General features: G+C 37.2%; 2 protein-coding genes, 1 long non-coding RNA gene and 1 other non-coding gene across 4 annotated transcripts; 1 reads left to right on the top strand and 3 right to left on the bottom strand.

Moving 5' to 3' along the window:
- Positions 1 to 14,925: 14,925 nt before the first annotated feature.
- Positions 14,926 to 15,803, top strand: LOC126937609 (interferon alpha-1/13-like). The gene has a single exon (XM_050761160.1). The coding sequence runs from the start codon at positions 14,992 to 14,994 to the stop codon at positions 15,562 to 15,564; it is 573 nt and encodes a 190-aa protein (XP_050617117.1). The 5' UTR covers positions 14,926 to 14,991; the 3' UTR covers positions 15,565 to 15,803.
- Positions 15,804 to 29,504: 13,701 nt separating this feature from the next.
- On the bottom strand, positions 29,505 to 64,725 carry IFNE (interferon epsilon). Its single transcript, XM_050761148.1, has 2 exons — positions 55,415 to 64,725; positions 29,505 to 30,736 (listed from the first exon to the last, which is right to left on the bottom strand). Exon 1 carries the CDS (start codon positions 59,903 to 59,905, stop codon positions 59,324 to 59,326), a length of 582 nt encoding a protein of 193 aa, XP_050617105.1. The 5' UTR covers positions 59,906 to 64,725; the 3' UTR covers positions 29,505 to 30,736; positions 55,415 to 59,323.
- A 21,010-nt stretch (positions 64,726 to 85,735) lies between these two features.
- LOC126937626 (uncharacterized) lies at positions 85,736 to 130,830 on the bottom strand. Its single transcript, XR_007719799.1, has 2 exons — positions 130,754 to 130,830; positions 85,736 to 87,269 (listed from the first exon to the last, which is right to left on the bottom strand). It is a non-coding gene; the product is annotated as an uncharacterized LOC126937626 (long non-coding RNA).
- Positions 99,850 to 99,925, bottom strand: LOC126938166 (small nucleolar RNA SNORD55/SNORD39). Its single transcript, XR_007719992.1, has one exon. It is a non-coding gene; the product is annotated as a small nucleolar RNA SNORD55/SNORD39 (small nucleolar RNA).
- Positions 130,831 to 144,179: the final 13,349 nt, after the last annotated feature.

The following is a 144,179-nucleotide window of genomic DNA, read 5'->3' as shown; positions in this document are numbered from 1 at the left end:
ATGATTGCACTCTCTTCTTGTCTGTTATTGGTGTAAAGAAATGCTTGTGATTTCTGCACATTGATTTTGTATCCTGAGACTTGCATCCTGAAGTTGCTTATCAGTTTAAGAAGCTTTTGGGCTGAGACGATGTGGTTTTCTAAATATGGGATCATGTCGTCTGCAAAGACAATTTGAGTTCCTCTCTTCCTATTTGAATACCCTTCATTTTTTTTTCTTGCCTGCTTGCCCTGGCTAGAACATCCAATACTATGCTGAATAAGAGTGGTTAGAGAGGGCATCCTTGTGTTGGTTTTCAAGGGGGAATGCTATCAGCTTTTTCTGTATGATAGTGGCTGTGGGTTTATCATATCTGGCTCTTACTATTTTGAGATATGTTCCTTCAATACCTAGTTTATTGAGAGTTTTTAACATGAAGCAATGTTGAATTTTATCAAAGTCCTCTTATGCATCTATTGAGATAATAATGTAGTTTTTGTCTTTAGTTCTGTTTATGTGATGAATTACATTTATTGATTTGAGTATGTTGAACCAGCCTTGCATCCCAGGGATGAAGCTGACTTGATCATGGAGGATAAGCTTTTTGATGTGCTTCTGGATTCAGTTTGCCATTATTTTATTCCTCAGTATTTTTGCATCAATGTTCATCAGGGATATTGGCCTTTTTTGCTGTATCTCTGCCAGGTTTTGGTATCAGGATGATGCTGGCCTCATAAAACGACTTAGGAAGGAGCCTCTCCTTTTCAATTGTTTGGAAGAGTTTCAGAAGAAATGGTACCAGCTCCTCTTTGTACCTCTGGTAGAATTGATCTGTAAATCCATCTGGACCTGGACTTTTTTGGTTGGTAGGCTATATATTACTGCCTCAATTTTGGAACTTTTTATTGGTCTATTCAGGGATTCAACTTCTTGCTGGTTCAGTCTTAGGAGGGTGTATGTGCCCAGGAATTTATCCATTTCTTCTAGATTTTCAAGTTTATTTGCATAGAGGTGTATGTAGTATTCTCTGATGGTTTTCATTATTTACCCAGAAGTCATTCAGAAGCAGGTTGTTTAATTTCCATGTAGTTGTGTTGTTTTAAGTGGGTTTCTTAATCTTGAGTTCTAATTTGATTGTGCTGTGGTCTGAGATACTCCCTGTTATGATTTCCATTCTTTTGCATTTGCTGAGGAATGTTTTACTTCCAGTTATGTGATCAATTTTAGAGTAAGTACAATGTGGTGTTGATAAAAATGTATATTCTGTTGTTGTTGGGTGGAGAGTTCTGTAGATATCTATCAGGTCCACTTGATCCAAAGCTGAGTTCAAGTCCTGAATATCTTTGTTAATTTTCTGTCTCGATGATCTGTCTAATATTGACAGTGGGGTATTAAAATTTCCCACTATCATTGTGTGGGGATCTAAGTCTCTTTGTAGGTCCTTAAGAACTTGTTTTATGAATCTGGGTGCTTCTGTATTGGGTGCATTTATTTTTAGGATAGTTAGCTCTTCAAGTTGAATTGTACCTTTTATTATTACATAATTCCCTTCTTTGTCTTTTTTGACCTTTGTTGGTTTAAGATCTATTTTGTCGGAAACTAGAATTGCAAGCTCTGCTTTTTCCTGCTTTCCATTTGCTTGGTAAATTTTCCTCCATGCCTTTATTTTGAGCTATTCGTGTCTTTGTATGTGAGATGTGTCTTTTGAATACAGCACACTGATGGGTCTTGTCTTTTTATCCAGCTTGCCATTCTGTGTCTTTTAATTGGGGTATTTAACCCATTTACATTTAAGGTTAATATTGTTATATATGAATTTGATCCTGTCATCATAATGCTGGCTGGTTAATTTTGCAGACTTGTTAATGTAGGTTGCTTCATAGTGTCATTGGTCTGTGTACTTCAATGTGTTTTTGTAGTGGCTGGTTTTTCCTTTCCATGTTTATTTCTTCCTTCAGGAACTCTTGCAAGTCAGGCCTGGTGGTGATGAAATTCCTCAGCATTTGCTTGTCTAAAAAGGAATTTATTTATTCTTTGCTTATAAAGCTTGTTTTGTTTGATATGAAATTCTGGGTTGAAAATTATTTTCTTTAAGAATGTGGAATATTGCCCCCTAATCTCTTCTGGCTTGTAGTGTTTCCCTTCAGAAGTCTGCTGTTAGTCTGATGGGCTTCCCTTCGTAGGTGACCTGGCCTTTCTCTCTGTCTGTCCTTAACACTTTTTCCATCATTTTGACCTTGATAAATTGATAATTATGTTTCTTGGAGTTGTTATTCTTGTGGAGTATTTTATTGGGGTTCTCTGGATTTCCTGAATTTGAATATTGGCCTTTTTTGCTAGGTTGGGGAAGTTCTCCTGGATGATATCCTGATGTGTGTTTTCCAACTTGGTTTTATTCTCCTCACCTCTTTCAGGTACTCCAATCAGTTGTAGGTTTGGACTTTTTACATAGTCCCATTCTTCTCAGATATTTTGCCCATTTCTTTTCATTGTTTTTTCTCTAATCTTATCTGCCTGCCTTATTTCAGCAAGACAGGCTTCAAGCTCTAGTATGACTTCTTCCACTTCTTGGATTTGGCTATTGATACTTGTGTTTACATCATGATGATACAGCTGCTTCCTGTTCCATTGTGGTTCCTGGCTGTTAATTTTCAATTGAAAGCAAATGTTGAGTGAAAATTTTTGGTTTTTCAGAAACTTCTATATGAGAGACTTTTCTTTTTCTTCTCCTGGTGAATATTTTTTGGAAATGAGAGAATGCCCCCATTACAATCTAACCTTTGCTGTAGCAGAAAGGACAAAGAATGCAAGATCAATTTTACTCTGGGGGTTGTTAAAATATTTACAGAGGATGAGAGATACCTACTGGCCAAGATGACAAAGACATACTCGAAGTCTACGGAGAGCAAGCTTTTCTGTTCTATGCAGTATGCTGCCTCCTTGCAGGTGATTTTTCTCCAGAGGTAAAAAGGGCTCTTTCTCGGAAAGAACTGACCCTATTGTTGGAAAAAGACTATTTCCATGGCTTTTGTATTGTAGAAGGGGAAAACACTTCCAGCTTTAGGCAGGACGTGTCCTTTGGGCAAAGAACAGCTATGTGGGGAAAGGGTGAGAATATGTCCCTAGCCTCCAGCCTGTAGAGCCTCCCAGGACCTCCTGAATCATCCCTCCCTCTCTGTATTGTGCTAAACTAGGAATCAGTACAGCCTGCCAATTTGGGTGTAGAATTGCAAGGGAAATGAAGAAAAAAATCTTCTGTTTGAAGGTATATTAGTTCTTTCTTAATAGTGAGTTGCTAATTTTACAAATGTATTCCTTAGATCACGTCACTTAACTTTATAATTAGGTGAATATTCTCTGTTACTTTGAATAACGACTCAACTTGCATTCTTTCTACTTTTAGTAGTAAGACAGAGCAGAGACATTTGCAAAGGGATCAGAGGATACAATTCTTGCCAAATGACAGCCAGCAGAGGTATCTATTTGGGTAGAATTTGGGAAATTTAAAGTAATCTGCAAAATAATGTAATTCAAGAAGTTAATCAGGAAGCGTGTGTGTGTGTGCGCGCGCGCATGTGTGTATGTGTGTCTGTGTGGTGGTGTGTGTGTGTGAATTGCTGTAGTAGGAAAGGGCCTCAGTTTAGAAGGAATTTCACAAATCTTTGCTAAGTTATACACTCAACCTTTAGATTGCTCTTTGTAAGTGGGAGAGGAGAGGGATTGGAGAACTCAGTTATATTTTGCCACATATTTTTCACTTTCTTTTTTTCTCCCCAGTTTAAAAGCACAGAAAAACATTAAAAATTTTGAATTTACCTGGTCCTCTCTCTCTCTTCCTGTCTTAGTGATTGCTTAACACTTTTCAGATATTACTATCTCTTCTATTCTTTTATTAATTTTTATGCTGCTAATTTCTTTAGTGTGATTTTACTTTTTTGTTGTTCCTCATTTTATGTTCAGTCAGCAAAAATTATATGATATGGCTCTGCATTTTCATCTTACCCTGAAAAATCTCTGTAATCATATCCTGATTATATCCAGAGTTAATTTTTTGTGTATCCTAAAGTAATGGAGAACTGAAGCGAGGGGGTGGCAAAGTTGGCAATGAGGGCTCTATCACAGGCTGCCCTGCACAAGTGCCTGGGAAGCACCCCTCAAGAGGGACACATGGAGCCTTGATTCTTTCCCTGGATCCCTTGGAGGAGTAACAAAGATCGTGGTGCAGCACTGGAGACACTGAGGCTTCGTCAGGTCAGGGTGTGAGAATGTGAATGTGGCCATGCCTGGACTCCCCTTCTCTGCCAAGCTCAGGACTGCAGAAGTCAAGGATGTCCCACTGGGCACAGAAACACTGAATAGAGGGGGTCCTGCCCACAGACTATACCCAATGAGCTGCTAAAGAATCCAGGAGCAAATCTGCCCCTGTTTAGGCACTCCCATGTTTTAATTCTCCTAGGAGGAAATGCACAAGGCTCAGGACTCTCATTTGTTCAAAAAAGCAGAGCCCACATGTAATGTGAAGAAGTTGAAAGAACCAGCCACAGCTTGAGAACATGGAAGGAGAACAGAGACTGGAACAGCAACAGGCCCTCAGAAGATGGAACACTTCCAATGAGAGCACTAAGTCAACTGTTCAGGTTATTCTAATTAGAGGGAGAGAAGATTGAAGTGGATGCTGAGAGCACAGAGCTCTCCTATGGAGATGTGGCCAACATCAGCATCCCAGGATGGATGACATTGATGCCACAGCAGCCTGTAGTGTACTGGAAAGGATGAGGTATTTGACTACCTGCTGCCTCTTGTGGTTTCTTCCTTGGAGCCAACAAGTCATTCCACTGCAGGGAAAATTTTTCATGGGGCCAAAGCAATCAAAGGAAACTCTTAAATTCAGGTCTTGATATGGCTTCCTTTGAAAACAAATAAATCATATTTGAGCAGAAGAGATACAGGTAGGTATTTGAATACATTTAGCAACAATTGGAGCAGAGCTTTCCCAGCAAGACAGATACTAGTAATGTGGGTATTTGGTGGTCACAACTGCTAATGGCAGCAAAGACCTTTATTAAAATTTATTTAACTCAATTGAAAATAGAACATTGGTGGCTCAATTCCTCCCCCCGCACCCCCCCCCGCCCCAGTAGATGCATTCTACACTTGGTTGGCACATTTAAAGTGCCTACTTTCCACTTCCTGAGGATTAGGTTCCAAAGAACAAGCAAGGGATATCTTTTATGTTTGGTAAAATAATAATGTTTTTATCATTTTATCAATTAATGCTGATTTTAATGATATGTTTATTTCAAGACTACAGTTTTATTTTATGATTTTTAATAAGATGAGGTTAGAAATTAAATAAAAACCACCATGTTAGGCAGGTGGGCTGAGTTTGGCATTAAAGCCAGACTCATTGGTAAGCTGCCCTTTAAAAGCATTCACTGCTTCTGTGCAGGAAATGGAAAATATTTTTCCATCTTGATCATACAAAACATCTGATGGCACGATGCCTCCAGCTGTTCTTTTTGCTCAGGATCGTTTTTTCTATTCAAAGTCTTTTGTGGTTCCATGCAAATTTCAGTATTTTGTTTACGATTTCTATGAAGAATCATTGGTATTTTCACAGGGATTGCATTGAATCTGTAGATTGCTTTGGGTAATATAGACATTTAATGATACTAATTCTTTCAATCCATGAGCATGGGATATCTTTCCATTCGTTTGTATTTTTCTCAATTTCTTTCATTAGTGTTTTATAGGTTTCCTTGTAGAGCTCTTTAATCTTGTTGGTTAAATTTACTCCTAGGTGTTTTATTTTATGTGCAGCTGATGTCAATGGGTTTGCCTTCTGGATTTCTATTTTAGCTAGTTTGTTGCTTGTATATAGAAATGTGATGGCTTTTTACATATTAATTTTGTATCTTGCAATTTTTCTGCATTAGTTTTTCAGTTCTAAGAGTTTTTTGGTAAAGCCTTTAGGTTTTTCTACATATGAGAACGTATTGTCTGCAAACAGAGGCAATCTGACTTCCTCCTTTCCAGGAAGGAAAGGATGCCCTGTGCTTGAGTCCCTGGCCTGAGAAACAACCCCATGGGCCACCCCTGGCAGACACATCCCCAGGATGGCTAAGCGGCTGTGTGACCATGTCTCAGGCCCGAATTAATATTTGTAAAAATCTTAGAGTAGTGTATCATTCATTGTAAGCATGCAATCTTGTTTTTTTAAAAATTTTTAAATCTACTATTTTGTTTTTTTTTTAAATATCACAATTATTATTACTAGCCAGATTAAGAGCAGAATCTTCTGGGATAATCTAATTCCTCTCTTTTAACTGTAGATTCATGGAAGAAATTTTTTTATTGCCTTTCCTTGCCTGGGTAGATTTATTAACTTGGTAGAGTGCTGAGGCAAGGCTAATATCTACTACCCTCCAGAGAGGATTGGTGCCATAACAATGGGGGTCTGATTGCTTGTCTCTTGGGAGGTAGTTGGTATGACTCCTTCCTTTTCTCCTCAGAGCTGACCACATGTAGGCATACAGTTAGATAGAAAAAATAAGTTTTAATGTTAGATACCATGGTAGGGTGACTATAGTTAACAACAATGTATTATATATTTAAAAAATAGCTAGAAGAGAGGAGTTGAAATGTTCCCAACATGAGGAAAGAATATAAATACTAAAAGTGATAGGTATCCTAAATACTCTGGCTTGATCATTATACATCCTATGCATGTATTAAAATAGCACACATACCCCATAAATATGTATAAATATTATGTATTGGAAAAATTTAAAAAATACATACTATAATAAAATGCAAAGGGATAAGTAATGTGGACTTAATGAAAGAAATCTCATGTAGCTGGTCTTGCAAATCTGAGGACAGTTCATTGACCCAGGAGTTGCTCTTCTTGGAGCCTCTGGCAGAAGCTGCCGTTTCCCTGCCTTTGTGTACCTCAACATTGGCCTTCATTTTTCTTCTCTGCCAGAGCACCTATTCCTCAATTTTATTGTGTTGAATTTTGCTAGCTTACACTTTGCAATTTTGTCACTAGAAAGTCACTTCCCTCTTTCACTTTCATGACATTTGTACTTACATTTGTTTTCTTTTTGCTCACAAATAATGTCATGTTTTGCTTTTTAGGAAAGTTCAAATGAGAAACTAAAAATATGAAATCTTGACAATTACAGAGAAAAACTATGTGGCTTGTTTTCCTTTTACTTCTTTTTATTTGTGTTACTTCATCTTGAATTAGAATGTAATATAGAAAGAGTAAGACAAACCTTGCCCAGTAAGTAAGTCATGTGAACAGAAATTATGCAAAAATTTAAAATGAAAAACCACAAATGAGTAAAGGAAATAAGGTTGTTTCTCCCTGACATAATAGCCTGGGCCTAACTGCCTTGCATTACCAGGGTGAGACAGAGTAACAAAGAACCCTAAGAGAATCATACTGAGTGGATGAACAACTGAAAGTCACTAGTTTCTGTCGTATTAGTTTCTATGAGAGACAAAAATCATCATTGAATCCCCTGTGCCTAGCTCTGAAAGGTCAAATATAACAAGCATTCAATAGTTTTAAATATTGAATAATAAAAATAAGACTGGAGCAATAAAAGCTATACTTGGCAAAATACAAATTGTTTGCTTACTTGAGTAAAAATTATTGAAATTGAATAATTCTTCCACCTACTTAGACAAAACAAATTTTGCTATCAGCATCTGAGCACTGTAGACACATTTGATACCCAGGGACATGGGATCAGGACAGGAGGAGGTAACCACTGAGAAGCAGAGTCCTTCACACAAACACTCTAGGGGAAAGGGCAGGGGTCTTTGAGGACTAATTATTTTGGCTCAAGGAAACAGGCCCCTCCTTAGTAAAAGAGTTCAAAAGTTGTCAGCCTGCCTAAGGGAACGAGTTGGGAAGAGTTTGAGTTGAGGACATTGTCACTCTAGAGGAAAGGGTGTTACTGGATATGATAAACACTTTGTGAGTGAAGTGATGGTAGGAAAATAAAATTATCTTAGAATTTGAATCTCCATATCCCCATGTACCCGGAAAAGACCAGGATTCTTGCTAGGGATATTATTGGGAACAAGCCCCCCAAAATCTGGCCTTAAACTGGCCCCAAAATTGGCCATAAATAAAATCTCTGCAGCACTGTGACATGTTCATGATGGCCTTAACACCCATGCTGGAAGGTTGTGGGTTTACCGGAATAAGGGCAAGGAACACCTGGCCCGCCCAGGGCAGAAAACCACTTAAAGGCATTCTTAAGCCACAAACAATAGCATGAGCGATCTGTGCCTTAAGGACATGCTCCTGCTGCAGTTAACTAGCCCAACCTATTCCTTTAATTTGGCCCATCCCTTTGTTTCCCTTAAGGGATGCTTTTAGTTAACTTAATATCTATAGAAACAATACTAATGACTGGCTTGCTGTTAATAAATACGTGGGTAAATCTCTGTTCTAGGCTCTCAGCTCTGAAGGCTGTGAGACCCCTGATTTCCTACTTCACACCTCTATATTTCCATGTGTGTGTCTTTAATTCCTCTAGCGCAGCTGGGTTAGGGTCTCCCTGACCGAGCTGTTCTTGGCAGGATATTATCACAACCTGAGGAGCACTGTAGACCTCCAGTAAGAACATTATGGGAAGAAAGGGCTATGTCTATAGTAATCCTGACCTAGTGGCCCCAGTGAGGTGTAATCATATGGACCCACATGAATGTATTTTAGAAGAAAGAGAAACATAATCACAGCTTCTATTGTGAATAAAAGAGTGAACAAAACCCAATGATTGGTTCTAAAGAGCTTATTGTCACAGATGGTCTGGTAAATTGCCAACCAAATACAGAAACCTATCAGGTAGGGGGCACCTGATTTCCTATGTAAAGCATGGAGGGTAAAATGTAGCTTAGGATTAGGGCAAAAATCTTGCTCCTGACATAGAACAAAATAATAATTATATATGAAAAAATGTATGTGAGCATTTTCATGTGTGAGTATTCACATTTCTACATGCACTTCAGTTTTTTAGGAGAAAAGATATTTCTAATTTAATTAATAAAAATCTGATATCTGATCAAATTCCCCATCCCACGTACTCAATATATAATTACCCTGACTTGCCTTTAGAAAGAATTATGTTCAGTTCAGCAAGGATCTCCCTACCTTTGATGTCTCCTTTTAGTGATTTTCTATCCACTGACCCCCTCATTCTGCTTGCTGGGTATAAACCACAGGCTGTCTTTGCTGATTTTTGAGTTGAGCACCAACTGACCTCTCTCCCCTATTGATATGGTTTGGGTCAGCATCCCCATCCAAATCTCACATGGAATTGTAATCCCCGGTGTTTGAGGTGGGACCTGGTGGGAGGTGATTGGATCATGGGGTAGTTTCTCGTGGTTTAACACCATCCCCCTGGTGGTGTCATGGTAAGAGTGAGTTATTGCAAGATCTGGTTGTTTAAAATTATGCAGCACCTCCCCTACTTTTCTCCTCCTGCTCTGGTCATGCAGGACATGCCTGCTTCCCCTTAGCCTTCTGCCATGTTTATTAGTGTCCTGAGGCCTCCCCAGCCATGCTCCCTATATTGTCTGCAGAATCGTGAGCCAATTAAACCTCTTTTCTTTCTAAATTACCCAGTCTCAGGTTTTTCTGTATAGTAATGCAAGAACTAATACACCTATCGTGATAGTTTCAACACCTGTTGCAATACTTCTAAATAAAGCCTTCCTTACTGTTATACCAAGTGTCAGCATAATTTTTTCTTTAACAGATCCTTAAATTAAGGCAGTACAATCAATGCTGTGGTGACCTACAACATAAAAGGCATCAACTAGCTGGCAAGTCAGGTGACTCAGGGTCTTTTGTCATCTCAGTCCTCATCCTCTAATGCCATGGACTCTCCTCATTTCTCCAGAAGTGTTTCGATTTCCACACCTTTAATAACCCCTTTAGTTAACCTGTCCAGGTGTGCTCTCCCTGAGCTCTGAGCCTTAGTTCATTGATTTAGTTCTGATTTAGTTCATGTCTCTAGCCTGACAATGACTTGTTCTTTCTTAAATTTGTGCTACACAAGTGGAAATCTAAAGTATTGTGGATATTTGATTAGAAGAATAGTACTATGTAGAATTTTAAATGGATAGAAATATACAGGGTTTATGAACACATTTACTGGGGTGAACAACGTGTCTTACAAATGCATTCATGTTTATGATAGTGTATCCTCAAGAAGACAAAACTAGAATATAACGTATACACTCCTTTACCAGGAGTGTAAGTAAAGCGGGGCCCAATTTCATTGTAATGTTGGCATGAGAAAATGGGGCATTACAGTGAAGGAGACAAATGGAAACTGAAGAGAAAGACCCTATCATTACATAGGCAGGACTCTACTGGGAAAGGATTCACTGGTCTAAAAATCAGCTCTGGTTCTTATGTCCAGAAATATTCCCAGAGAGCATGTAAGAGCTCAGACTTCAGAGTTGAATTTTCTGCATCCAAACTGTAGCTCCACAACTTAATAGCTTTCTGTGCTTTCATTTTTTCTTTTGTAAATGGGGACAATAGTAAAATCTATCACTGTGTGCTTTGGTCAGTGATATCTCCATTGAATAAATGGGGTTAGGGACATGGTAGGTGTTCAGTAAATATGAAAAACAAAAATATTCTTTATTGGTTAAGTGAGCATTGATTATGCAAGTGCTAAAAACAGTGTCTGACTGAAAATAAAGACTTTCTAGAGTATAGATATCTCATTCCTCTTATTAACATTATCTTTATTATATAACTCTATTAAGTTGGGGAAGTGTCCTTTGAAATTATCAAGTGTCTTGCTTCTTATGAGAAATATAACAAGAAAAAAAATGACCTTTGGAATATACTTAGCCACTAGTGGAGAGCTTGGTGCAATGAACACTTAACCATTTTCCAGAGAGAATATTGTACTCTCTAAAGTTTGCCTTTCTTGTGTATAAACTCTTACAGTTGGTGTGTTTGCAAGAAGGGCTTCAGTAAATCTGAAAACACCCTGTGTACCAGGAGTAATTACTTTTCTTCCAGCCCATACTTATTTGCTACCTTTGACCTACATCCCTTCTACCATTTTACTTCTATTCGTTTCCACCACTTAATCTCCATCGTGGCTGGGCTGAATGCAGTTAAGGTACATTTTGTCATTGTTTTTTCTTAGTGGGATATTACTTCCATTTACATTTTAATTTAGATATACTTTTGTTTTCTTTTTGTCCCCATTCGTTAGGATGCAAAAAGTGATAACTTTTGCTTTTTATGAAAATGAAATGAGAAAGAAAGATATGTCTGGCATGCTATGGAAAATAACTGTACAAGTCATTTATGTTATTACATTTGCATCTCATTATGAACATTTAGGACAAAGATGGTTTCCTTTAGTTTGATCAGAATCAACAAAGAACCTCTGAAGGTTCTTTGGAAATTTGAATTTTCCTGCAAAAAATATTTTTAATCAAATTGAGGATATTTTTTCAATTGTGTATTCTCATTCCGTATGATGCTACTCCCAAGGGTGTAGAAGTTAGTTCTTGAGAGTGGGAACAAATCTTACATATTTAAATGGGGTTTGTGGCCCTTCAAAGCTCAACGCTCTCTAACAAAATCTTATTCCTTAGTTTTTTTGTTTTCTCCCCATTGGGTTTTCTTGTGTATCACATAAGAAGCATTGACGTTAAGTTCATGGAAGATACACAAAATATATATAAGTTCAGTGTTACAAACCTACAGCAAATGGGTGGCTGTGACTGCAATACTTTCCAAGGCTTACTAGATCTCAAAGTCATATCAAGAGACGTGTGCTCTGCATACATATGGTTTGTCACTGGCCATCTTATAGATGTTGCTTATTTTTGATCCTTAGCATTTCTAACTGTGTTGTGGGCTTTGAGAATAATTTATATTTTATTCTACTAAAGTTGTTCAATACATTAATAATTAGGTCAAGCATTGAAGAAAAAAGCCTTGACAATATTTAGGTGACCAGCAGCTAGTGAAGTTAAAAAATTTCTCACATGCAACAAAATTAAAAGTTAAGTACAACCCTGCCACAGAGGCTGGGAGAGGCGACTGGGGCCTTTGTTGGTCTGTGAGAAATCAAACTTCCAACATGACGAGCAGGAAGCCCGCAGCTAAGGGAGTCAGTGTGTCACAATTATAAGCACCTGGGGTCTTTCCAGAGCCTCATACCTTCTCCAGCCCCTGGAGCCACCTGCTTTCCTAAGTGGCTGTGGGAAAAGGCCTGAGGTCCCAGATGCTATCCACTGTGCTGCTTCCCTCCACTCTCTCCAAGCAGAGCGCAAGTTCAGCCACCTTTGAAAGACACTCACCCCCTGGCCTGGGGATGCACAAATTCAGAGCTTTGCAGGGAGTAACCATGGGCTACGGCTTCATAAAAATGTCCCACTCACCAGTACCTTTTTCGCAGATATGGATGTGGAGGCATGAGGGAGGGCAATTACTGGATTACCAAGGTGCTGCTAAAAGCAGAGGAGAAAACACCCATTCCCAGTCATGTGTCTGGTGTGACATTTCACCAACCCATTTAAGTGCACAGGCCTCCAAATATCTACCTAATTAGTATGATGGTTTAGGCATTTTACACTTAAAATCACTGGCCTCATGTTAACTGAAGCCTGACTGGCCAGTGTCTCAAAGACACAGATGATGACCTGATCCCTCAGGAACAGTTGGTGTTTTAGCTTTGTGGGAGTGACTTTCAAGGTATGGAGCACTTGGGGGGGTCTTTGAAACCTGTCAGTTTTCACATCTCTGCTTTGGGTGAAAAGCTCATCACCCACAGTAGTCAAGTAGTCAGGGATGTGCCTTTACTTGCTGGGGTTGATCTGTTGAAACTTTATGTCTAGACAATGGAAACATCCAGGAGCATTTCTGCTTTCATGTAGCCTCTTAATAATTGATGTCCCTGAAGTCCTGTGTCCTCAGGGACAGTTCCTCTGATTGCTGGATGGTACCAGCTTTCATGATGTTAAATCTAACCTGTAAAAACCTGAGCATTAATCTCCATGAAAATAAGACCTTGTTCTTTCTCATTTAAATGCCCCCTTATTTTCTTCTCTAATATTCTGAGTAGGATTTCCAGTATTGTGTTGAAAGAAGTAGTGAGAGTGGGCATCTTTATCTTATAATAAATCTCAAAAAAAAAGATTCCAACATTTCACCATTGATTATAGTGTTAGCCAATGGCTTATCTTATAGCTAATAAGGATTGTATCTCTTTATTGTGAAGTATATTCTTTCTATACCTAATTTGTTATAAATTGTATTAGAAATGGATTTTAAACTTCGTCAAAATAATTTTAGGCAGGCATAAAAATAGTTGTGATTTTTAATCTTTTTATTCTGTAAATAAGGTGTATGGTATTTTTTGATTCCAACATATTAAAATATTCTTGCATCCTAGGAATAAATCAAGTTTGATCATAATAAATGATCCTTTTATAGTGCTTTTGAATTTCATTTACAACTACTTAGTGGATGATTTTGCATCTGTGTTCATCAGGAATATTGGCTTGTAATTTTTTTTTCTTATAATGTCCATCTCTGGCTTTGGTATCAAGGTAATTCTGGCTTCATAAAAGGAGTTTGGAAGTATTCCTCCTTAATTTTTTCAAAGATTTGGTTCTATTTAAATGTTTGGTGAAATTCAGCAGTAATCAAATCTAAAAAAAACTTAAGTACACTAAAAATAAATGATAAAAATATTTTAAATTCTTAAGTGTTTATCACTTTCAAATAATTTTTAAGTATTCTTTACTTAGATATATAATGTTTATCTATAAACATTAGAAAATGTTTATAATTTGTTAATTTGCTTATGTAATTTAATACACTACAATTTATTTGTTGGTTTTTGGAAACAGAGTCTCACTGTGTCACCCAGGCTGGAGTGCAGTGGCGCAATCTCAGCTCACTGCAACCTCCACCTCATGGGTTCAAGGAATTCTCTGCCTCAGCCTCCTGAGTAGCTGGGATTACAGGTGCCCACAACCATGCCCAGCTAGTTTTTTTTTTGTTGTTGTTGTTTTTTTCAGTTGAGATGGGGTTTCACCATCTTGGCCAGGCTGGTCTTGAACTCCTGACCTCATGATCCACCCGCCTTGGCCTTTCAAAGTGCTGGGATTACAGGCGTGAGCCATCTCACCAGGTCCACAGTATAATTTATATCAGTAAATAAATTACATTGAAGTCCATAAGCAAATTTAGTTATAAAGTTAAGATAAATTTGAATTGATTTTAAAAACTTTTAGCTTAAATTTTTCATTTGGTTATTTTTTTTTTTTTTTTTTTTTTACGGAGCCTAGCTCTGTTTGGAAGTGGCGCGATCTCGGCTCACTGCAAGCTTCACGCCATTCTCCTGCCTCAGCCTTAGCTGGGACTACAGGCGCCCGCCACCACGCCCGGCTAATTTCTTTTTGTATTTTTTAGAGACGGGGTTTGAACCGTGTTAGCCAGGATGGTCTCTGGTGGTCTCGATCTCCTGACCTCGTGATCCGCCCGTCTCGGCCTCCCAAAGTGCTGGGATTACAGGCTTGAGCCACCGCGCCCGGCCTCATTTGGTTATTTTTAAACCCGCATTGAAGACAAAGATTAAACTTTGTACTTTTTGAGTATAGAGATATACATATAGTATATAAATAGATACATATTATATCTGTGTTGTTAAATTTTCACGGTGGGTTCAATTAAGAAAAAGATATCTAAAAAGTCTCTGGAAACAAGATGAGGGAGACAATAATGAAAAACAAAACGTTTGAGAAACACAGCTCTGAACTCATGTAAAGACTGCATGAAGGAAAGCAAAAACAGAAATGGAAAGTGGCCCAGGAGCATTAAGAAAGTGGAAATCAGTATGTTCCCTATTTAAGGCATCAGCTCAAAGCAAGGCCTTCAGAGAACCTAGAGCCCAAGGTTCAGAGTTACCCATCTCAGCAAGCCCAGAAGCATCTGCAATATCTATGATGGCCTTGCCCTTTGCTTTACTGATGGCCCTGGTGGTGCTCAGCAGCAAGTCAAGTTGCTCTCTGGGCTGTGATCTGCCTGAGACCCACAGCCTGGATAACAGGAAGACCATGATGCTCCTGGCACAGATGAGCAGAATCTCTCCTTCCTCCTGTCTGATGGACAGACATGACTTTGGATTTCCCCAGCAGGAGTCTGATGGCAACCAGTTCCAGAAGGCTCCAGCCATCTCTGTCCTCCATGAGCTGATCCAGCAGACCTTCAACCTCTTTACCACAAAAGACTCATCTGCTGCTTGGGATGAGGACCTCCTAGACAAATTCTGCACTGAACTCTACCAGCAGCTGAATGACTTGGAAGCCTGTGTCATGCAGCAGGAGAGGGTGGGAGAAACTCCCCTGATGAATGCGGACTCCACCTTGGCTGTGAAGAAATACTTCCGAAGAATCACTCTCTATCTGACAGAGAAGAAATACAGCCCTTGTGCCTGGGAGGTTGTCAGAGCAGAAATCATGAGATCCTTCTCTTTATCAACAAACTTGCAAGAAAGATTAAGGAGGAAGGAATAACACCTGGTCCAACATGAAAACAATTCTTATTGACTCATACACCAGCTCACACTTTCATGAATTCTGCCATTTCAAAGACTCTCACTCCTGCTATAACTATGATCATGCTGATAAATTGATTTATCTATTTAAATATTTATTTAACTATTTATAAGATTTAAATTATTTTTGTTCATCTAATGTCATGTGTATCTTTACGCTGTGGTTAGTGTAATAAAACATGTTCCTTATATTTACTCAATCCATTATTTTGTGTCGTTCATTAAACTTTTACTATAGGAACTTCCTGTATGTGTTCATCCTTTAATATGAAATTCCTAGCCTGACTGTGCAACCTGATTAGAGAATAAAGGGTATACTTTATTTACTTATTATTATTATATGCAAGATATAAGTAAAAATGACCTTTCTCTAAATCAGGTTGTATGTTGTACTCAAGATATAAAAGTGACCATAACAAATCTACTTCCTACTCTCCTGCATATTTTATTTTTGCATGGAATAAAACTAAAAATGGTAATCATACTTAATAGCAGTTATCCCAAATACTATAATGATAAGAAAGAACAACCAATAATTTCTCTCAGAAGCAGGTAAACTGAGATATGTGAGGAAATAAAAATAAACAGAGATATCCTCTATTGCCAGTTGGATATATGAGTTTGCAACTTACAAGGAATGCAATTGCTAGGGGTTCATATATGGCAAGCAAAATCCCAGAAATGGAAGTGCTCATGTGTGGAGAGAGGGTAGAGCGAGAAAAGGACTTAAGCATGATTCTGAGGACCTTCTACCTTTAAAGTGAGGGAAGAAAAGAGACACAAAGGAAACAGAGGTGGAGTCCCTTATATTAGACTGACAACAAGAGAGATTGGTGATTAATATGGTTTGGATCTGTGTCCCTGCCCAAATCTCATGTGGAATTGCAATCCCCAATGTTGGGGTAGAGCCTGGTGTGGGGTGATTGGGTCATAGCTGTTTCTCATGGTTTAACACCATCCCCCTTGGTGCTGCCATGGTGATAGTGAGCTCTCCCGAGATCTAGTTGTTTAAAAGTGTGTGGCACCTCCCCCTACCCTTCCTCTTGCTCTCTCTTTACCTTCTTCCCTGAAGCCTCCCCAGAAGCAGATGCTGCCATGCTTCCTGTATAGCCTGCAGAATTGTGAGGCAATTAAACCTCTTTTCTTAAAATTTGCCCAGTCTCAGTTATTTCTTTGAGGCAGTGCAACAATGGACTGATACTGTGATAAAGTCTATTTAAGAAGATAAATGTGCTGGGAAGATGAATCAGTAGATTTGCCCAAGATAGGGATTAAAACTGCCCAATAATTGGGAAATAGATGGCATTGGCAATCTTAGTGAGAGAGCTGGTTTGGTGGAATTAATAAGTAGAAGTCATACTGGAGTAGGATCCAAGTGAGAGAAGTTAGTGACTCTGAAGCGAAGATGGAAATAGAATGGAATTGAAAAGAATGTGGATTATTGTTTTTGTACACAGTTTTTTTTTCTTTTTTTGCAGTGTAGTTTTTCTGGATAGATTTCATGTAACTGATGTACCGGCAACCATATTGATATGTTTAGTATATTTATGTTAAATTAAAACATTTAATTACAATAATAATTTTTCATTTTTTAAATAAATACTACTTTGAATATCAGTAAAGCTGCCTTAATTCTCTAGATGAGAATAGATAACTAATTCAATCCGTCATCACAATGTTTAATTAATACTGATAATAATGATTCCTGGACCTACTGGCTTTACTAATTAAGTCACTTAACTTGCGTAATTGTGACACTGGTTTACTATAATTTTACTGCAGGTTTTAACACATTTTATTTTCTGGTAGAGCTCATATATAACTTCTTGGTAACTTTTCCTGATGTTATGAATATTACAATCTTATGCCAATCCAAAAATAACTAAATTGCCATCAGCATAAAGACTGAAAATTTCCTTCACAAATTAATAATGAAAAGAGGATCAAAGAATCTCTGTCTCAATACTTAAGATAAAGAAAAAATTGGTTATAACCAGCTGAAAATACAGCATGAACCATGGAAACTCAGACAGCAAGAACTCTGTGTAGAACTCCCAAGGAAAAAAAAGATTTAACAATTATAACTGGGCCAGGCGCGGTGGCTCACGCCTGTAATCCCAGCACTTTGGGAGGCCAAGGCAGAAAGATTGTGAGGTCAGGAGATCGAAACCATCCTGGCTAACACAGTGAAACCCCATCTCTACTAAAAAATACAAAAAATTAGCCGGGCATGGTGGCAGGCACTGCTACTCAGGAGGCTGAGGCAGGAGAATGGCATGAACCCAGGAGGCGGACCTTGCCGTGAGCTAAGATTGCATCACTGTACTCCAGCCTAGGCGACAGAGCAAGACTCCATCTCCAAAAAAAAAAAAAAAACACATTATAACTGAAACTCAATACAAAACTGACAAAATCACCCATAATTTGCATTACATCACAAAGAATTTGACATTGAAATTTCATTCTGCTTGCATGTATGTGTGGTGTTAAGAAACTTAATCTGTTTGAGCCTCAGTTTTCTCATAAATAAAATGGATTCGGAAAATCTTTATAGTTGTGCTCATAAAGGAACACATGCAGTTTAAAGTACCTACCACAATATCTTCCACCATGTTGCCTGGTCAACATGGTGAAACTCCGTCTCTACTAAAAATACAAAAATTAGCTGGGCGTGGTGGTGGGCATCTGTAATCCCAGCTACTCGGGAGGCTGAGGCCGGAAAATTGCTTGAACCCAGGAGGTGGAGGTTACAGTAAGCTGAGATCATGCCTTACTCAAGGAGTTAAATGATGATAAGTATTTTCCTCCTTTTCTTCATACAGCTGTAGGTGGGAATAGTATTTGTCTTTCTATAAAATTTTTAGAATCTGTGGCGTTGTACCTTTCAGGAACTGACTTTCAAAGGAAGCAGCCTAAAAACAAACAAACAAACAACAACAACAACAAAAAAACCCCACAGATTCTGTCATGAACTGTAGAGGCTGAAAAATGGTCATTCCTCACTTCAATGTGTCCTATTTATATTCAGTCAGGAAATGGTGGCTTGTATAAATACCTGAGACAGGAGAACAATCATACAGATTGGTGTGCAGAAGACACGTGATGTTTCTTGACTGATGATGGCACCTGGCACATTCTCTCTCTGGCTTTACTCCCTTCACCTTCCTGCCCATTCACACAGAGCTGTTTTCTGTTCTGTTGTGGTTTCAGCTTGATGGTTTCCCTAAAGATCAGAATGCCACAAGTGCTAAGCAGAAGTGAAATCGAATTTCTAGGTTTTGCAGAACCATCTGCAAGAGAGGATTTCCTGAATTTCTGTTGAATATGACGTAATAGTAACTTAATGAAAAGGAAAGAGAAAGCAGAATCTAGTTTATGCGCAGTCTCCTGAAAACCTCTCAGGGTAACACAGCCCCTGGTAGCCAAAGGTGACAAGGGCAGCCACCAAGACTGGAGGGCCAATTTCTGATCTATGCAGAAACCCATCACTTCTGGGCATTTCTCTTTATGCTGCAAAAAGTATACTTCTTGGCAAGTAAAGATGCTAATGCTGTCACAAGCCTGTTCCTTACCCTTGGTCTATTACAAAGAGAATCAGTTTCTGGCTTCTGTCAGGGCATGGATTTTGGGGAATTGACGGTTATAGGGATATATAGAGAGATGTATTCCTTGCCTATAGACCACTGTGCAGACCAGCCTCTAGAATCACCCTCTCCATACACAACGTGTGGGACTCCAGGGGACAGGCAGACTGACCAATCTTGACTGGAATTTAATAGTATTCAGAACAAGTTCGTATTTAATAGTGCATTAAACAACTATTAATGGTACAATCTTAGTTTCACAGATCATTCCTATTATTAGACTTCAAACATTAACAAATAATATTCTCATTGTCACTTTGAATTATGATCTTGACAGTTCTTCCACTTAATAGTAAAAATTCTGCCTTGGTATCAAAAAAGAGGTCTCATAAGAGCTAATGAGTGTGAAAGAACAGTGTTGTTACCAGAGAACTAGTGAGGTTTATTCATTCAAAGTGTATCAATTTTGTTATGATTTGAGATGTATTTTTGTAATCAGCAACATATTTTCATTGAGATGTTCCAACAGGAAGTCTGTGTGAATTCTTGAGGTAGCAGCAAGGAAGAGCCTGAAATTGCAGAGGATTCTCTAAATGTATCCCTCAGGTCACACATTGTGATATATATATATCTGTACATATATACACACATGCATATCACACATTGTGATATATATGTACATATATATACACATGTATATATACAGATATTTTCTTATTTTATAAATATATAGTTATTATTTCCTTAATTAATATATATACATTAAAAAAGGGACTGGGTGCGGTGGCTCACGCCTGTAATCCCAGCACTTTGGAAGCCGATGTGAGTGGATCACTTGAGTTCAGGAGTTCAACACCAGCCTTGTCAACATTGTAAACCCCATCCCTACTAAAAATACAAGAATTAGCCAGGCGTGGTGATAGGTGCCTATAATCCCAGCTATTTGGGAGACTGAGGCAGGAGAATCTCTTGAACCCTGGAGGCAGAGGTTGCAGTGAACTGAGATGGTGCCACTGCACTCCAGCCTGGGTGACAGAGCGAGATGCCATCAAAGAAAAAAAGAAAGAACAGAAAAGGGAATACTTTCCCAAATCTCCATAACACATATAATATAAAAAGCAGAATTCTTGGAGTATTCTGGGGAAAACTGAAAAATAGTCACCTTCATACTGAAGATAAGTCTCATGTATATATTCAGTCAGGATACGGTATCTTACAGAAAAATCTGGAAGAGTTTATTTTCTTAAACCTAAGTGAAATATACATACTATTCATTTGCTGATTCCAATACCCAGCATAGTTCCCTCCTTCTTCCCCAGCTTTTCTGGATCTCATTCTTCACTCCTATTGAAGCTCAGAAAATAATACGACAAAGTGAAGGTCTCAGAAGCAGCCTCAGAAGCAAAGTTTCTCTCTGGCCTTCTCCTGCCCTCCTGTTTGTCACTCCTCATCTCCCGAGGCCAGCCATAAAAACTAGAAACTCTCTTTCCCAAGGCTGGTAATAGAAACCAGAGCCCTTTTTCCCCAAAGCCAGCCATAAAAATCTGAAAATATTGCTCTAACTTTCCATCACTTTTGAGTGTAAGAACTGAACTGGTCATAAAGAAATTCTCTAACCTACCTTGTTTGATTATAGGTACTAAGACCCTTATTCCAAAAAGGTCTCGGCCACATACCCAGGAGGAAGGAATGGTGCATGGAGAGGCCAAGAAGTAGCTGACCAGAAATGCCTTGCTGGGTTTCCCTACTCAGAATATTAGCATTAGATGATGCCCTTTTTATCTAATCACATTTCTACACAGCTGTCCATTCTTCATGGAACGTAAGCATAAAAAGGGATAGTTTTTTTCTATACTTTGGGTCTTCGTTTTGAAGGCTTCCATAGTTATATAAAATGATGATTAAATAAATGTGTTATGCTTCTCTCTTATTAACCTGTCTTATTAGCCTCTCTTATTAACCGGGCTGTGACCCTTTTGATAGGAAGGAAAGAAACACTATTTCTGCCCCTATAGTTCTGATGATGAAGATGGGATACCTCAAGCATCTGACTCACCTACTGACGAGGTCCTGGGACAACTGATAAAGAGCTGGCAAATAAAGGTAAAAAAAAAAATTTTTTTTGTTTTTTTTGAGACGGAGTCTCGCTCTGTCACCCAGGCTGGAGTGCGGTGGCGTGATCTCAGCTCACTGCAAGCTCCGCCTCCCGGGTTCCCGCCATTCTCCTTCCTCAGCCTCCCGAGTAGCTGGGACTACAGGCGCCCGCCACCTCACCCGGCTAATTTTTTGTATTTTTTAGTAGAGACGGGGTTTCACCATGTTAGCCAGGATGGTCTCGATCTCCTGACCTCGTGATCCGCCCGTCTCGGCCTCCCAAAGTGCTGGGATTACAGGCTTGAGCCACCGCACCCGGCCAAAGGTAAAAATTTTTACCAAGGTGAGTTCTGAATCTCTGCCTGTAGTTTCTGGTCAAGAACTAAAGGTAAAAATTTACCTTTATTTCTTACTTTCCAAATGCTGATCAGCAGGGGATCATTTGTTTGAATTGTTCTCTTACGTAAATTTGGATTTAAGGGACCCATTTGTTATTGATCCTATCCCTTCAACGGACAGCTGTGATTTTCCTGTTTTGTGTCCTGAGAACCTGACTTGGCTTGCTGCCTGTCAGGAAAAACTTTGGTGTGTGAAGGGGGCCAAACAAAAAGTTGGAGGCTCCCATTAAAAGCTTACATATTTCCTATTGCCAGCTCGCAAGGTATCTAAATCTCTCTTTCTTTTGGCTATTTGTGGCGGTAGCTTTGAATGTTGAGAGGGCTGCATCTTTGCATTTCTTTGAAGATGTCTCATGTATCCTTGGTTAAGTCATAAAAGACTTGGTTTTGGTTCTGAGTCACTTGGTAGGTATCTTTCTTTTAAAAGAAGAGGAAGAAAAAGCAGAAAGTTTCAAACATTAGAAATGTTGGTTGTTTTTTCTTGCTGAAATCTGATAAGGGATTTAAAAGTATTTTTTTAAAGAGCTTTGTGGTCAAATAATAGCTTAATTTAAAGCTGATATCCAGGCTACCATTTTTTGAGTCTTTCTGATTTTCTACCTGTACTCCTGTTTATCCCATGGGAACTTTTTTCAGTAAACTTAAACCTTTTTAAATTATATATTTGATTCCTCTGTTTGCTTCCTTTCTTGTAGGCATGACTTTTGCCAGTAAAAAAAAATAAAAACACATAAAACATGTAAAACTTTATTGGCCTTTTTGGGAAGCTTAAGACCTCCCCAGTCTGACTCCTTTAAGACTTGTTCTTCCATTTACTTCTGCCCCTCCTTCCTTCTGCCACTTTCAATCCTCCATCTGGGTCTCTCTTATCATCAACAAGCCCCTGCGTCTGCATTTGGTGGTCAGTGGATGGGATGGAAAATTACTAAGCAGAGACATCAGAGTTCTGGTTACCACATAAAGGGATGTAGAGAAGACTTCTAGAAAGCCTGGGACTCCTTGAAGAATGCAAAAAAAAAAAAAAAAAAAAAAAAAAAAAAGATGCCACAGACCCCCGCACTACATGGAGTCTTCTGTCTTCCTCATGAACCCCAAGAGTCATGGGTGCGTCCTTCTTGCATCTGGAGCTCTGCTCTCTTTTGCCTTAAGTTCCCTGATCTCTTTGGCTTTTGTGGGTATCAAGGGTAACTTCACACTGTGAGAGAGCCACCCACGTGTCAAAACTAGAGACAGTGGCCAGGTTTGTTCTCTGTATAAGTCTGTCTCCTTCAACCAGCTTTTTCTTCAGAGCTAAAAGGAGGAAATTTCCTGGAAAGAACGGACCCCAATACTGGAATGAGCCCATTTCTTTAACTTTCATATCTTAGAGAGGGGAAATACTCCCAGCTTCAGGCAGGACATGTCCTCTTGGGTCAATGGGCAGCTCTGGGGAGAGAAAGGGGCAGGATGTGTCCCTTGCCTCCAGCCTGTGCAACCTCCCAGGACCTCCTGACTCGTCCCTCACTCTACTTACTGCAGGTCACATGGAAGTGAGTCACCCTATCTGACTGTAGCACTTTAAGGGAAATCTGGAAAAACTTTCCTGTTTGAAGGTACATTAACTCCTTAGAGTAAGTTGTCAGTTTTACTAATTTATTCCTCCTATCAGATCATGCCCCTCAACTTTATAATTGAGAAAATTCTTACTCTCCCTTTGAATAAGGAATGAGCTTGCATCATTCCAGCTTGATTCAACAGTTAGGGAGAGCACTAACAGAAATAAAGGAACTTCAGAGAGCATAGTGACTGCCACAGGTGTCAACAGGGTAGAATTGAAAGGCATCTTGGCAATATTGCAATTAAAGAAGTAATCATGGTGAGGGTCAGTTGCTCAGACAATCGGGCAGGCGTTCGATTTTGTAGGGATCTCTCAACTCTCTGACTCAGGTTAGAAACCCAACCATTAGATTGTTTCTCTTCTATTCATGGGCTAGAGGGCCTTAATTTACATGTTAAACCAGTTTTCCTTTCCTCCACCACTTGTAGGGAACCAGTTTAGAAGCAGGACAACAGGAATATATTTTAATTCACTTGGTTCTGTCTTTTGTGATTGCCTAATTAGCCTTTCAAATATTAGAACCCCTTCCATTCTTGGGTAACTGCTTACATTTTTAATGTAATTTTTTCATTATATTTATATTATACTTTATACTATATTTATATTATACGTAAAAGTTCTGATTTGGCTTCATATTGTCACCCTGCCCTGAAAAATCTCTACAGCCATATCTCATTTCATATCTCACAGTTTTCAACTTATTATATATAATCTACAGTACTGGGGAACCCAGCAGCAGGTCTGGAGACACCTAGACAGGGGGTGTGGTGGGGACACTGAGTGCTGGCCCTGCCCACATCCCACTGAGGAGCCAGATTTTACTGCTCCCAGGCCCACCTTCACCCAGAACATCTAGTCTACCTGAAAAGGGATGGGGGGAGGCAGGGATCAGTGTAGGATACCCAGGGAGACATGACAAGGCATCATCACACAACACCCTCTGTAGACAGCCATGTTTTTCAAACCTCAGAAGCAAGGGTCTAAATGTAGCCTTATTTTCACACTTCCTGCCAGATGAGTCATGAGCTGTAGGGGTGTAGACCCACTGATGTCTAGTCTGGCATCAAAATGCAGTAAATGAAGGGAGTCCTGCCTATACCTCTATGTCCAATGAGCTGGTAAAGAGTGCAGGAGCTCATCTGTGACTCTGTTTAAGAGCCTACACGTGCTCAGTCCTTCAGGAGGAGACTGCACCAGGCACAGGACTCTCATTTGTTCAAACAATGAAAGCACACATCATGCACTAGAATAAGCTGAAAGAGCCAGCAGTAGCCTGAGAACGTGGAAGGAGGTCAGAGATGTTTAAATCATAGACAACAGTGTCAGGTACTCAGGAGATGGAACAACACCAACGAGCAGCATTAAGTCAACTGTTCAGATCATTCCTATCAGGAGGGAAGATTGAAGTGGATGCTGAGAACACAGAGTTCTATTGAGCTGTGGCCAGCATCGTGTCCATGGCATGGGTAACACGGACACCACAGCAGCCTGCAGAGTACAGGGAGAGATGGGGGTTAACCCACTTCCAGATGCAAACTTTTGATTTCTCCCTAGAACCCAGCATGTCATCAGTGCAGGCAAAATTATTCCTGGGACCAATGCAGTCCAAGGGATCTCTTAAATTCTGCTCACGATGCAGCTTCCTTTAAAGACCAACAATACGAAGACAATTCTTCAACAGAAGGGTCACAGGAAGGTCCTCCAATAATGTCATTTCATTTGATGTCATTTCCTTGTAACATTGATGAGAGAAGAAACTGACTCCCCACCAGGGCCTTTTCTGTGTGGAGTTTGCATGTTCTCCCCATGCCTGCATGAGTTTTCTCCAGGTACTTCAGTTTTCTTCTGCATCCCAAATATGTGCATGTTAAGTTAATTGATTTTCTAAATTTCTCCAGTCTTTGTGTGTGTGTGTGTGTGTGCGCGCGCGCGCACGCGCGCATTTGAATGTGCCCTGTGATTAAATAGCTTCCTGTCCAGTGGGGGTTTCCACCTTACACCTGATCTGTGAGGACAGGTTCCTGCCCTCCTTGACCCTGAAATGGAATAAGTGGATTAAAAAATGAATAAATGAATGAATGAGTACAAATGATTGCAAAACAAAATTCACAAAGCATATGACACTTATACAGATGCACAAAAATGTATGAAAGTGCTCAGCGGGCCCATCATATTTGTTCCTCTTTGTTTTGGAACTGCTTGGTTGTAAGAAGTGTTCCTTACAATTTTCACTTTGTAAACATTTATTTTTTGATATAACCTTCTAGTACTATGACTGGAAAATATCATTTATTGTAATGCCAACTGTAGACAACCATACACAGCCAAAGACAGCCATACTAAGCAATGTGGCTGAGTCTGTAGTTAAAGCCAGACCTTCCTTGGCAAGCAACCCTTTAAAAGCATTCATTTTATGTTGCAATTGTAGCAGTGAAACAGCAAAATACGTAACATAACGAACTCCATTTTGCTTATGGGGCCTATACCCATTCCTGCACGTAGGTTGGGATAATTTTGGAGCACTGAGATAATGTACCAAAACAGCAATCATGTAGTTTTTAAAACTAACTCTGGGATTAAAGGAGAAGGATGTAAACAACTAACTATGTTACCTTAAAGATTCATAGGAGGGTTGTGACCTAAGAACAAAGAATTTTTCAAATTCCTTGGACCTGTGCTGGTGCCCAGATGTCTGCTGTTGATGGTCACCTCTTCATCCTGACCCCTTCCTCGTTCACCTGCGCATAACATAAAAAGAGCCTGAAATTTGTACTGTCTTAAGATGGTATTTGAAGATACTAGTCTACCATCTTCTCAGTTTGCTGGCTTTCCTAATGAATCTGCTTTCCCCTTCAGCAACTTCCTTCCCTTGAGTTTGGTTTCCAAGAGGTGAGCAGCTGAACCTGGGTTCAGTTACACTATCAAGGAATATCTGAGGCTGAGTAATTTATAAAGAAAAGAAAAAACGTTTATTTGGCTCACAATGCTGCTGGCTGGAAGACTGGGCATCTGGTGAAAGCCTCAGGCTGCTTAGATGCTATACAGTTTAGATGTTTAGTGGAAACAACCTAGATTTCTACAGTTTACATGTTTGGTGGGGATAAACATCTAAGCATCACAATCTTGGTCATATGAATGATCTTTTCAGCACTCACAACTCAACCAATGGACCGAAAGAGAAAGAGGGGAAGAGATTCTTCACTGGACACTATCAGTACACAAGATGAAGTCCTGAATGGGCTGGGGATGAGAAATATCCTTCTCCTTGGCAATAAGAGCAGCGGGCTGACCTATGAGTCCTGAAAGAGGAGAAAGTCAGAGTCCATATGGCTGGGCTGTCCCAGAAATTATTAGTTGTTTTCTCTTTATTCTTAAATACACAAGAAAACTCAAGAGTAAGAAATAAATTGGCTTCCAGGAGTTTGCAGTTGATGGGTTAATAGAGTTGTTTTTGTATATGTTTGAAGAAATCACTAATTAAATGTTATGATTTATTTTTTAATTGGCAGACAAATCTACTTCCTTTTACTACTTAAAAGATATTTTGTTGGCCGGGCGCGGAGGCTCACACCTGTAATCCTAGCACTTTGGGAGGCTGAGGCAGGTGGATCACTTAGGGCCAGGGGTTCAAGACCAGCCTGGCCAACATAGTGAAACCCTGTCTCTACTAAAAATACAAAAATCAGTTGGGCATAGTGGTGTGCACTGATAGTCCCAGCTACTCCAGAGGATGCGGCATAAGAATCACTTGAACGTTGAACCCAGGAGGTGGAGGTTGCAGTTAGCTGAGATTGTGCCACTGCACTCCAGCCTGGGTGACAAAGTGAGACTCTGTCTCAAAATAAATAAATAAATAAATAATTAATTAAAAAAGGAATATATTTCATTTACTTTTCCATTGAACTTAAAGGCAGTCAGTTCAATTCATTTATACTACACCCCCTGTTGCTCTGTAAAGCAATAGACAGCAACCGTTTGACATTCAAAAGGATCTCAGAATCCTAAGTCATCTCACTCTCCCTGCTCTACTGATTTGATGCCCTCTTCTTTACTTTCTATGTTTATATCTATCCCCCACTTCCTTTAAAGGACCCTTCCAGAAAAGCCATTACATTGATTCTCCCTAAAGTTTTGACCTTGCATGATTGGTGTGGTCAGAATAGTTCACCCCTCCCGATTTATATTTCTCTCCAAACAGTTGTATAAAGGGGTGTCATCCAAATAGTGTTATTAAGAAGACAGAGTTAGTGTTTTTAAAATATCTTAAAACAGCCTGGCATGGTGGCTGATGCCTGTAATCCCAGCACTTTGGAACACTGAGGCAGGATGATCGCTTGAGCCCAGGAGCACTAGACTAGCCTGGGCACGTGTTGAAACCCTGTCTCTACAAAAAATTTGAAATATTAGCCAAGCATGGTTGTGCATGCCTGTGGTCCCAGTTACTCAAGAGGCTGAGGTAAAAGGACTGCTTGAGCCCAGGAGGTCAGGTTGCAGTTATCCATGATCATACTACTGCACTGCAGCCTAGATGACAGAGTAAGACCCTGTCTCAAAAAAGAAAATCTTAAAACAGTGGATGTTTCCTATTAGGCATGTAATAAATGTTGGTATTATCATTTTTAATATTCGTATTATTATTATCATCATCATCCAGACTAAAATAGAAACTTTTGGGATCATCTGATTCTCTTTCTATTAGTTCCAGATTTCTCAAGACTATCTTATCATTGCCTGGGTGGATTTATTAACTAGGTAGAGTCTTCAGACAAGCTTAATGTCTAATATCCTGCCAGAGAGATTTGTTGGTGTTCTAGCAACTGCAGCCTGGTTGTCAATCTTTTGGGAGTTGGTTGGTGTGACTTCTTCCTTCTCTCCAGAGCTGATCACATGTGGATTAAGTGAAAGAAAGTCAAGTAGCTGATCTTTGAAAACTCTCTAGTCCCCAATTTTTGCTGCATTGAATTTTGCTAACCTACACTTTGCAGTTAGTAAGGGGAAAGTCACTTCCCTTATTTCACTTTCATGACAATCAGAATTGCTTGTGTTTTCTTTCTGTCTACAAACAATTGTCAAGTAGTACTTTCTACAAAAGTTGAAATGAGAAACAAGAAAAACACAAATTTTGGAAATTATAGAGAAAACCAGTGGAGCTCTTTTGCCTTTCTTTTACTTCCCTTTGTTTGTGTTACTTCATCATGAATTAGAATGTAATGTGGTAGCAGCAAGGCAAACTTTGCCCAGTAAACCACTACGTCAAAAAGGAGTTCTAAAAATTCACTTGTTGTTGACCTTTAAATTTAAAATGAAGAATCATAAATCAGTAAAGGAAAGATGTCTATGACTATTTAACATGATAGCATGGGGCTCACTGCCCTGCACCATCAAAGTTTCATGTAGACAGAGAGGTAAGGAACGTCAACAGATCACACTGAACTGGTGAACAACTCAGGGTCACCAGTTTCTGTAATATGAGCCTCTAAAGAGAGGCAGCAGCGTCTTTGAGTCTCCTGTGCATAGCTCAGAAGTTTCAAGCATAAAAACCGTTCAATAGTTTAAAAGAATTAAAGATAGCCAGAGGTGAAGAATAAAAGCTGTACTTGGTGAAGTAAAATTATTGAACTACTGAAGATAAAATGATTACAATTGGATAATTCCTTTTACCTACTTGGACAAAACAAACCTTTGCTATCAGCGTTCTAGGGCTGTTGAGAGTTTTGATACCTAGGGCATGGGTCAGAAGAAGAGGAGGTCACCATTGAGAGCAAATACTCCTTCACCCAAATATTCTAGGAGCGAGGACAAAGGTCACAAAGGATTTATTGTTTTGGCAACAAAGAAGCAAGAACCTCGTTGGGAAAGGAGTTCTAAAGTCATCAGGATGTGGTGAGCCTGCACTTAGGGAATGACTTGATGTGATAAATACCTTGTGAGTCCTCACTGCTGAGGAAATAACATTATTTTAAGATTAAAATTTCCACACCCATATGCACCTTAAAAAAAAACACAGAATTCCTTCTAGGGGTATTAGCACAGTGTGAGGAGTGCTACGTTTCTCCAATAAGAAAATAATGCAAAAAAGGCAATGTTCATTGATCTAAGCTTGAGCCCCCAGGGAAGCACAACCACATGAACCTGAATGAATATATTCTAGAAGAAGGGAAGCACCGGCGAAGTTCTTTCACTAATAACTGTCAACATCTGCTGTGAATCAAATATCAAACAAAGATAGTCTTAAAGTGTTTAATTTCCAGAGATAGGTAATTCCCTAACTGAATACAGAAACCCATAGGGCCCAGGGATCCTGATTTCCTATGCTAAATGGAGGGTAAAATTGGAGGCTAGGATCGGGGCTAAAAGTATATACTTCTAACATTAACACAAAGATGTTTCTCATTTGATCGATCAATATCCATTTGGATTGATAATATCTTAAGTTTACTGGGAATATTGAACATGTATTGCAAAAATCAAGAGTGTAGAGTGATGACCTCCTTTTAGGTCATATAGAACAAGGTTTTCAACCCCCATCCATGGACTGGGGTACTGGTCCTGGCCTGGTAGGAACAGTGCTGCACAGCAGGAAGCAAGCAGGCCAACCAACAAGCATTAACGCCTGAGCTCCACCTCCTGTAAGATCAGCAGTAGCATTAGATTCTCAAAAGAGTGGGAACCCTATTGTGAAGTGCAGATGCGAGGGATCTAGGTTGTGGTCTCCTAATGAGAATCTAATGCCTCTAAAAATGTTCTCTCCCCAACCCCGTTTTTTGTGGAAAAATTGTCTTCCACCAAACTGGTGGCCAAAAGGTTGTGGATGCTGATACAGAAGACATGTAAATGAAAACAATAAGTGGAATTAAAAATTTAGAGAAATGCTCAGAAAAATGAAAACCATTTGTGCTCCATTAAAGCCATGCATAGATAGAATGTCTTCATGGAACCTAGGATCCAAGGTTCATCCAGATCTCAGTTCAGCCAGGCCAAAAGCATCCTGATTTCCCAATGGCCCTCCTCTTTCCTCTACTGGTGGCCCTAGAGGTGTGCGGCTATGGCTCTTTTGGATGTCTAGGATGTAATCTGCCTCAGAACCGTGGTCTGCTAGGCAGAAACACCTTGATGCTTCTGGGCTGAATGAGGAGAATTTCTCCTTTCTTGTGTCTGAAGGACAGAAGTGACTTCAGATTCCCCCAGGAGATGGTGGAAGTCAGCCAGTTGCAGAAGGCCCAGGCTATGTCTTTCCTCTATGATGTGCTGCAGCAGGTCTTCAGCTTCTTACACGGAGTGCTCCTCTGCTGCATGGAACATGACCTTCCTGGACCAACTCCACACTGCACTTCATCAGCAGCTGGAACACCTGGAGACCTGCTTGGTGCAGGAGATGAAGAGGGAGAAGCTGGGGGTGCGAGTGATTGAGGGCTCTACACTGGCCTTGAGGAGGTATTTCTGGGAATCCATTTCTACCTGAAAGAGAATAAATAAAGATTGTGCCCAGGAAGTTGTCAGAGTGGAAATCATGAGATCCTTTTCATCCACAAGTTTGCAAAAAAGATTGAGAAGTAAGGATGAAGAACTGGGCTCATCCTGAAATGATTCTCATTGACTAATCTGCTATATCACACTTGTACATGTGACTTTGGATATTCAAAAAGCTCGTTTCTGTTTTATCAGAAATTATTCAATTAGTTTTAGCAAATACTTCATTAATAGCATAAAGTAAGTGTATGTCAAAAACGTTCAGCTCCTGGGGCATCCGTAACTCAGAGATAACTGCCCTGATGCTATTTATTTATCTTCCTTCTTTCTTTGCATGCCCTGTATTTATGATATTTATATATTTTATATGTTCATCTTCACATTGTATTAAAATTTATAAAACATTCACTTTTCATATTATTATGTTTGCATTTTGTTTTATTAAATTCATATCAAAGAAAACTCTGTAAATGTTTCTATTCTAAAAACAATGTCTACTTTCTCTTTTTGTAAACCAAATTGAAAATATGGTAAAATATATTAAGTCATTCATTTCATTCCTATTATATGTACAAATTAAGTAAATGGCAAACTGTGAGATTTTTCTTAAAGAAATACAGGTGAATAAAGCAAACACAGTTTCTCTCAGTCTAAGAGGGAAGGAGACATAAAAACAGGACAAATATTTATATTATTTCCATTATGTTAAATGCTACAAAGAGATATAAAGAAAAGTGATGTTCTCACATCAGAAACTTTAGGTATAAATGGTGCTGGGAAGAGAAAAATATTAGATATCCTTCCTAAGGTGCGGGGGAGATATGCAAGTACAAGTCTTATTGGCAGGTGGGAATTATGTGTCTAGAATGCCATGGGGGAAGGTGTTAATTTGGGATTCTTTATTTTATGTCTGATTATCAGGGCACGGGAATGGATGTAGTCACATAAATAGAAGGGACAATGTGATGAGGACATCAACTTTATCCTGCAGACCCTCAGCAGTTAAAGGAAGGGCTGATGAGTAGAATCTGCAAAAGGCCCTGAGGCCGATAGCCAGTGCAGTTAGAAGGTGAAATAGGGAAGAATCAGGGAAAGACTAATAAGGAAAGGATGGTGGTACTTTGAGGGAAGGAAGACCAAACTATCCTAGTGAATCTGAAAACAGAAGGCACTGGTGACCTTGGCTGATGATGGAATATATGGTTTAGTAGAATTAATGGAACAGAAATGAGAGATGAGAGTAGGTTGGAGAAAAAACACAAGAAGGGGAATTAGGTATACTGTGCATAAAAAGTCACCATGGGAAGGCTAGTCGGGGGAGTGGAGTTGGGAAATAAGGTGGTATCTGAAAGAAAATGTTGTTTACACACCCATGTATATTTTTTTTCATGTGTTTTGAAAGCATTTTCAAAGAATAGATCAATTGAAACAAACCTTTTGACATTTTCTATTGAGGTATGATTTACAGATTTAAAAATTTCTATTATTTAAATTGTACAACATGGTGTTTTGGTGTAAGTATACCTTGTGTAATGATTCCCACAATCAAGTCAATTAAAACATTCATCACCTAATATATTCACGTTTTGTGTGTGTGATGAGGATAATTAAGACCTACTACCTCAGCAAATTTCAAATATATGTTATTATTAATTATATTTACCATACTGTACTGAAAATTTTTAACATTAGATTTATAAAAACTATTATTTAAATATTTGATTTAAAACTTTTCTTATTTGAAAACAGTAATTTATTAAAATTATAACATTATTGTAATTAATATTATTTTGTAGTAAATTTCAATAGTAACATATTTACTTGCTAATTTCAGTTCTTTTTTCAATTGTTTCATTTCATTTTATCCATTAACTTCATTTACTACAGTTTCTATGTTAGCCAATTTCTTTCTCTTTTTTATTGTTTTGTTTTTAGACAGGGTCTTGTATCTGTTGCCCAGGCTGGAGTGCAGTGGTGTGATCTCAGCTCACTGCTACCTCCTCATTCTGGGCTCAAGTGATTCTTGTGCCTCAGCCTCCCAAGTAGCTAGGATACAGGAGTGTGCTACCACACCCAGCCAATTATTTTATTTTATTTTTGTAGAGACAGGGTTTCGCCATATTGGCCAAGCTGGTCTGGAACTCCTGGCCAAAAGTGATCCATCCACCTTGGCCTCCCGAAGTGCTGGGATTACAGGAATGAGCCACGTGCTCAGCCAATTATTTTGTACTTTTTAATCATTGACATTTTAAATAAATTATAGGTAATTAGCTAATTCTTTATGGATGGTTGATTTATTTTGTTTTTAATTGACAATAGTTATACATATTTATGGGGTACACTGTGATGTTTTGGTACACATATACATCAGATAATGTCAAATCAGAGTAATTAGCATATTGATCACCTCAAATATTTATCAATACTTTGTGGTAAGAACATTCAAAATCCTGTCTTCTAGCTATTTTAAAATATAAATTAATATTGCATTTTACTATGCAATAGAACACCAGAATTTATTCCTCCTGTCTCACTGTAATTTTGCACCCATTGAACAGCTCCCTCACTCTCTCTCTCTCTCTCTCTCTCTTTCTCTCTCTCTCTCTCTCTCTTCCCCCCCCCCCCCCCCCCACCTACACTCCCCTGCCTCTGGTACTCACTATTCCACTCTCTACTTCTATGAGATCAGCTTTTTTAGATTCTACATAGGAGTGAGATCATGTGGAATTTGTCTATGCTTGGCTTATACCACATAACATAATGTCCTCCTAGTTCATCCATGTTGCCACAAATGACAAGATTTTATGGCTTAGTGGTATTTAACTGTGTATATATACCACATTGTAAAATCCGTTCATCTGTTGTTGGACTCTTAGGTTGATTCTATATCTTGGCTATTGTGAATAGTGCTGCAATAAACATGCAAGTGTAGATATTTCTGTGACATATTGAATTCATTTCCTTTAGATACATACTATGGGCACTTTTTAAAACTTTATTCTATGTACAAGACCTGGACAGTTCCTTGTATATTTCTGCAAGCATCATCTAGGATATAGAACTACACTTCTCCCTAGTCACATTTCTCTTTTGATTTGACAAACACTCACTTCCTTTTCTTGCAAATCTGATTTTACCTTTAATTTCTATATTGCATCAGGAATATTCCATCAGGATTTATTTATTCTATGATATGAACATCTAAATTGATTTTTGTTAGAATGCCAGACAATTTTCTTAGAACATTTTATTGAAATTTTATTCCCTTCCTTATTAACAACACGTATGTCTTTACCATATATCTAAATAATTTTGATAGTACAGCCATTTTTGAGATTATTTGGCTTATTAATGTAATTACTACACTTTACTCATTGTTACTTTACTTCAGATACTGTAAAACTCATTTAATTCTTCTGGTTGATGTAGCTAAGGCCAATAATTCCTTTCTACATTTAATGTCGTTGCTTGCATTATTTCACAATTATCTTTAGAATTGTTGTAAAGTAGAGAGCATCGACTTTACAAAATCGTAAACATTTGTGGATCCCCAAATGGCAGATTATACTGCATAACAAAGAATGAAAGATAAGATCAACATGAATTTTCTGGATGAGAGACTTGAGTGAAGGCTGTTATTAGTGACATGCTTCTAACATGCAGGATATAGAAAGGGAAAAATCATAATTTTATACTGGAAAAACCTGGCAGTCATCCTCATAACAAAGTAATTTAAGTTAACATCAGCAGTAATAGGACATATTGATATCATGTACCCTGGATATTGTGCAATTTAGTGAGCATATAAGTTCTGTGATTTTCATTCCTTAAATCCATAACCTCATTGTAATCATGAGAAAACACCAGACAAATCCAAATTGATGAACATTCTACAAAATACCTGACCAGCATTCTACAAAAGTTTCGATGTCATGAAAGACAAGGAAAGACTGAACATGTGTTACAGTTTGGAGGAGACTAAAGAGATAGAACAACTGGATACAATATGGGATCCTTGATTGAATCTTGAAACAGATTATTCAAAGGATATCAGATAAAAAAAAAACATGAAGAAATCTGAGTAAAGTCTGAAGGTTAGCAGTATTATGCCAATGCTAATTTCTTAGTTTTAATAGTTGCACATGGTTATGTAAGTTGTTAACATTAGAAGAAACTAGGTTAAGGGCATAGGGGAACTCTCTGTCCTGTCTTTGCAAAAGTTAAAAATAAAAAGGCTGCCAGGATTATCTATCTTACTGGTTAATTTTTTAAATGTATTTAATTGATTAATCATTCATGAGATTCTTGATTCTTTCCCAGAAGACAGAAAAGTCTATCTCCAGTGTAACTGTTAAAAAGATAGTTCTCCTGTTCTTTAGCCCTTACGCTTCCTCAAGTCAGAATGTACAATCAACCCAGCAGCTAACTCAGCCAGCCTGCATCACAAAAGACACCAGCCAACTGCCAAGTCAGGTGACTCAGAGTCTTTGGTTGACTCAGTCCTCCTCCAGTAATGCACTGGGCTCTCCTCATTTCTCCAGAAGTGTTTCCATTTCCGCATCTTCAATCCCTTTAGTGAGCCCTTCCAGATGTGATCTCCCTGGGCTCTGACTCTTGGTGCATTGATTTAGTTTGAATCTAGCTCATGTCCCTAGTGTGATCATGATTCAGTCTTTCTTAGGCTTGTGCCAAATAGGTAGAAATCTAAAGCCTATGAATGTTTGAATAAATGGGTATAAATACGTAGGGTTTCAGAGAGTTGTTTATGAATATATTACTGGGGTGAACGAAGGGTTTTACTAATTGATTCAAGCTTACAAAGATACATTCTTAAGATTAGAAAAGTGGAATATAACATGTAAATAAAATGGAGCCAATTTAATTGCAACATGGCATGTCTGACATGAGTAAATGGGGCTTTCCTGTGAAGGAAGGGAATGGGAGTGAAGAGAAAGACCGTGTTGTTATTTGGACAGGACTCTGCAGGGAAAATGTTGATCAGTCTAGAATTTAAGTTCTTATGGCCAGAAATATTCCCAGGAAGCATGTAAAATCTCTGGACTCAGAGTCAGATTTTCTTGGTTCCAACAGTGGCTCCACAATTCAATAGCTTTCTGTGTTTCCATTTTTTTTCATTTGTAAATGGGGATAGTAATAGAACCTCTCACTATCTGCTTAAGTCACATATTTCCAGTGACATAATGAAGGTAGGCACATGGTAGGTGTTCAATAAATATGAAAAATGAGCATATTCCTCACTGGGTAAAGTGAGAATTGACATGTAACTGCTAAGAACAATGACTGATTGACAATAAACACTGTCTCCAATTTAGCTATTTCATTCTTCTTATTTACATTATCCTAATTATCTAACTCTATAAAGTGAGGAGAAATGTTCTTTGAAGTTATCAATTCCCTTGTTTCTTACTATAGACATGATGAGAGAATTATTAATCTCTTGAGTTTATTTATTTAGTAGGGGGGAACCTTGTGCAAGCAACATGTCCATTACCAGAAAAAAGCTATTGTACACTCCCAAATTCGCCATTCTAGTGTATAAACTCTTGTGAGTGGTTTGAATGTCTCCGTCCACTCTCCCTGAAATCTGGATTTTGTAAAGCTGAAAATGCCCCAAGCCAAGAATGATTACCTTCGGTCTATATCCCTTCTACCATTTCGCATCTGCTTTTCTTCATCCCTTAATCTCCATCTTGGCTGGGCTGAATGCAGCTAAGTTACATCTTGTCATTCTTTTTCTAGTGGGATAATATTTTCCTTCTTACATATTTTCTGAATCATGGTAAAATATACTTAATATAAAATTCAGCGTTTTAACTGTTTCTAAGTTCAGAAGTAAGTATATTCACCTTGTTGTACAACCAACTACCAGAAATTTTATCTCATGCAAAACTGAAACTTCCCAATAAACCACAACTCCTCATTTCTTCTCCCATCTGCCAGGCCCTGTCAACCACCATCCTACTTTCTGCTAATATGAATTTGTCTGCTCTAGATACCTTTGTATGTGGAATCATACAGTACAGTAGGCCTTCTGTATCCATGGGTCTACTTCCACAGATTCAACCAAGCTCAGGTCAAAAATATTTTTAAAAAATAAAAATAACAATACAACAATAAAAACAATACAAACAAAAATGCTGTATAACAATGATTTACATACTATTTACATTGTATTAGGTATTATTAATAATCCAGAGATGATTTAAAGAATACAGGACGACGTGTACAGGTTATATGCAAACACTTTGCCAATTTATACAGTAAATTCATAGCACCCATGGATTTTGGTATCTGAAGGAGGTCTTGCAACCAATCTTCCTGCAGATACTGAGGGAAGACTGTATAGCACCTTCTCATGTTCTCACGTGGTGGAAGGGAAGCTAGCTCTCCAGGTTTTCATTTATAACAGCCCAATACCTTTTACGAGGGCTCCCCTGTTGTGAGTTAATCACATCCCCAAAGTCCCCACCTCTTAATAACATCACCTTGGGGATTAAGATTCTAACATATGAATTTTGGAGGAACACAAACAGATAATAGCAATGTGCATGTTGGCTATTTGTATATCTTCTTTGGATAAATACCTATTTAATTCCTTTGGCTATTCTTTGAATTGAACTATTTTTTATTGTTGAGTTGTAGACATTACTTCTATGTTCTGAATATAATCACTTATCAGATTTACTATTTGTAAACATTTTCTTGCATTCCATAGGTTGCCTTTTAAGTCTGTTAATTGTGTTCCTTGATGCACGGAAACTTTAAATTTTTACATAGTCCAATTTACCCATTTTTACTTTAGCTGCTGGTGATTTTGGTGTCATATCCAAGAATTCATTGCCAAATCCATTGTCATACTCTTGTCCTATAGGTTTCTTCTAGTAATTTTATTGTTTCATATCTTATATTTAGATTGTTATCCATTTTGAGTTAATTTTTGCATGTGGTGTAAAGTCAGGGGCCCAACTTTATTCTTTTGCCTGTCGATATCCAGTTTTCCCAGCATCATTTGTTAAAGGGACTATTTTTTTTCCATTATGTAGTCTTGGTACACTCGTCAAAGATCATTTGACCATACAGGTAAGGGCTTATTTCTGGGCTCTCTATTCAATTCCATTAGCCTATATGTTTGTCTTTTTTCCAAGTATCATACTGTTTTGATTGTCATAGCTTAGTAAAATGTTTTGAAATCAGGAAATATGAGGCCTCTAGCTTTGTTTTTCTTTCTCAAGCTTGTTTTGTCACTCCAGAGTCATTCGAGACTCCTTAACTTTTAGGGTAGTTTTTTCTACGTCTGTTAAAAATGTCACTGCGATTTTGATAGGGATTGCATTAAATCTGTAGATCACTTTGGAGAACATGAAGATCTTAACAATGTTAAGTCTTCCAATCCATGATGGATATAAATACATGTCTTTCCATTTATTTTTGTCATATTTAATTTTTTCAGCAGTATTTGATAGTTTCCAGCGTACAAGTCTTTCACCTCCTGGGTTATGTTTATTCCTGAATATTTTATGCTTTTCGATGCTATTGTAGAGAGAGTATTTTCTTAATTTCCTATTAGGATTATTCATTGTTAGTATATAGAAATGCAACTGATTTTTGTTTGATTTTGTATCCTGAAACTTTACTCAATTCATTTATAAGTTATCATTGTGTGTGTGTATGTGTGTGTGTGTGTGTGTGTGTGTGTGATCTTTAGAAGTTTTTACATATAAGACTATGTCCTCTGCCAACAGAGATCTTTTTATTTCCTCCTTTATAATTTGGATGCTTATTATTTCTTTTTGTTGCCTAATGACTCTGGCTAGGACTTCAAATACTATGGATAAATAAAAGTGATGAGAATGGCATCCTTGCCTTTTTCCTGCACTTGGAGGAAAACCTTTTAGTTTTTCACTATTGAGTATGATGTTAATGGAGGGATTTTCATATAATAGCCCTTATCGTGTTGAGGTAATTTCCTTTTATTACTAGTTTGTTGAGCCTTTTCTTAAATCATGAAAGGATAGTGAATTTTGTCAAATGGTTTTTCACCATCAATTGAGGTGATCATGGTTTTTCCCCCTTCATTCTGTTCATTTAGTTTATTACATTGATTTCTATATGTTGAACCATGTAGCCATGGTGTATAATCCTTTTAATATGCTGTTGAATTTTGTTTGCAAGTATTTTGCTGAGAATTTTTGCCTCAGTATAGAGTCATAAAATTAGTTTGGAAGTGTTCTCTCCTCTTCAAGCTTATGGAAGAATTTTAGAAGGATCATGTTAATTCTTTTTTGAATGTTTCATGAAATTCTCCAGTGAAACCATTTGGTCCTGCGATTTTCTTTTATCAGAGGTTTTTAATTATTGATTCAATCTCCTTATAGTTCTATTGTGAGTTTTTATTTCTTTATGATTCAGTCTTGGTAAGTGGTATGTTTCTAGGAATTCATCCATTTTTTTCTAGGTTATAAAACTTGTTGGAGTATATGTGTTCATAGTTGTCTCTTAAATGATCTTTTTTTATTTCTGTGGCATCAGTTGTAATGTCTCTGTATTTGTAATGTAATGTCTCTGTAATGTAATGTCTGTATTTCTTAGTTTTGTTTTATGAGTCTTCTCTCTCTCATTTAAAAATAATCCTAGTAAGGGTTTGTCAATTTGTTGAACTTTTTTTTAAAAAAAATAAAACCAACTCTTAGTTTCAGTGATTTTTAAAAATTGCTCTTCTATTCTCTATTTTATTTATCTTTGCTCCAGTTTTATTATTGCCTTTCTTGGGCTAGATTTAGGTTTTGTTTGTACTTTTTTTTTTTTTTTTAGTTACTTAAGGTATAAAATTCTATTGTTGACTTGAACTCTTTCTTCTTTTTTTAGTATCAGCTTTTACAGCTGTAAATTTTCCACTTAGCACTGTTTTCTCTGTCTTGCATGTGTTTGGGTATATTTTCTTTTAATTTTCATTTATTAAAGATTTTCTAATCTCTATTGTATTCCTTCTTAAATTTTAATCTGATTCAGACACACATTGTTTTCTTTTTGTTTTCATGCATTGGGACATGAAATCAGACCACTTTTATTTTCTGGCAAAATGAAATGAGAAAGAAAGACACCGGGTGTTGCCAACACTATCTAGAAACAATGTACATTTCATTTGTTTTGTTTTTTTTTTGTTGTTTTTTTTGTTTTTTTTTTGTTTTTTGAGACGGAGTCTCGCTCTGTCGCCCAGGCTGGAGTGCAGTGGCGCGATCTCGGCTCACTGCAAGCTCCGCCTCCTGGGTTTACGCCATTCTCCTGCCTCAGCCTCCTGAGTAGCTGGGACTACAGGCGCCCGCCACCATGCCCGGCTAATTTTTTGTATTTTTAGTAGAGACAGGGTTTCACCGTGGTCTCGATCTCCTGACCTTGTGATCCGCCCACCTCGGCCTCCCAAAGTGCTGGGATTACAGGCGTGAGCCACCGCGCCCGGCTCATTTGTTTTCATCATATTTACATTCCTTTATTGACATAAGCTGAAGATGAAAATGAAAAAAGCCCAGGAATGGCAAAACAAATTTACACAGTAAAATATCACATGAAAAGGGAATATACATATGACCCCAACTTGTTTCCTAGTTCATTTGGCCCAACAATCCAAGTGAACAAGGAAAAAAAACCATTTCATTCCCAGTGTTTGACAGACTAAGAAAAATAGCTTGGGCAGAATTAACCTGCATTCAAAAGATAATGAGTAGGTTGAACTCTAAAATCCAATAAAAATGGGTTGACTGGATTAACTAATAAAAGTTCTTAATTTTGCAAAATACATTTTTAGAAAGAAAGCTCATTTATCATGGAAACTCCAGTCTCAATTTCAAAACTTTGAGCATTTTAATTGTTTAACAATATAAAGAGTTAAATCATTAAAAATAATGAATACTAAAATTTACTTGGTTTATCTAAAAAATGGCTCCTTTCTGATCTCTACCCTCATATAGACATGTTGATTTTATCATTGTATAATCTAAATGTCATCAAATGACATGAAACCTAGGTTTCTGAGTGATGGAAAATGAATTTACAGTTCACACACACATTCTGGGAAGTCAGCCTCACTTGACAAAGGCAAGAAGGGTGGAATATTGATAAATCGGAGACACAGAACTACTGCCTTCAAAAAGTAGTGTGACTTATCTAATTACTGTGAGCTATGTGAATCAGGGAGAGTCAGTTTAGACATGTGGCTGTATACATGATACCAGGCTGGTTAATTTCTATTATAAAAAAGTAGAGGGCAAACTAGAAATGAAGTCATAATACAGTTTAACATAGTACTATGCAAAAGCTGAAAATTATGTTGCTCTTGAATTTGAATTCTCAGCCATATATTTCTTAAATGAACTAGATATCTAGTGCATTTGGCAATAAACTCTATAAGCGTTTTTGATGCTCAGTAAGAGAAGAGTGGAAATATTAGTGATTGTCTATTATAATCATAGCAAATATAGCCTTAATGAAGGAAAATAACATGGTCACTCATGAACACCTTTTAGTATGAGGAGAAAATCTGAGAAAATGCTTTAGTAAAAATTATTTATTCAGTACATTAGACTTGGTGCTGAGGATAATGCAGTCAATAGGACAGAGTCCAGTTACTAAAGGGCTGATTTGCCAAAGGTGGTCCCATACCAACCATACAAAGAGAAAGAATCTAGAGGACTGAGGCAACTTAACTTCCTATGCAAACATAAAATAGTAAAACCAAGGTTCAGGATTGGAGCTGTAAATTAATGCTTCACACATGATACAGTTTGGATGTGTTTCCATCCAAATCTCATGTTGAATTGTAATCCTCAATGTTGGATGTGGGATCTAGTGGGAGGTGATTAGCTCATTGGGGCTGATTTTGCATTAATAGTTTAGCACCAACCTCTCAGTACTGTCCTCACAATCATGAGTGACTTCTCACGAGATCTAGTCATTTAAAAGTGTGCAGCACCTCCCCACTCACTCACTCTTCTGCTCTGGCCGTGTGATGTGCCTGCTCCTCCTTCCCTTTTTACCATAATCATAAGTTTCCTGAGGCCTCCCCAGAAGCTGAGCAGATGCTGTCATGCTTCCTGTACAGCCTACAGAACCATGAGCCAATTAAATTTTATTTCTTTATAAATTATCCAGTCACAGGCATTTCTTTATAGTAGTGTGAAAATGGCCTCACACTACATGATAATATTCAATATTTATCCAGTTATAAGTTTAGGGCAAATATGGTTTTTTTTGTTTAATATAATCAACTTGGTCTGGAATCTGTATTAGTCTATTGTCACACTGATGATAAAGATACCCGAGACTGGGCAATTTACAAAAGAAAGAGGTTTAATGGACTCACACTTCCAAGTGGCTGGGGAGGCCTCATGATCATGGCAGAAGACAAGGAGGAGCAAGTCACATCTTACACAGATGGCAGCAGGCAGAGAGAGAGAGATTGTGCAGGGAAACTCTACCTTATAAAGCCATCAGATCTCATGAGACTTATCCACTATCATGAGAACAGCATGGGAAAGACCTGCCCCCATGATTCAATTATGTCCTACTGGGTCCCTCCCACAACATGTGGGAATTCAAGATGAGATTTGAGTGGGGACACAACCAAACTATATCAGAATATATAAACTCCCCCTTATAAAACTATGAGACTTATTCACTATCAAGAGAACTGCACAGGAAAGACCCACCCCCATGATTCAATTACCTCCCACCAGGTCCCTCCCACAACACGTGGGAATTTTTGGAGCTACAATTCAAGATGAGATTTGGATGGAGACACAGCCAAACCATATCACCTTATTTATCTTTTTTGATCTTTGTTGGCTTAAAGTCCATTTTGTCTGAAATTAAAATAGCAACCCCTGCTTTTTTCTGTTTTCTGTTTGCTTGGTAGGTTTTTTCTTCAGCCCTTATTTTGAGTATACAGGTGGTATTCATTTGAGATGGGTCTCTTGAAGACAGCATACCATTGGGTCTTGCTTCTTTATCCAACTGCCATAATGTGCCTTTTAAGTGGGGCATTTAGCCCATTTGCCTTCAAGGTTCATATTAATATGTGTGGATTTCACCCTGTCATCATGCTGTTAATTGATTAGAATGCAGGCTTGTTTGTGCAGTTGCTTTATAGTGTCACTGGTCTGTGTACTTAGGGGTGCTTTTGTAGTGGCTGGTAATGTTTTTTCCTTTCCATATTTAGCATTCTTTTCAGGACCTCTTGTAAGGCATGTCTGGTAGTAACAAATTCGCTTGGCATTTGCTTGTCTGAAAAGAATCTTATTTCTCTTTCACTTATGAAGCCTAGTTTGGCTGGATATGAAATTCTTGGTTGGAATTTTTTTTCCCTTAGAAATGCTACATAATGGTCCCTTATCTCTTCTCATTTGTAGAATTTCTGTGGAAAAGTCCACTGTTGGCCTTATGTGGTTCCCTTTGTAGGTGACCTGCCCCTTCTCTCTAGCTGCCTTTCACATTTTTCTTTCATTTTGACCTTGCAGAATCTGATGATTATATATCTTGAGGATGGTGTGTAATATCTCGTGGGGGTTCTTTGTATTTCATGAATTTGAATGATGTTCTCCCAAGTGAAGTTGAGGAAGTTTTCATGGATGATATTCTGAAATATGTTTTCCAAGTTGATTGCTTTTTCCCTGTTTCTTTCAGGGATGCCAATGAGTCATAGATTTCATCTCTTGCCATAATCCCATATTTCTTGGAGGTTTTGTTTGTTCTTTTTTATTCATTTTTCTTTATTTTTGTCTGACTGAGTTATTTAGGAGAGCCAGTCTTTGAGCTCTGAGATTCTTTCCTCAGCTTGGAACTAGTGCAGTTGTTTGAAGGAAAAAAGGAACTCTGGCTTTTTTGCTGGTTCTTTCTTGTGCTGGTTCTTTCTCATTTTTGTGGGCTGATGTTCCTTCAATCTTTGAAGTTGCTGTCCTTTTGATGGATGTTTTCTTTTTTTAATGTGATGCCCTGGGGGGTTTGATTGTGGTATAAGTTGGCTTTAGTTGACAGGCTTCAATTTTAGTCTGCTCCTGGGTCTTGGAGGAGCCCCCTCTGATTACTGCCTACATGCCTGTGTTTCTTTTGTTGGGTGTTCTGATCCACAGGACTCCCTTAGGCAGGGCCACTATTGGCATACATGCTGTATCCATGCCAGGTCAGCCCTAATCTGCTGTCTGCGCACTTTCTGGGGAAACACAGGGTTACACCTGTCCACAGAGTTCGGGTGGAAGTGGGACTGCTGGGTTGGCAGTTCTAGCAGGTGTGGGCCATCTGACTAGGAGAGGTGGGGGTTGGTGGGGCTGCCCTCCCTGTCATCCAGGTGTTTCCAGGGCAATAGGAACTTGTGCCCCTTTTCAGATTCAGGCAGAAATAGGACCACCAAGCCAGAAGTTCTAGTGGACATGGCTTGTCTGGCTACCAGTGGCAAGGGGGGGTGGGAATGCCTGTCCTGCTGTCTAGATGCTTCCTGGGAAAACAGGAGGCTGCACCCACCAGTTAAATTCCCACAGAATTAGGAACACTGGGTTGGAAGCTCTAGCAGCTGTTGACAGCCTAGGTTCCAGTGGCCAGGGTAGGGGGGGTCACATGCTCTGCTCTCCTGGTTGTTTTACTTGTTTTGCTTATAAAGGGAAATGTTCATTAAGATTCTACCTTTAGCCAGGTGTGGTGGCTCATGCCTGCAATCCCAGCACTTTGGGAGGCCGAGGCAGGAGGATCCCTTGAGCCTGGGAGTTTGAGACAAGCTGGGGCACCATGGCCAAATTCCTTCTCTACAAAAAATAGAAAAGACATGGTGGTGTATACCTGTAGTCCCAGCTACTTGAGAGGCTAAGATGGGAAGATCATCAGAGCTGCAGGAGGCTGAGGCTGCAGTGAGCTGTGATTGTGCCACTCCACTCCAGCCTGGGCAACACAGCAAGATCCTTACTAATAAAATATAAAATAAAATAAAATAAAATAAAATAAAATAAAATAAAATAAAATTCTACCTTGAAGCTGTTTTCCTGGAATGTATCTAAATGGGAGAGTCCAATTTGAACCAGTAGAGGGCAGAATAACATTTAGCATTCATCATTGGAATGTGTTTGCACATGAGGTGTATCAACAGTAAGGAAATAAAACAACTCTAGGTATTCATGTGTAAGTACATTTGGTTAATTAACATAAGGCCATGTTATGTTCATCATTAATGAATGCACTCAAGGCTTTTTTTTTTTTTTTTAACCAACACTCCACTGTTTAAATACCTTGCTCATCAAAGAGACACCAGAGAACAAAGCTAAGTTATAAAAAATAAGGGTGGAAAAGCTCCCAAATATCCCTTAAAAAACAATTATATTGGAAGGTTTAATGAGGTCAGATTAGATAATAAATAACAATCTAGACCTAGTATTAGGCTAATATCACTGATTTTATGCTTACCTTTTAAAACTTTATTTTGTGTTATTTATTTATTATAGATTTCCATAAATATATTTACCACTTAAATTGAAAGACCCATAGAAGATATTTTTAAAAATTATTTCTACACTAGTTTTTCCAATTGATAAGGTGATCAGTAACATAAATTTTTAATCCAACTGCTGGAAACAATTTAAAACAATCTATTCATCAATATTGAATAAGAAAAATAAACTATTATCTCAAATATTTTGATGAGATATTTCCAAAGAAACAAATTATATTCAATCATAATTTCTAAGACTTCAAATTAATGAGAAACAGATATGTGCAAATAAGATCAGGCATGTTTCTTTTAAAACAAGTGAAATTATAAACAAAAATATTCTTCTAAAAAATTAGGTAAAAGGCAGCAATGTCTACTTTCCCCTGAAATATTTAATATTGTGGTAAAATAATGACAGATGTAAAACATTATGAAACAAGCAAGAGGAATCAAAGTTACAATATGAAGACAATTTGGTCCTTTAGGGTAAAAATAAGGCTCCATTTGTACCCTTAATGAACATCCCATCATAAATCTAACCACTCTTATATCCTCTTATTACCATAAATTGGTTTTTGAAGTTTCTGAACTTTCTATAAATGAAAACACATTTTAGCTTTTTTTTATATTTAACTTTTTCATTCAATGTTATGTCTGTGAAATCATCCATATTGTTCATATATGTTGGGAATGTTGTTTTTTCAAGTTTTATGAGCCTCTTGGATCGTCTCTTTTGTGAAATGCCTGTTCCAATCTTTGTTTTTGGTAAGTACTTTCTCCTTTTCTTATTGATATTGATTTCTCTTTTTATTTTAGTTATTTATATATCCTAGATACAACTACTTTGTTGGGTATATGTATTACAAATAACATCTTTCAGATTGAAGCTGATCTTTTTATTCACTTAAAGTTATTAATGAAGACTAAGTTATCAAATTTTATTTGTTACTTCATTTTTGTCCTATTTAAGAAAATACTGCTTACAGTAACTAAGTACATAAATATCATGTCATAATGATATGCTTTTATGTTTTCTTCTAATATCTTTATATGTTTAACTTTTGTATTTAGGTCTATGATGCATCTTTATTGTACATAGTGAGGTAGCATGGATATTCAAGTGACACACAACATTTAAGAAAAATCTTCTAGGCTTATTGAATTGCAGTGACATATTAGTTACAAATCAGGTGACCATAAATATGGCCTGTATTTTGGCTCTATTCTCTTCTACTGATCCACTTATTTCTTATCTTTGTCCCAGACAGACTAGCTTAGTATTACTCTTCTGGATTTGTTCTTTTATTTAAAAATTGTCTAGCCTAAGTCTTTTGTACTCCAGTATAAATTTCAGAATTTTATTGTCAATTTCCATAGAAAAATCTGTTAAAATTTTATCGAGATTTTTTTAGAAATCAACATCTTAACAATATTGAAACCTCCAATCCATTAACATTCTATATCCTGTCTTCTTTAATCTGTGAGAAGCTTATTCTTTGCCCTTTGAATGTTGGTCATATAGTGGCCATATATTGGTCATATATTGGCCAGGACATAAAGAAGCACGCTGATGCCTATCCTTGTTTTTCTATAACCTCATCTATATGGACAACATTCTGTCCACAAGTGAAGAACAAAGCCAGAAGCAAACAGGTGGAATCCTCAGGAATGTCTCTTTTTGTAATAAGGAGAAAGATCTCATATTTGATTTTTTACTTCTGACAGGCTGTCTGGTCCCATCCCACCTATTCCCCTACCCTATCATCTGTGAAACCAACAAGAGAGCTGGGCTACATCCAACTTCTGTCCCCTCACACTTGTAAGCATTCCAAACCCCACAGACCCTGGTCTACTTGAGGGAACCCCACCACAGTCCCACCTCCTAACAGCATAAAATTTCAAGCTATGCATACCACCTGACTCTTTCCCTTTATTTCAGCTTGTGTCATTCCTGTTTCCTCACTTAATAGTTGCAGTGCATGTGAGTAGTGAACTTTCAAACTTCATTGGTGGGTAAGTGGCACCATTGGTCTAGACATCCAATCATTGGTCAAGGGTTGATAATCTCTCCTAGGTGACCACAAAATACCTCCATATGGAGCAGATCCCTGAGAGAAGTCTTCTAATTACAACAGGAATAAGTTGCTTCACAATTCCTTTATACAATCTCCTAGAGCAGTTCTTTCCACTTTGGCTTCACTTTGGAATTATCTGAAAAGTTTTAAAAACACTGATGCTGAGACCCCTGTTTATTTTAGAATTAAAATGCATTCTTAACAATTAAAAATAATTTTTGACAGGGGAAGTGAAAAATTAGAAAATGACCAAAATTATTTTTGAGACTAGTATAAAACTGATTATACAAGAGGGTTGAAACAGAACAAAACAAAAATAAAGTCACTACACATAGAAAATTATCTATGTATAGCTACAAGTAAAATATCAGAAAAATAATCCAGAGGCATGTTAACATTAACTATTAATTGAGTATTGTCTTCCTAGGAATTCAAGAATAATTCTAAAAAATCTATTACTATAACTCAGTGGATTAAGACACATGCTCAAAATAAAGAGCTATATGAAGTTCCTACCTGGAAACTCTTAATGGTGCAAAAACATTAATTGCACTCAGACTGGAGATGTGATGTGAGAGAAAATGAGGAGTCAAGAATGCCTGTGTGAGAACCTATAAATGTGGAACTGCAGCTAACAGAATTGGAAAAGAATAAGGGAAATCACTTTTCCCCCAGGAGATTAGTTTTGAATAACCTCACTTTGAGTTTAGGTCTAAAATGGAGGTGTCAAATGGAGAGCACTTGGATATATAATTTTTTAACATAGGAATGACTTCCAGGCTAAACATATGCATTTGGGTAAAATCAGCATAGGGTAAAGTTTAGGAAAGAGACCTATGCTAGGAGATGGGCTGTACTTTTTGCTCCACCTAGGGCATAGATGAGCACAAGATGATGCCTCTACTTTCCTGGACCCATTCTTCCTCCCTCTATGCCCCAAAAGTTACCTCCTTTTCATTGTGAGAAACTCTATTGACTTTAAATTCTTTCCAGTTATTTTCTTTTCAATGCAATACATCATCATGATCACAAAGGCCAAGAACCAATCAGGAAAGGTCAATATATTCCTCAGAGAAAAGCTCCTGTAATTAGAAAGCCTGTGAATACAACTTTATTGATCATTTCTGTTCCCATTGCTCATTAATAAATGTTGTCCCTTTTGTCTTTTCATTGTACATATGTTCATACAATACTTGTGTATAAGTTAATAAATGAAAGGAATGAATAAAAATTTTTCAAAAGTTACAATTTAGTCATGTTTTATTCAATTATGTGCATTATATTGTTTTGGCCAATAATTTCATTATAATGAATAATTTCATTTATACAAATTATTTATGTTAGGCAATGATGAACTTTTACAAAATTGTAACTTGCATTAATTTAGAAAGCAGATTATATGCCTACTGAACTTGTACCTCCAAGGGTAGAGGTTGAAAAACGATGTTAGTAGTAGGTGTGAAAAATTGTTGACTGCCTTTGGATTTGGCAAGTAAGTTTAGAAAGATACGAGTTCAAGAAAGTGTTTTTCAGTATGCAAGCAGAGAGTTAAAAGAGAATCAAGAGAATTCAGAATTCTACAAGTAGGATATAAAAATTGCTGTGTTTCCCATTCATGGCAATTCTGAATGCATGTCTTTGTTGTGATCATTCTACATTCAGACTACACAGAGTCATATCCAGCTACTATGAAGAGGACTCCATATGACCCAAAGACTCTGAGTTTTGAGCTGGATGGAATTACTAGAAAATACTTTGGATTGGTCTCTTCAAGTTAGAATGAGTGTGCCATACATGGGGGGCAAAGAGAAACATGAATGTTTGGTGACCTGAAGGTCAATATGTAGCAAAGTCACTGCTGGTAAGCACCAAACCCAATTTATTTTCATTTTGGACACAGAGCTACACCCTGCTTTGCTCTCCTTGCAGTTAGCCAAGAACATATGACTTAAGTTTTTACCAATGCAATATGGACAGATGTCATGGCCCTTTTTGGCTTGGGTCATGTAAATTTCCCATGGATGATTCTCTTTTCTCACTTTCCATTCCATGGCAACCTTGGACACCACATATTGAAGAAAATGGAAAGGGCCTAGTATTTGAATTTACTTGATAGCACTCTTTCATCTCACCATTGGCCCACATAAATCTGACATAGGAATTATATTTGGAAACTGATATAATGTACTTTTTCTGCTAGAGATATCGCAGTCAATACCCTGAAAATCCAGGAATAATACCTCACCCTTGAATTAATCTGGATATCCATTGGCCCTGCCAAGGTGTCACCAGGGGAAGAGGTTATTGAGGACACTGCTATTCCATACTATTCTGTATCTTCCCTCCTTTCTTTCTCTGCTAATGAATGCTACCCAGCACCAGAAAGGCCTTTATCTCACATTCCTATGTGATGGGAATTGTGGCTATTCCTCTTCTTCCCCTTTCCTATGTATATTTAACTTCTCCTTCCCTAGGGAGAGGAGGGAGAGTGGGTTGGGAAAGGGAGTGAAGAGCTACCAGGGAAAGATCAGATTTCAAAGAATAGAAAATATATCAAGATATATTTCAAATATATTATTTCCAGTTAAAGCATATATATATAGGTAGAATTTATGCCTTAAAGCCAAAACTATGGGTTTTTTTTCAGATCGTAAGTGAAATAAAATGACTTTACCAAAGGCTAATAAATTGCATCTACTCTTAAAAATGACATGAAATAAGCAAATACTTCAAGTAACATGCAAATAAGCTGCAGATGTAAATAAGTTCCTTACCTTCTGAGTTATCTGACATTGTTAGTCTAAGAACATCACAATGGGCTTTGAGATTATTGCCATGGGACCATTCTTATTCATCCAAAATGCCTCCTTCTTAGAGGTCTGTTTTGGGTTCATAGTCCCTACAAGTAGGAGATCTTTTCTGACTCTGTACCAAAGGACCTTTTCTGAATATCTTTCTTCTGTAAGGTACATTCAAGCAGTTTTTTCCTTCATTTTAATTTAATCCAAGAGTGTGACTTCCTACTGATAGAGATTCGTGGAGAGCTTGCTGTTGTAACTTATTCAGCAATTGCTGGATCAGCTAAAGATAAGTTTAGAGCAAGGTGTTGGGTTAGAGGAGCCTTTCTTAGTGCAATCTTTTGCTTTAAAAAGAAAATAAGTCAATATCATGAGGTGCAAAAACATAGCTCCAAGATCTAGAATGGTGCTAGAGAAAAAAATAAGAATATGCTTTACTCATCCATAAACGACCATGGAAAACCATATAGTAAAGAGGATATCAATTTCCAGGAGTTGGAATTTTAATTATTTATAAAGCTCTATCACTGTGTTTATTCATTAAATGAGAAACATATTAAAATTCTCATATTTACTTATTAGAAAATATGATTTTTATCTAACATTCTATCTGTTTCACCTCCACTTTTAATAGTGGCTGTGAAGTGGTCCCTCCACATTGTCCCCTGGTGATACCAAAGGCAGATGTTGTCTTCCAGTACCAACCACAGTAGAAACTAAGCTATGATAAATCTCATTTGCTTCATGAAAATAGAAATGCTGGATACCATCTGAGTCAACTTAAATGGATAGTTAAGAATTTAAAAAAGAGAAAACGAGATATTTACATTCCACAAATTAAAAGAGAATTTTAAAATCTCATTTCTACCCTCTATTTCCTCATCAACGTAATCATTCTTTTTTTTTTTTTTTTTTTTTTTTTGAGACTGAGTCTCGCTCTGTCGCCCAGGCTGGAGTGCAGTGGTGCAATCTCAGCTCACTGCAACCTCCGCCTCCTGGGTTCACACCATTCTCCTGCCTCAGCCTCCTGAGTAGCTGGGACTACAGGTGCCCATCACCACACCTGGCTAATTTGTTGTTGTTGTTGTTGTTGTATTTTTAGTAGAGGCAGGGTTTCACCATGTTAGCCAGGATGGTCTCGATCTTCTGACCTCGTGATCCACCCGCCTCGGCCTCCCAAAGTGCTGGGATTACAGGTGTGGGCCACCGCACCCGGCTAATGTAATCATTCTTATTCTTTAGCTTGCATTTTCACTCAACACCATTCAACATATTATGAACAAGTTTGGATGTAAATGAATATTCTTTATCTAATTAGATTGAATGACTGTCCAGTATTCTGTAATACAAAGGGAGCATTGTTAACCAATGCTCTATAATAGCATATTAATTTCACTGCAATTGTCTTTTGTATAAATAATGCTTCAATAAATAAATTTGTATATATGTTTGAGCTGGCATATGGATAGAGTATTTTTGTAATATAAATACCTAGGGCTGCATTTTTTGGTTCTGGTGGTTTAATAATTTTGGTAGATTTTACCAAATTAACTATACGTGTTTTTAAATTTTATACTTCTACTGTATCTACTCTTATCCCAACCATCACCAAGTAATCTTTTTGTTGTTCATCAGATCTTTCATTTATTTGAAAAGAGAGGCATATTATTTGGCATATTATCCACTCATAGCTATTTATGCTTCTCGTAAACTGCCTCTATATTTCTTACTCATATCTCTATCAGGTTCTTAAAATATTTGAACTTTTTATTTAAAATATTAATACTCATATATTTTTAAATATGGGTTTTTTTTTCCATGTGATTTGAATTTTCTTTATGGCCCTTTGCTGGACAGAACTTTTTTCCATTTAATGTGTTAAAATGTATTTCTTTTTCCATTGTGGCCTTGGTTTTCATATTACTCAGAAATAGCTTTCCTGTCTGAAGGTTTAAAGATGTTTTACATACACATATTTTTGGTATTTAATAGGTTTGCATTTGTTTCCTACATTTTGATATACTAGGTATAACGTTTTCTATTTATTGAGCATGCCAGGCATTGTTCTGAAGTGTTTATAATTCAATTCATCATCGTAACCATCCAATGATTTGGGCTATTTTTATTATACTCAATAGCTGAATGACCAGAAGCAAAGAGAAGCAGAATAACATGCTCACTTCTCAGGAAGCAGGCTTCTTTTTGTTTCCTGTCTCTAATTTCTCTAGGTACCCCTTGGCTCAACCTTCATAGCTATTTACCTGAGTGTCGTGCACAAGAAAGTCATTTAGCATTTTTTATTCCTTTTGATTTTTAATATCAGGCATTATTAGTAGGAGAAGACAGTACATGGCAATCTAAAAGAGATGATTTAGGGGAAAAAATCTTTTATCTCAAACTTTGCACTCTACCTTGTGTGTGTGTATGTGTGTTCAACATCACATGTTTGTGTTTTGTTTTTTTCAGCCACCTTCTCCCACCCTCCCCAACATACATGCCCTGAAACCCTAAGCCCTATGGCTCCCACTACCCGGTAACCCACCTTCCCTCCCTCTGCACCATACCATATATGCTTTTTGTTTGGTTTCATTTTGTTTTGTTTTGTTTTGTTTATGTTCAACCCTTCAGACAGTCCCAAGTGCTCCTAGGTAACTTTGTGCTGGAAATTACAGCATGAACCTCCTAGTGAAGTCTCTAAAATCCTTTCTCAATGGGACCCCTAATCTTGTATCTTCAATTACAATTCCCGCAGGTGCTGCAACATAAATGCTGAAATGTACGGAATCCTCTCTTTGCCTCTCTAATTTGAATGCACAATAAGAACCCACTTAGCCAGAGGCATTTCAGAGACATTTTTATTATTTTAGTTATTTCTGCTCCTGATCTCTATCCCATCCACGGAGTGTATTATCTTTCTTTTCCCCCACTACTAGGCACAAATGGCTCCTTCAAAGTATTTCTCCTCTAATCCCACCATTGAGTCTGAAAATATGCTTATTTCTTTCCAATTTCATCTAGCCTCTTTCTCCAGTACTCATTCCTCCATCTAAAGTAATGAGAGTGGATTAGGAACTATTACTTTTTTAAAAAGATCTGTTATACTGAATAATACACCAGCTAAGAATTCAATTCTCAGTGCTTTCCAAATAAATTCACTTTGATCCCAAATGTTTTCATACAGATTGGTAACTGCATTGTTCATCTGACATGAACTGACATCAATTTCTATTACTTAGAGTAATTAAATTTTCTCCAAGGATCTATATTTTATTTGCTGTAAGGCTTATGTTGAAACTTAACTTGGAATAAATTTCACTAAGCAATGTATGCTTACCTTTCTTATGTAGACTAAAGTTACATGATTTATTAGTCAACGGAATCCTGTCATTTGTTCTATTTAAACCTCACTTCATCCTTTCCAAGAGATAAACATCTCTACCTAAATTGGCCAAACAGGTTTTCATACCTCTAAGAAACTGGATTCTTTTTGCATTGAAGGCAAAATTCATAGGACTGTTATTGTGTTATGGTCCCTTCCTGCATACTTACTACGTAACCCTAGCTACTTACCTCTAAACACTTACTACATGCTGGCTATCTTCTGCCTACTCATAATGCTTTATGTATAAAATCCAAAGAAATGAAGAAAATTGTCACCAAATCTTTATTAATAGCTAGTGGCCACCTATTTTGGACAACAAATGAGTGAGTGGCCTTTTAACTAGAACAATGGGAAGAGTATTATATCTTACAAAATTGTAAAATTGAGCCATTTATACCATTGGCATATATTGTTTTAATATTTTCATAATATTAAGTATTTTAAATAAGCTGAGCAAAAAACAGATCCTTTTAGAACTGCTCAAGATGGTGCTAATGGTGCTCAAGATGGTGCTAAGAGTGGGGTCGCCCCGGCACGGTGGCTCACACCTGTAATCCCAGCACTTTGGGAGGCTCAGGTGGGTGGATCACCTGAGGTCAGGAGTTCACGACCATCCTGGCCAACATGGTGAAACCCTGTCTCTACTAAAAATACAAAAATTAGCTGGGTGTGGTGACAGGCACCTGTAATCCCAGCTACATGGGAGGCTGAGGCAGCAGACTCGCTTGAACCCAGGTGGCAGAGGTTACAGTGAGTCATGATCCTGCCATTGCACTTCATCCTGGGCAACAAGAGTGAAACTCCGTCTCAAAAAAAAAAAAAAAAAAAAAAAAAAAAAAAAATTAGTTCAGGAAAGCATTGTTTAAGATGATCAGAACCACTAGTTAGAAGAGAGGCTCCCATCTGGACTTCTGCCCTACATATTATGTTCCTATTTTATTGTGCCCTTGCTATATAAGTGTAAAACCCACCATTTCATCGGAGAAAGAGGAATACTTCATTTTCACTCTAAGAAGTAGCATATCGGGTCCATCCAAGAATAATGGAGAGTCTCAAAAACAAACATAAGAACTTAACCTCTTAGCATACCACATAAACAAGAAAGACTTCCTCATTTCTAGACGGTCTCCTCATATGTCTAACTGGCATTGATAATATGGTACTGGTATCTCCCTTCTTTCCTTTAATGCTACATTTTTAAAAGTCTGCATTCATTCAATATTTAGAGTGTCTCTGTTAAATGTTGAATAATGTGCTAAAGAGTTAAGAAGCCATGTCCTTACTATAAAGTAGATAATAGTCTAGTTGGAAGGAGAAGTAATCCATTACAGTACAATGAGGTGGGTGACATGGTAAGATCTGTGTTGTGGGCAAGGAGCAAATAGGTTCAGACTATAAAGGCTTTCCATGAAGGGAAAAATTTTAAGTGAATCATGAATAACAGGAATGCTATTAACACATATAAGGGAAAGAATGCGTAGCTAGCAAAAGAAACAACTTATGAGCTTAGGTTTTCTGTGGCCCTAAATTGAAGGTCAGACAACAAATTCTGAGATGATGATTCTCATGCAACGAGTTTGTTTATTGGAGAAAGCTATGGAATCAACATTTGTGAGAAGAAAAGGCAGGACGGTTAGGCAAGAGGGAAAGCTAAGCTGCAGTGTGGTCACAAAATGGCCTTAGCCAATAACAGGAGGCTGGGGAATGTGGTCTGAAGCTGGGATGACTCTTCGCAGGTGGAGTAAGGGGCCTTCACACTCCCACATAGACCAGTTGTTGAATACAAGCAGACCCTAGGGAGGAGTAGAAAACTTGGGTTAAATGACTTTAGCCAAAGGCAATTCCATGAATGGCCCCCAAATCTATTTACCAAACATTTATACTTCTCTAAAGAGGAGATTACTGGATAAGTTTGCCATTTTTCACCTTGGAATGAATCCTCTGTCCTCCAGAGGTTTGATTTTGTGTCCACAACACATTCTTTGTCCAATCAGCATTGCTATGGTTGAAGTTTTGATTTCACTCAACCACATGGTATGAGGACCAGAAATCCTTACAGAAAACAAAACAAAACAAAACTTCTTTTAGTCCATTTTCCTTAAAAGGCAGTTATTGTCATTGGGTGCACCTGGGATATAACAGTTGCTACATATAGCTTCTTTAAGAAGGAAAATGTCTGATTTGCTGCTGTGAAAAGGCAGTGATAGAAAAAAAAAAATCTTCATCAACTAACTCCTATATAGGGTGCTCACTTTTTCCAGATGTCATAAGAAATATGAGATCAGTAGCCTTAAAAAAAACTATGCCTTCATCTCTTAAAAACCTACCAAGGCCATCAAGAAGTAGGGGTATGGCTTACCACGTGTAATCATAGGACCAGCAGCAACACCATCATGTGAAAACTGTTAGAAATGTAATTACTCAGGCCACACCACAGACCTATTGAATCAGAAACAGTGGGATGGGACCATGCAATCAGGGGTTTAACAAATCCTCCAGGTGATTCTGATTCATGTTAGAGTGGGGCTTAACTTATAGCAGGTGCCCTTTACAAGAGTTCTTTTTATTTTTTAAAATAGAGATGGTATCTCACCATGTTGCTTAGGCCGGTCTCACACTCCTGGGTTCAAGCAATCTGCCTGCCTTGGCCTCCCAAGGTGCTGGGATTATAGGCATGAGCCACTGTACCCAGCCTGTTCTTTTTTTAAATTTCAAAAATATAATAATTTTATTTTTTCCTGATTCTAAAAGGAATCCTTATTCATGGGAGAAATATTTAATCCAAAAAGTGTAAGTGAAGTACTATGAACATTTTCATGCATTTCTTTTCATATACTTTTCATGAATATTTTATTTGTAGAAAATATGATGATGCTGTTATTATTTTGTAACCTGCTTTTGGATTTAATGATTTGCTTAGCTCAATACATATAGATGTAACAAAAATATAACTCAGCCTGCAAGTATTAATGAACCTACCCATACTCCAAGCCTTTCCATGTGCTACTAAGCCAGGAGTCAAATCTTTTAATACGTTTCTCCTTCCCAGTATTCCCAAGTTTAGAACTCTGGTTTTGGAGTTTTAAAAGGGCAGACATATTTAAAAGTAACAATTTTTTATTTTGTGCTAGGCATTGAGGTGATTATACAAACAGGATATCAACTTCATAAACCTACATGTTTGGGAAAACATTAGGATATAAAGTATTAGTTTAAACGTCTAAATATGAGTATTATTTGCTAAATGTCTCCATTTGACAGTTCCTTCATTCTGTTCTCAGTTCTTAAGAAAGCAATGTCAAGAGAAAGGGAAATACCTTTTCTTTAATTCAAGACTGCAGAGACCATTGTGAACTTGAATAAAGAAAGCTAGGAGAAAATTATTATTACTGTTATTATTATTTTGCAGTGACGTTGCACAATGTTATTCAGGTTTGAGTTGTCAAGAACACAGTGCAGGCTTTTGAGTCAGGCTGACTTGGGGTAAGATCTTTGCTCTGGTATCTGCAAGCTCTGTGGCTTGCTACATTACTTTGAGCATTTTACTTCACCTTTACAGTCTTGTTCTCACTTGAGAAAAAATAATAATAACAGAAAGCATTTTGTGAGGTCAATTTGAAAATTGGATAATGTGTTAAATGAAGGATTTGGTTCTACAAACTTCCTGGTTTCAAGAACAACAAAAAAATTTTACAGACCCTGAGAAGAAAAGTAACTTGTATTTGCAGTCCAGTATGGTATTTCTCCTTCCTCCACTTCACTACCTTTGTGTGAACTTGAGGGTAAACAGATCAATCCCTGGCCGCAATGTGAAGTCAGCAAAGACTTGCTTCTGATTGCCAGCCTCTGCTTCCTTACCCCTCTTCACTATTGCAGGTGACTTCTCACTTTCAGGATCCTATTCGGTTCCTAATCTTCCCTTTCAAACCAAGTCTAAAGTACCAGCCATTACTCACTTGCACTAATTAAACTGGAGTATGCTTTGTTCTTCACTGAGTTTTTACATTTACCACTGACTTTTACCTCCAATTATGCAATGAATCTGATGTAGAACATGATATATGGTAGTAGAACTAGCATCAGAGTTTTGGGCCATGGCTCTGCTGCTTACAGTGGACAAAAGTGGGATAGCCACCAAGCCTCAATGAACTTTAGTTTCTCTGCCCCCACATTGTTCCGTGGTGACTTCTGGGAGTTCCTGGCTAGACGAGCTGGAATCCCTCCATCACTGGCGTCTCCCAGGAGCAGGAACTCTCCCCCTTGGCACGGGTGTGCTTCTCTCCAGCCCTCCTCCAGGCAGACATCCCAACCAGGGGCAGGCTAACTCAGTCCTGTTCCTTTTGACCTTCACCAGCCAGACTCCCTCATGCATATTTCTGATAACTGTGACTTGTTACATACATTTTAAATTATTATCTTAATTTGTAATATTCACACGATTTAATATAAAAAATTTTAAAGGAGCTGTAAAATCTCTCCCATCCTAATCTTCTTCTTCAGTCTTCCTTCTTCCTCTAAATACAGGTAATCATTGTAATTTATTTCTTATTCTTTATTTACATACAGTAAGGACAAACATAAATTTTATTTAACATTTTCACCCCAAATGTAGCATTCTATTTACACTGCTCTGTATCTCACCTATTTTCAACTTTTTCAAAAAGAAATATCCTCTCATTTGTTTCTCCAGCTGAATAGTGTTCCTTTATATGAATATGCCTCAACTGTCTCTAATTAGGAAAATCGAGATGGTTTCTTGTCTTTTGGTATTACTAATAGTACTGCAGAGAATAATGTTGTTTGTAAGTTATATCACACATGGGCAAGTTTTGGGTTTTTTTCTTTTTTTTTTTTTTTTTTTTTTTTTTTGAGATAGTCTCACTCTGTCACCCAGGCTGGAGTGCAGTGGCATGATCGCAGCTCACTGCAACCTGCGCCTCCCAGGTAGCTGGGATTACAGGTGCCCACCACCATGCCTCGCTAATTTTTGTATTTTTGGTAGAGACGGGGTTTCACCATATTGGCCAGGCTGATCTCGAACTCCTGACCTTGTGATCCACCCTCCTTGGCCTCCCAAAGTGTTGGGATTACAGGCATGAGCCACCACACCCGGCCATAGGCAAGTATTTTTATAGGACACATTTCCAGGCCTAGAATTTATAGATGAAAGTTTACATGCATCTATAATTTTGATAGATATCACCAAATTGCCTCCATAGTGATTGTACTATAAATGGCATGCATGCTATTTAATTTGTATTTTTATTATCATGAGTGAGATTGAACCTCTTTTAATGTCTTTTTTTTCTCTACAAACTGCTCATGTCCTTTCACCATATTTCTATTGTGTCTCCTGTAATGTAAATATTCACTGTGTAATAGTATTTTCAAATCTTATACTGCAAATTATTCCCAGTATTTCCCATTGTCTCTAGCAATTTCTGGCAAATAAGCCAATCATTGCATGGAGTTCTATGTTAAAGAAAGTATTTTTACATTAGTGGCATATTTCATTGTATCTACCCAGCCAGCCTGCATGAAAATACACACATTTGAAGAATCAACCATATTAATGAATTTATTTTGACTTATAAACAATTTAAAATGGATAGAATATATAAAGCCACATTACAAAATAAAAACAATTGTGGTCAATATGCACAATCTTAAAACACAGATAAATATATATATACAAAATCAAAACAGTGTGATTGTACTATAAATTGTATTACTATTCTATGAAGAACAGAAATAATCATGTTTGGAGAAGTCCTCTAGTTCCTCCACCTACCTTGGGCTTCTACAACTCTGTAGTAAGCTCTTGTTTCATGTCGTTCAAGGGTCTGTTCCTTGTTTGCTCAGCTTTTCTGTGAGACTGAACACAAAGAAAAGACATCGGTTGATTTCTACTTGGACAATGGCCCAGGCACAGCTGCTGTAGTCCTGGTTTTCCAGGTAATCATGGATCCTTCGGAAGTACATTTTAACTTGTAATCTAAGGTTATCACTACCCAAAGTACCACTTAGCTTCTCTGCTTCCAGTCCCATGAGTGCTTCTAGGTATTCTAGCTGTTGATGAAGTTGAATTAGGAATTTCTCCATGTGATTTTCCTCCCAACCATCCAGAGAAATATTTGCCCTGAAGAGGCTGAAGATCTGCTGAAGCATCTCATGGAGAATGGCCAGAGTATGTCCTTTTTGGTACTGCTGAGGACTCAAAGACTTCTGAGGAAGCAGAAAGTTTTTCCTGTGTGGTAGACACAGGTGAATTGATGAGGTTTGCAACTTATTCAAGAGTTTTAAACTTTCTTGATTCACTCTTTTTTGCTGGAAGAGAATCAGTTTCAAATCTAGAGAGAAGACAGTGGTAGAGGCCAGCAGCACCAACATAATTTCAAAGAAGTGCTTGATAATCATGGTGAAGGTCAAATATGCTACTTATCTAAGCATAGACTTAGGGAAATTCCAACTCTAGTGAATGAATGTTTGCCTTTTGTGCATCTCAGATTATTTTGGAGAGTGTTCTCTTTTGTTGGTTTTGTTTTCTAATGTCATTTCTGCAAGTTTACACATTAGATCTTCGGGTTCCCTTTTCATGGTGCTCAGAGTACATTTTCTCCATTTCCCTATTGTGTTGGCTATTTTGAGGAAGTAACCAAAATAACTTATTCATTGTATGCTTTCCTCGAGGCAATTACAGACTAGTCAGCCAATATAATCTTTTATTATTCTATTCATTATATACAAAGTTTCACTGAACACAATGTGCTCTCTAAATATTTAGTCAAGCTTATTAAAGTTCTTTTATTGAGATTAAGTTTTTTTCAGTAATAGTCTTTCATGGAGTAAAACTTATCAAAGGCTTAGCAGCACTTATAAGGAATTCAGAGGCAAAACTTAAAATACCTACAAACGACTAAATTTAAAACCTCAACTAGAACTGTAAATTTTCACAAATGCTTGAGCAAATTAACTTTAAAACATACATCAGCAATCTTAAATTATTTTATATCTTATCCTATCAGTTTAATATCTAAGATTCTAGCCTATAGAAGCAATGTGAAAAAAATAGCAAAGAATGTTGTTATAATATTATTGCAATGGCAGAATATTAGAAACAACCTATAGGTTCAACAACAGGCAAATGATTACATATATGTTGGTACATCCATATAATTAAATGATATGTATCCATTATAGATGATAAAATTATATGTGAAGAGAGACTGGGGGCATTTGGTTAGTGTATATTCCCTAGAATAGTGATAACTCTGGTAAACTAATGTGAACATCTCTACATTAACAATGTCCTCTGAATTACAAATACCCATATTCTAAGTTCCTCTTGAATAAGCCCCCAATCTACCTTTCCAGTCTTATCCCACTGTTGCTCTAAGTATAGTGTGAGGGAATCTGAACTCCAGAAAAAGTGATTTAGTATTCCCTTAATACAGCTAGCGTTTTTGTGTGTGTGTGTGTGTGTTTATTGATGATGCGTTCTCTGAAACATCACCTGTTGCTTCCTTTACCTCAAGAACCTCTCTGTGCAAGGACTAAAGACTACTTGTCCTTTAAGGCCCAGATCTCCCCCAAGGAGCCATAATCTTCTGGATCCCCGCAACACTTTGTACCTACCTTATTTAAGACACCTTTCCTGTTCTCTCTTATATTTGACTATGAATTTACATGATTAAAGGTCTCTTCAGAGTGTGAAATAAACACTGATAACTGATTTCTTTACTGTCTATACAACTATAGTAGTTGCTTTGTAAATATGTGTTGACTTGGAATAAATTAATATGTTCTACACAAAGTAATACAAGATGTCGAAGCTTATCTTTAATCATTTTTCTGCAGGCAGCTGGGTGAATCCCTAAATGTCGAAAACAGGCACTCTGTAAACATGTATGGTCTCGTTATATACCAGCTCAGCTGTATGTCTGGTCACTTACTCTAGTATTAATAAGTTGAAGTAAACTGAGTCAGCATGCTCCACAGAGGGGTCTTTTCCCTCTCTATCTGAGAGAGAGGGGAGAGAGAGAGACAGAGACAGAGAGAAAAGACCCATGATAATATATAATATACAAAAGGAATAACACTTGTTTCATAACATCATGCTTTACCTGGACAGTAGAATTTTGACTAGTCTCGAAAAATCTTTAAATATTTTATGCTGAGCTTCAGGAAAACAATATAAAAATAAATTAAGGATATCAGGCGTGGCTCTGTCTAATAACAAGCTCTGATCTATAATTAAGGCTTTCTCATCATTTTCATTCAATTGACAAAAATGATCTAAATGTTGTTTAATTTACAAATGATCAGGGATTTTCCAGATGCCTTTCTGTTACTGATTTCGTATTTGAATCGTTGTGGTCAAAGAATGTAGTTTAAACTTATTGAGATTTATTTTATGGCTCAGAATATGGTTTATCTTGATGACAGTTCCTTGTGAACTTGAAATAATAATGTTCTACTTTTGTTGGTTGGACTGTTTTATAAATGTCAATTAGGTTAAGCTGGTTGAAAGTGTTTGAAATTTTCTATATCCTTTCTGACAGTCTATTTGTTCTATCAACTATCAAGAGAGAATCGAAATCCCTAGTATAGTTTTAGATTTGCCTATCTCCCATTTAAGTTCTATCAGTTTTTCCCTTATTTCTTTTAGAACTTTAGTATTAGGTGCACCATATTTAGGATTACTATGTCCTCTTGATGTATTGACCCCTTGATTTTAAAATGTCCCTCTGTATCCTTTGCATTATTCCTTACTCCTAAATCAACTTTCTCTGGTAACCATTTATGTTTTTTCAATTAGTGTTAGCATATCTTTTTTGCATCTTTTAATTTTTTAACTTATTCATGTTATATTTAAAGTGAGTTTCTTTTACAGAGCATATAGTTGGACCTTGTATTTTATTCTGTCTGACAATCTTTGCTTTATTAGAGTGTTTAGGTCATTAAACTTAATGTAATTGTCAGTATGGCTCGGTTTATATCTACCACTTTATTATTTGTTTTCTAACTGTCCATATGTTCTTTTTTCACTTTTAAGCTTTTCCTTCCTTCTTCTGGATTGAATTTTTTGTTGTTTTCTACTGCCCATTTTATCTCCATTATTGGCTTGTTGGTAATACCACTTTGTTTTCCTTTTTGTTTTCACACAAGTTTCTCTAGGATTAAAAATATACATCTTTATTTAACATATTACAGTTTACCTTCAAATAATATTACAACCCACTGAAAGTACAGTGTAGGGATATAACAGTATACTTCTATTTCCTCTCTCTCATTCTTTACACTACTTTCATTAATACTTCTTATATCACACATCCCCTGGAAATAAACTCTCTTGGCTTTTGTCTGTCTCAAAAAGTATCGTGTCTTCTTTTTGAAATATATATTTGCTGTGTATAGAATTCTAAGTTGATTTTTTCTTTACTGTAAACATGTTGCTCTACTCTATTCTGGTTTGCATAATTTCTGAAGAGAAAACTGTGGTCATTCTTAATTTTATTCCTGTGTGCATAATGTTTCTTCTTTTTCTTTGGCAGCTTTTAAGATTTACTATCACTATTTTCTGGCAATTTGATAATAATGTGCTTTGGTGTGATTTTATTCTTGTCTCTTTTACAAGGATTTTTTTGAGCTTTGTGAATCCATGATTTTATCATTTTCATCAAATTTGAAAAAGTTTAAGACTTTATTTCTTTTAACATTTTTCTTTTTTCATTCCCTCCCTCCTAATCTCTTTTGGGACTACATCTCTAGATGTGTTTGACTGTTTAATATTATCACACAGTTCCCTGAAGCTTTGCTCATTTACTTTTTAGTCTTTTCCTCTGTCTTATTTTAAATAGTTTCTGTGTCTGCCTTCAAGCTTATTAGTATTTCCTTTAGAAGTTTCTTGTCTATAGTTAATCCCATCCAGTATATTTATCACTTCAGATATTATACTTTCATTTGTAGAAGTCAAATTTGTTTCTTTTTCATATCTACATTTCTTTCCTCATCACATTCATCTTTTCCTCTACATTCTTGAGCATATGGGGTATATTTATAGTAGGCGTTTTATCTCCTTTTCTGATAATTCTATCATTTGTGTCATTTCTGGGTCTGCTGTTGTCAGTTATATTTCTACTCTTCATGGGTCCTATTTTCCTATGTCTTTTGCATGTTTGGTCACTTTTGAGTGGATTCTGAGCATTGTAAATTTTACTTTAATGGGAGCTGAATTTGTTAAGTCCTTTACATATAGTTGAACTTTGTTTTAGGGTATAGTTGAGTTACTTGGAATTTGATTCCTCTGATACTTTCTTTGTTAGCATGAGTGAAGCATACTTTATAATCTAGGGCAATGTCTTTGTAACCAAGAATACAGTCTTTTGAGGACTCTACTTAATGCTCTCTGAATTTGGAGATGTTTGCCCTCTGGCTGCTGGAAACATGAAATATTCCTAGCCCTGTGTTAGCACTGGGGACAGCCTTTGCTGCCTGCTCCTTTCTGGGTGTTTTTTTCCTCATCTTGGGTAACTCTTTTACATACATGCACAAACCACACATTAGCTAAAGACTCCTGAAGACATTTTTACAGATCTCTGTAGCTCTCATTCATTCTCCCCCAATTTCCCTCTGTGCAGCAGTATCTTCTCCAATATTTTGCTGTCTCCCTGAACTCCAAACTATGACATATCAACTCCGTGAGAATACTGGTCTGTTGGAGTTTCCTCCTCTTTGTGCTGCAGCCTATCAATTTTCTACCCAGCGTTAAGCTGGAGCAATGGTAGGGTTGATTGTATTTCTTTCCTTTCTCTCAAGGATCATTATCTTATGCTACCTGTTATCCCATGTCTAAAAACTGTTTTTCATATATTTTACTCAGTATTCTAGTTGTTTAAAGTGAGATGATAAATTTTGGTGTCCCTCATGACTAGAAGTGGAGGTTCTCTCATCATAAATAATCTAAAGTGGGAGTTGGCAAACTATAGCCTATGGACCCAATCTGGCCTACCACCTGCTTTTGTAAATAAAGTTTTATTAGAACACAATGATGCTCATTTGTTTATACAGTGTATATGGCACTTTCATGCTACAATAGCAAGGCTGAATAGTTGTGATAGGAACCACATGGTCTACAAAACCTAAAATATTTACTATCTGGTCCTTTACAGAAAGGTTTGCTGAACCCTGATATAAAATATTAAAAACAAAATATAATTGTATTCAAAGTCTAGAAATTTTGAAAATATTTTCACAAAAAATATAATCTTAAAGTAAATGTTAAAAATATTACATATTTTATATTTTCAAAAAAATGAAATTTTATACAATATCTATCAAAATTAAAAAACAACATGCATAGTATAATTAATAAATATCAAATTTAAACTGACAGTATTTAATAAAGCACATAATCTTTTAATTAAAAACTTATTAAACATTAAAAATGTTTATAAAAGTAAAATTACATGCAATTCTATCTTTCAAGGTTCACATGGATGCCAATGTTAAAAAAAAGTATCACACTTCCAGCATATGTCTAGACCAACATAAATTCAGATTTAAGAGTAAAATAAATTGATATTGAGAAATATTTTCCTGCCTCCATGTGCAACTATTGCCAATACCCATCTTAATTTATGAGTCCCTCCTGAATCACTAATTGTTACATAAAGACAAGCAAGAGAATGGACACTGGGTACTATTAAGACATGGTATTTCATTTTGTAAGAATCTATTGCATTCATGCTATCCTTGAGGAAGGGTTTACTAGGCAATTAATGTGTCTTTTCTCTTTCCTCTGTAGCTCAAATCCCCTACATTCCAAGGCAATGTCTCCTTCATGGCATCAGGCACAGTCACTTTTTCGTAGGGAACTGAAAGCAAGAGATGTGGAGAAATGTTCCCCTGGGAACCGAACGGAATTACTAATGAGTATGTATATTTAGAGTTATTGGGCCATATGTGAGCACTGAGCACCGGATCCTAAGTGATGTGGGTACTAGATGTTTTTTAAAAATGTGTGTGTCTATGCATGTGTGTGTATGTGCACTTCTATGTGTGCATACACATATGTTGTACAGATTGAATCATGTCTGATATTCAGGGGTCTCAAAAGGGCAAGACCTAGAGTAGAGCACAGGTCACTCTTGTCCAAATCTAAGGATGGTATTAAGGAAATTCACTGTATGCTTACACTGCTTGTAGAAAAACAATGAAAAAGTGCCATGATGATGAAAAAAGGGCTAAATCTTAAGTACCAGTGAGTATGACGAAGCCTCTGAAACAAATTAAACAAATGACTGGTAGTTCATCTTTAGCTAGAATGGGCTTTTAAATGACTTTTAAACTTATTACATAAGTATCAAGTTTTATTTATTCACTTGTCTCCATACATTATTTATCATTACTGTCAATCTAAAAAATGTAATTAAAATTGTGATACCCTCTGTTTAAAATACACAAAAATAGTTCCAGTTAGTAAAGAAGGTATTTTAAATTCAACCAAAGGATGGCAGCATAATATCAATTACTTAGAACCTGGGACAAACTTCGCTGTTGGTAAGATAACACAAATCAATGGTATCTAGTGGTCTAAGTAATAATGTATGTTCAGCAATACATTACTCAGACCAGGTGTATTGTTCCCATAACACGTTAGATCACTAATCTGTCTAACCCATATTAAGATACTTGCTGGTTGGTATTGTTATATTTCCCTTTTTTGCCTTGACCACACTAATGAATGGACATTCCTTGCTTTCTGGCCTTCCACCACCTCCTCTCCCTTTCTGGGGGTGGGGGAGTCTGTAAACATATTCTGACTTCTCTGCCCACTCTGGGATCATGTGCTCTGGCCAGACTCCCCAGTGTGCCACACACAGGGTGCCACATCTAGCAAAATCCCAAGCTACTCAGTGCCTCCCTTTGCTCTGGCCTCAGTTATTATTTCAGACATGGTTATTTTTTCCAATGATATCGACACAGCTGTACTCCATTTTCTGAGCACAAACTTTCAAATATTTGACCATATTAATTTATCTATCATAGAATTCTGGAGCTGAAATTCATCTTAAATTGATATCTAATCTCTGCTTCCCTTTCCCTTTTTGAAAAGTTCAGTCCTAAAGCCAATAGATGGGCAGAACAATGTAAGCATTTTGCTGGAAAGGGCAGGAAGCCACACTGCTGGAGCTCAGACAGGCGAAGGTGACTGTTTATGTGGAGAGAGATAACCTGGCGTGGGTGTCACAGCCTGAGAGTAATTAGAACATGCGTGGAGCGGGGTTGCTGTGGGAGTCATAACCTGAGTGGAGTGAGGAGAAACATTCTATAAAACAATTGCCTTTTAATTGTTCAAGGTCATGAAAGTCAAGAAAGACCCAGCAACTGCTCCAGACTAGAAGAGACTAAAGAATATAGCAACTGAATGCATAGCATGATTCTGAATGGGATCCATTTGCTATTAAGAATATTATAGGGGCCAAGCACAGTGGCTCACACCTGTAATCCCAACACTTTTGGAGGCTGAGGTGGGTGTATCATCTGAGGTCAGCAGTTTGAGACCAGTCTGGCCAACATGGTGTAACCCCATCTCTACCAAAAATACAAAAATTAGCCAGGCGTGTGGTGGGTGCCTGTAATCCCAGCTACTTGGGAGGCTGAGGCAGGAGAATTGCTTGAACCTGGGAGGCGGAGATTACCCATAAACTGAGATTACGCCACTGCACTCCAGCCTGGGTGACAGAACAAGAATCCATCTCAAAAAAAAAAAAAAAAAATATATATATATATATAAATTATTGGGACAACTGGACTACAAATCTAAATATGAAGACTGAGTATTATATGGTGCTAACGTTAACAATGTTAATTTCTGAATTTTGTTGTAATTATGCAGGGAAAATATCTCTGTTGGTAGGAAACACACATTAAAGTATTCGACAGTATTTGTGCATCAGCTTGGCAACTTAAATTATTTCAAAAACAAGATTCTCTCTCCTATAGTTTCAACTTTTGTGATTATTTCAAAGGATAAAAAGTGTGTGTGTATTTTTTAACTAAATAATCCACATTTGAGACGTGATGACTGAGGTCTAACAGAGCAGAATAGCCTTCTTTTTGTACACTATCATCAACTATACTGTTCTCCCCTTCCCTCTTCATAATTTAGGCCAAGAATGGCAAAAGCACAGTAGAAAGAAAAAGACCACCACTTCTCATGAAAATTGTGTACCATGATACTCAGCACATGGGTTTTTAATGGGCGACAGAATAGGTTTAAACCCCAACTCTACTACTTAATTGCTGTGTGGTTTTTGGCAAGCTATTAACTTCTCTGTGTCTCAGTTTCATCAATGTTAAGACAAGTATAATAATGGTGTCTCTTGGAGTTGTTGTGAAATCTAATTGAGATAATCCACTAATATATTTAGTATAGTGCATGGCATGTGATCCATGCACAATAAATGTTATTATTATTTCTGTTATTATTAAAATGTAACACTATTATTAAAGTAATATCATTTATGTTAAAATATTATTAATAGATAATGGCACTCTGTTCCATCAAGCTCTAGGTAAGTACTTTCAAAATGCTCTGAGGGCAGCCCCTATTAATCAGTCACAGCTGGAAATAAGATGAAGCCCATTTTCTGTTAACTGCTTTTTCAACAAATGTCAATTAATCCAAAGAAAGAAGAACCAAGTGTGTGCATACTCTAGAGGCACTTAGATGACATGTATTGGTCCTCATGTTATTAATTCATTCAAAAATGTTTATTGATTGCTTATTGTGGTCCTAGCATTGCTCCAGGCTCTGTTAAGTTAAACAGAGATAAAGATCCCTGGAATGGAGTTTAATTGGATTAGGTAGGGTAAAGGGGGAGAAATAGTAAAGTATAAGCAAATGATATAGCAAGCAGTCCCCAACCTTTTTGGCACCAGGAACCTGTTTTGTGGAAGATAATTTTTTCCACGGACCAGGGTTGGGGAATGGTTTCGGGATGATTCAAGCACATCACATTTATTGTGTACTTTATTTCTATTACTACTATATTGTAATGTATACTAAAAATAATTATACAACTCACCATAATGTAGAACCAGTGGGAGGCCTGAACTTGTTTTCCTGCAACTAACTATGGTTTCTCATCTGGAGGGAAACTATATTTCCTATCTGGAGGTGATGGGAGACAGTAACAGATCATCAGGCACTAGATTCTCACTAGGAGCATGCAACCTAGATCCCTCCTATGCCTAGTTCACAATAGGGTTCACACTCCTATGAGAATCTAATGCTGCCACTGATCTGACAGGAGGCAGAGCTCAAGAGGTAATGTGCGCAATAGGGAGTTGCTATAAATACAGATGAAGCTTTGCTCACTCACCTGCCGCTCACCTACTGCTGTGCAGCCCTGGTTGCTAACAGTCTGTGGAGCAGTACTGGACTGTGGCCTGGGGATTGAGGACCCCGTGTTATAGCATACTATAATGCAGATGTATACTAGAGTAAAATCAATTAGGAGCATCTCTTTTTTTCTAAAGTTATTGACCTTCTGTATACAGAATGAGACAAACAGATAGCTCAAGATCAGTCCCCAAGAAACAGGAGTAGAAGAGGAGACCAAAAAGTGAAATAAACAGTGTCTAGGCTAGGCACAGTAGCTCACACCTGTAATCCCAGCACTTTAGGAGGCTGAGGTGGGTGATCACCTGACATCAGGAGTTCGAGACCCGCCTGGCCAACATGGGGAAACCCTGTCTCTACTAAAAATACAAAAATTAGTCAGGCATGGTGGTGGGCACCTGTAATCACAGCTACTCGGGAGGCTGAGGCAAGAGAATCGCTTGAACCCAGGAGTCAGAAGTTGCAGTGAGCCAAGATTGCGCCATCACACTCCAACCTGGGGGACAAGAGCAAGACTTCATCTTAAAAAAAAAAAAAAAAAAAAAAATTGACAGTGTCTAGATCAGTAGAAGGAAAACCAGTTTTCAAGAACAAAGGATTGTCTAACAGTGTCACACACCACTAAGTGGGCAAGAAAAGTAAGTACTTGAAAACATAAGTTGAAGTTAATTACATGGACATTATCAGTGACTTTGGCAAACAGAACTTTCAATGGAGTATTAAGGGTGGAAGTCAGATTTCAATTCTTATAAGAGGAAATGGAAATAAACAACAAAACAATATAGGCTATGCCCACAAAAAGTTGATCACTACATCAAAGAGAAAAAATAAGTGAAGATAGGAGTGGGAAGTTCAGTCTTGGAAAGTTTTGTTTTTTGTTTTGTTTTTAAAAGTGAGAAATACTCTCTATTGATTAGAAGAAACCAGTAGAGAGTGGAAGAAATGGAACCAGAGCCTCATCTTGGGCTTGGTCTATAACAGGAAGAAGAAAAGAATAGGATCAACACAGGTTTGAGTGCAGGTTTGGAAGAGGAAGCTGAGTGTTTCATTCTGGTGGTTTCTATTTATTTTATTGGTGAAGTGGAAGACTAGAGCACCTGATGGACCATCTATGAGATTAACATGTTCCCAGGTATGTTCTATTTTCTTTGCTTTGAAACCTGTCTTGTCTCCCAATTCAACTCCTCTTCACCCAGCTGACATGCTCTTATACATGCACTTATAGCTCCATTCATAGCTATCATTATAGTCTATAAGATTTGTGACCATTTGATTAATTTCTCTCTCTCCCTTCAGAGGGTCCTATCCATTTCTGTATTTTGCTTACAGTGCAACCACACAGTGTAGCACACTACATTCCAGCCCAAAATACAGTAGGCACCCAATAAATATTCAATAAATATTGAATGAATAAATGAACTTATTCAATAGAGGAGAAAGAAGTGTTCTAAACTTGAAGGGAGGGGGCAAAATTTATGGTTGTGATAGCAAGAATGTGAGTGAGAGTTGACAAAGATCGGAGAGCAATATTGAGTATCAGCTTACATAGACTGGTGAACTAAATTGATAGAGGCACCAATTTGCCTTGATTTAAATAAGCAGAGGAGGTTCACACTCCATCCATAGTTGAGACTTTGGCAGGTGAGAGTCAACTGAATGACAATAAAACAAAGGATTCTAGGATATTGGTAAGAGAGCTGTAGAAGTATTAGACCCCACAATCTACAACACGTAAGTTTGAATTGTACATAAATGATCACATTCAGGGGCAACGTAGTCCTCCCCAAACCCTCTGCTCATGTTTAAGTCTTAATATTAGTCTTTAGTCTTAACACTTTACACACAATGTAATATTTAATACACAAGTGTTAGATGTACAGTGTCACTTGTGTGACCACTCAAATGGTGATATCAAAATAACAGCCATTACTTACTGAGTTTATATTATGTATAAGACACTTCTTGAAGAGCTTTATGTATTTGGTCCTCATCATCTAATTCTTTTCTTTCCCTCTTAATCCTCAGCAGGATTCTCTGGTAAAATATAGTAAAGAAACAGAGACTGTTAGCATAACAACACATCAAAGTTACAAGAAGTGGCCTAGCTATCAAGAGAAAAATTTATCCTATAGATGCTCCATTGTGAAAAAATTTAACAACCTAAGCTTTTTAAAGATAAATGTTAAAAGGTACATGAACACTCTAAAAAAGATGTAGGCAAGTATGATCATCATGATTCTGAGAATGTTTCATCACGTGTCCAAGAGTGAACTAAACACATGAGCAGAAAGTGGAGGAGAGGTTAAGACAGAGGGAAAATGGAGGGGAGGAGATGAGAGATATGAAACCCTGGACAACCATCTGAGATGGATCTCTGTGGACTGAAAAGCATCTCATTAAGAGAAGTTAAGAGATAGTTTGCGTGTTCTCTAACTCTAGTTGTGTTCACTATTGATTAACCATGAGATTGTTTTATTTCTGGGAGTAGACAACACACTCTTGGCTGTCCAAAATTATTTTATTGACACTTAATACTCTTACTATGTGCTAGGCATTTGTCTAAAGGAATCGCAAATATTATTAATAATTTATTTAATCCACAAAACTACCTTAAGAAGTACTATTATTATCCCCATTGCACAAATAAGGAAACTGAGCTACTGACATATTAAATCCAAATGTTTGTGCATTACTGAGAGCATAAATATTATTTCTAATCTTTATAATATTCTTGAGAGGCAGGTCTTATGATATAAGATCATTTTAAAAATGAAAATAAAAGAAATCTATAATTTAGAAAAGTTAACATTTCCAAACATAGTTGGGATTTCTACTTCTGGTCATGAGGGACTGACAGGGTCAAGAATTACCCTCCCTCTATAAACAATTTAAAAACTAGACAAAATATAGAAAACAACTATATTCGGTCATTGAAGAATAGCCAATCCAGGACTGCGATCCCTAAGAGATGGGAAACAAATGAGGCTTTTTGCTTGGGGGCAATTTTTAGACTGTATTGCAGGAAGGAGGACCCTTTCTAAGCAACCTCTCTGAGTTCAGGAGACAGAGATAAAGACTGAGGAAGCCAAAGCATCTAAAATTTGCAAGACAGAGTACCCAAAAGAAGTGAGCTACCCAGAGAAAGAGTTCTAGAATTTTTTCATAAGGGTCTCCTTGAGTCTTTGGTAAATGCTAATGTGTACATGCACTGGGTAAAGCCCCATGAGGCCCAGCAAGTACAGCCTCCAAAGAAAGAATAATTGCTGGGGAGCTTTAAGTCAAACAACTTAAGTGCACATTCAAGACTGAAAATTGTTCAAGTTCCCACCAGCCACAGGGCAAAAGACCCTAAAATGGCTAAAACTTAAATGTGGGGCTAAATTAACCCTAAAGTAAAGACTACTCCAGATCTGTCTTGAAAGAACATAAAAATAAGATTTTAAGAATCAAACTAATACATAATTACCATAGCTGCCTACCAAAACAAAATCCAACACTCTTTAAAGGAATACAACAAAATCCATCACATAAAAATATACAATCACAATAACTGGCATTCAATTAAAAAAACTACCAGACATAGGAAATAAGAATATATAACCTATAATCAGGAGAAAAATTAATTAATAGAAAATAAATGAGATGATAGAATTAGCAAAAATATTAAACTGCTATCATAAATTGGCTCCATGTATTCAAAGATATACAAGAAATCAAGTATAAAAATAAATGAAATCTTGAAACAAAGAAAAGTTCAAGATAAAAATATAATATCTGAAAAGGTCATTAGATAGCCAAATACAACAAACAAAGATAATCAATAGTAAATAGAATTAAAAGTCAGCTCCATGTGACTCTAAGGTATGATTGTTTTCTATGGTGCATTCCATTTTATGGTGCTCTGTAAAAAGCCACAACTAACAACAAAAGCACGCATGTCACCCAAACAGAGGGACCATGAGTAGAGGGACAAATGGCCATGACACAAGGAAAAGAACAGTTTTAGAATCAAAATAGACAGAGGCTCAAATTCTAGCTCTATAACTTGTCAACTAGGTAAACCTACATGAATCTTCAGAAACTTTGAGTTTATTCCTTCATCTGTTAAATCAACATAGAAAGGCCTACTTCATACAAAGCAATAATTGACACTACAGGTAAAAAAGTATTACCATGTTGCTTGGCATGTAGGCACATGAAACTTTTTCAATAGCTGATAGAGAAAAACCCTAAAATTCTAATGTATATTCAAGAAACTAAATAAATATTGCTGATTAGAAGGCCTGACCCAGGCTCAGGAAAAGTTACAGTACAGTGTGGTGTGGTGTGTGTGTGTAGGGGGGTGGTCCTGGGTGGGTCAGATGATATCAGTGAACATATTTTTCTCTGAATAGCATGCAAAGTCTTAATGAATACTGTTCTTCCTACCTAAAAAAGGCACCAGGCATTCTAGGTGGAAATCATCATAGAAAAGGATCTGCCAATATAATTTATGAAATACAGCAAGTCAACTTTACCTTGGAATTAATGCTCTGTTTTTCCCTTGAAACAAACAATGTACTGGAAGTGTCAGTGTTTTACACTAAGATAATACTGGCTCTGAAATCCAGGCTACCAAATGTACAGTGCTTGGGGAGAGAGTTAACTTTAGTAAGGCTCCATTTCTGCAAAAGAGGAATGCTGATAATTACCTTGCAGAGTAATTATAAGGATTAAAGAAGATAACATGTATAAATTGCCTAGTAAAGACATTAGTAATTTAATATTTATTTATTCCCTGCCCCTTTGAAGTCCTGTCCCAGCCCCCCAAATCATATTTATTTTATCTCTTGGTACCAGGAAATCCTCCTTTTGTGGGAACTGAACTAAGATTCCATGCCACTGACCCTCTGATGTCAACTTCTTCAGTTTAGACTTGTCACTTCTTCCTTTCCTGAAGAAATATTTGAGGGATTAAAAGAGACAAACACCAAAGAAGTCATTGTAACCTCACAGGGTTTTTGTCACATTTGGAATTCATTAATCTGAGTTTTGAGAAAGAACTCAGTTGACTTCACTCCTTGGTAGAGCAAAGAGAAAAATAAACCAGAAGACTACATAATATTAAAGAACTGGAACCTTTGCCCTTTGCCTTCTTAATTTGGCTTACATTTTTCAAGGCTCTAAGCAATTACCAAATGATGGAGTTGTCTAAAATCAATACTGCTTACTTTGTGTAACTACCAAAAATCAGATATGAAGACTGGTGCCTGACCTGGTCCAGAGATTAATGAGTTTGCTGAGCAACAAAGTCTAACTAACTGGTTACACATTTTTGTTGGCACAGTCAACAGCCAGGACCGAAAGGATGTGTGAAGGCTATGGTCTAAAATGGTTACAGGAAATACTGAGATTGGTGCAAATGGTATCAAAAGACCAGATGGGAGGCTGTCCAAATGACCTATAGAATGCTATGCCAGAAACCCAAGTTCATCTGAATGCCAGGTAAAAATATACTTGTGGGCTAAGATAAGAATTGCTGTCTCAAACAAGGTACTTTATAAATAAATCAACTAAAACTAAGGCAAGATATTGCTGCTTAAAAAAAAATCTTAATTAAAAGTGTAATATTAGATCTGTAAAGCTCATTATAAACACTAAAACTGGTGTGCCTGGGATACAAAGAGGGAAGAGTGTTAAACAGATGTATTTAAATACAATTTCAATTTTTTCTGGGCTTAATTACACTTAAATGTTGGACCAATTTATCTTCATGATTAACTTCCTGAGGGCACCCTAGCTTGACCCCATCTCTTGGTGTCAAACTTCACCTAGGAAGCTGGGAAACCCAATCTGAGCCACCTTTGGTCACATATAAACGCAAAATGAAAGAGGTCATTCTAAAGTCGTGAAACTGAGAGACTGCTGCTCAGAGTGGCTTCTCTTGAAATTCAACAGAAGATGGCTTGGAAGTGGTAACACACACTCAACAACAGGTAGCAATTGGGGCACAGGTGGAGCAGGCTGGAAAGATGTCAGTGTCTTTGATAAGCATTCTGTGTGGTAACAGTTCAACAGTTCTCCTGTTTGGGGCAGGAATAAAGGTTCTTAAAACCATCTTAACACACAGAAACAAATGTCCTCTTTGTCACTGAGTCTGTGCTGTAGATACAGTCAGGTCATATAATGAAACCATTCATTTGCCTTGGGAATATAAACTAAGCTTCTTCCTACTCATCTCATCCATTCTGAAGGTCAGGACAAGATTAAGTTCTCCCAAAATGAATCAACTCCTGGAGGTGCACTGATAATTTTCAAAATGGTTTAATTACTTCAGTTTCTGAGGCCCTCAGAATTGTTTTTTTTTTTTTCTTTCTGAACCATCAGCATACATATTTATGTAACAAACAGAAAAAAGCATTTAAAAAACAACAAATTCTATTATGGAAGGCAGAAAACAGACACTATGAAATAGTTGCCAGACAGCTATTATTTGGGATTGAGTGCCTAGATACCAAGTATTGTGGTACTTCGAGACTTTGAGGTTGCATCACATGGACTTTTAAGAGGGTGTAATTTTGAATCATAACTCCACATTATTTTGGCTTTCACATTACCATCCAGACAGTAAAAAACAGTGATTATTTTCCTCAATATAACACTGAACACTACAGTGTTTAAGTTTAGATTAGTAAAATTGAACTTTTCCATTTCTAATTAATGTCTATTTCTCATTAACATACCTGGTTATAACTAGAAAATCACACACTGATGTGAAAGGAAAATGTACATATGTGCATGGTACAGGAGAAGCGTGGTAGGAAGTCAAGGGCATTAAAAGAGAGGCAACAGGTACAGAGCATTTTATAATTTTTTGAGATATAAATGCAGACGCAAACACCTTCTTAGAATAAAAAAGCAGTGATACATTTTCTGAAAGTCTAAACAATTTTACATTAGACTTTACAATAGACTAATTTATCATTTTGTTTAATTATCAGGAGCTAAATCACTAAGATCATTGGTTCTCAGATTTAATGAAACAAATATTTTGCAAGTTGAAGCTAGGTGATTTACTGCTAAAATTAAATAAAAGCAGGCATTTTCCAATTCATACACAAGTTAATGTATACAGCTCTCTAAATTATAAGCATTTTCTTCCTCATAAATTTGTCTCAAGCCATTAGTGCAGGCAATTATTTATCTTGTCTTCTCAAGGTGGTATCTGATTTGCCTATAATATACAATTAAGGTTGTCATAGCAATACTTCATCGTGTTCTGGTAAAAGCAGCATGACTCTTAGACGTTCTTTCCCTTAAAGAAGTTAGAAGACAATAGACTAATACTATCGATCTATTGGCAGATGGGTAATTTCAAGCTGTGAAATAAAGAGAAAGACCAGGCATGCTTCCCCTGGGCCTCAAACAGAAATGAGGACACTGGATGTGGTCCGTGGAAATGTAGGGCATTGCATGCAAGGCAATGTGGATGTCGTTGGCTGTCTTTTCAAAGGATGACACTCTAGTGAGTGATACACAATTAACTTCGAGACTTTTCTGGAAGTCAGTGCTTTCATTAGTTGTGCCTTATGTTTCTCCAAAAAGAAACTTGATTTTTACATACTTGCTTTGCCTTTGAAACCAAGATAGTAAGGGTTTGAAATGATCATAAATTCTATTCACTTAATAAAAATTCTGTCAGTCATTTTAACAAATATTTACTGAGTGCCTACCAATGATAGCACTGAAACCTAGATATTCCACATTTGATTCCTTAGAGATTGGTTTTAATGTTGCATTACATCGTTTTCTTGGCTTTCCTGAGAAGAACAAGAAGTTGCTAGTTTTCAGATTCAGTTGTAATTTTGCCAAGTCCTAAGAGCTGCAGAAAAAACACACATACCAAAACATATTAACAAAGAATTACAAATATTAGCTAAAGGCAAGAGAAATGCCATGGAAGACTTTGCATTATTAGCATGCTGCTTGATTATTACTTTTAAAAACAGTCCATTAATGTTTAAAAAATTAAAGAAGACTAGGATAAAAGAATGCTAAACTGATTCTGGCTACAGCCATAAAAGGTTGTTTTCAGGAGCACATGAAGAAAATCAAAAGATGAGATTAAATTAGAAACAGGATATTCATGCTATAGCTATAAAATGATTTACCAAGATATTTGGTATTACATAACTTAGGAATGAAATCAAAGTTGAAAAATCTTGGAAATGTCACAGACTATTAGACTGGATGACTTTAATCTAGAAAAATCCTTTTTATTTTCATGGCTTCTCTAACTTCTTCACTCAGCAAATCACTGAATATAAAATCCATTTGTGGTGTAAGTGTCAAAAGAACTTGACCTAAAGTCGAGCACAAAGTGAAGAGACTCAGCCTCATATGTTCTCCAGAGTTCATCTAAAATTACTGGAAGCAATAAAATAAGGGATGGTAAAAGAGAGGGCAAACACCAAATGTTGGGAATTTATATGGGCTCTATTTAGAAAAGGTGAGGAAGAATAGAGAAAAAGAATCAAGTTTAAGACTTTTTCAAACATTAGCAATCATAAATCTTGTAAGTGTGTGACTTGAAGGACAAGGCACATTATGAAAAAGAGAGAATCAATAATTGGGGTCATAATTTTTTAAATCAATATAACTATTTTAGTGTTTGTGGAAGTTCTGTTAAGATATGAGAGTAGGAAAATAATTTAAATTTTTAAAGGGTACTTAGATATATAAATACTTCTATCCAGTGATGGCATTTGGTGAGTGTAGGCAGAAAAGGCTCACATCCCTTATGAAGAGGAAATACCCCGTTCATAACTCCTATAACTGAGCCAGACACATTGTGTAGCAAGCTGGAGGTGGTTGGACCAGAGGTGGTATATATGACCAAAGGGCTGCCTATGCAAGAAACCTATAATGAGGCCTGGTCCGAAAGGAGTACTGGGCCCATGAGGTTCTCTCTTGGGAGCTGGAACTGGGATAGATAAAGACTCTGTTACAATTAACAGTGGGAGGTGAAGCTGAAAGGTCATGATGTAGAGACAGGCAATGGTACCCATACAATTCTAAGACAAGTCTATGGTAAGAGAAAAATGAGTAAGAAAAGATAAAGTGAAAAGAGGGGAACAGAGAAGCAATGATCAATAGTCATAAAGAAAATGACAGGTGAGGAAAACAGCATACCCTTAAATCTGCTTTGGGTCCTGACATCATCTGGTCCCAGGCCTTATAAATTCTTACCTGGAGGTAGCCAGGGCAAGCATCTGATCCATAAAATAGAGCTAACCAGAATAGCTTATATAATAAAGCACTGCTGGAAAGCCTGAGCAGATAAATGTGTCCTCATTTATTGAAAGCAACTGCAGCATTGTGTGTGTGTGTGTGTGTGTGTGTGTGTGTGTGTGTGTGTGTTTACACCTTAAAAGCTGACACCTTGGAAGTACTTTGTATATGAAACAGAACAATTGATAATTGCTATGACAGATATTCATCAAATGTGTTACATGTGCAAGGTTTTGTACTAGATACTATGAAGATATAAATATACAAAGAAGACACGCACTCTATCTTCAAACAGTACTTAGAGGAGGATCTCTTTTTTCTCTCTCACAACCACAAATAAGCTGAAGAATAAATTCTGCCCTTCAGCCGGGCGCGGTGGCTCAAGCCTGTAATCCCAGCACTTTGGGAGGCCGAGACGGGCGGATCACGAGGTCAGGAGATCGAGACCATCCTGGCTAACACGGTGAAACCCCGTCTTTACTAAAAAATACAAAAAACTAGCCGGGCGAGGTGGCGGGGGCCTGTAGTCCCAGCTACTCGGGAGGCTGAGGCAGGAGAATGGCGTAAACCCGGGAGGCGGAGCTTGCAGTGAGCTGAGATCCGGCCACTGCACTCCAGCCTGGGCCACAGAGCGAGACTCCGTCTCAAAAAAAAAAAAAAAAAAAAAATTGTGCCCTTCAAACATGGCAGGTGTGCAATGATGTTTTACAGAAACAAATGCTTTATATGATTGAATCACATACAAAATGTTTTTGGGACATATAGGAAAAAGCAATTTTATTTAAGAGGATCAGGGAAGATTTCATCAAAAAGAAATGTCATCTTTATTGGGCATTATGGGATGGGAAGTTCTTCAGTAAAAAGAGAAACATGGCAAAATACACAAAATGGCATGAAGATGTAAATGTGTGTTAGATTTTTAGAACAGTCTGCTTTGGTTAGGGCACAGGTACCTAGGAGATGCAAGAGGAAAAATGGTTTGGTGCAAACTTGTGGGGCACATTAATTATAAGGCTAAGGAATTATGACTTTATTCAGTAAACCAGCAAGAGACTAAGATCATCAAATGTATGTTTTAGGAGGATAACTCTAGCAGACATGGAAAACAGGTTCAGATTGGGAGAAGGGCAGGGAATAGAGGCTGGGAGATGAATCAGAAGATTTTAAGCTGGCTGCTTGTGAGCTGGGTATGAACAAAGGCAATGGCAGCAGTAATGGGAAGCAGTGACTACCTGAGAGACACTGCAGAGATGTAATCAGCAGGATTTGACACATGATTAGGTGGGGGAGGAGGTGTGAGGATAGGTGAGAAAAAAATGAAAGGTAACATTCAGGTTCCCAATGTGAATGAGTGGCAAAGCTTTTAACCAAGATAAGAGAAGAAGCCATTTAGATTGGAGTAGGTTTCTGGTATTCTAAGGATTGAGTTTGTGGTACCAATGGCACAACCATTTGAGGGGATTTAAAAAGCAACTAGAAAATGCAAAACTGGAGTAAAGCAGAGAAGTCTGGGCTAAAAACGTTAGGTAGGACATCTTCAGTGTTTGTAAGAGCTGAAAACCAAATAGTAGATACAGATGCCCTAGGAAGAAAGAGAAATCGATTTAAAAGATTGGAAAAGTATTGAAAATATGCTTTAAGAGGAAGGGTGAATTTGGTGACTAGTCAGAGAGAAGACTGAGAGACAGTTGTTAGAAATTTGATGAATAAGAGTAGTGTCATGAACATCAAAAAGGGAGCCTTGGGGGAACTGTGGTCAACAATGTGAGTGACTGCTGGGTTTGCTGATTATTCAGTCATGAACACCTCACCTTTGGAAGCAGCAGTTCCAATCTAATTATGAGAACAGAGGATAGATTGCAATGGGTCATGAAGAAACAGAGGCAATAAATATTAGCTCTTTTTGCTAGAAGTTAGGGCACAAAGAGAATGTGATGGATGGGCCAGTAACAAAGAGGAGTGACAGCATCCAGGGAAGTTTAATTTTTAGATACATGAGAGGGCAGAAGTGAATAAACCTGTGAAGAGAATGTGACTCTCCAATAAAAAAGTTTTGTTTTATGAGGCAGTGACATTAAGTCCTTCAGTGGCCCCTCATCTAACTTATGATATTACCTGTACTTTCAATAAGGCTAAGGAGACCTGTGTTGGGCCCCATCCCTGTATTGCACACCCCATTTCCTCTTTTCCTCACTATTCTCAACACTCCTGACACGTCAGTTGTTGATGTGCCAAAATTTCTAGCTTCATGGCTCTCATATATGCTGTCTGGGATACTCTTCCCCTGCCCTCCACCTCTTTATTTTTTATTTTTTGCCTGAACTTAAATAATATTTCTCCTTTACCACTTCTTGTTTTTCCTTTACCACTTCTTGTCTAAATTAGGTGTCTTTGTTATGTTTCCATACACAAACAAAAAAGTCCTTCGCAATAATAATCAAACTTGCAATGATTATCTTTTTTCTTAGACTGCAAGTCATGGAAAGGTACAGACTATGTATAGTACATGAGAGGTGCTTAATAAATATTGAATGATGAATAAATAACTGAAAAAATCTAGGTCATGGCACAGGAAGTCAGGAAAAGGCTTTCTGTGCTCTACTAAAACGGCTAGACCTTTTATATTCAATTCAGGTAATGATGCAAAGAAGAGTTATCTAATTCAAAATAATTACAAGCACCATGTAATGACTTTGAATGTGTTACATTTAGGGAAATGTAACATTTATCTACAGACCTAATATTTCAATTTTAATGTGTGGGCTTTCTCTTATTATTGGATTTGTGACCTTACCACCAATTATATTTGCTTCCTTTTTTTTTTTTTTTTTTTTAACCTCTTTTTCATTCTCAAGTACCAATCTTTTTTCAAGTACATTTGACCTGGATCTCCTTCCCAAGATAACCTCTGTCTCTCCACGATCCTGCAATAGCTCAACACAATTTTTTATGACAAGTCTCCAAAGTCCAATGTTTGAGTTTCTTATACATGTTTTACAAATCAGGAAAGGTTTACAAGAGGAAAGGCAGGGCCGGGCGCGGTGGCTCAAGCCTGTAATCCCAGCACTTTGGGAGGCCGAGACGGGCGGATCACGAGGTCAGGAGATCGAGACCATCCTGGTTAATACGGTGAAACCCCGTCTCTACTAAAAAGTACAAAAAACTAGCCGGGCGAGGTGGCGGGCGCCTGTAGTCCCAGCTACTTGGGAGGCTGAGGCAGGAGAATGGCGTGAACCCGGGAGGCGGAGCTTGCAGTGAGCTGAGATCGGGCCACTGCACTCCAGCCTGGGTGACAGAGCGAGACTCCATCTCAAAAAAAATAAAAAATAAAAAATAAAAATAATAAAAAAATAAAAAATAAAAAAAAGAGGAAAGGCAGATGAGAAAACACAGGCAGGGATCATTCTGGGTCACACAAATTCCATGAATGCTCCTCTATAAAAACTTTCAATGGTCAAGTAATTAATTTGGAATCAGAAAGTCAAATCACTCATTTTTTTTTTTTTTTGCAAAGTTAAGCAATTAGATAGAACCTATTTCCAAAGAATGCAAACCACGAAGGTGGCTTCCTTCCAAGTAATGACATCATTTTCCTGTAATGCCATCCCAGTTTGTTTCCTCATGCATACTTGATGATTCTCCTCACTATGTATCTTTTTGGACTTCCAGATTTTGACTCCCAAACTTAGCAAATTAACTTTATTGACAGAAGGGGTTTCTGTTTTTGTTGGATACATGCAGATTATGTGCCTGCTCTGACAGTATCAACTGCCACTGTTTGGCAATCTTATCTTCAAAAAAGGACACACACCTGCCCTGATCCTTACTCAAATACTTACTCAGATTGACTAATGAACTTTCTTATTATTTGCCAACTGGGCTTTGCTCTCAAGGACATAAGAAGAATGGTCTTTACATCTGGGAAATATCAGTAATTCTTAACAGTAAAAATATATGACCATGTATGCAGTTCATGGGCAAAGTCCATTAACACTCACTTAAAACTAATATTTTCTTCATCCAAGAATAATACCTAAACATACTTCTTAAATTGATCCATGCATGCAGGAAACCTTAGGTAACATCTAACGTGTTATCTATAAAGTCTTCCCCAGCTACACGACAGCAGGATCTTGCTTACCCACAATCCTATTAGATTTCCCAAAGTTTGGCTACTTAAGCAGCACTTTCACAATTTTTGTCATATTCCTTGACTATAAATACCTCAACATTTTATTTAATTTTAAAAACATTAAAACAAATTTACTTTTAAAAGGAGATGCTCTGTATTTTTCTGATGTATATTAAATAAATACACAAAATATTTATATAGAAATAAGAACATCACCTAAGTTTCAGCTGAAAACTAAAAGTACTTTGGTTTTAATGCTTTGGTTTTGTATGTTTTACAAGACAGGGTCTTGCTATGTTACTCAGGCTGGCCTTAATTCCTGGGATGCAGCCATCCTACCACCTCAGCCTCCCGAGTAGCTGGGATTATAGGTGCATGCCACCATTCCTGGCTTTAATGTGGTTTTGAGGCAAGTATTGATTCAATAGGAAATCCACTGTAGTGGATCCAACCAGCCTGCCCCACCTTTCTGCTTCTTCATTCCTAGATGAGACAGCTGAAAGGGGATGGACTCAACACACAACTCTCCTATCAGTCTAGCTACTACAAATATAATGATAAACGATTAAAATCCTACAAATTAAAACAGTATAGCCAGGCTTAGAATAAAATATTTTAATTTTTTAAAAATTTTAATCATTTCAAAAGCAAACTTTTGTTAACAGTGAAAGGAAAAAGGGTTGAAAAGAATTTATAAGCCATATCTTAGAACTTTTGTTTGTATAGCTTCTTACCATTCTCAAAGCAGTTTTATATACCTTATCTGATTTGAATCTCATAATAAACCAATGACATAAAAAGCAAGTATATGAGTCACAGAATAATCATCATTTTATTTCTAGGCTTTGAAATAGAGTAAGAGAAGCCAGACCTTTCCTCAAGATAAAACTAAAATACCACATACTTTTCTGTTTTTGACTGGAATTATTTAGCAAATAAGTGGTTCAGATTGGATGAGAACAAAGGTTATCTGCCTTCTATCCAGAACTCTGCTTTTTTTCTCACATTTAAGTTAGACAAAAATAACGTAAAACAATAAAACATTGAAATAAATTTAAATACAATTACTAAAAAAACCAAACTTTTTAAATAAATTGTCTTCCAATTTGCTTCATTTTCACAGCTGTATTTTGCTTTTTCCTCTTTTCTTTCTAATATACCATATATACCATATAATCTCTCCTACTATTACCCCCAATTTAAAAAAAGGAAAACAGATGAAATGATCTGCCCCAACTCATGTACATGGTTACAAAATGGCAGAACTGGGACTAGGACCCAAATCTTTGTGCATTTCATTCTGACACTCCTTCTACTACACTACACTACCTCATAAAGGAAAAGACATCTCAATTTTTTAAACTCTGCAAAAATAAGAAATAGCTCAAGATATGATCCTTTAGTTTACAGAAAGACTTATCACAGTAAGAGTACTAAAAATTTTGAAAATTCCCCTTCTGCATAATTAGACCTAGTCTGTAGCCGAAAAGAGCTCATATGTCATTTACAATTTGACACGAATCCTAGAGAAAGAATATTTAGAGGTAAAGGATTTGGGTCAATATCAAGGCAATCAGAAAAGAAAAGAAAACATCTTGAAAATTATAATATGAGCCAATGGAGAAAAAAAGCATTGAAGTTAAAAACAACTCTGTGGAAGCATATCACCGTCACCCCATACACGGTGCAGCGAGTGCTCCTGTGTATAGTTATAAGGCTGTTTATGTAAGAAACCTCAGAGTATGAAGGACAATTACAAAGACTTTTTCCAGTTTTTCATAAGCACAGATACAGTGGAAAAGCAGGCTGCATTTAAGATCATGACCAAGTTCTATATTGGGAATTGTATAAGACTTAGGACAGTGTGTGTATGTGTGTGTGTATATATATATTTGAGATGGCGTCTCACTGTGTCAGCCAGGCTAGAGTGCAGTGGCATGATCTTGGCTCACTGCAACCTCCACCTCCCTCCCTGGCTCAAGTGATTCTCCTGCCTCCACTTCCCAAGTAGCACCGATTACAGGTGCATGCCATTGCACCTGGCTAATTTTTGTATTTTTAGTGGAGATGGGGTTTCACCATGTTGGCCAGGCTGGTCTCAAACTCCTGACCTCAGGTGATCCACCTGCCTCGGCCTCCCAAAGTGCTGAGATTACAGGCGTGAGCCACCACGCCCGGCCTCAAAGCATAGTTCTATTGTCAAGCTGGATCAGAATCAACAGGAGGAATCTTATTAGAAATGAAGATTTGAAGTCTCAGTCAAGATGCATTAAATCAGAATGTCTAGGGAATGGTTTGGGAATCTGCATTTTTAAACAAGCTCTCTAGGTGATAATACAACAATGAAGTTTAAAAACCACTGACTTCAAGAAGTTACTGGACACTTTAGAATATTAATTTTTTTTATTCTCTTACTCTGATGTTCCTAAGTCTGAAGTTTGAGGGGTTTGAGTTTCTCCCTGCAAACATTGTTCACTTGGAATCAAAAAAGAAGCTTCAGATGTTTAGTAATTAGAGTAAAACACATTCAGATGTGGAGGATGGTGCTTGGCAAGCAATGTTCATTTCCACACATGGAACCCCAGCTCATCAACTACACTGAGGTCAAGGGGGCACTGGATATTTCTGTAACTGATGTAGAAGAGGGTAAATGGAACTCTGCAAAAGGCAAAAGAAGCCCAAATAAACTAATGAAACAAGTTTTTAAAACTAAGTTATAGGTAAAATAGACCAGTTCTTGTAATAAACTGTATGTCATGGCCAATTGACTCTGTAACAAATTATCTTTACCTATTAAGATAAAGAATGAATAAGGCACTGTGAATCTCAATTTTCAATTAAAGCTGTTTTGTGAGTTCTTAAAAGTCTTCATAGGCAAGATCAGCTTGTACAACGATATCTTTAAGTGAATTATCCTTATACAGAGATGCTTATAAAAGTTGTAGACTAAAACTACCTCACTTTTGTGCTACACATTTTTGCTAAATTAACAGTTGAGATTAATATACTCAAAAGACGCATGAAATAAAGGTATAATGTGATCTTTCTAACCCTCTAGGGTTAGTGGCTATTATTTTATATATTCATTTCTAATTAGTAACCTCAAGAATTAAAAGAACAAAAGAAGGCAGTGAATATAGAAGCAACCAAGATTGAAACAAAAACTCTGTAGACAATTTTGATTACGAAAGTACCTAATACTGCTTATGGTACTTAATTATCATATTAACTTTTAAATGATGCATTTAAACCAATTATCCTTATACAAGCAGATGCTCATAAAATTGTAGATTTAAACTGCCACACTTTTGTGCTACACATTTTCGTTAAATTAGCAACTTAGTTTAATATACTCCAAGAGGCATGAAATGAAGGTATAATGTGATATTTCTGTACATTTTAATACCCTGAGTAATAATAAATAATGACAACTGAGAACAGTGATTGCTCTTTTATTTCTTGGAAAAGCATTAAAATTAATATGAAATTTTATTTATTAAAAGCAAAGCTTTTTATTAAAATTTCAATACTTAAAAACATGAAACATCAAATAGTATTTACTAAACATCAGTATTTATTAAACATTAAAATACAATTGTATTTATTGAACATTCTTACTCTTTAAAGTGAATGTGTAGAAACCACTTTTAAAAGAAATCTACAAACAATGAGTAACTCCAGAAACAAAGGAAGATGAGGAATGTGAACTAACCAGGAGAAGAATTTGAAATCCTTGACAATTAACTCCTCGGTCTCTCAAGATTTCTGTCTTTACAAAGAATTCTACATGTACTATAGTTCTGGCATAGAATTTCCACACATTTCACATACAATCTCTTGTCTCTAACTAAAGAAAACTTTTTTCTTAGTAGTGAAACAATTAAATTTGTTGAGTGTCTACTAGTATGCATATATCAAGAATTTTAGAGACACTAAATTTTTAGACGTGTGATAAGAATCACCTGACAAAAATACCTTATTTCCTTATTTCGAGGGTCCTATGGAGTCAGTATTATTATTCTCATTTTCCATTTGTGTAAACTGTGGCACTCGGAGGTTAAATGACTTAAGAACACACCAGTAATGAGATTTGACCATCAGTTTTATTTTGAAGCTCACGCTTTTCCCAGTAAAATAGGCTGACTTCCATGAGTCTGTGGACCCAATGACACATTTACTATGACTGCTTTAAAGAGTTAGGTTTGCAGGCCCAGAACTCAACATCATCTGTTTATTTCTTTATTATTAGTTTTGAGCCAGGGATTTCACCAAAGACATTTGTAATGCAAAAGCTATAATTATTTGATATCTTTTGCATCAGGGTAGTTTCAAAAATATGTATTGAGAACCTACTATGTGTCACACTCCAAGAATACAGTGGTTATCCCTAACAAGGTCCCTAACGCTCAAGAAGCTTACATGGTTGTGCGGAAGAAAAGTCACTAAGCAAGTAAACAAATATGTTTCAGGAAGCACCAATGTTTCTGAAAAAACAGAGTAATGGTATAAAGGGTGACTGGAGTGCTGGAGTATTTTAGATAGCATGGTTACGGAAGGCTTCTCTGAGGAGATGACGTCCTCGCTCATCAAATGATGAGAGAAAGGTAGGCAAGCTAATAGGCAAGAACATCCTAGGTGTGTCCAAGGAATACACATACAGGCCAATGTGGCTAGCATGGAGTGAATTCATGGTAGGACATACTGCAGAGCAGGACCGGAAGTCAGGGAGGTGAGAAAGGCCATGTCATGGAAATCCACCTCCAAGGAAGGGCGCACATACACAGCAATACACGAAGGACTGGCATGAAGGTGGCCATGGCTGCTGTCAGACAGGAAAGATGGCAATATGTTGGCATAGCAGGTTCCCAGTTCAACAGCTATGCCAGCATCTTGCCTCCTCTCCAGTTCCAAGTTACAGGAGAATACTATGCCTCTTCAGTGTTTTACTTTTCCAAAATTTTTCCTTTCACCTGAGGGAGGGAAAACACACCCATTAATTGAAAGCGCAAACTTATTTCTGATCATAACAACATAGTCTTCCTTAGAGTGTCCACTTTTGAAGATGTAGTTAGGCACAGGAAGTTTGCGGGTAGTTCCTTTTTTTTAATGGTCTTTGATCTAAAATGAACCCTGAGAATGTTTATGGAATACTTGTGAAAAGACAGGGAGGAAATGGTGACAAAAATTTTATTAAGTCAATAATGTCCAAAGTTGATGACAGCTAATTATAGGCTATTACCACTATATTTATAGTCCACAAAATATCCCAGTGACTCTCAGTACAATTTTATTTTTACTCTAATAACTTTACTTGGTCAATTTCTGCCACTCAGATGTATTTAAACAATAACAAACTGTGGCTCAGCAGTGTGTAGTTAGTTCACTGCTTTATGTGCTCTTAAAAATAATATTATTTTTGGATTTTTAAGACAGTCTTGCTCTGTCATCCAGGATAGAGTGTAGTGGTGCGACCATAGCTCACTGCAGCCTCAATTCTCCCAGGCTCAGGTAATCCTCCCACCCTAGCCTCCCAAGCAACTGGGACTACAGGTGTGTGCCACCACTCCTATTTTTTATTTTTATTTTTTTGTATTTTTAGTAGAGACAAGGTCTCACTATGTTGCCCAGGTTGGTCTCAAACCCTTAAACTCAAGTCATACTCCTGCCTCCGCCTCCCAAAGTGTTTGCATTACAGGCATGAGTCACCATGCCCTGCCAAAAATAATGTTCTTTTGAGCCAAAAATTCCCAGCTAGAAACTTATTCTACAAGTACATTTGCAAAAGTACCACTAAGTTCTATGTCCAAGGATGCTCACTACAACATTGTTTTTAATAGTAAAACACTGGAGACAGCTTGAACACTCGTCAATATGATTGGTACAGGCTAAATAAATAATATAGTTATACCACAGAGTATTTGGTGGTCCTTACAAAACATTAAGGTATAAGAATGACATTATGTATAACTTTTGTGCAAGTGAAAATGTATACATAGACACATACCTGGAGGGTATACATATACATTTTTTTCTTAAAGGATAAAAGAGCAATTTATTATTTTAAATAAAAATAATTGGACAGGATTATAAATTATGTTTGCTTTCCTCTTTGTATGTCTCTATTAAAAAACTAGTAAGTAATACGTATTATTTACCCAAAATAGAGGGTAAGGTAAACCTATAAAGGTAAAACATTTCGTTATATAGTGCTACCAAGGTATAGATAAGGAAGAAGCATACTCTTTTAAATATGATTCTAATATAAATTGCCTTTGCCAGAAACAAAAGTCCAGCATTACCTAAGCCTGGTACTGGGTATACACATATGCAGTCACTCACGCATATACAGTATGTGGTGTCTGTTTCTTGTGAGGACAGGAACTTACGAGTGTTCTATTGCACAAGAGCCTGTAATATCTTGTCCTGGGGCTAGGTAACTGGTGGAAAAGGGACTAATTGACTTCCTAGGACACAATTCAAACTTAATTGCATGATCTATTAATGTAAGGGTATTTAGGAATTTGGGGATCATTAAGTACAGAGCATTGAATCAAAATTAATGCAAACACATTAGGTAACAAAATACTGAATTAAGAAGATTTAACTGAATAAAGCGTCTCCAATAAACTCATTATCTTTAACAAATATTACTAATATCTGATATTCATAATTGAGAGGCAGGTACTGATTTACCAATCAGATGTAGCAGACTGCATCATTTTAGAAGGTATATGGTACATATTTGAAAACAATAATTTCTTGTGACTTTTTTCAGTTCCATTTTGCACATAAAAATTTCAGATTCAAGGCCAGGCATGGTCTTGAATACATCTCAGCACTGTTGAAGGCCAAGGTGGGAGGATCACTTGAGGCCAGGAGTTCAAGACCAGCCTGACAAACATAGCAAGAATCCATCTCTACTAAAAATAAAAATAAATTAGCCAGGTGTGGTGGCATGAACCTGTAGTCCTAGCTACTTGGGAGGCTGAGACAGGAGGACTGCTTGAGCACAGGAGTTTGAGGCTGTAGTACTGTACTCAAGCATGGGCAAGGCTTTGTCTCAAAAAAAAATTCAGATTCATTTTGCAAAGAAAATTGAATAATAGCAACTATCTGATTTGCCAATCAGACGTAGCAGCTACCTGAATATTTAAAAGGAGTAAGAAAACTTACCTTTTATCAAATAATTTCTCAATGTATAATTGAAAAGTCTAGAAAAAAAACTGTACTCTTTTGAAGAAGCTGTTGCTGTTGAAACTCAGGTGTTTTCTTTAATTTCTCTAATGTATCCTGTGAATCATGGCTTTCACCAGCTCACTGGTAAAACCCGCACCCTCACCACATATACCTCAAACAAATTTCTTGCAAAAATCTAATATAACCAGGAATTGTTACAACAGGAAAACAAATCAGGTATACACACACACACACACACACACACACATATATATATATAATCAATATATATAAAAATAGCCCTTAGCAGTTAAAGTTAAACCTTGAAAAATGCTGACAAAAAAAATGCCCTGGAGAGAATGCGGGGCCCATTTATACATTTTTTCCTAAAAGAAGAAATTTTCTTTTACACTTCAAACTTTTAGTATTGTAACTAACAAAATAAAGTTCAAAGTTTAGGATTCTTCAAATTATTCTAACTTTAAATTCATTTAAATTTCATAATCTGACTTTACTTCTAAATAACTAATATAAAACTATTCTGGCAGCAAATCTAGCATGTTCCAGACATGTGATGGGCAGGGGGGAGTTAGCTATACCAACCCCAATTAATACACAGACATAAAGAATAAGAATTCAATCACAGTAACTGAAAAAAATGGTGTAACTAACACTCATTGTGTCTTTTCAGAGCTGAAATATAATCTACTTAATGCCTCATTTTTTAAAAAGCGTTTTCTAAATGGGGTTGGGGTAGGGGGTGATTATGTATAAAAAGTTAGAATGTCCAATTTTTCAAGTACAGTATTATGAAAAACTTTGTGGTCCAATCAAAAATATAACTGTGGGAAAAACTAACATTCACTGAATGTGTTGGTATTGCCTTTGGGAATAGACAATTTAATAGGATGTGCTCAAAGCTACTCCCTAAATTGATAGAAGCCATATGTGTCTCTGCCCTACACCTGTGGGGCGTGGTTTGCAAGGAAGAAAGGAGTACAATTATATATATATACACACTCAACATAAATATATATATTCAAATGAATGAATAAATACAATCTGTTATAAATTGGTAAAGACAACATTATGGCCACTGGAGGGACTCAAAACCTATGGAGAGCTCCATGTCTTAATGCCATTCATTGTACACTTCGTCACCATCTATATCATACAAAAATGTATCGGTGAGGGAAAAAACAATTACTATAAAAATATTATTTATTTGTGCTTAAACAATCATCTATAGTATTATTGAGGAGAAATACTGAAATAATTACAGATATTTTTAGAGTAAAAAAAGGCAACTTATAGGAATGGCTAAGAAAAGGAATTTATAAAATCAAAGATTTTTAAAGTGTCTTTACATTAGCAAGCCTGTATATGTATACGTGTGTGTATACACATTTATAGCATATGTAATTTTAATTTTTATATAATCTTTTTTATGGAAAAACACCACCAAATATAGAATATAACTCTTTTAAATTTAGGAATACTAATAAAATACAACTGAATATCTGCATCAGGTATCAGAAATGATCCCCAGGGCAACTACAAAGTATAGAAAAACTGACAAAAAAGAGTTCAGTTTTTATTCTCTGCCCCACCAGCCCTGTCTTGCCTGCTGGAAGACCTCACACTGTCTTCCCTCTGCCTATCCAACTCCCCACATCCCCCAATATACAGACACACCACATACCTACACCAGGTTTCTCCTCCCACAAAATGCCCCATTTCCCAAAATTCCACTCCACTATGCTTCCAAATTCCCTTTTCCTCTTCACATATGTTGTCTATAGGAATGAGGAAGAGGAAATCTACCCCTTCATTATAAGGATTCATGACAAACTGCAAATTGTTAATAAGCTTAAGCATCCAAAGAGATCCCAATTTTTAGGAGATGAGTATTATACTAAAGTAGTAATCAGTAGAAAATATGGAAGATATTTTGAACTGAGAGCTCTCTATTCTATAACCTCTTGCTTAAAATGGGCCACAATGAAAACATTTCCTATTTTTCAAAATTCATAAAAACCCACTGAAAAGGGAAGGTGGGGGAGGAGGGGAGAAGTAACTATCTTTTTTGAGTAAGCAGTATATACTTTTACATTTTTCCCATATTTAATCCTCAAAAAATGGCAGTGGTAGATATTATTATCGCTATTTATAAATGACTAAGCTGAGGCTGAGAAAGTTTAATTATCTAGAGTAAACATCCCAAAGTCATCAACCTACTAATAATTCCATTAATTTAACATTTGTTGGTCTTCTATTATATGCCAGGCATCATGCTGAAGACAGGGCCTTTACCGATAATGGGTTTCCATGTGGGAGTTGACAGTATGTATTTCCACATAATTTGGTAAATCCTATGATCAAGTTATACACAAGCTATAATAAGAACAAATACAGCATCATGATGGATTACAATGATGGCTGAATTCTCCCTGGATCCAAATCCTGGCCATGTGACTTTGTAGTACATATTCTGACTCTGGAGTTAGCTGTATAATTTGTCTTGGTCAGCTTGTAATGTGAGCAAGATATGATGCAAACAGAGCTTAAAAAGCACTGGTGAGACTGGGCCTGCCTGCTCTCTCTTGATCCTTTGTCATCAATATGAGAGCATACCCAGACTACTCTACTGAAGAATAAGGCACAAAGAACATAGCCAAGTCTCCCTAGTTATCCCCCCAGCCAAGGCCCATCTAGATCAGCCAAAAGCAACCCAACCCCAACATGTGAGCAATGCCAACCAAAATTAATAGAGCTGCTTAAGTGACCCACCCCAGATGTGTAAGCAGTAAACACTGCTGAACTTATTTGAGGTTTTTTGGTTGTTTGCTATGCAGTATTATTGTAGAAAATAACTGATATAAGTATAATGATTAAAATCACGCGCTTTGGATTTAGGCTAACTAGGTCAAAATTGTCATTAGAACAGCAAATAGGCCATGTGTATTCAAGTCACCCATTTCATTACATGCACAACAAGTCACCAACTCCTTATTCTGCACTGTGCTGGTAAATGATAGGATTTCAATGAACATTTATAGACAAATGAGCAAACACTGATTGTTTTGCTAGACTATAGGTTCCTTAAGAGTAGGAGGAAAGTCTTACTTATCTCTGCATGCCCAGAATACACTGTGATGAAAGAGACTTACAGAGAGATCAGTCAGTATTGGTTAAATGAGAAAGTACTATGAATTTGGGTTATCTTATTAAGATGGGTGGGAAACCAGTAAAGGGCGGTAAGGAAGTCAAACAACAAGATTTGTGTTTGACAAGATTACTTTGGCTACTGTATAGGGGTAAACGGACAGAAGGGGCCAGAATGGATGCACAGAAACCAGAAACCATCTAGGAGCCAACAAGGTTGTCTGTGCAGAGATGGTGTAACCGTGGATTAGAAAAAAAAAGCACACAGATTCAATATATATTTGGGTCAAGATATATTTGGGAAGCAGATGAGAAAATTTGCTTGAGGCTTGAGGGCCTAAGAAAATGGAAGAACCAAGAAAAAAAAACAGTTTTCTGCTCTATGCTCCTACATGAGCAGTGATGACTTTCACTGATAGGGAACTCTAAAACACGACAGATACTTTAAAAATGCAGACTTATACTTAGAGAGACTCTGAGTTAATCCTAGTCTAAGGCCACCATTGGGAACATCTATTCAAAGAATCTGTGACATCAATTTATTTGAAGAATGATGTTCCTTGAACACTAAATCATACCCTGTTGCACTAGAAAAGTTCATAAGCCTTATGTGGCTGAAGTGACCTGAAGGAAGGCTGCGCTGAACCTTTGTTAGATGGCAAAATACAGCCCTACTGTGAAAACTGCTTGAACTATATTGAACCTTCTAAGGAAACTAAGCTTAAGAAGGAAAGAGTATACATGCCTAACTTAAAACCAGCTTTAGAGACCGACGATGAATTCCTTCCTGCTTCACGAATTTTCCATGAATCTAAAAATTGAACTAGACTTTAGAATATGTACCTTATCACATTAGTTAATTCAAATGTTTATTTTCTACTAGAGCCATTTCTTTCTTTATGTATAAGCCATTCTACCTTCTCTGGATTTCATAGCCATGGACTGCCACCCAAATCCTAGTCAGTCACCTAAAAAATGTATGCTGTTGACATTAAAGGAACAAGGGTGGTGAAAGACTACGGATAGATCCATGCAAACCCATCAACACTTCTGGAAAGAAACAAAAGTATTCTGAAAGCAGATGAACAACATTTTCATGGGTAGAAATGTAGAGAATTTGGGACCATTATGAGTCACAGGAGGAGCTCAGTGACTTACCAGTATTTATATGGTGCTTCCTAAGGCCCAGGCAAGCACTTTTTCATCAAAAAAAGACATTTCAAAAGGACTTTTTCATGACTGTATAGTCACCACCCATAAAGATTTAGTACAGTGCTGCTTTAGTTTGAAAAATGGTACCCCTCCAAAATGTATATTCAGACAATCCCCGAGGTAACAGTATTAAGAGGTGTGGCCTCTGAAAGGTGATTAAGTCATGAGGATTCCACGCTCATGGATGAGATTTGTATCCTTATAAAAGGGCTGGAGGTTGAAAGGAGCACTCTCTTGCCCTTCCACCTTCTGGCCATGTGCCTATACAGTGTCCATCCTCTCAGCAGGCGGCAGCAAAAAGGCACCATCTTGGAAGTGGAGACCTGGCCCTTGGCAAACACCAAACCTGCCGGTGCCTTGATCTCCCTGCCTCCAGAATTGTGAAAAATAAGTTTCTCTTCTTTATAAATTACCTAGTCTGTGGTATTTTGTTATAGCAGCACAAGTGGACTGTGACATGTGCATATCTTTAAAAAATAAAATATTTGTAATGGTTGACTTACACAGTAAATTCATATTCTATATCCTCCAAAGTCTGAACCAAAGGTAAGATGTATTTAGAATATATTATCAAGAGCTGTATTCTTTTATTAAATCCTAACTCCAAATTGAAATGTTGTTGAAGAACTTTTTTTCCATTTTATACTATATAGTTGAGAAAACTAAACCTCAGAAAGGTTAAATGATTAGTTCACAATCACAGTGCTAGTTAATGTTAGAATCTGAATTCAGCATGTCTTCCCTCAGAGTCTGCATTCTATCTATGCCCCCAGACTAACTTCCAACATTACCACCCTTATTTTCTACGGACCAACAGGCCTTCTCTTTGGGGCCGGAATCATTTCCTCACTACCTCCAGCATGCCATTCCCACTTTGTTCCTGCCACTTCTTCTGCCCCTGAAATATTCCTCTAAATGGTCATTCTGCTTCATAATTCCGAAAGGAAGCATTCTGAGCTCAAAAAAAAAAAAAAAAAAAACAAAAAACAAACAAAAAAAAAACAAAAATAAAAAATAAAAAACAAATAAAAATGATTCACCATGTTGATTCACAACAAAACTATAAATGACTCCATTTTCCAGTTTGTCGATAAGCTTCAGAATACTGTCAAAACACATAAAATACAAAACATTTATATTATCAGGCATATAATGGTCAGGCATATAATTATCAGGCATATAAATTATCAGGCATAAGGCCGGGCGCGGTGGCTCAAGCCTGTAATCCCAGCACTTTGGGAGGCCGAGACGGGCGGATCACGAGGTCAGGAGATCGAGACCATCCTGGCTAACCCCGTGAAACCCCATCTCTACTAAAAAATACAAAACACTAGCCGGGCGAGGTGGCGGGCGCCTGCAGTCCCAGCTACTCGGGAGGCTGAGGCAGGAGAATGGCATAAACCCGGGAGGCGGAGCTTGCAGTGAGCTGAGATCCGGCCACTGCACTCCAGCCTGGGTGACAGAGCGAGACTCCGTCTCAAAAAAAAAAAAAAAAAAAAAATTATCAGGCATATATGGTTGCCTGTGACCCAACTAAGACCAAAGTCAGGCATAATGCACACATTTCAGAGGAATTTCCCAAGTAATCCAAAAGTCAAGGGCTTCCAGACATTTCCATCACCCACAAGTGGCATTCCCTTAGATGCTAAGTCTTGAGCCCTTTGCAAGTGTTGTTCCCTAACTCTGTAACACTCCTTGAACATGCCACTTGGTCTACCTGGCAAACCAGAATTAATCCTTTAAGACAATGGTTAGGTAGTGCCCCCTTCTTTGCCTGTGTCTCTCCACTTCCACCACCTTGATGCAGTCCCTGTTCTCATTGTACACATACCTCTCCCACTAGCTTTTGAGCTCTTTGTGGGCATGGACCATGTCTTCGTACACTTTTTATCCCAAGGCCCACCAAAGAACGTGCACATACGTTAAGCCCAATAAATGCTGAATGGGCATGCTCATGACCTATAGATATTGACACTATGACTGAAAAACTTCTGGATTCAGGAATGGGGTGTGCGTTTATTTTTAAAATATCCAGCCAAACATCAAAGGTCTAGAGAAGCTCCTACAGGCATACCTTGGAGATATTGTGGGTCTGTTCCAGACCACCACAATAAAGTGAATATCACAATAAAGCAAGTCAAATTTGTTTTCCAGTGCATATAGAAGTTATATTACACTGTAGTCTATAAACTGTGCACTAGCATTATGTCTAAATAAAAGTACATATCTTATTTTTTAAATATTGCTTAAAAATGCTAATGATCAGCTGAGCCTCCAGCAAGTTGTAACCTTTTTATTGGTGGAGGGTCTTCCCTTGGTCTTGATGGCTACTGACTGATCATACAGTGGTGTCAGCTGAAGGCTGGGGTGACTCTGGCAATTTCCTTTCTCTCACTAAGTTTTTTTTTACATTTATTTTAAGCTCAGGAGTATATGTGCAGGTTTGTTATATTAGTAAACTTGTGTCATGGGGGTTTGTTGTACATATTATTTAGTCACCAAAGTATTAAGCCTAGTACCCATTAGTTATTTTTCCTGATCTTCTCCCTCCTCCCAAGCCCTCTCGTAAGCCCTAGTGTCTGTTATTCCCTTTGATGTGTCCATGTGTTCTCATCATTTAGCTCCCACTTGTAAGTGAAAACACCTGGTATTTGGTTTTCTGTTCCTGTGTCAGTTTCCTAAGGATAAATGGCCTCCAGCTCCATCCGTGTTCCTACATGTTCTTTTTTATGGCTACATAGTATTCCAGGATGTATCTGTATCACATTTTCTTTATCCAGTCTATCACTGATGTACATTTTGGTTAATTCCAGGTCTTTGCTATTGTGAATAGTGCCACAATGAACATACATGGGCATGTGTCTTTATGACAGAATGATTTTTATTCTTTTATAACAGCATGATTTCTATTCCTTTATGACAGAATGATTTATATCCTAGTAATGGGATTGCTGGGTCGAATGGTATTTCTGTGTTTAGGTTTTTGAGGTATCTGTCTTCTACAATGGTTGAACAAATTTACATTTCTACCAACAGTGAATAAGCATTCCTTTCTCTCCACAACCTTGCCAGCATCTGTTATTGCTTGAATTTTTAATAAAAGTCATTCTGACTGGTGTGAGACAGTATCTCATTGTTTTGATTTGTATTTCTCTAATGATCAGTGATGTTCCGCTTTTTTTTTCATACGCCTGTTGGCTGCATATATGTCTCCTTTTGAAAAGTGTCTGTTCACATCCTTCACTCACTTTTTTTTTTAAGTTACAGGGCACATGTGCAGGATGCACAGGTTACATAAATGTGTACCGTAGTGGTTTGCAGCACCTATCAACCCATGTTCTAAGTATTAAGCTCAGCATGCATTAGCTATTTATCCTGATGGCTCCCTCCTCCTGCCCTCACCTTGACAGGCCCCAGTGTGTGTTGTTCCCCTCCGTTTCCATGTGTTGTCTTTGTTCAGCTCCTCCTTATAAGATCACATGGTGTTTGGTTTTCTGTTCCTGCGTTAGTTTGCTGAGGATAATGGCTTCCAGCTCCATCCATGTCCCTGCAAAGGACAGGAACTCATTCCTTTTTGTCCTATGCCCACTTTTTAATGGGGTTGTTTTTTTCTTGTAAATTGGTTTAAGTTCCTTATAGACGATGGATATTACACCTTTCTCAGAAGCATAATTTGCAAAAGTTTTCTCATTCTGTAGGTTGTCTGTTTATTCTGTTGACAGTTTCTTTTGCTGCATAGACACTCTTTAGCTTAATTAGATTCCATTTGTCAATTTTTGCTTTTGTTGAAATTGCTTTTGGTGTCTTTGTCATAAAATCTTTGCCTGCTCCTATGTCCAGAAAGGTATTGCTCAGGTTGTTTTACAGGGTTTTTATAGTGTTGGGTTTTACATTTAGCCTTTAGTCCATCTTTAGGTGATTTTTGTATATGGTATAAGGAAGAGGTCCAGTCTCAGTCTTCTGCATATGGCTAGCCAGTTATCCCAGCACCATTTATTGAATATGGAGTCCTTTCCCCATTGCTTATTCTTGTCAGCTTCGTCAAATGTCAGATAGTTGTAGGTGCAAGGCCTTATTTCTGGGCTCTCCATTCTGTTCCAATGGTTTATGTGTCTGTTTTTGTACCAGTACCATGCTGTTTTAGTTATTATAGCCCTAGAGTATGGTTTGAAGTCAGGTAACACGATGCTCTCAGCTTTGTTCTTTTCGCTCAGGATTTTCTTGTGTTTTGGGCTCTTTTTTGGTTCCATATGAATTTTTAAATAGTATTTTTCTAGTTCTGTGAAGAATGTCATTAGTAGTTTGATAGGAATAGCATTGAATCTATAAATTGCTTTGAGCAGTATGGCCATTTTAACAGTATTGATTCTTCCTATCCATTAGCATGGAATATTTTTCCATTTGTTTATGTTATCTCTGATTTATTTGAAAAGTGTTTTGTAGTCCTCCTTACAGAGAGCTTTCACCACCCTGGTTAGCTATATTCCTAGGTACTTTATTCTTTTGTGGCAATTGTGAATGGGACTGTGCTCTTGATTTGGCTCTTGGCCACATTGGTGGAAAGTAATTCTAGTTTAGTTAATGTTGTTCTAAAGTAATGCTAGTGATTTTTGTACCTTGATTTTTTATCCTCAGACTCTGAAGTTGTTTATCAGCTGACAGAGCTTTTGGACCAAGAATATGAGGTTTTCTAGATTTAGGATCATGTTGTCTACAAACAGAAATAGTTTGAGTTCCTCTCTTCCTATTTGGATGCCCTTTATTTATTTTTTTTGCTTATTGCTCAGAACAGGACTTCCAATACTATGTTGAATAGGAGGTGTGAGAGAGGGCATCCTTGTCTTGTGTCTGTTTTCAAGAGAGATGCTTCCAGCTTTTGCCCATTTAGTATGATATTGGCTGTGGGTTTGCTATAGATGGCTCCCATTATTTTGAGGTGTGTTCCATCAATACCTAGTTTATTGAGATATTTTAACATGAAGGGGTTTTGAATTTTATCAAAAGCCTTTTCTGTATCTATTGAGATAATCATATGGTTTTTGTCTTTTGTTCTGCTTATGTGATGAATCACATTTATTGACTTGGGTTTGTTGAACCAACTTGTATACCAGGGATAAAGCCTACTTGACTGTGGTGGATAAGCTTTTTGATGTGCTGCTAGATTTGGTTTACCAGTATTTTGTTGAAGATTTTTGCATTGATATTCATCAAGGATATTGGCTTGAAGTTTTTTTGTTGTTGTTTTCATGTCTCGGCCAGGTTTTGTTATCAGAATGATGCTGGCCTCATAGGATGAGTTAGGGAGGAATCCCTCCTCAAATTTTGGAATAGTTTCCGTAGGAATGGTACTAGCTCTTCTTTGTACATATGGTAGAATTTGGCTCTAGTTCTGTTTGGTTGGTAGGCTACTTATTACTGATTCATTATTTTTTTTTGGAGTTCATTATTGTTCTGTTCTGCGATTCATATTTCTTCTTGGCTCACCCATCAACTCATTGGGAGGATGATTATTTGTCTCCAGGAATGTTTCTCCAGGAATTTATCCATTTCTTTGAGATTTTCTAGTTTACGTGCATAGAAGTGTTCATAATCTTCTCTCATGGTTATCTGTATTTCTATAGGGTCAGCAGTAATATCCTCTTTGTCATTTCTGTTTATTTGGATCTTCTAGTTTTTCTTCTTTATTAAGTCTAACTACCAATCTACCTATTTTAGTAATTTTTTTTCAAAAACCTACTCCTAAATTCATTGATCTTTTGAATGTTTTTTCATGTCTCAATCTCAGTTCAGCTCTGACTTTCAGTATTTCTTGTCATTTGCTAACTTTGGGGTTTGTGTGCTATTGGTTCTCTAGTCCTTTTGGTTGTGATGTCAGGTTGTTAAATTGAGGTACTTCTAACTTTTGATGTGAGCATTTAGTGCTATAAATTGCCTGCTTAACACTGCCTTAGCTGTGTCCCAGAGATTCTGGTATGTTGCTTCTTTTTTTTTTTTCCTCACATGCTCAGCTCTCCAAGGTTGGCTTCCCCACTGCACACTCGAGTGGTATGTTGCATCTTTGTTCTCAATAGTTTCAAAGAACTTGGTTTCTGCCTTAATTTTACTATTTACCCAAAAGTCATTCAGGAGTAGGTTATTCTATTTCCATTTAAATATATGGTTTTAAGTGGATTTCTTAGTCTTGTTTTCTAATTTGATTGCAGTGTGGTCTGAGAGGGTGGTTATTATAATGAGCCTAGTACTCATTATACAGCATTTGCTGAGGAATGTTTTGTGTCCAATTATGTCATTGATTTTAGAGTATGTACCATGTGGCAGTGAGAAGAATGTATATCTGTTGCTTTTGGATGGAGACGTCCATCAGGTACATTTGGTCCAGTGCTGTGTTCAGGTCCTGAATATCCTTGTTAATTTTCTGCCTTGATGATCTAATACTGTCAGTGTGGTGCTGAAGTCTTTCACTATTATTATGTGGTTATCTAAGCCTCATAGGTCTCTAAAAACTTGCTTTATGAATCTGGATGCTCGTCTGTTGGGCGCACATATATTTAGATTAGTTAGGTCTTCTTGTTGAATTGAAGCCTTTACCCTTATGTGATATCTTTTTTTAACCTTTGTTGGTTTAAAGTGTGTTTTGTCTGAAATTTGGATTTTTCTGTTTTCTTTTTTTTTTTTTTTTGAGACGGAGTCTCGCTCTGCCGCCCAGGCTGGAGTGCAGTGGCCGGATCTCAGCTCACTGCAAGCTCCGCCTCCCGGGTTCACGCCATTCTTCTTCCTCAGCCTCCCGAGTAGCTGGGACTACAGGCCCCCGCCACCTCGCCCGGCTAGTTTTTTGTATTTTTTAGTAGAGACGGGGTTTCACCGTGTTAGCCAGGATGGTCTCGATCTCCTGACCTCATGATCCGCCCGTCTCGGCCTCCCAAAGTGCTGGGATTGCAGGCTTGAGCCACCGCGCCCGGCCACGATTTTTCTGTTTTCTGTCTGCTTGGTAGATTTTTCTCTGGCCCTTTATTTTGGGCCTATGGGTCTCACTGCGTGTGAGATGGGTCTCTTGAAGACACCATACCAATGAGTCTTGGTTCCTACTCCAATTTACCACTATGTGCCTCTTGATTGGGGCATTTCACCCATTTTTAAAAATCTTTTTTGTGTTAAATATTTATTATAAATCCTTTTATTTTTTACTTTTAAGTTCAGAAGTACACGTGGTTTGTTACACAGGTAAACCTGTATCACGGGGGTTTGTTGTACAGATTATTTCATCACACTGGTATTAAGCCTAGTATTCATTAGTTATTTTTCCTGATCCTCTATTTCCTCATACCCTCCATTCTCCAATAGGTCCAAGTGTGACTTGTTCCCCACTATGTGTCCATGTGTTCTCATCATTTAGCGCCAACTTATAAGTGAGAATATGCAGTATTTGGTTTTCTGTTTCTGTGTTAGTTTGCTAAAGATAATGGCCTCCAGCTCCATCCACATCTTTGCAAAGGACATGATTTCATTCTTTTTTATGGCTGCACAGTATTCCATGGTGTATTTGTACCACATTTTCTCTATCCAGTCTATCACTGATGGACATTTACATTGATTCCATGTCTTTGCTATTGTGAATAGTGCTGCAATGAACATACATATGCATATGTCTTTATGACAGAATTATTTATATTCCTTCAGGTATATACCTGGTAATGGGATTGCTGGGTGGAATGGTATTTGGTTTTAGGTCTTTGAGGAATCGCCACACTGTCTTCCACAATGGTTGAACTAATTTATACACCCATCAACAGTGTATAAGCATTCCTTTGTCTCCACAACCTCGCCAGCATCTGTTATTTTTTGACCTTTTAATAATAGCCATTCTAATTGAGAATTGTATCTCACTGTGGTTTTGATTTGCATTTTTCTAATGATCAGTGATGTTCAGCTTTTTTCACGATTGTGGGCTGCCTGTATGTCTTGTTTGGAAAAGTGTTTGTTCATGTTCTTTGACACTTTTTAATGGGGTTGTTTTTTTTTCTTGCAAATTTGTTTAAGTTCCTTATAGATGCTGGACATTAGACCTTTGTCAAATGCATAGTTTACAGAAATTTTCTCCCATTATGTAGCTTGTCTGTTTACTCTGTTGATAGTTTCTCGTGCTGTGCAGAAGCTCTTTCATTTTATTAGATCCCATTTCTCAATTTTTTATTTTGTTGCAATTGCTTTTGGCATGATATCTTTGCCCATGCCACTGTCCTGAATGGTACTGCCTAGGTTGTCTTCCAGGGTTTTCATAGTTTTTGATTTTACATTTAATCCACCTTAACTTTTCTATATGGTATAAGGAAAGGATCCAGTTTTAATCATCTGCATATGCATTTAGCCCATTTACATTCAAGATTAGTATTTACATATGTGGGTTTGATCCTGTCATGATGTTAGCTGGTTATCACTCAGACTTGTGTGGTTCCTTTACAGCTTCACTGGTCTGTGTACTTCCATGTGTTTTTGTAGCGGCTATTAACAGTTTTTCCATATTTAGAGCCTCCTTGAGAAGTTCTTGTAAGGCAGGTCGGGTGGTTATGAATTCCATCAGCATTTGACTGGAAAGGATCTCATTTCTCCTTTGCTTATGAAGATTAGTTCGAAAATATATGAATTCTGGGTTAGAAGTTTTTTTGGAACATTGAATATTGGCCCCCAATCTCTTTTGGCTTGTAGGGTTTCTGCTGAGAGGTCTGCTCTTAGTCTGATAGGCTTCCCTATGTAAGTGACCTGACCTTTCTCTCTAGCTGCCTTTAACGTTTGTTCTTTCATTTTGACCTTGGAGAATCTGATGATTATGTGTCTTGGGGATGATCTTCTTGTGAAGTATCTTACTAGGGTTCTCTGCATTTCCTGAATTTGAATGTTGGCTTCTCTAGCTAGGTTGGAAGTGTTTCCTTGGATGATATCCTGAAACATGTTTTACAAGTTCACTTATACTCTCCCCATCTCTTTCAGGGACATCAATGGGTCACAGATTTGGTTTCTTTACAGAACTCAATATTTTTCAGAGCTTTTGTTCATTTGTTTCCATTCTTTTTTCTCTATTCTTGTCTGACTGTTTTATTTCAGAAAGCCAGTCTTCAAGCTCTGAGATTCTTTCCTCTGCTTGTTCTGCTCTGCTATTAATACTTGTGATTGCACTATGAAATTCTTGTAGTATGTTTTTCAGCTCTATCAGGCTGGTTATGTTCTTTTCTACACAGGCCATTGTGTCTGTCAGCTCCTGCATTGTTTTATTGTGATTCTTAGTTTCCTTGGATTGGGTTTCCGTGTGCCCTGAAGGCCGATGAAAATTGTTCCTATCCATGTTTTGAATTTTATTTCTGTCATTTCAGCTATCTCAGCCCAGTTCAGAACACTTGCAGTTGTTTATAGGAAAGAAGGTACTCTGGCTTTTGAGTTGTCAGAGTTCTTGTGCTGGTTCTTTCTCATTTTTATGAGCTGGTGTTTCTTCAGTCTTTGAAGTTGCTGACTGTTGGATGTTTTTATTTTCCTTTTATCTTATTTGATGACCTTGAGAGTTTGTGGTAAAAGGTGGATTTAGCCTACTGGTTTGTTTCTGGAAGGTTTTAGGGGGCCAACACTCAGCTCCCAACCTCAGGACTGTGTGTTCATAGTGCAGTGGCAGCAGCATTCTTCCTCATTTGCATATGCCAGCAGCAGTGACAGTGCAGCAGGGTACATGCTCATCAGCTGTGACAGGGTACCAGTGGGTTCCTGGGTGCCTGCCTCTGTGCAGGTGTTCACCACAGTGGTAGAGATAGCAGGGCTCCAGAGGTTGGGGGACCCTTGCTGGTGATTCTAACACATGATTGTGCTGTCTTGGGGATGCATGGGGGCAGGGTGCTGGTGGGTGCAGGTCTGTATGCATTCTCTGTGAACTGCATGAAGGGGTGGTTGCTCAGGGCAGGGGAGGTTTGCTGTTCTCTGTGCCTAGTTTCACTTCTGTGGCAGTGTCGGTGCAAGGGTGTGGTGCTAGAGGGAGTGGGGCTGATTTTCCATGGGTCCACCAAGACTCTGACTGCAATGGTGGTCTGGCAGGGGAAGAAAGAACAAGTGCACACCCACCACAGCAGTGGCAGAGGAGGGTGCATGCACACAGGCACACTGACAGAACAAAGGTGGCAAAACCTGCTCCCACACACACGTGCTGGCAAAGCAATGTGGGGTGTTGCTTTGGGCCCTGGGGAAATGGCTGTGCAGGGAGGGCATGGGTGGGCTGGTGTGTGGTTGTGGGGGCTGCTCTGCTGGAGCTCTCCACTGGTCATGCAGGGTCCACCAGTGCAGAAGCTATGATGTTGGCCCCCAGGGGACCTGAGGCTGCCCTGCAACTAGGTGTGGCCAGGCTGGGGTCCAGGAGAGGCCAGCAGACAAGTACTGCTCAGATCAGACTGGTGCCATCTGGTGGGCAAGACCACCCTGCAGAGTTCAGGTCCAACAGTTCCCCTAGGGCTAAGGTGTCCCATGGAAGCAAGTCGAGCTTAGGGAGATGGGCTTCCCTGGCAGTGCTCTGCTACAGACAGTCCCACACCAAGAGCTCTGGGCTCCACCTCAGCTGGCATGATGCCCCTACCACTTCTCTAAGCAGCCAGAGGCCCATGGTGAAAGTGGCTTAATCCTTGCCAATTCAAATCACCCCGTTCTCCTGGAGTCTTTAAGGGCCAGGAATGAGTCCCAGTGCATGGTAATCCTGTCCAGAATTCCAAGCTTCCTTGCACTTCAGCCCAGCTTCTGTGTCTTCCCTCCACCTACTCTAGGTGCCTTCCCTCTGAAGATCTGTGAGGAGTGTGTGCCAGTGTCTTGGTCCATCAGTGGTAGCTGTTCTTCCTGGGTGCATTTGGTTGGCCATCTTGCCCTCTCTCTGCAATTTCTTAACTAAAACGGCATCAATCAACTCTCCTTTAAAGAAAGTTTTCTCTATAGCATGGGATGCTATTTAGCATTTTGCCCATAGTAAGATGTCCTTCAAAACTGGAGTCAATCTTCTCAAACACTGCAACTGCTTTATCAACTAAGTTTACGGAATATTCTAAATCCTTTATTGTCATTCCAACAATATTCATGGCATCTTCACCAGGAGTTATTCCACCTCAAGAAACCACTTTCTTGGTCACCATAAGAATTAACTCCTTATCTATTCAAGTTTTATTATATTATATGACTGCAGCAATTCAGTCACATCTTCAGGCTCCACTTCTAATTCAAATTTTCTTGCTGTTCACACCACATCTGCAGTTACTTCTTCCACTGAAGTCTTGAACCACTCAAAGTCATCCATAAGGGCTAGAATAAACTTTTTCCAAACTCCTGTTAATGTTGATATTTTGACCCTCCCTCATGAATCATAAATGTTCTTAATGACATCTAGAATAAGTACTTTCCAGAAGACTTTCTATTTATGCAACCCAGATCCACCAGAGAGGGAACTATCTATAGCATCTATAGCCTTATAAAATATAGTTCTTAAATAGCAACACTTGAAAGTCAAAATTAAACATTGATCCATGGGCAAGAGTGTTGTGTTGGCAGCAAGGTAAACAACATTCATCTCCTAATACATCTCCGTCAGAGCTCTTGGGTGATCAGGTACATTATCAATGAGCAGCAGTATTTTAAAAGGTATCTTTTTTTTCTGAGCAGCTGGTCTCAACAATGGGATTAAAATACTCAGTAAATGATGCTGTAAACAGATGTGCTGTCAGCCAGGCACATTGTTGTTCCACTGATAGAGCATAGGCAGAGTCAACTTAGCATAATATTTAAGGGTCCTAGGATTTCTAGAATGGTAAATGAGCACTGGTTTCAACTTCAAGTTACCAGCTCTATTAGCCCCTAACAAAAGAATCACCTTGTCCTTTGAAACTTTGAAACCAGGTATTGACTTCTCTTCTCTAGCTATGAAAGTCCTAGATGGCATCCTTTTCCAATAGAAGGCTGTTTTGTTTACAATGAAAATCTGCTGTTCAGTGCAGCCACCTTCATAAATTATCTTAGCTATATCTTCTAGATAACTTTCTGCAGCTTCTATACAAGCATGTGCTGCTCCACCATGCAGTTTTACGTTAGTCTCCTTCTCATGAAGCAACCTCTGCTAGCTTCAAACTTTTCTCCTGCAGCTTCCTTACCTCTAAGACTTGATAGAATCTCTCTCAAGAAGAGAGTTAGGGCCTTGATAGAATCTCTCAAGAAGAGAGTTAGGGCCTTGTTCTGGATTAGGCTTTGGCTTAAGGGGATGTTATGGCTGGTCTGATCTTCCATCCAGACCCCTAAAACTTTCTACATATCAGCAATAAAGCTGTTTTGCTTTCTTATCATTTGTGTGTACACCGGAGTAGCAATTTTAATTTACTTCAAGAACTTTTCCTTTATATTAAAAACTTGATGATTTGGTACAAGAGGCCCAGCTTTCAACCTATCTTAGTGTTAGAGATGCTTTCCTCACTAAGCCTAATCATTTCTACTTTTTGATTTAAAGTGACAGATGTGTGACTTTTTCTTCTACTTGAACACTTAAGAGGCCATTGTAGGGTTAGTAATTGGCCCAGTTTCAATATCCTTGTGTGTCAAAGAAGAGGGAGGCCTGAACAGAGGAAGAAGACAGGGAAACAGGGGGTTAGTGGCGTAGTGAGAATACACACGTTTGTCAATTAAGTCCCCTGTCTTATATGGGTGTAGTTCATGGCACCCAAAACAACTGCAATAGTAACATCAAAGATTACAGATCACCATAACAGATATAGTAATAATAATAAAGTATGAAATACCATGAGAATTAACAAAATGTGACAGAGATACCCAGTGAGCACATGCTGTTGGGAAAATAGTTCTGATAAACTTACTGGATGTAAGGTTGCCACAAACTTGCAATTTTTAAAAAGCACAATCTGTGAAGTGCAACAAAGTGAAGCACAATAACACAAGGTGTGCCTGTACGTTTATTCACAGCTAAGCATATTTTCAAGGAAGGTGATGGTCAGCACTCACTAGAAAAGCTGTGCTAATACAGCTCTCTTGCTATGCAAACCATTGTGGCAGGGTATACTAAATTCTACCCAGGCAGCAGAACCTTCTGTAGAGACTATGGGAGGATGTGAAATAGAAAAGAAAGAAAGCAAAAAATCTCAAGTGGTGAATACACAAAAATAGTAAGGTAGCATAAATCAAAAATGAGAAACCAAGTGGAGACTAGGGGCCCTGTGGAAATAAAGTCATAATGGCAAATTCTTCTGTGTCTAAACCTTTGTGGACTTCTGGCCAGGATTATTTTTAATAGCAATACTTTGTGTTCTCATTCCTTTCTTCTTTTCATCCACCCAAAAACAGTACATCAAATTATTAAGCAAAGAAAAAAGTTAAAAACATGTTGTTTTTTAAATCTAATAAATAAGCTATTTGACAATTCAGGAACATGAAGTTGACCATTATCAATATAATTATGTTAACCTTGTACCAACTGAATCTCCTCCTTCTTCCCTTATTTCTCTCTTCATAGCGATCAGAGCTTTCCCTAGTATTTTTTTAGTGTGTGGCCTACATCTGAGTTTCTCAATTTGTTTTGGTGGAGGGAATCAAAAAGTGAGTTTCTACATCCAATAAAATATACCACTGAGATCTTGAATATGATATAAAATTGAGAGGAAGAAAAGAGTGGAGGTGGTTTTGTGGCTGCCTTGGAGAGGTTCAATTAATATCTTGGCAGAGATTCCCAGCTATCCTGGATCTTTTCACTACCCTGGGCGTCTTGGTAAAATGCTATACAGGTGATTCCCCTTAGAGGCTGGACTGGAGAGGGGATTTAAGCCAACTGGGAGTCAACTATGAACTTAGATTGGAGAATAAAGTCAAACAGCTATAAATATATAAGGTCTCTACCCCAGATGAACCAAAATCATCCCCCCTCTTATAAGTGTCTTCATAATAATTCTGTGATGTGGTGGTTTAGAGTACAGGCTGAATGACAGAAGATATATTCTCATCTAAGCCCTTATACATACTTGCACAATGTATAATAACCAAATTACTTAATTTACCTGAGTCTTGCTTTTCTATCTACCAAATGGGGAAAATACTACCTATGTAATAGGGTTGTGAGAATAAAATGATGTAAGAATTAAACAAAATAATGTACGTACAAGTTTGCTACAGCAGCTAGCATCTAGCAGATTTTCAATACAACCTAAAATGCAAACTATTTTATCCTTTTTCATTCTTTTGAATGATAAAAGTCATCAAATAAATGATAATGATGATAAATATGATCATTTTGGACTGGATGTGTATGTCTCCCCAAAATCCACATTTTGAAGCCCTAACCCCAAGTATAACTGTATTTAAAGATGGGGCCTCTAAGGAAGTGATTAGGGTTAAATAAGCTCATAAGGGCGGGACCCTGGCTCTAATAAGATTGGCGGCCTTATAAGAAGAAACACCAGAGAGCTTCTGCTCTCTCTCCTTCCACATGCACACACTGAGGATAGGCAATGTGAGGACATAGTAAGAAAGTGGTCATCTGCAAGCCAGGACAGGAGAAACCAAATCAGCTGGCACTCTGCTTTAGGTGCCATGGGGAAATAAATTAATGTTGCTTAAGCCACCTTTGGAACCATGAGAAAATAAATTAACGTTGCTTAAGCCACCCAGTTTATACTATTTTGTGACAGCATTCCAAACATACAAACATAATGATGATGATGATAAATGCCTTATTCCAACAAAGGAATAGATTAGATAAGGAACAATAAATTATATTTACTGGAAGTTGTTTGTTTGTTTGTTTGTTCCTCAATTTTCCCTTGCAGGATGGGGCCTCTAAGGAAGTGATTAGGGTTAAATCTCATTTTGGTGTTACTGATGAAGGCATCCAACAAAGGAATAGATTAGATAAGGAACAATAAATTTATATTTACTGGAGTTGGGGGTTTTTGTTTGTTGTGGGCAAACTGGGCCCAATCACTGTACATTTTTGCAGAGGCTATTGTTCTAATTAAAATCTAATGCCCTGAGCCACTAATAATGACAGGACAGTTTTCAGATTCAAGACTACTAAGGCTCCAAGAAGAGCTAGATATTAGAGGGGGTTTCAGGAAGAAATATGGTCTGACCACATCAAGGAGATGAGGCAAAGGCAGAGTGCACAGGTTACAAGTAATCTAAGGTTGGGAGTGGAGGGATGGACAGTCTAGAGGAGAAAACAAAAGTTATAACAACAACAACGGTGACAGCTGTCAGTGTTTCTGCTCTATGCAGGCATTACTGAATTATTTCCAATCCTCCCTGAAGCATTGCAAGGTAAGCATCATCATTCTCATGTTATTCTCTTTATATAGAATGTACAGAATTGATACTTCATAACCCAAATCTGATACAGATTCTGATTCATAACCCAAATCTGATTCATGAAAGGGAATTCTCTTGTTTAAAAACAAAATAATATCAAGATTTTTCATTTGTACCTGCTCCAATTGTGCTCCCCCTTCGCTAAACGTATCTCCAAAGTCCTACCTAGAGATAAAATATCAATACATGTTAAACAAGAATTAAAGTAAAAGTGTGCATTTTTAGATATTTCCTCTAAACAGCTAACCTGCTCTGGAAACACCTCTTAAAGTTTATACATCATTTCCCTAAAAAACACCCATAAGCAGCTCAAACAACTCAAGAAACAGGAGAGAGGAAACAAGAAGACTGAAAGAAGACTTGAAAACCTAAAAGCCCCCAGCCCAACTTCAGTGAAGAGAAGCAAAGTCCAAACAACAATGCGAATTGACAGGGTGTTGATGGGGCTGCCCTCTGGGCCACAGTAGCAATCTCATACTCAAATTGTCATCACTAGCCTTTTATGTTAATCTTTCTACCAGCATTTGGTAATCTGATATAACCACAAGGACAAAGTGCTTATTCCCCTATATGGTAAGGAAGTCCCTGCCCTTTGGAATTTTGTCTGCCATAGAACTGAACATATTATCACAAATCTGTTTTTCTTACAGTGAAGAGCCATTTATATATTCTTAATTAGTTTCTGCCTGTATTGAGAGGAATTATCTTTTACCAAGAAGCCAAAAATAAAAACTATTTCATTTCCTCATGACAGACATTAACACATGGCATTCTAAGACAAATAAACATGTTATACTTTTACAACATAAATAGAGAAAAAATACTTTCCTAATTAATTTATAATTAGTTCTCTGGAGCTATAACTTGTATTGGACTTTGAGCAAGAAAAAAAATCCTTAAAAAGTAACAGAAAAGTTCAACTTTGGTTCTATCAGGTTTGATATCCAGAAGAAAATGCAAACTTTCCTTGACTACACTGCAAAACATCTACTACTTTAAGGACAATGGCTGTTTAAAGGCCTGAAATAAAGAATCAGAGTGGACCATACCTGAAGAAGCTAATAGACAGTACAGCACTTCTCAAACACAATGGGATGGTTAACATAAAATTAAGCATGCACAGATTTCATAATTAATGCTGGTAAAAAGAAAATGTAACCAAAAAAATAGAACTTACTGCTCATTCATTTAAAACATTAAGTAACAAATTATAGAAATGTCTTCATCTAATAGTTTCATATTTAAACCTTCACAATAGTTATTTATAAGGGGAAAAATTATATTTTTAGAAATACTACTCTCTTTAAATGATGCCCAGAAATCCTACTAAAAATTTACTCTGTAACTTAAGATAATTCTACTGAGTCATTTTAGAAATATTAAAAATATGACCACCCCTAGTTAAAATGTATATTTTCCCCCAAAAAACTTCAATTTTAAGAACTATATTTATTTTTGTACAAGCAATACACACACATACACACTAACCACTTAAAGTGTACGATGAGATATCAATGGATGAATCTGGAGAAATAGGACTCTTTATCTCCAATCAAATATTGTAAGCACAGATATTGGCCTCTCACTAGAGTTTTATTACTCAGATTATTTCTGATACATGAAATGTCTTAAAAACAACATAATTGGGATCAATTTAGTCCCAATTTCCATGTCATAAAATCAGACGCCAATCCTTCTTCAATACAAGCAGCTTACTTTTCGTTTACCCCTAAATTCACGGTCAGTGACCACAGGGATGAGATGGACTTGCTGAGAGCACAAGCTGCTGCCTGGGGCTGGAAGTAAGCAAGCTTTTCTTCTTTCTGGGAATACTAATGCTTGCTAGAACTCTACCAAAACAGGGGTTCTCAGCCCTTGCTGCTCCCTAGAACCCTTTCAGCTTTTAAAACCTACTGATGCTTGAACCCCAACACCACAGCTTAACAAATCAGAATCTCTAGAAATAGGGCCTGAGCACTGGTATGTTTATAAAAGCTTCCCACAGAATTCTGACGTGTTGCTGGAGAAGAGACCACACATGTATAAGGCTTTGAGATGGGTGGATGTTACATATAGTCAGCTTATTATTGTTAACAAGGTGGTGAACCAACAGTGTTGAGTGGAAGAAAAATGAGAGGAAGCTTCCGTGATGAACTGATAACTACTGGAGAAGGCTCTATCTATAGATACAAGAAGATGGAGTCAATAGTCAGGAGACTGTAAGTCCTGGGGATGACTTCATCACCAGCAAGCTGTATGAGCTCAGGCAAATCATCTAAGTCCCCGGGGTACAGAAATGAAGGAGAAGGGAGGGTGGAGGGCTCACCACTCCCAACCAAGGCAGCTGTACCTTATGTGTTTTGTATGTTAGCCTTCTGCATGAAACTTCACTTCATGAAAGAATTCTGTGGCCAAAACCAGTTTGAATACAGCTGATTTAGATGTTCTTTAAGTTCTCTTCTGAGATAATTTTACAACATCCCATAAATATCAGGAACTGGCCCACCAGGCCTACATAGAAAAGAAGTTAAGATAATCACAATGATGCTTGCTCTTCGCAGTTACTCTTCCCACTGCTTTATTTTGTGGGCAGTAGGCTTTTATCCAAGGTGCGCCTACAAATGCAGTGGCTCTTACCTCTCCTTGTATCTGTCAGGTACTCAATAACTCCTGTGATTTTTCCCTCCTAACACTGCACCTGACTACACCCCCTTACAGGTCAATTCTGATTATCTATAAAGTAAGTATCAACTCACATTGAGATTATAGATATGTTTGAGGCTCTAAAACATTTTTCTGGAGACAAATTTTCACTACGGAATAAAGAGGATAAATGTTTGCCAGCTCTCTGTTGAGTTTACTCATCCAAATGAACCCTCCACCATAGGAGGCTGACTTGCAGGGGACGACAGAAACAGATTCCGCAGTCCTCTGACTTCCCTTCAGGGCCAGCAAGGAGGAGCCCTGATAGGAAATGAGATGGCAGGAAAGGAGGGAAGTCGGGATATTCATTTTCTGGGCTTACTCCTGGTGGGGCTGCCACAGATTGACTGTGACCTTCAACTGGAATTCTCCATTCTTCTCAAAGTGGCTGTCTCCTTGCAGGCTGTAGTAACCACTCCCCCATCACATTTATGCCAACTGGTGAAAACCATCTTGGCTTTCATCAGGGTTGCTCACACTCTACTCTTTCCTTTTAAATAGTTCCTTTATTGAACCTTCCATGAATTATCCTAATTTTAAGGAGCCATTTTCTGATAGACTCCTGACACATATTTGTTAATCAGGGATTTTTACTTCCAGGTATTTAAAGAAATAGCAAGATGCACGCAAAATTTCAGGGGTGTTAACAATTTTGGACAGATACATCACAATCAGGACTAACAGGAAAGGATGCCACCTATACCACCTGCTACGTGCCCTTAGCTTACTGGATCATCAGCAGTCCAGGAGAAGGAGACGGGGAAACACAGGATATGACTGTTTTCCCATCAATATGGAAATATTTCAGTATTTTAACAATCAGTGCGGCTAAACTGGCTGATAGTCAATCCTACAAATAATCCTTATGCAGAATGACTTATAACAACAAACAAAACTGCAAAAATATATTTTCAATAATAAATTATTTATTATAAACCATAAAGGTTCATATCATAGAATGCAATGAAGCATAAAAAATATCTTGGACAAATATTTACTGATTTGTGAAGATATAAACTACTTGGCAAAAAGCAGAGCAGTTACAAAATATCATAGGCTGTACAATCTCAGTTTTATTTAAATATGTAGGTATGCATATATTTACATCTTTAATAGACTGAGGAACCATATCAAAGTGCTAACACTAACGTTTATGAGTAGTGGAATAATAATTTTAATTTTCTTCTTTACAAATGTATGTTTTCCAAAATTTCTGCCACTAAATTGATATATTTTATAGCAAAGATAACATTATTTTTTTTAAATGGAGCACAGTAAAAAAAAAAAAAGCTGTTACATTTTAAATTGAATCTTAAAGATCTTTCCATTATTGTGGTAAAGCATTTTCATTTCATCAGAACAAAGATTTACTACTTAACCTTGATATCTCAGGGAATAGAGAACAGTGATGAACTTGATGCAGTTAGGCATCACTGACCCGACAACCAAGTGGAGATGGCTGTCAGATAAAAAAAAAAAATGTATCACTATGATACAAACAAAACCAGAAATATCTAAAAATACAAAAATACAAGGAAAGGACATAATTTTTTTTTCTGGAAGGAGGTCATGGAAAGCTTCACAGAGGAAGTGATGACTGAGCAGGATTCTGAAGGCTAAACAGGAGTTCAAAAACCAGATATGGCAGGATGAAGCTTTTCTAGGAAAGAAACACCCCCATGCAAATGTTCTCAAGAATGAAACAGCCAGGAACTAAACAGAATTAGCTCTGCTTTCTTTCTCCTAAAATAGAAACTTGCAAGGATCTTGACTTTGACTGGAGGGAATAAGCATTTACGAAAAACATTCTATGTGACAAAAATTGAGCTAATGTTTTGTTTTTATTGTCTTTAATGGAGGAAATGAGAAAACTGAGGCTCTAAGAACCCTCTTAGACATTTCTGGAATTTACACCCTGATGGGTGGTTAGTTACTTTATCTACATAGTATTCTTATGTATATATGCTATATTTTTCTTTTTATCATATTCTATCAGTTGTTCTCATTACATAGAAAGGATTAAGATGAATTACTGGTGTTCAAGGTTTTGGATTTACCTACTAGCGCACTTCCTCATTGCTGCAGGAGTTAAATATTAACTCATGCTGACACCTGTCCAACATGTATGTACGTGGGTGGGTGGGTGGGCGGGTGGGTTTAGGCACAGGTGGAAATAGAATATTGCAAAAATATCAGCAGTTTGGTGAGCAATTAATCAGGAAATAATGTGTGCTATACTGGAATAATCACCTTAAAAGTAAAACCCTCAATGAAAGCAAACCTTTCAGAAGTTCAATATGGGAATTAAATTACTTTAAAATTATAGAACGTTCTAAACTTCTAATAAATACACGTATTTATTGTTTTGAAAATATTTTTCAATGGTAGGCATTTTCAATAATTTGTTTTTATTACAATGGGTTAATTCTGGGATTATTTTTTGTGCTTCTCAAGTTAAGTATGAAAACCATAATTCTTTTTTTATCTTCTGGTTGGGTTTAATTATGACAATGCCAGTAATATGGTTTAGTTGTGTCCCCACCCAAATCTTATCTTGAATTCCCACATGTTATGGGAAGAACCTGGTGGGAGGTGATTGAATCATGCGGGCAGGTCTTTCCCATGCTGTTCCTGTGATTGTGAATAGGTCTCATGAGATCTCATGGTTTTAAGAAGGGGAGTTTCCCTGCACAAGCTCTCTTCTCTTGTCTGCCGCCACGTCAGACTTGCCTTTCACCTTCCGCAATGATTGAGGCTTTCCTAGCCATGTAATGAACTGTAAGTCCATTAAATCTCTTTCCTTCTTTTTTTTATTATTATTTTTTTGAGCTCTTCTAACAGAGTATTTCTTTTTATTTATTTTTATTATACTTTATGTTCTAGGGTACATGTGCACAACGTGCAGGTTTGTTACATATGTATACATGTGCCATGTTGGTGTGCTGTACCCACTAACTCGTCATTTACATTAGGTATATATCCTAATGCTATCCCTCCCCCAACCCCACAACAGGTCCCAGTGTGTGATGTTCCCCTTCCCGTGTCCAAGAGATCTCACTGTTCAATTCCCACCTATGAGTGAGAACATGCGGTGTTTGGTTTTCTGTTCTTGCGATAGTTTGCTGAGAATGATGGTTTCCAGCTGCATCCACGTCCCTACAAAGGACATGAACTCATCCATTTTTATGGCTGCATAGTATTCCATGGTGTATATGTGCCACATTTTCTTAATCCAGTCTGTCAGTGATGGACATTTGGGTTGGTTCCAAGTCTTTGCTATTGTGAATAGTGCCGCAATAAACATACGTGTGCATGTGTCTTTATAGCAGCACGATTTATAATCCTTTGGGTATATACCCAGTAATGGGATGGCTAGGTCAAATGGTATTTCTAGTTCTAGATCCTTGAGGAATTGCCACACTGTCTTCCACAATGGTTGAACTAGTTTACACTCTCACCAACAGTGTAAAAGTGTCCCTATTTCTCCACATCCTCTCCAGCACCTGTTGTTTCCCGACTTTTTAATGGTTGCCATTCTAATTAAACCTCTTTCTTTCGTAAATTGTCCAGTCTCAGGTATGTCTTTATCAGCGGCATGAAAACAGACTTATACAATCAGTGAAAGCATAACTGGGAAGTTAAGTATCATGAACTTGGTAAGGTTATTCACCTTTCAATGATAAAGAATTCTTTATCATTGAACTCTAGATGAACTCACCTAGTGTTCCTTTTTTTTTTTTTCCCGATAGCTTTTAGGGTACAAGTGGTTTTTGGTTACATGGATGAATTGTATAGTGGTGAAGTGTGAGATTTTAGTGCACTGTCACCAGAGCAGTATACATTGTACCCAATATGTATTTTTTAAATCTCTCACCACCCCCCACTGCCTCCCACTCCCTCTTGAGCCTCCAAAGTCCACTATACCACTCTGTATGCCATTGTGTACACATAGCTTAGTTCTCCCTTATAAGTGAGAATATACAGTATTTGGTTTTCCATTTCTGAGTTATTTCACTTAGAATAATGGCCTCAAAATTCATCCACATTGCTGCAAAAGACATTATTTCATTATTTTTCATGGCTGAGTAGTATTCCATGGTGTACATATATCACATTGAAAAATGTAATTCTTTAATAATATGTCTACGTGAGCCAAAATCTACAAATGGTTAATGCAGATTATCAGGTCAAGTGTCACTCTACAGTCTCCTGAATAGTACAGAAATCAAATTTAAACCCAGTGCAATTTTTTCACCATTAAGGAATTTTATTTGGCCATGAATTTATTTGGCCAAGACAATAACCAGTTAGATCTCTGTTTTTGGAAGCCCAGGCATCCTAAAAGAATATTTTGATAATTCTACTATAGCTCAGTCTTATATCACTTGACTTCAATGGGTTATACACTATGAAAAAGCAAGCTGAGTTGAGTTCCTTTAAAGTCTTAAAAAGTAAATTAACACTCACCAAGCACTTTGAAGATAAAATAAAATGTCAAGAGTAATAATTATTCTTAAAATAAAAATAAAATCACAAGAAGCTGCCATTCTATAATTTTTTGTGATCTTTATTTTTTTTAATCTAATATCCCCCAAAGTCAGGAGGCAGTGCAGATGTACAAATATTGTCCGTATTTTCTTTTAAGTAAATGCAAAGCCAAACAAACAAACAAACAAAACACAAATGCACTTTTCACACCATGTTTTGCTCTCCACAACTTTTAGGCCCTACTAAGTACATCATGCATGTTTTAAATGCATGAAAGAAGCACTGCATTTAAAAGCAGTGAAATAAAAATGGACCAGATAGGCTTGGAAGTCCCATCTCCAAATCTCAAGGCCCTGTGATAGTGACCACAATTCCAATAACTATAAAGGAGAGAAGAGGTGGACTATATCCTCTAAGCAGACTCTACTCAGCTTCAACACTATCTGTGCTACCCAAAATAACCAAGCATTGGAAATCAGCTCTTTTATTCTATCATCAAAAAGCATGATTCAGATTGACAACGGAAATTTGATTAAATTAAAACTTTAAATAGTAGATCTCTCAAAAGACAAACTCCTGGTGGATCTAGTAGTGAGAACTTAATTCTAAGAATTTAGAAGAACCTAGTGATCTCCTTGCTGGAAATTACAACCCACAGTTAAGCCTGAGGTTAGATGCCCACCTATCCCCCCAACCCCATTTTTCTGCATACTAACAAGCATTTGTACTGTGTGGCCTTTCCTTAAAGCACTTTTTGTTTGCTTGTTTGTTTTCACGTTTTTAAGTGAGTATGTAGTACGTGTACTTGGGGGTTGGGGCACCTGAAGACCAAGTGAGAAGCATTGTTGAGACAACGTATCAGAAAATTTTTGCCTCTAGACAATCACTTAGGGGCTTGACTTCTGCAGAAAATTGGCATTCAGTTTGTCAAATCCTTGACAGACTTTTAATTTAGTAATTTTATTAGCATAATATGCCTACTAGCAAAAGAAGAAACTGAATTGTTTAAATTTTCCCTCACTCTGATAATGAATGTCAAACATTTTTTAAAAATATTTTAAAGGATGAGCCAACAGCTTTAAAGTAAATTAAAACATTATTAATTTTTAGTAGGTCTATTTGAAGAATAATTTTGATTTTTGCATACTATTATTTATTTTGTCTTTTCTCTATCTTGCAGGGTATTCCTAAATTTATAATCTAGTGTCCAAAGATTTAATGAAAGCTCATTGCTTATAACAATCTGAGAAAAATAATATTAACAGTATAAAGGCAGAACACAGCTGGCTAAGTGAATACAATTTTTAAAAGCATTTACTCCGTTAGGACTCATAATTGCAGTATTTTGTCAGTAAATCTGTAAGCATTTCATATCATATGTACTAAAAGATCACGCTTCTGAATTAGTAACTCTTAAAAGGTAAAATTAATAATTCATAAATTTCAATAATTTAAAACACTGCAGTCTGAAATTAATTGATAAAAGTATCCCCAAGTCCAGGAAGATAACAAAATTGCTATCTTCTGTGTTACTGAAATATCATTTGTGTTATTCCTCAATGAGTAACCCCTACAATTTTAACTGTGGTGATAAAGTGTTCTACAACGTGCAAGGTGGCAATTTCAAAACCTTCCCCTAAAGTCAGTATTCTCAAGTATTTTAAACTCATAACTAACCAAGCAGAAAACTTTCATATAAAAAGTCCAGCAAAGCTATGAGTGGTCAGACAAGTTAATGCCAACCTACAGAGGCATGGAACAGAAAATACACATCAAAATCATTCAGGGATCAAGGGCAGCAAACTCTTGAAATGGTTAGAGAAATCATGGCGCGGCATATTTCTCTTAGGCAAGCAGGGTCATTTCTGAGTTGGTCCTTCTCAGTAAGCCAAATGAATGAACACTCTTTTAAAGTGTCCATTAACTGAGGTGCATTTTTCTGGCTGTTTTTGTAAAGTGCATGCCATGACAGGTACATGTTTGGACAAAGATAACATCACTTTGTGTTCACATGCAAGTATGGCTTATCACTTGGCACTTTGTGAATTACTTCTCAAAAAGAAGTCCTACTTTCAGCAATTCTTGAGGAAACAGACAAGGGATCTCCCTACAGCCACTGATTTTAGGAGGTAGGGATTAAAAGTGTCAGGAACAGAGCATCGGTTTTTGCTCATGTTCTAACTGGAAGTATAGTTACCACTCAAGCCAACTGGAAGCTGAAAAGCCTTCAAGATAATACATTAGAAGAAAAGTTAAGAGGGACACTGTAGATCACAATCCAATTGAAGAAAGAATAATTGAGTCATAGGATATGAAAATTTGGATGGAACCTTTATTAAACTAGACAGGATAGTCTAATAGCTTCATTTAACGAATTCGGAAAAGTATAAAAACAAGTCTTCAGTGAGACCTCTTACCTTACAAGAAATACAAAATCTATAATAAAGATCAAGTAATAAAATAGGGCTTGCAGTTCCTAACCATTTACAGTGGACATGCTCCCAATACCTTAAATACATACATTTTTACTTTCTATGTTTAATACTGTTTCTACAAATTCTGCCACGTGTATTTGATCATCTGGCCCTCCAGTAAAAAAGCATCACTGTAAAGTGGTATGGTCTATATTGGAAAGCAAGTGTTACTCCAGTGCCTAAGTTTCTAAATACTTGAATATTTTTGCCTCCCACCAGAACTGACTATAAATATAATTATTAACCATCCCAGACAAACTATAAAGACTCTAATAAAAGTAGACTCAAAGGATAAACATATTGCATATTGAAGAATGCTACTAGAATGAATATGCCATTCTATATTTTGGATTAATGGCTCAAACTATGAAATGTGTCATGTAATTTCAGAAAAAAAAAAAAACTAAAATGTTTGAATGTAGAGAGAAAGGTGTAGGAGTTCATATAGCCACTAGACTCACATTTTTTACATGAACCATTGTAGGATATGCATTTTACATCCTGACCTGGTACACAATACATACATAACTAAAACAAAATTTTTACAAAGCAAGACTTGTGGCTATGTGCAATGCACTATGATATTTCTCTATGTCTATTTAACTTCTTAAGTAATACTCATGGTGACCCACAAAACTGACTTCATGATACACTAATGAATCAGATCCACATTTTGAAAAACATTAAAACATTATACCAGAAGACTATCAAATCTTCTTGCCCATGGCATATTATTCATAAATCCCGGCATTCTTTCCAGCAAGTTCAGCCAAGCTTCAGAATCCATTTCAAACAAGCATTCCAAGCAGCGAGTATCAATTATAGTTGGGACGCAGTCACCACCTAAGTTTTACGAGGACAGAGTGCAGGGATAGAGTAGCTCTTTTTATTATTTTGCACTCTTTGTATCCCCAGTGATTGCAGAGCATCCAGAACAGACTGGGCACTCAAATATCCACTAAGAGGTGAATCAGTAAACGGCCACTAAGAAGATCAGAGGGTAAGCTTCGGTTTCTGAAGGCACTCTGTAGCTCCTTGCACTCTGTCCTTTGACTACTTTGCTATCTTTAAATATAAAGCTTTCAAAATTCAATCGCTTTGAGTACTGTACGTACCCTCCCTGCTCTCCAAATTCCACCTTTTAATAAGAGTTACCTGCACTAAGCTACTTGATGGTATCTCTGTTATTTTCAAAAACAATTAGTTTACACTTAAGGAATTACCAAAAAAGATTACAAATCATGATAGAGTCCCTTGATAACTGGAAGGAAGGACCTGCCAAAACCTGGACTGGATATTAGTGCATATATTTTCTTATTTCAACCCTTCAACAATATGATTAGTTTCATATCATCAACCCTTTTTACTGGTGGGAAACCAAACACTTAGAGAAAAAGAAGTGAGGTCACACAATTAGTAAATGCTTGGCAGAGCCAGGATTTTAAACTCGGTATTTCATTGCTCTTTATTATACCTCAGCTGCTTTTAAAAATGGCATATTAAATTACAAAGAAACAATGACCAGAAGCCTCAAATCCATTTGAAGTGTGTAAATTTAACAAGTTATCATGCTGGAAAAATAAAACCCTATAACTTAGTAATAAACTTCATCACATAACTTTACTTTTTCTTTGCCAAATCTTTGTGAGTTATTCATTGCTGGGTATGTTTTTCTTGGCAGCTGTTAATCTTGGCTCTGACATAAGTTCTTACTGTAGAGTAATTCAGATACGTTAAGTCCTCTATTACACAGAGAAAAAACAGGACTCTCTCTCGTGTGTATGCGTGCGTGTGTGTGTATGTGTTTATATTGGTCACGTCCATGGGGAAATAAAAAATGGAAATGATATAAATTGGGGATGTGTGCATCAGGCAGTTAAAAGACTTTGAAGGCAGAATCAACAGTTTTGGCCTTTTGGCTCTCAGCAGAAGTAGTATAAGGAAATGAAGCAGAGAAGAACAGTATGGGTCCAGTTTAACTCACATCCACCCCCACGCAAGTGTACGCTGCTTGACGTAGTCACAAAACCTGCAATGTGTAATTTGCCCAATCATGACCATGAGTCACTGTAAAAGTTACTAAGGTTTTTCAAAAAAAGCGTATTTTTGTTATAACTTTAGTTCTCAACCAGGAACAATTTAGGGAACATCTGGCAATGTCTGGAGACATTTTTGGCTGACACTACTGGGTAAAAGACAGAGATGCTGCTAAACATCCAACAATGCACAGGACAGCCCCTCATAACAAGACATTATATGGGCACAATGTCAATAGTACCAAGGTTGAGAAACCCTGGTTTACAGTGCAACAATATTTCTTGGAAAATACAACTACTATACTCCAGCTGACCCTCTCTGATCCTGTCTCCTCATCTGTAAAATAAAGATGATTATAGTGCCTCTTCATTGTGTTGTGAGGATTAAATGAGTCTGATTAATGTAAAGCATTTAAAACCATGCCTATGACATAAATAGGTGCTAAATAAATAACACTGTTATCATCATAAGCATCATCACCATCAAAGCTTACCACCACGCAGCATGACTCTTTATTAGGTGAATTCTTGGGATGAAAAAGGATTCTGTGTTAAAAATAAACTTGGAAAATGGTAAGTTAAAATTAGACAAGTTTCTTTGTTGTGTAAATGCTTGGAATCTCTAATAAGCAAAAAATATAGGACATGTAGAATTTCACATTGATCTGACCAAAGAATCCTATGCAGAATCTTGCAGGACTGAACACACTTTTAGGGAAAGGCTGGTGTGGTGAAAGGGCATATACTGAGAATCTATAAACAGGATTCAGCTCTTGAGTCTATCATTGATGTGCCATGAAGCTGGGTAAGTCCCTTGACTTTCCTTGGCCTCAGTGATCACCAACGAGAAAAAAAAAAAAAAGGGCCCTTCCAGATCAGAAAGTCTCAGCTTCTCTGATGCTCCTGGTTGTAGCATACCACTGCAGAACTCAAAGACTTGCACTGTCAGATGTCAAGGACACCAGGGTCAAGCAAAATAAAGAGCTATGACAATTCTCAGGATGATTATGCTCCCCAAATTCCTGTTACTAAGGAAGCTCAAATATCCAATGTGGGAAATCAAGATCAAAGTGGCATAAAAACTAGCCTTATCTGTTGTGTTTTTGAAAATGCAGTCTAACTTTTGAAACAGAAAGCAAAGCTAGCAAAGAACAATATGGTGCAATTTTTTAAAAATCTCAACTACTTAAAGTGTAGATGAGTATAATCTCCTCAGTTGTCTTTTAGGTGCTAAATAAAATCAGCAGAGAATATGGCAAGAAAGGATTGCTACCTCAAGGAACTAAAACTCTATTTGGGGAGAAAAATGCACATATATTAGGCATCCAGTGAGTGCTGACAGTTTAAACAAAGGCCAATGGGAGCAGAGTCATCTCAGTTATTGCCATTTTTGATAAGTCAAATGCACGACAGCAAAATACAAAATAAAATTTAAAAATTAAATACAAACATTTATCTTTTCGTTTGGGTTTCCAAATAAGTGTTTTATACTACCTTATTGTTCAGCCATCATTGACAGGTGCCAGGAAGGTATTGAAACTGTAGGGTATGTGTATTGTTTGTCATTCACTATGCTCTTCCTCCTCTGAGTGCACTGGTAGAGTTTGGCCTGAATTCTCTATGCATGACAGAGATGTACTTTTCTGGGATACAAAGTGAAATGAGTACGCCTCGTATTGTCCAGGGCACAATTTCTTCATATTATAACCTTAAGATATTTTAAATTGTATAACTGGAATCTTTTACTCTGGAAGAGTAGCCAGTGTACATATAGGTTACACTTTCTTTTAATACCATTAAAGTCCATACCCATTTCATGACTCTGCACGGCATCTGTAATCTTGGGGTCAGGGAGGGAGAAACCAAGGTGTACACCAAGACTCTTCTATCCTCAGCAACCCTCTTAACCAAGGTACTGCTTAGATTGAACAGGCCGTGGTAACTGATAAGCAACAGCTGCTCATTTCCTCATTGTTCACTCTCATACATGACTATGCATAAACTAGTGTCATTTTCTAGAATTCCACAGGTTCCACTAACTCTAATTCTGATGACAAACTCGTTCGTCTTTTTTCTTTTGATGTCTTATGTTTCAGATGAATGTAGATCTTTGTAATCCCTGTTTTTCATTTCCAGACACAAAAAGAGACAATGGCTTTCTTTTTTCAAACTTCTTTGGAATATTCTTTTGTCCAGAATCTCTTTCAAAATGTTGAGGTTTGGTTGTCTTTGGCAGTGTCCCAGAATGTTGTTTTACATCATCCTGCTCTCAACCTCTCCCCACATGCACAAGCTTTGCTTTCCTAGAATATAACCACTCTGTTCTCGTGAGCCTCAAAAGAAAAATTCTGATTTTAAAAATCTAAAGCTTTAATTACTTTTACTATTTAAAAGCCATTTTCCATTATAAAATTTCTGATATAAATTTGTCTAGTTTTGTCTTTAACCTTTTTGCTTTGACCTTTGAACTTATTCTGATATCAATGTTTTTGCTATTAAAGCTCCTTTTGTTTCTTTGCATTTTAATCATTGTTTTGTTTCATTTGCAAACTGACTCTGTTCACTGTTTAGTCCTCTGTTTTGGTTCTTTTATTGTGTCCCTATGCTGAATTTCAGACACTGCAAAATGTGAGCCCTGAAAAGGGCCTTTGCAGTTTACCCTATTCAGGAGTGCTGGATCATTAACCACCACAAAATAAAAACTAGTTCCAACTTCCTCTGCCTTCTGGGATAGAAAGCACTGGGGAAACCCTGAGAGGGAAGGTAGACTAGTGCCAAAGGGAAAGCATAGGTCCAGGTAGTGCATCACTTGGATATGGATGCGTGTGTGTGTGTGTGTGTGTGTGTGTGTGTGTGTGTGTGTGTGTATGGAATGGCAGTGTCCTCGCATGTGGAGTTCCCATAAGTCCCCTAGAAGAGTTACAGTAACAGCAGTCCCGTGAAACTTAGCAAGGAGAACTTTAAGATTTTAAAAACTCTTAGGTAGCCCCGAAGTGGGTCCTCAGTTTACGTAGTGAGAGCCCAGACAACTCACCCAAAGCCACATGGGAGTAAACATTAGAGATTCAGCATGGGAACCCAGATCCCTCCCTCTAATAGTAGGACCAGCAAAGCACCATTTCCACCTTACTCTTTGGCTTTTACTTTTTCTCTTGTGAATTCAGTTCCATGAAATCTTGTTTCAGCACACGTCTTAATTATGGCTGGCTCTGACAGTTCTCTCTCAAGTCCACAACTTCAACCGACTTTATATCCACACACAAGATCTATATATCCACGCCAAAGGTCAGGTGTGATAATAATGAAGAGGGAATTATCGTTTTTAATGGTAAGCTACCCATACTTGTTACTATACTTCACAAGCCATATTAGAATTTTCATAGGCAAAGACATATTATCCTTCTATTCCTTGTCTCATTCATTGTTTTAAGAAATGTTCAATGAACACCAGTTTTGAGTTAGGTGCCTCAAAGACTATACTTATATTCCAATTCAAGTGCCATGGCTCTAAAAACAATGATCTATATGGTTCTTTTAGTATGGTCTTCAGAGAAAATTTAAGTATCAGACTTAGTACTTTAAAGACACTACCTGCCTCTTTTGGTCAAACATTAATTACTACCTACACCATCTGTGTGTTTTGCCAGACTTGGACATGAAGGACTTTGAATTAGTTCTAAAAATAAAAATTAAAATACATGTTATAGCTGAGGACATTCAAAACGCTATATAAATGACTTCCAAACAGGTTTCAAGAAGAGTTCCACAGATATTCTGCTTAATTAATGTGATATATAACAAAGTAATTAAGAGCAGAGACATAAAAATAGGAAAGAATTGGGTTGGAGTCCCAGTACCACACCATTTATTAGCTGTCTGACCCTTTTAATCTCACTAGGCCAGTTTTCTTGTCTGTAAAATAAGGATAATCATGGCGCCGAGATGGGAGGGTTATTTGAAGCTTATCTGCGGTAATATAAGTAAAGCACGGAACCCAGGAAATGATCAACAGAAAGAGCTATAATTGTTATCACTGCTTTAACAATCAGAAGAGTTGGATGCATTTTATTTTAATATTTACTTTTGAACAAAAGATTTGGACGAAGCTGACACCCGGGCAGTTTTAGAAAACAGTTTTGTGTTAGTTCTAGTTAATATTTTAGATGTGTTCTGAAATCAAAGTAGACGATAATCAATTATGTGGCTCTGTTTACATTTTAATATTTTATTTCCATTTATATTTTAATATTTCCAGTAAAAGTTATGTTTATAGTTTAGCTAATAGAACTAACACATAGTAACCTGCCCATTATTCTGAAATATGTAGTCTTATCATTTCTGTTTCAATAAATTTCGAAAAACAAAAAGGCCACCAATACTTACGATTAGCAAAATGAACTCTATCTTCAAAAGGAAGATTTACTTTTCAAATAAATCTGTTTTTTAAATTATTCTTAACTGGACTATAATTAGCTCTCCATTTTTGTTTGTTTCCTTTTGACAGCGTTAATTTACAAAAGAAAATGTAGAACGTTAGCTTTGACCAATTGATAAATACATTTATTTTAAAAGGAAGTTGAATCTTTAAAATGTTTTGATCTTCTTTGTCAGTTCATAAGATTTATGGCTATTTTTCCAGAATTTGAAAATCTCTTAGCAGCAAAAATAAAAATTATATTAAAGATTTATTCTTCAAAAAACAATCTAGTTGGGTAGTCTTTTATATCTCTTTCCATTACCTTTCCATATAGTCTTCTTTTGTCTACAAAAATATTTTCAGTCATTTCTGGGTATTGAAAGACAATATCTTTTGGCTCACATTATTTAATACTTAATAACATTAATATGTCATTAAATTTTTCCTCATATAAAAACTAGAAATTTGTTTCCAGAGATTAAAAAGTTATGATAAAATTCTAATTATTTGATTATTAGAAGCAATTAGAAAACTACTTAACACATATCAGTCCAGGTATTAACCTGTAATTTTTACTTTGAATTACAATTCAAACTGCTGTTTTTCACGACCTCCATTTAATTTGCATAAACATATTCATTTGAAAAGTGAATTAATGTTGCAGTTTTCATTCTGTTATATCATCCTAATCCCAAATCCAAAAGCATAAAAAGCAATCTAAAATTGTATCATTATTAATGTGCTAGGAAACATTCAGCAATGTTATAAAATTATTAAAGTCTGGCTGCAAAAAAGCTTAGGTTTGTGTGTTTGTTTTCAAATCTAATCTACCTCACCTATAAAAAGGAAATGAGTTTGAGTCATGGCACAGAATATGAAAAGAAAATGTCAAGTGACAATATTACCAGTTAGTTACTTGAAAACCCACTCTAGTTAAAAGCTACTTAAATCCTAATTTTAAAAGCTTCATTTACTTTATGTGGATTTTACTTCACAGAACTCACACTTTTAATGCTTTAGTCCACTGCTTCTTATATGAAATTTTTTACTTAGGTAATGAAGTTGAGATAATCAGTAAAAGGTTTGATCAGTGAGGTTTAAAGAAGCAAAAAATTACCAAAACTCCCCAGGATTATCATTCAATAATGACTTCATAACTGGAATTTCTACTCCAACGTGTGCCATAATTCAAAAATCTCAAGTTATTTTAGATAGAAAGATCTTACCAATTTGACTTTTGGAGAAATCAATCCTTTGCTTGTATTCGAGCCTTGGACTCTAAAATAGTTTCACCTCACATACTAGAAGCTTCAGGAGCAGGACTTTCTGAGACAATTTCTTTGTCTTATTTTATACATATCCAATTTACTAATGTGGCCCAAGTCCACCTGAAATTTGGCAGAGATGAGACGTCAGTTGTCAGATTACACTGGTTTTTAGATGCAGTTCATTTTCCTTTCCTGCTACCCTCCTCAGAATCAAAATTACCTCTAAGCAAAGAACCTAGATTTAAAATACAAAGACGAAAACCAAAAGAGAATTACCTAAGGAGAAGTGAAAGAACTTTTCTGTAACCATTGCTATGCCTTCTCGGTCACTTTAATATTTGCCATTTTATTGTACTTTTGCCCTCTTTCAAATAGTAGAAGCACTCTATAGAAATAAAACAAAAAAGAGAACTACAATGCAAATTCTTAATTCAAAATAAGTGAAAAACTTAGTAGATTCTTGAGCCACACTCCCCTACATGCTACCTACCCTGGAGGACTTACAATCAAATCATACTTTATTTTTTTCTAATTAGGCTGAAAGTAGTATGAATAAGGCTACTACTGCCTATACACAAATGGCACTAATTTTCCCATTTGGGTCTGAGTCTTTTAACTTCAACTGTTATGCCCCTGGCAAGGAAGTAAAGCTGAATTGGACAAGACTAAAACATTTCGTGGGTTTGATTTGCTGCGGATCATGAAGTTGGCTTTATAAATGGCAGAGAAGGGGACTCCCTTTACTAGTGCTAACTCACAGGAATCAATGTAAAAGAGCTGTGGGGAATTAAGATTCAGAACTTCTTTACTGGCTCTGATTCATATGGACACAGGCTTATCAGGCAGAACTATGATCAACCCATGTAGCAGGTTTTATTAAGTTTCTCTATACAATCTTTCATCGCTCAGTAGTCGATCCTTTATCAGAGGCAGCACAATCACAGAAATGGAAACTGGGCCTCAAACTGCTAAGCATAAATGTTTCCAAGGCCAATAAAAACGGCATTTCTCCCCTGCTAAAAGTATAATTTTTATTAATATAATTATTGTTTTACTTAAAGAATCAGTGCTATTTGGACATTGCTCTTAAATGGAAATTACTTAATCAATTTTTTGTAGCACATTTAATTTAGAAATTGGCTTCTAAACTAATACTGACTAGCTTGGAAGCTGGTATTTAGACAAAATAGAGTAAGTTTTGTATTCCATAAAGCCATAAGTAAGGATTTTCAAATGAGATTTATGTTTTCTGTTGTCAGCTGTATTTTAGTACAACCAATAACTACATCCCGGCAAAAAAAAATTCAATTACACAATAAAGCAGAAACTTCTGGGAAGTCTGAAAGTAAGTTTTGTTCTCAGACTCTTTTTACTCCCCTCCCTATTGCAAACCAGCACACATATATACAATCGATTTTTCCCCTTCATCTAGACTCTTCCCAAAATTATTTTAATAATTTCCTGGACTGCCCTCTCACATAAGATGTGGAGAAAAAAATCCACATCATTTCTACTTCAATAAATTTTGCAAAACAAAAACGCCACCAATACTTACAATTAGCATAATACAGTAAGCACTTATATTGTACAAATAACTGACTTACTCTCTAAACACTTAATCATATTTTAAAAGATGACATAGTTAAGAAGTCCTCAGTGAAACTACAGTTTATAACACAAAGATCAAATTTCGCTGTTTCTTAGTTAAGATTGACCTACCCTAGATTCAACAAAAGCTGTTTTTTTCTTCCTCACTTCCATAAACATTCCTGAATTACTTGGGAGATTATTTCTAAGGAAACAGTTGTGAAATCAAGAAGCTGTTCAAGCATAAGTATCAATTCTCTTGCTAATTCATTTTATGATTAAAAGAACTACCAAAAACATTACTCTCTAAGAATCCTATCATTATATGTATTTTACAGTGTCTTCAAAAGGCCATTTTATGTTAAAGCTGGATTTCATTCCTCAAATGTTAATAATCTTGGATTGCATCTCTTGCTTTTTTACAGTTAAAATTTGTTTAGAGACCCCACAATGTTTATATGCCAAAGCTACCTACACACACACAATGAAGAAAACATTTTGGCAATTATATGAAAAATTTAATGATATCTGTCATTAAATGTCAATGTTTCAAGTAAAACATTTCTTACAAAAACCTGTTACTGAAGAAAAGAATTGTTAAAGTACATGAATTAAAGTATTTTTAATTATCCCAAATAGGTATCAACCAAATTTAACTATAGCTTAGTTTTTTAAGCAAACCAAGATGACTATTTTTTTTAATCTGAGAAAAACATGGTATGCAGAAAAACTCTATTTTATTCCGTTCAATACTCTTCACTTGAGGATATGAAATTTATAAGTATGCAATCTCCTTGAAACAGTAAAAATATAATACACAATTTTATACTACCTTCTAATTTTACTTCCTCAAGCATTTGTTATAGGTTCTATAATAGCTATCTAGCTATTACACTGTACATAAAAGGCATCCTCCAATTTATTTCCACTTCTAAAAAGATGCTTAAATACAGAATAAAGCATTTCATACCTCCCTTCTCATTTAAAATTCCAAGAAAGGCCAACAATCCACATTATAGGTCAAACACGTTGCCTCTGTTATACACTTTTCAGAATTTATAAGACTGATAAATTATAAAAATTCATCCAGTAATTCCGTATTTTATTAAAGACCCTGATTTCTCTCCACATTTACCAATATCTAAGCAATATTCACATGTACAATAAAGTAGTAATATGGTATAAACATAAAATAAACACTCCAAGCTGATAATTCCATAACGTCGAACAATTCTATTAAAACAAACACAAATCAAAATTTTCCATTTTAGGGCCCAAAATTCAACTTGAAACATTTTTTACATGCTAAGATTAAAGCAGCTGCCCAATTTTCAGGAAGCTCTGTCTCAAGGAAAAAAAGAGAAAGGAGGAACTATATAGTTCTTTGGGTGACTGAAATCACTGCCTTTTTAAATTTTTTGCCTTAAAATCAAGATAAAGTTCTCACCTAAAGATTAACCTCTGAAGACAATGAAAAATAACCAGGATTAGACTTTAAAAAATAACTTAAAAGTCAGCCCCCCATACAAAACTAGACAACAAATAAACCTAGACTTAACTGTCATTTTCAAATCCAATTTTTACCTGAATTGGTAAAAATATATTTAAAACAAAATGCGAAATACAATATTGTTTCAATTTTGGCCCAGGAGAGAAACACTTTAAAGCAGAAGTAATAAACTCCAGCGAATAAATAAGAACATTTTCCTAATTTCACTTCAAAGCTGCCAGGATTTCAATAAGGAAGTTCAAAGGCCCGATTCCAGAAACTGGAGGTCCCCGGAAAGTGAGGGGCGTCTGGCCACAGTCTCAGTTCCAAACCAGATATAGTTCTAGAGCTGTCATTCTTAGTCCTATTACCACTAATGCAAGGTCAAAAACGGCCCTGTAAGGTGTCAATTAAGGGGTCACTTTTGCCTAAGGTTTCCTTAACTTCTCTCCTAGCAAAGCCGCGCTAAGTGAACATTTCCGCTGTGTTTTTTTAATGACTGCCATTGTCTCGGTAGAGAATCGGAGGCTCTTTTAGAAGTACTGTTGGAAAAATCAGGATTTTACAAAACATTTTGTCAGCTGCACAGGGCAAAAACAAACTTTAATCCTACTAGCAATGGGTCTAAACCACAAGCCTAATTTCTCTTACTTCTTAAAAGGGGAAGCTGAGTTAAGTTTTAAAGTGCCAGTAATTTTAGGTGGTAAAATAAGCTCAACTCAAACATCGCTGTCTGAAAGCGCTCTCCGCCAACACGCTCATAGACACACACAACTCCTTCCTCGCGGTTTAGGGACAGAGAGCGGACCTGTGACTTCGGACATCGGACCAGGATCACTACCTGAGATTTGGGCAAGACGAGGCGGCGGTTCCGCAAAGAACCAAGCGCGGCTGGCGCTCCGGGATGCGCCGGACCCCGCCGCAGCATCCTCGTTTGGGCCCCGCGGGCGCCGGCGGTCCTCGGACCCAGGCGCCGACTCCGTGTGCCCAGGCCCCGAAGCCTCCTCAACTCCGTGAGGGACGCGTCCCCGGCCCGGTCCGCGCGCAGCGGAACCAATGCTCTCCCAGCTTACCTGAGGGTCCGAGTAGGAGGGCAGAAGCGCCGCCCGGCCTCGCCCAAGCGCACACGCAGGGGCCGCTTCCCGCTCCCCGCACCCCAGACCAGGCGGCTCTCGGAACACCGCCTCCCAGGTCTGGCCCGGGACCAGGCGGTCCCCCAGCCGGCTCCGGCGCCGCGGCGGGGGACGCGCGTCTTTTCTCTCCAGGCGCCGGACGTGGAACCTGCGCGCCCCTGGCTGCGCTCCAAGTTATGCGCAGGTCGCAGCTGCTCACGAAGCTCCTCCTGGAAGGCCGCTCCAGTCCCCGAGCCCTGGCCCCCAAAAGAGGCGCGCGGGAGTGGACGTTCCCGCACCTTCGCCCCATCCACACCTGCCGCCGCCCGGGCAGCCAGCGCCGTGGCTCCGCCCCGGCTCCGCCCCTCGCCGCCCCCGGCTCCCGCTCCAGCCGCCCGCCGCCGCCGAGACCGCTGCGGAAAGCAGGAGGAGGGAAGAGGCGACTGGACTGGTCTGTGGGAGCGGCCGTGCTGACCCTCCTCCCTTGGGCCCGGACGGGACCCAGGTTCTCCACCGCAACGCAGCTCCTGAGTGACGGAATTTTGTGGGGGAAGCGGCGGCCACTACGCTCGCTTTTGGCACAATAGCCCTTTGCGGGTGGGAGCTTCTTGCAGTCAGAGCTAAGGGAGAGGGAGTCCACCTGCAAGAGCCAGAGCTCACCCTTCTACTCTCCGAATGCAAACTTAGCAAATTGAACAGCGGAAGTACCTCCTTGGTCGGACCCCTGCTCTTCTAGGGGTCTTCTAGAAACGTGGCGGCTATTATACGCCCCGTGGTATAACTGGCATTTGGAAAATGGGGGTGTTATTCCATTTGGAGTGGCCTCTCCTATCCTCAACTCTCCCTGTGCTTCGACGCCTCTCTCAGATGCCATCTCCACCAAGAAATTTTTCCAGGTACCCACCTGCGCCCGGATTTGATTTCGCCCTCTTTTGGACAGCCAGGGTGCTCTGAACTTTTCCACTGCCCCTTCCCGTGTATGAGAGCGCCTTGTGAAATGCATGGGCCATCGTTAGTTATTTTTATTGTACTATGTGGTTTCGTATTCAGTGCTGTAGTATACAAGCAGAGATATTTATGCTTTCACAATACTTTTCACTTGTGTTTGAATTCCTTAAACATAAAGACTATAGTAAGTTGCCCATCTCTGAAAGTAAATACTGAGGGGTACATGGCAGGGTAATCCGACCAGATGACCTAGCCAGAAGTTCTAGCTGTCCTACTCAACTATGTCCTCTGCAAGCCCAACATGGTAGCCTTTCACCTGGATTTGAAGGGGAAAAATTGTATTTCTCTTTGTGAATGTAATTAAATTTTGGCAAAAGTCAGTCTAGTTACCACCAAAAATTACGAGTTGGAGGGCGGGGATGGGAGCGTTGAAACAAAGTTAATAGTGGTATTTTTTTGATGATGAAGTAAATATATCTCTACGTAAATAGTCATTTGTTCGACCAAAACGAAAAATATTCATCAACTATTCCCTAATAAGTTGGTACTCATTTCCTTAGCCACTTTAGAAAACACAAATCGAATATAATTGATTATATAAATTGTATTTGCATGAAGATTTGAACCCAAGGACTATAAGAAAGATTCAAATTTAAAATTTTCTGCGTAAGATACGGTTAAATCAAATGTTTGTATAGTATTTCCTATACCTAAGTGTACGTTTTGAGTTGAGAGGTCAGTAGTGTTTAATGGTTAATAGTGTTAAGTAAACAACAGCTACGAATCACTACAGTTAGCTTAGAACAAGTTGAGTTTATGAACTCCATTTTAAAGAACTGAGAAATCTCAAACCATATGACTACCTTGACCAAGAAATAAAGAAACGAAATTAAACAGATTCTTGCTATTAAAATTTCTGAAAATTTTGAAAAATGAATTTTTAAAATGAACATAGTATTTTTAAAAAGCAAATATTTTACAAATCATGAAAAATGTACCTTAAGATGTAAAAGAGTAAACCTCAGAGCTAAGGGCTTTTTTAAAATGTTGTTAGTGAAACCTATTCATAGAAAACTTAAAAGCATTCTTTGAAGTGAAAAAAATTACTGTAAATTTATTAGGGAAAGTATAGTATCATTGAACTCAAATAGCTATTTTAAACATCATAATTCTGTGAGTAACAAGAAGAAGAAAAAAAAAGCTTTCCTTATATGTGAGTCCCACTAGGCAAGACTTTGTCCAAAGTCCAACAGAAAAAAATATTGAATAAACAAGCATAAGCATCTCATTTGTGGAACATATTTTTAAGCTTTTATACAGAAGCCGAAAATAGTATTATAGAAAAGATTATACAATTGCATAGCCAAAATTATATATCATAATATGAATAGCAAAGAACCAAAGAGGGGATAATTCACCTCAAATAGTAAATAGACAAACAAAAACTGTCTTAAGCCTGTAGTATCTTTTAGACTTCAGTTGAGGCAAGCAAGCTGTTTGGCCCAAGACAAATGTACATAATATCACAGTAAACCCAGAGCTAATAGAATACAGCCATAAAAAGCCCACATTGCAAACACACAGGCATCTGTAGCTAAACTATCAAAGGGGCTTGCCCAGGATACTTCACATGCAACTTGTTGTTCCATCTTACTTCATCATAATGGCAGCGTCATCTTGAATGTGAGAATTTCCTCCTCAACCTTTACCTGCAAGTAAAAGATGAACCACCACTCATTTTCTAGTTGTACCCTAAAATGAATAAATAAGTCAAAGTTTCTACCAGCATTTAAATTATTTCTAAATACATTACTTACAAAGCTTAATTTATTATTTTAGTGATTAATAATTTCTGTACTATAAAACTTGTTCTGTATTAGTTATCACATCTTTATACATCCACTGGCAATCAAGGACTTTCAGAAGAGAGTGGAATACAACCTTTATTTTATTTAAAGTTTAAATGTATGTATTTAAGATATATATAGGTGTGTGTGCATATGCATACACACACAAAGTACAGGACAAATGGGAATAGAAACACCAAAACAATCTTTTTCCAAAATAAACATTTATAATAATTATAAAATAAATTATTAGCAGAAAGTATACAAAATGTGCTTTCCATTTCATTTTTAGTTTACTTATTTAGAAATGTTTTTGCATATAAGCAAACCCAAATTCTGGTGATTATTATTAGTATTATTTTTGAACAATGAAGTGGTGCAAGAAGCATGGGAAAGAATTTCTTAGCCGTCTCTGGCATTTTTTGGTTTTAAGTTCTAATAAGCTTTTATGTGGAGGTCAGCAGATAATTTCAGTTTAAGTGATTTAACTCTGATGACATTGACAAATATTTTAATGTCTTCTTTATAGTAGACATGTTATAGAAAAACTTTATATATAAAAAGTTCATATAGAGAAAACTTGCTAAAAAGTATTTTGTAGTTCTTTATATAGAAAAACATGCTAAAAAGACAACACAATAAATATCTATGCAAATGGTATTATCTGTTCAATCTAGAAGGTGGGTGTATAAATATCTGGCATCATTTTGAAATGTTTCATAATTAAGAATAAAAGTTGAAATAAGAATATATAACAATGGTAAATGAAATATTGAAATTATTTAAAAATTACTTGTGATTCCCCATTTATCCTTATACAACCTTTGGCACTTCAAAACATTTAAATGGATTATCTTCCATTTGTAGGCTTTTTTTTTTTTTTTTTTTTGTAGCTACAATCTCGTGCCTGCTACTTTTGAATAATAGAGTTCTCACTGTGAAGAGAGAGGTGAGAAGGAAGCATTTTTGGTACATGTAGAAAGGTGAAAATTATTATTTCTAGAAGAGACAGTGTCATGTTTTCCAAATAAATATTGTAGGTAAAACCGGAACAAGTTGAAAATGTTACAGGCCATTCATTGTATCTTTATTCCACACTAAGTTTAGAATGTTACTTTCCCTGGTAGTATTATTTTCTTTAAATGTTTAGTCAGAAACACACATTTTATTTCACCTAACTTCCATAAAGTAGAAATAGGAGAAGAAATATTTAAATTATTGAAAAAACTGAATATGAAAATATGAGCCATATTTCGGTTTTATTCCTGGTATGATTTTTTATAAGAACATTTAGAGAAAGCCATAGTTTTCCCTTAAAAATGAAATGACATAGTATTGGATTGTACAGTTTTCTTTAGGTATACATAAATTTATTGAATGCTAAATAAGTTTCCAGAATTTTTCAACCTTGCCCATTCAGCCCTCATTTTAGGAACTGTCATGAAGCTTGTCTAAATTGAAAATACAATCAACAACACTAGCTGCCTTTAAAAAAAAAAAAAAAAAAAAAATCCCTCATGAGTTGTTAACATACAGAAAGTTAATCTCTGGCTCAGAAATAAGTCTTTCTTATCAATGGCCTTGTTCATCTTTGAATCATCCATATTTTGAAGAATCAAAGGATTTCAGAGGTCTCTATGAGAGAGAGTGGTGGTTCTCAACTCCAACACACTAGGATGATATGGATATATCTACACGGGCTTCCAAACAATTATTAGGTTTTGATAGTACAATGTTTAGTTCTTGCTAGCTCTGATTTTATCTCTTTCTCCTCTCTTGAAAGAAAGTGAAAGCAATGCTTTTTAACAACCCCTTAAGTTTGCTCTAATGTAAAGAGATAAATTATTCATACTCGTTACTTGTAACCCACCTTACAATTTATAGAGATGCACAAAATGTTAAGTAGATAGAGAACTATTTAATACCAACCCCCCCATCACTGTTAGTTTTTTTCTAAGGAAAAAAGTCAGTTTACTCCCTCTTACCCATCAACCTGGTGATGGCTTCCTTATTGCGTGGGTTTAGGCTTTAGCTGAGTGGTGAGATGGGGTATGGAAAGGATCTATCTGACAGGAATCTGGGAGGGGCTGCTCTAAAATGCTTTGTGATAGAGGTATAGAATTGAACCTACTACTAGGGTCTTACTGCTCAGTAGATATACTCCATAGAGGATCAGCATCAGCAAGTCCATTTAAAATGCAAAATCCTAGATGACACCCCAGACCTAATAAATCAGAATCTGCGTTTCAAGAAGAGAGACAGAGAGAGAAAGGACTTAGAGAAAACAAAAGGTAAAGAAAACATTGGTCTTTCTCAAAGTTAACAGGTCAGTTACTGAAGAGTTCTGAATAGCACCCTAAATTCCAACCATCCATTCTTTACTCGAAATTGGACTTATTCCTTCAAGGAATGCATTTATTAGATAAAAGAGAAAAGTAAAGAAATGATGGACTCTGTTTTGACACATTTTGAACAACAGCCAGGTACTTCCATCAGGAAAAGAAAGCGCTAGGGTGTCCCGCTTAAAGTAAAGGACTCTTGTCATTAGGCTAGCACACTAAATTAGAATGCAATCGTGTTATTTTAGAGTGGTACAAGACATGTGTCAGTCATCCTCTTTCTGGCATTTTAGTGAGTGCAGTGGAAAATGTATTCAGGCTTTGGAATGAAGTGCATCTCATTTTTACTCTCCTCTCTGACACCTTCATTAAATTTCCAAAATCTTTGTCCCTCAGTTTGCATACCAGTAAAAACAGTAAAAATATTGTAATGTATACCTCATGTGGTACTGTAAAAATTAAAATAATGTTTATAAATTGGCTAGTAGGGTGGAGGGGAGAGAGAGAGAGAGAGAGAGAGAGAGAGAGAGAGAGAAAGAGAGAGAGAGAGAAACACCAGTTCCATTTCCCTTCCTTTGTAATGGCATTGCTGCACACCTAGTGTGTTCAGTATAGAACACATCAAAGACCGTCAAATGTCTCTGGGCTGTTGGTTTTAAGGCTGAAAAAGCCAGCAATGCTTGGAACCACATCAAGGATTCCCATCCATTCCCACTCCCCATCCGATGAATGACTAGTTAAAAAGCCATGCCCCTGCGCATGTTGGATACAAGAAAAAACAAGTTTACAGCCAAGGGAAACTGGCATACTTTTTAAATCCCTGCCCAGCTGTGGAAAGAGAGCTAAAATCTAAGCAGATGTCCAATTGAGACCCTAATTGTGAATGTGTACGTGTGTGTGTGTTAAAGAAAAAAATGCAGATTATCTTTATGGCCACTACTCACCTTCCATGAAACTATCTGAAATGAGAACTGGCAGTCATAAGGGAGACATGGTGATATATCCAATATACTGAGGTAGGAGGCACTTGTGTAGCTAGGATGAGTGAGAGGGTCCTTTCTCCCTGCTGGGTTGTTTGTTTGTTTGTTTGTTTGCAGTAAATCTCTTGTGCCTGATACTTGCACAGATATATTCTTACAGGGAGACTTTCTCCATGGGGAAGTTTTCCCAGACATAGCCCTCACCCCCCTCCTCCCATGCTCAGTTGCTTTGTCTCCTGTTTTCCCATAATTAAAAAAAAAAAACAAGACAACTCTGTAATATCCTTTGCATTGCATTTCCTCTGCTAGCCTTTCAGCGGCAAGCACTGTGCTTTATTTTTCTTTGTTTTGTCAGCCTGACCCATTTCCGAACACATGGCAGGTCCTCGATAAATGCAGAAATGAGTACTCTGATCCAACATTTGCATTTATCAGACTTGGTATCCCACATAAGGTGTTCCATGAAAGAAAAAATTGAGAGAGATAAAGAGATGTTCAAGAAATCTTGGGCTTAAAAAAGTTAAACTAGTTTTTAAAACTAGTGATTCCTCAGACCCATTAATAGGCTAACATGCATTGTATTTTTCAAACATTTTTGACCATCAAAACCCACTCCCACATTTTTTAGAGTGTAGCAGGGCACAGTTTGCAAAACACAGCCCTAGTACAAACGAAAGCAGTCCAAACATTCAGGAATGGTTCTTTAATACTTTCTAAATTACAGAGTGTAATACCATTTTGACAAAACGGAAATCTCCGTGTAACCAAAAGATTCACAATACTAGATTTTTAACAGCATTTAATTCAATGGAATCCCAGTACCATGAAATAATTTAGACACTCCCTGGTAGTATATTGTACCAGAATTTCACCTGGGTTGGATAAGAATCTGACTGATGTTATTTTATCCCAAATAAGCCAACACAAAGGGCAGAAGAAGGGAAATATTTGGCATAATATTGTTTCAGACAATGGTATCAGCATAGTAAACTCAGTAATTACAACTCTGGTTCTAGACAGGTACCCTATACTTTTCAAAAAGCTTTATCTAGCATTCTGGGAAGATGGTTTGGACAATGGATAGCAAATGAGAAAAGTGATGAATCAAATTCCTGCAGGTGGTGATCTTTTTTACCAGGTTTTCCTCCTGCTTCTTTTCTACCTTCCCTACCTCTCCTGCCTTCCCTCTGTTTTCACTTCTCCTCTTATACTCTTCAGACCACTACTTTTCCCCACTTTTGTTACATCAGGACTAGTGGATAATGCTAAACTAACACTCATTGTAGTAAAGATAATATTAAAAATACATCACAGCTAGAATGGTACAGATACTGGTCACCTAGAGTTGAAGGCAGCCAGAACTCTTGAGTGAGGTCTAGAAAACCCCCTGATCTGTCAGAAGATAACCTATTCATTGCTGACTCAACGAACAGGAGTGTCCCAAGTAAGGGGCCAGGGAGGTAAGAGGGGCACTGGAGGGACTGTGGGGCAGTAACTGTTTACACAGAACTATATCAATACAGATATATAACAATATATACAGAGCAGTCCCAATATTTTACAAACGTGGTCATACCAGTGCATGCCAGATGTATGTCACCCTTAGATTCAATCACATTTTGCTAAATCCCTCCCATGTGCCTGGCATTATGCTAGGCCCTGAAGACAGGTCGAAGAGCAAGATTTTTATCCTAGTATCAAATAAATTCTCTAAATTATTGAACATTAGGTGATCAAGAGGTAAATCAAGATGCAGTTGTGATTTTTTTTTCTGTTTATCTAACTTAAACATCAACCCTAGTCTGTAATTAGGTTTTAGGCAATGGATAAAAAGGAAAAGTAAGGGGAAGAGAGGTTAAACTTGGAAATGGAAGTAAAAGAAAACCTTCCTTAGGACAAACAGAAGTGCTGTGACATCATTGGAATGTTTTGACCCCTCTTTGTCTTTTGAAGGCATTTTCTCACTTTCAGAACCATCTTTACTCAACACTCTCTTAGCATGTTTTTATTGAATATTTAATTTACATAACCATTGAAATCATGGGAAAATTGTTTCTTGAACTCGTCTTTAATTTAAAAGGTAGAATAATAATACAGGAGAGTTTCTTTCCTATTCCGGGTATTAAAAAATAATGAATTTGCATCCTGTTTGTTTTGAAGTAATGAAAACAGTTATTGCTTATATAAAACTTGGCTATTTGAAAATTTATTTTCATCACCTGAAATATACTTTGAAACTCAACCCACATCACTCTGGAAGGTTTCAAAAGGAAAGGCTCATCACTGAGTTTCTTCTTCCAGGCAGCGTTCAAGCTCCATTCACATGTAAACCTCACAAAAATAAGTTGGAATCATAATCTCCATTTTAATGAGGAAATTGAGGTTCAGCTAAGTTAGGTAGTTGACAAAGATGACACATGGCATGTGGCAAAATCAGCACTTGACTCCAGCTCATAAGGCTCTAAGTCAAGGAACTACTAAGCAATCTTTCCCAACAAATTAATTGCATTTCCTTAAAGTCTCTTACATCACCATGTAAAGTACCATCTCACCTAACTGCTAATTGAAAAATTCACCAGAAGAAGAAAATTGAGATTCAATACACAAATAATCAGTTTTCTATATAACTATTAGGATACAAGCCACCATTCACCTGAGTATGTTTTAAAGTTGAAACAGAACCTAATATACATAAAACAAATGTCAAAGCTTCTTTAAAAGGCTAGTATAATCCATTATATATTGTATTTCTAAAATCAAAATAAACTTTTATTGTCTAATGTGGATCCAAAGCAATCGAGTCTTTTTCACCCAAAACAATACAATGTGCAAACTTAACACAAGGCTACTTTGTTTGCTTGCTCAAGTGTCTCTTAAGAATCAGTACTAAATTTATAGATATATGTATACACTCATAGGTTAAAAAGTGGACTCTTTGCCAAGCAGGCTTATTCTGTTTCCTCCCCAATATTGTTTCTTCAGTCTTTTCCCCTTCCCTGCAGATCGCTTTGGACAATATCCTTAAATATGATGAGAGCTTGACATGTGAAAATAAAAACAGGATATAAAAAACTGAAAATGAAAACTTTTATGAGAACGAACAAAGATAAAGATAAAAAAGTGTGTACATATATTAATGTGTTAACACAGTTTGTGTAGCAGTCATAAAGCTTGCACTCTGGCATAAAAAGATAGATGTAAGAAGATAATGGGAGCAAATAGTAGGAACAGCAAGACAATTGAAATTTATAAAATAACAAAGGGTAGAGATTTGTCCTCTGAATCCTAGAATCCATGAAATTATAAAGAACAACAGTAAAAGCTATTTGTGGGTAAAATCAGGAATGAATATACAAGTGTGATAATAATTATAATATGTAAAATTTATCAGTTTTCAAAGAAAAAGTTATGTTAAGCATAATTTAACTCTTCTAAAATGCCAAATGCCATAGGGGTGTCAGTTTGACAATTGAATATTTTGGTACCATACATGGGCATAAGTGCTTATTAATGAGTTCCAGTTAACAGAATACTGAATAAATGCACTTTTACTGAACACTATGCAAACCAGCATTTATTGTGGTTTTTAAGATACATGGGAGTATGTTTTTCTTTGTACATAAGGTTGTAAACTCTTGAAAGCTTAAACACTGCAGTAAGTGCAGCCTGGAAAATCAGATAAATTCAAAAGTAATTTAGTTTGATTCTTAAAATGAGCTATAATGGAACTTAGAGATATTTGGGGGAGATTTCTGGCTTTAAGAATAGCAACAGAGGGAACACTAAGAGAAGCAAAGCACAAGGCTGATAGTATCCACTAGTTTCTAACATTTCTTATTTTCTTGTAATTAAGCTCTCGAGATTTATGTATACTAATCTGATTACATATAAATACCCATCATGCTTCCAAAGTATTTTAGGAGAAAACTGGATATATATTCATTAAATTATATGCACTTCTAGAGGAATAATTTTTCTGTCTTAGTCCATATTAACATTTGTGAAGAAAAAGGATGAGAGTTTTTGAAATGAAATCTATCTTCTAACCAAATTAGTTTTAGTTTCCTCATTTTAAATGCATCTGAGCAATAAAAATATGAAAGCAATTATTGAAACATAATGAAAGTTTTTTTTTATTTTTAAAAATTATCTTGGAATTAATATGTTAAAGCTTTGCTCAGACTAGGTTAAAACACTGATTTCATATTAGCCCACCAACTCTTAACACATTCTTCACTTGTTAAGATGTTGCTCTTTCTGGCATTTAAGAGAAGTATGCCTTGCATATGACATCAATCTTTTTCTCCACTGGTGTACAACTTCTGGTTTTCTAAGTGCCTTCTCAGAAATGCGCTCTTTTCATACTTTGCTTTGTCAGATTATTTTAAACAAAATCTTTTAAGATACATTTATAGTACAAGTTCGACATTAAAGAGCTTTAAGGGGGAATCGCAGAAAACTGGAGATGGAATGGGCCCAAGCAGACTATCTAAAGGCCAAACTCTTGCCAAAATAAATTACCTCTGCAGAGAACAATGTCATTTTCCTCTATTTCTTTGTATATTTAATTTTTAAGAAATTATCCTGAATTCTAATAGAGCTCACAATTGGGATGTCTTTTTCATTTTCTTATCTGCTTTTCAAATAACTTTTAGTAAGTATAATCAAAATATTTCTTCACATTTATTCTTCATGCATACATTCTTCCTGTGTTTTTGGAGAAATAAACCTTTTACTGATATGATATGAAATGAGCAAATAAGAGGATTGCTTAGCTTTTCAATGACAAAGTAAGAGAATGGAAGAAAACCCAAGAAGTGGACTGAGAAATAGAAAGGCAAATCTGTTTAAATAGTATTGCATTTCACATTATGTTGTTCAGTGTTTATCTCTTTACCACTGCTAACACTCAAGCCACCCTCCCACCTCCACCAAAAAATATCAGGAATGTAAAATATTTTCCTTTAGAAAACCAGAATTTAAAAGACAGAAACAAGTACAGTACTGCCAGCAGCAAGGGGTGAGATTGTTCTGTAGGAACATGAGAAGTGGTCAGGACCAGAGGAATGAACTTTGTTTAGAGCCATACATAAAGTAAAAGGCAAAGGAGATGATAATAAAAAGAAACATCATTGAAAGTGGAATGGAGGAGACTAGGAGAGTGGTGTTCAATTGGCAGATCACATAGAACTCCAGAGATGGAAACAATTCATTAGTAATTCATTGCTCACTAGGTATCTAATAGGTATCCTGCCTTCTACTAAACACTGGCTAAGAATACAAAAATGCAAGCTAGGACCCCACAATAACTCTGCTTCTAGGTGGGGAACACACTTAACTAGGTAAACAACGGTTAATGATATTCTCTTTTGTGTTAAAGATCTTAAGAATAAGAGGAGTGGAGTGGAGTGAGCAAAGAAGACTGGCAACCTTTGCTAGAAGGTTAGGTTCCTATTCGGCTTTGCACCCAGACACCTCTCTGTGTCACCGGTGATAATACTCCCTTAGCATTTGGGCCTGTGTCATAGCAGAAAGTGATTTCTCTGGAATAACTCTGATTTTAGAAAGTGATTTCAAGGACAAAAATCAATGTAAGCTTACAGCAAAATTAGATTGATAGCTGTTACCAAATTCTCTTTGTAATTTTTTTATAGCTTTTCTCTTTATTCACTGGAGCAGGAGAAAATACAGAGAGAGATGCCTTGAATATAAAAATATGCCATGGTACAAAACTATTTGCTAACAAATTTGGTTTACTTAACTATGGAAGCAAGTCAGGAAAATTGAACTGAAAGAAATCATGGAAATGATTGTATCTAACCTTCTCATTTCACAGATGAAGAAATAAAGTCTAATGAGATATAACAACTTATGGTCACATCACTAATTACTGATAAAACCCCATGTCTACAGACTCCATGTTCTTACCTTTACACCTTACTGTTTCTCCTTGCAGTATTTTCCTATTAAAATGACACTTTACATATTAATAACGTACACATTTGGAAATTTCGGGTTATGTTATAGTAGAAAGTGCTTAAGTTGGAGCTAATCAGCCCTGAACTGGAATCCTGTTCCGCTCAGCTACTAATTAGCTATAGAACTTTGACAAGTTGATTATTCATTCTCAACTTGCACTTATGATAGCACTTACTATATCTCAGCTACTTTTTTAAGTGCTGGGAAAGCAGCAAACAAAAACTTACATTTTTGTTAAGGGACAATGACATACATGTAAACAATTATTTACTGTGTCAAGTGTTATACATCTAGGAAGAAAAAGTTGGATGAGGGAGTTAGAGAATGACAAAGGTATTAGGAAAAGTCTCTATGATAATAATAGCTAATATTTATAGAGTTCTCAGCATATCCTAAGTGCTTTACATATAATTGCCTTTAAATCCTCACATTATGCTATGAAGTGGGTCCTATTAATATCTCCCCTTTAACAGATGAGAAAATGAATGCCCTTAGGGGGTTAAGTAACTTACCCAAGAATATCCAGCTAGTAAGCAATAGAGCCAGTAGGTCCAGCTCCAGAGTGTCCTCTAAGCACTATTTGATGCTACTTTTTTACTTAAAATGGGTAGCAGTGGAGCAGAGGGTTCTCCAAGTTGCAGTTTCCCTGCCCATAACAGGCTCATTTGAGAATTGTAAGGTGAAATATATATTTAAAACGTAGCTCTGTGTCTGTCACAAAGTAGATTCTATAAGTCAGAATTCTTTGGCTGCAATTTACAGAAACCTAACTGAAGATATCCTAATAAAAAATTTAAAAATGTATTGTTTCTTGTAGGCAAATTGCATGGGCAGGAGTAGAGTGAACCTCAGAAATAACCAAGGCCAAGGACTCCTCAAATGGAGACTTCCTCTCTCTCTCTTTATCTCTGTCTGTATGTTGCCTTTATTCTTTCCTACTATAGAATGACTTTCTCCTTGTGATGGAAAGTATGGTTGCAGACTGCAGATTTATATTCTTTCAGATTTTAACAGCTAATTAACGAGCCCTCACTGTAGTTAAGAACTTTACCCTGACTACCTGTACTCATTCTCAAAAGTAATCCTCACAACAACTCCATGTAGTTGGTACATCTGTTATGTCCATTTTCAGATGAGGAAATTGAGACACAGACATGTAAATAGTTTATCCAAAGCCACCAACTAAAAAGGGTCACAAATGTAGGTAGTCTGTTCCAGGGATAGTACCCTTAAGTCAACATATTCTGCTTGGTCTGAGTTTTAAAATTAAATGAACTAAATTAAATTAAGGGAA

Source organism: Macaca thibetana, chromosome 15, assembly GCF_024542745.1.
Source record: "Macaca thibetana thibetana isolate TM-01 chromosome 15, ASM2454274v1, whole genome shotgun sequence".
Lineage (NCBI taxonomy): Eukaryota > Metazoa > Chordata > Mammalia > Primates > Cercopithecidae > Macaca > Macaca thibetana.
The sequence above is the reverse complement of the archived record's forward strand: the minus strand, read 5'-3'. Positions and strand labels throughout refer to the sequence as shown.

What these genes read in the sequence shown, in the direction of transcription:
- LOC126937609 (XM_050761160.1), top strand. Translation starts at nt 14,992, where the DNA reads ATGATGGCCTTGCCCTTTGCTTTACTGATGGCCCTGGTGGTGCTCAGC.
- IFNE (XM_050761148.1), bottom strand. Translation starts at nt 59,905, where the DNA reads ATGATTATCAAGCACTTCTTTGAAATTATGTTGGTGCTGCTGGCCTCT.